This window comes from Anolis sagrei, chromosome 5, assembly GCF_037176765.1.
Source record: "Anolis sagrei isolate rAnoSag1 chromosome 5, rAnoSag1.mat, whole genome shotgun sequence".
In the NCBI taxonomy this organism is placed as follows: domain Eukaryota; kingdom Metazoa; phylum Chordata; class Lepidosauria; order Squamata; family Dactyloidae; genus Anolis; species Anolis sagrei.
Genome location: NC_090025.1, coordinates 107,269,797 through 107,413,975, shown reverse-complemented (window position 1 = coordinate 107,413,975; position 144,179 = coordinate 107,269,797).

The following is a 144,179-nucleotide window of genomic DNA, read 5'->3' as shown; positions in this document are numbered from 1 at the left end:
CCCAAACTCCACCAGTGTTCACATTTATTTATTCATTTATTTATTTGGAGTGCTTCTACCCTGCCCTTCTCAACCCCCTAGGGGGGACTCAGGGCAGCTTACAAAAGGCACAATTCGATGCCCAATAGTTCACAAAATACAATATACAAAATACAATATAACAACAACAGTTATAACTAATTAAAACAATCAAATTAATACAATAGCAGCAATAAAATAATCTTGTTGTTAACATTCGTCAATTCATAAATCCATAATCCATCCAGCATTGTCATTGTCCTTTCCTACTCTGGTCGTCATTGTCTTTTATCCATCCGCCAGCTTACCCAAAGGCCTGGTCCCATATCCAGGTTTTTAACTTCCTTCTGAAAGAGAGGAGGGATGTTGATGACCTAATTTCCCCGGGGAGTGCGTTCCACAGGTGAGGGGCCACCACCGAGAAGGCCCTGTCCCTCGTCCCCACCAGTCTCACTTGTGATAAAGGTGGGGCCGAGAGCAGGGCCTCCCCAGAAGATCTTAAACTCTGAGGTGGAACGTAGAAGGAGATACGTTTGGACAGGTACGCTGGGCCGGAGCCGTATAGGGTTTTGTAGGTCAAAACCAGCACTTTGGGCATATTGAGGATCTGTGCCAAGTTTGGTCCAGATCCATCACTGTTTGAGTCCACAGTGCTCTCTAGATGTAGGTGAACTACAACTCCCAAACTCAAGGTCAATGCCCACCAAACTCTTCCAATATTTTCTATTGGTCATGGGAGTTCGGTATGCAAAGTTTTGTTCAATTACATTGCTGGTGGAGTTCAGGATGCTTTTGATTGTAAGTGAAGCCTAGTAATTATAACTCCCAAATGACAAAATCAACCCCATCAGTATTCAAATTTGGGCATATTAGGTATTTGTGCCAAATTTGCTCCAGTGAATAAAAACCCATCCTGCATACTGGATGTTTACATTCTGATTCATAACAGGAACAAAATTACCGTTATGAAGTAGCAACGAAATTAATGTTATGGTTGGGCGTCACCACAACATGAGGAACTGTATTTAGGTGTCGCGGCATTAGGAAGGTTGAGAAACACTGGTGTAGAATATTATGTCGGCTTCAGTCTATGGAGCTACATGTTTGGAATCCATTCTCATTTCTGGTCAGGCCACCCACAGACTCAGCCTACTCCTGACTGTTGTTGATAAATTAGATGAGGGTCATAGGATTTGAACAAAACTGTTAAAGAGTTTAGAAGGGAAATCATATGGAGGAAGGAGAAAGGAACTAAATATCTTCATGGTAATGAAGATCAAGGGAACCTGCATTGACCTTGCTCCAATGTTTTCAAAGACTTCAGAAGGGAGAGTGATTGCCTTTGTTCATTTGACTCACCGAGGCTAGGACAAAAACCAGGGAGCACAATACAGTAGAGAAGCAGGGGGTCCTGAGTGAAAGAATGCATTATTTTACAGGTGGCATGGGCTGTGTGCATGTCTGGCCTCCATTCTTCGGAGTGAGGTCATCAAGGAGGTTGTAGATTAATTGTGTAACAAGGTGTCAGAAAATATACTACAAATAAACAGAGCGTGGCTAACTCAACACTTTGACTTTGCAGAAAGTCTAAATGAGATTCTTAAAACAACATGATTATGGCTAAGTTCTTAGCCTGAAGCAAATCCTAGGTTCCCCTTTCAGTGAAGGAGCTCCCAACTGGCACTGACTTGAAAGGTAATCTAATATGCTACCACTAACAGAAATATAACAGACTTCTTATTGGGACATGTTTAAAAAGAGAATGCATACGAGCTTTCTGATCTCACTGATACATAGGCTTACTAATAACACAGGAGACAAGTGAAACCTGTTTTATGGCTCACAAGGACTCAGTTGAGTAGGATGTGAGTTTCGTTCTGAGCAGTTCTACATATGCCAAGGAGTCCCAATAGAATCTTTAAAAATAAGCATATGCTTCCCCAATGACATCATACTTCTGCTATCTTCATTGTACTAGAGCCCCCTTTTCCCAAACAAAAGACAAAGGGAATCTCAGAAAAAGTAGAAACCATTGCTCCTTAGTCCTGTTAGATGGCAAACATTTTTATTTCAAAATTATTTAATACAGCCACAAATACCAGAAAGTTTAAATATTTATTTATTTATTTACTATATTTATATACCGTCCCTCTCAGCCTGCAGGCAACTCGGGGTGGTTCACAGTTGGTACCAAGACCATAAAATACAATTAAAAACATTAAAATATTATAAAACCATAGCAAAATCCAACAAATACTATGTTCAGCAAAGGACAAGAGGGATCCTCTCACTTCTGCAGGAGTTTACCGTGTACCATGCAGCTGTGGACAAGTCTACATAGGGACCAACAAACGCAGCATCGCCCCAACACAAATCAAGGAACATGAAAGGCACTGCAGACTACTTCAACCAGAGAAATCAGCCATAGCAGAGCACCTGATGAATCAACCTGGACACAGCATATTATTTGAGAACACAGAAATGCTGGACCACTTTCACAACCACCATGTCAGACTACACAGAAAAGCCATTGAAATCCACAAGCATGTGGACAATTTCAACAGAAAGGAGGAAACCATGAAAATGAACAAAATCTGGCTACCAGCATTAAAAAACTCTAAATGTCAGGCCATTATATGCTAATCAAGGTGGTCAGTTGAAACATTCACACCTAGCTCCAGCAGAAAAGAGTCCTTTGTCTCACCCTGGTCATTCCACAGATATATAAGCCCTTTTTCCTAGTTCCAACAGAACTCATTACCTCTGAGGATGCCTGCCATAGATGCAGGCGAAACATCAGGAGAGAATGCCTCTAGACCATGGCCATATAGCTCGAAAAAACCTACAACAACCCATAGCAAAATTAATAACAACCATATATAATTAGCATCTCCTTACTGAAAACATTGGTCAATCACATCGTCGAATTGTTCCATTTCCTATGTCAGTCACACTGTACTTGCAAACGCTTACTCAAAAAGCCAAGTCTTGACTTTCCTCTGGAATGTTAAAAGGGAGAGGGCCAATATAATATCCCTAGGGAGGGGATTGCATAGCAGAGGGGCCACCACTGAGAAGGCCCCGTCTCTCGTCCCTGCCAGCTGTACTTGTGACAAGAGCAGGAGAGCAGGGCCTCCCCAGACAATCTTAAAATCTGGAATATATTGTGGAGTACTATAATTAAATATTTGCCATGAGGAAATTCAATACACAAATCAAAGAGCGTAGACAGTAAAGTGGCATGCTCTGGTTACATCCCATATAGACTACTGTAACGCACTCTACGTGAGGTTGCCTTTGAAGACTGTTTGGAAGCTTCAAATGGTCCAGGAGGCAGCAGTCAGGTTGTTAACTGGAGTAGTGCGCAGGGAGCATACAACTTCTCTGTTGCGCCAACTCCAATTTGCTACTGGGCACAATGCAAAGTGCTGGCTTTAGCCTATAAAAACCTAAATGGCTCCAGCCCAACTTACCTGTCCAAATGTATCTCTCCCTATGAACCATCTAGGAATTTGAGATCATCTTGGTAGGCCCTGCTCTCAATTGCATTTTCTTAGCGGGTGCGTTTGGTGGGGATGAGGGACAAGGCCTTCTCAGTGGTGGCCCCTCGGCTGTGGAATTCCCCCCCTAGGGATATTAGATCGGCCCTCTCTTTCCTGACCTTCCGAAAAAAAGGTCAGGTCTTTGGAAATGCAGTGTAATAGGCAAACATGGAATTTAGTAAGTTTGAAACATGGAACGACTTAGACGATGCTACTGGAAAGTGAGACTAACAGGAAGATATTGGTTATTACATGTTTTTAATGGTTTTTGTATTGTATTGATTTTATATTGATTTTATAATTCTGTTTTAAATGTTTTAATTGTATATTGTATATTGTGGATTGTTATGGCATCAAATTGCTGCCAACTTGTAAGCCGCCTACATAAATAATATTTTGCCAAGAACTTTCTGGGATACGTGCAGACCAAAGATGGCAGGAAATCTACTGTGTGGACTACAGATCTTCCTGTAGCTATATTAATACTAGCAATACTTGTCTGTGAAAATTAAAGGAACTATTACAGACAGACATCTTTTTTTTTTAAATGACTGTTCCATCAAACATGCTGTCTTGGTATGAACATATAATACTTCCCTTTAAAAAATATGGGAATTCTGCATCCAGAAGGTCTGTGGGCTTCTTAGACATACATATTAGGCATCTGGGAAACAAAAAAGAATTCTCAAGAAGCAGAAACCTTGGTTTTGCAGGTCCATCGTTGATGCAGATTACATAGTGGCTTCATTTATTTAAAATGTAGTTTGTCTCCAGTGAAAATTATTATTGAATTCTGCAAAAGTAATTGGTGGTACAGTCCATGTTTCACATCTGTTTTGGATTTAGTCATGGGAGCACTAAGCAAAAGTGACTTATCTAGCTGGGAAATTAAACAACATTAAATAAATCTTTACTTGAGTTACAGAGACATTACCTTCTGCTTGTATACGGTTGTGTTCCCATTCTTTTTTTTGGTATTTATTGTTTAACATTTACCTGGGAGTAAGTTCCATTGGACATAATGTGCCCAACATTTCAGCAGACATTTATAGGATTATATTATCACTCAAGGCTGATGATTTTGTGTCCTTTCCAAGGAATAAGCCTCACTAAACACAATGTGATATTTAAGTCAATACATATAGGATTGAACCATCAAAAAGTTATTCATAGTTTTGGAGGAAGCCATGATGAGCAAGTGGTGCTAACTGGCTAAATGAACCCAGGCTCCTGTCTGAGACTTGAGGAACAAGCCATTTGGAAGGTGTCCCTACTGCAAGTACCAGGCGCCAGTGAGAAAGAATGAAATTAGATAGTCTGGCAGTGGTGTGAGAGAGCTTTTACTCCTTGGGTCAAGTGAAGTGTTTGATTTGGGAAATGCATATCCTATCTACAGAGGCAGCCCTAGGTAATTTTCATTGGTAAGCAAACAGCATTTTGCCCCCCCACCCCAACCAATCACTGATACATATTTTCTGTTTGTCGTGGGAGGTCTGTGTGACATATTTGGTTCAATTCCATCATTGGTGGAGTTCAGAATGCTCTTTGATTGTAGGTGAACTATACATCCCAGTAACTAGAACTAGCATATGCCTCAAGAGCGCCCCTGGGCAGAATCAACTATACTGCAAATGCTTACTTTGCGTAATGGGTTGAGCTGCCCCTGCCCATCTACATTGACCATTTAGCGCAACTTCAAGATGTCTTGAAACTGTGGTGGCTACAAAATGCACATGGGCAATGTGTGCTGTAGTGTGGATTAAAGGGGTTACAGCCCATTCAGGAAAGCTGAGATAAGAAAACTGACTGTGCTGATCAAAGAGAAATCCTCAAACTTGTTTATCATTTTTCTATAGCAAAGATAGGGGCAAACATGAACCATTAGAGGAATATTATTAAAAGTAAAAGTGTGGATATATAGAGTTACCTAAAGGGAGTAAGACAACAAGGAGTAAAAATCAACAGACAAGGAGTATGAGGGTCATAGAATAGTTACAGTAATTGTGTGTCTAATATGTGTAGGCATGTTTTAGGTTAGGGTTACTGTTTTAGATTTAGTTGTGTTAGATGTAGTGGTTTTAGTTTTATATATTACTAGCCATCCTCCGCCGCATGTTTCTGTACCCTAGTCTGTGTATATATGTTTTTTTGTGTGTGTTAATATGTGTATATATATGGTTTTGCACATACATTGTAATGTATTTTTTGGCTTTTTAAGTCTCTTCCACTGTGTTTTTCAGTGTTCTTATGAGTGATAGTCACTTGTTGGCCAGACAGGTGTATTGTGTCCAAATTTGGAGTCAATTCATCCTGTGGTTTTTGAGTTATGTTAATTCCACAAATGAACATTACATTTTTATTCATATAGATGAAAGAACGTTTTTTGTATTTTCTATTTTCTTCCTTATTTCTGAATATGTATACACACATATATACTGCAGACTTGCAATTCTCTGTTTCTCTCTCTCTCACACACACACACATGAAAATTGCAGAAAAAAAATTGCAATAGGATCTTGAAAACCAACACATTTGTTAAAGCATTGGCTGCTATGGCACACTTTGTCAAATGCATTAAATCCTTAAAAGCACCAGATCCTGCCTCATCTCAGAAGCTATGCCTGATCACAGAAGGATATGAGAAAGGTTGCATTACAAGAACAGTTTTGTGGATCTTATGGTTGCAGATCCAAATATAACATGCTGCAGCAGATCCAAATATATCCCAGATCACAGGGCAAAATTGGCTTTGCAAAGTGGATTATAGACACCTGCCCTTGCTAAAGTGCTTTGTAGAATTCTGAATACAGAGTGAGTGGGCTGCCAAGAAATATTCAAAGGCATGGCTGACTAGCAGGGAGCTAATCGACTTCCTGGAAGGGGTAACTGATTACATCCACTTTTCCTCCCCCCCCCCCACCTATATATCTGGAGTGCTGGTGTACATCTCTCCAGAAATGGAAATAACAAATAAACCGCTGAATAGCTTGAGGCCAGGTTCCATGGTAAATGTAACCACCTTCCTGGCCTCAAACCAGTCCCAGACCTGTCAAGCTAATCACCTACACAATGAAACTGGTTCCAAAACCAGTTTTAATCTGACCTAAGTGGGCATAACTATGTATCCATAGTTATGCCCAGATACTATGGAAGAGCTGTTGCACTGGGTTGTTGTAGGTTTTTGGGGCTATATGGCCATGTTCTAGAAGCATTATCTCCTGATGTTTTGCCTGCATCTATGGCAAGCATCCTCAGAGGTTGTGAGGATGCTTGCCATAGATGCAGGCCAAATGTCAGGAGAGAATGCTTCTAGAACATAGCCATATAGCCTCAAAAACCTACAACAACCTAGCTGTTGCACTGTCAAGCGAAATATTCCATTAGAAGGTACTCCATACCTCCTTATGGAATAGAAACAAATAGATCTGCTAGGGTAAATCCTAGGTATCCCAGTGTAAAGTCTCAAGAAAATTCTGGTAGTAATTTGGTAGTAATCTTAAAAGCTTAGAGACATTGTAAATGATAGAGATAAGAAACCAGGCAACACGGAATGTTCTCAAAGAGACTTTTGGAAGTGAAAAGGGACCACAGCTCTTAAGAGCAAAAACCTCGCAAATAGAACAGGAGTGGGAATTCTGAGAGCAATACCCCTTTGAAGGGTTCAGTGCGACTCCCATTGAGACACCCATTGGTCCTTCTAAATGTTCTGGCACTTGCCTGGTAAAAGAAGCCTTTCTCCAGGACACCCTAGATTTGGATTTCCAATTCCAAGTAACAGATTCTTGGAAGTGATTTCCAAGGTATTTAGAATTAGAACACACTGCTGAGTAATAAGGAAGTACATCCAAGAATCATCTGTGTCTTGAGTACTGGAATACAACCACAGACAAAATCATATAAGAGTTCCCCCGAGGAAAGGGCAAGATTGATTATTGATTTAGACTTGTGCTTTTTTTCTGTATTACTCTTCAAAGCTGTGCCATCTGCCAACATAACATCATTTTTCCATCCTCCTCCGCTTTTGCAGGAAGTTGTGCTTGGCATAAGCGGGCTCTCTCAAGATTTGAATAAATAAACAGAATCCTCTTAGCTATTTATTTGCTGTCAAATTTTAATTGGTTTTTATGTAATGGGCAGTAAACTGTTTAGTTGTTATTAAGAGAAATTAACATGTAAATTAAGAGATAATGACATTTCATATCATTGCTGTTTCTCTAATAATTATCTTTGGAAGTGCCTTTGAAAATTGGTAAAAGAAAAGTAAACATACATTCTAGTTACGTATCGACTAGAGATCAAAATTATGACAAAGAGCATCACTGTGCCCATTTGCTCCTTGATGCTTGAACACATTGAAGTACTTGGGGACGCAACCTCAGGGCAAAAGGCTTATTCATACCATAGACAAATTGATTTGAAACTAGAGTATTCCTGCATTTTTGTTTGAGATTATCCCGAGTGGGTGAAATAATTTTTACTCTTAAAAAAAAAACAACAAAAAAGACTCTTAGGATTTTGAAAACAAAAAAAAATTGTTGTTGTTGTTGTTGTTGTTATTATTATTATTATTATTATTATTTACTTCATTTATATATCGCTTTTCTCAGCCCTTAGGTGACTCAAAAAAAATAAATAGTTAAAGCATTGGCTGCTATGGCACACTTTGTCAAATGCATTAAATCCTTAAAAGCAACTGATCCTGCCTCATCTCAGAAGCTATGCCTGACCACAGAAGGATATGAGAAAGGTTACATTTCAAGAACGGTTTTTGTGGATCTTATGGCAGCCTATCACACTGTGCAACATAAAAAATGCTGAATAAAGTCTACCATATTACTCGGGACTATGACTTCACAAAACTGTCCAGACCCTCCTAGAAAATCGCAGGTTCTATATGGAGTTCCAAGGCAGAAAAAGTAGATGTAGGAGGCAAAATAATGGTTTACCCCAAGGCAGCATTCTTGCACCGACCTTATTTAATATCTTTACTAATGATCAGCCACAACCACTACTCACAAAGAGCTTTATATATGCTGATGACCTTAGCCTAACAACACAAGCAAAATACTTTGCAATAGTCAAAAACCAACTTACTAATGCCTTGAAAGATCTCTCCAGCTACTGCAAAGATAACCACCTGAAGCCTAACTCTGCCAAGGCACAAGTGTGTGCTTTCCACCTACGCAACCACAAAGCCAACAGGAAATTGAAAGTTACCTGGGAAGGCCAAGAGCTCAAACACTGTTTCCATCCTAAATATCTCGATGTCACCTTAGATCGAACACTAATATTTAGGAAACATCGCATGAACACCAATCACTAAGTAGCTGTACTCAATAACATCCTGTAGAAACTTATTGACAGCACATGGGGCGCAGACCCAAAATTAATAAGAACATCAGCCCTTGCCTTGTCTTTCTCAACTGCAAGTATGCCTGCCCTGTTTGGCACAAGTCTATCCACGCGAAGCAAGTGAACATAGCACTGAACGAAACATGCAGAATAATCACAGGATGTCTCAAACTTACACTTGTTGATAGACTCTACAAGCTAGCTGGCATTGCTCCCTCCTGATATGCAATGGGAAGTTGCTGCTAACTGTGAGAGAAATATGGTTGAACACTGTCAAAGCCATCCACTGCATGGCTATCAGCCTCCTCCCAGTAGACTCAAATCAAGGAAAAGCTTCATGAGAACCACAACTCCACTTAATGTTTCCCCAGTAACAGCAAGAGCATTCATCTAGGCAGCTAAATCAGAAAATACCAATTCGATGGCCCCCCATGAGGGTCTGCCTCCAGGAGCAAACTAAGAATGGGTGATTTGGAAGTCCCTGAACAGACTCAGAAGTGGAGTGGGAAGATCAAAAGACAATCTGGCAAAATGGCACTACCTAAAAGAATACTCCATCTCGTGTGATTGTGGAGCACAACAAACAACTTAGCACCTGTATGCTTGCCCACAATGCCCTGCCTCATGTACAGAGGAAGAATTGTTTAAAGGTACAGACAATGTAGTCACTGTTTCCTGGTTTGAGTCAAAAATTATTTAATCGCTTGTGATCCTTCTACTTTTTATCAGTTTTATACTTATGTATTCAATGTTTTTGACATGAAATAAATAAAGAAGCTATGCAGTTTCAACTGTGGTCAGTACTTGAATGGGAAACCATCAAGAAATACTAGATGATCCAATCTACATTTCAGATGAAGGCACTGGTAAAACCATCTCTGAGCACTTCTTGCCTAAGAAAACTCCATGAAATTAAACTGATAGATGAGTTGAAGGCATGCGTACTCTCTCTCTCTCATACACACAAAACTTACAAGTATATATATAAGCATAATAAGGTATGGCAGGGTAGGAAATTGTAAAAAGTAAACACAGAGGGAATTGAATTGGCAAAAGTGATGTTCATCTTTAACAATCATACACAAAACATATTGGTTTGTTAACATATAGTGTAAATACTCTTTTTGAACCTCTTAAAGAGTAGTAATTCAGGACTTTAATACTAAAAAATGCTTGTACTCAGGAATATCCAGCTAATGGTTAGAGACACTTTCCTGGTGGAATGAATTGTTACCGGCTTGATTTTAAACACAGGTTAAAAATATAGGTTATGTGTTGGTTTAAATTCCCAAAGGCACAATTAAAGACAGGAGCTCACCCCACTCCCTGGATTCGAAACGCCAACCTGTCGGTCAACAATCCTGCTGGCACAAGGGTTTAACCCATTGTACCACCGGGGACTTCTATGGGTGAGAGGTGGTTGAAAAATTACAGAAAAGAAGAGAGATCCCATTTGACTCAATTACTGATACGAAGAAGCAGCGGCAGCACCAGACTATGAGAGGAGAAAGGTGACTCTGTATACAATGGAACCCCAACTTAAGAATATTTTGAGTTAAGAGCCACTGTTCACTCTTGGTTTTGCTTTGACTTGTGAGCAGTGCTTTGAGTTAAGAACGAGTGCCTGTTGGAGCATTAGCACCAGAGAGAGCACTAGCGCCAGAGGGAGCACCAGTGTGAGAGTACAGGGCTTTAGGGCTTCAAGACAGCAGCCTCCATGCCTCTTGCCAGAGTCCTTTGTGCTTCGTGCTTTTGTCCACTTTGGAAGATTGCTGTGTGCTTTGCTCTTTGAGAGATTGCTGCCTGTTTTGCTCTCATCTGCTTTGAGGAACTTGGTCGTTTTTATTCCTGGTATGTTTGGCTTCATGAAAAGATAGAGGGGGAGACAGCAAGATAGGGAGGAAGGCTGCAATGACTACAGTATGAAGAAAATGATGCTTCTGCCTCTTTGCTATGTACTTCCTTGCCACAACTCTATGCTTCTACCATTGTGCCACAACAAACAGAATGAACAATGAAAGAAATGTACGACTGTTCCCAGAGGGAGGGGGTGAACAGGAGTGGGAAAACAGTGGAAATGGGATAGATACAAGTAGGGGACGAGAATGGCATAAATAAGTTGTAAACAATAGGTGACACTGGAAAAGGGTAATTACAGATAAAGATTTCTCTTTCTTTTTTGTTAAATTGTTAATATATATGTATATGTATATGTATATATACTGTATATGTTGCCTATGTTATCTTCTAAACTTCCTCACAAGGAAATATGGTTATGTTATACTCCACTTGTTTAACTCATTTTTAAAAAAACCTTTGTACTTCCTTGTCACAACTCTGTACTTCTACCATTTAAAAGTTAATCTTTCTTTTCTCGCATGTGACTATGTATGTTTTGCCTTGCTGTTACACTTGCCAACACACATTGCGTTGCCTCACATGTGCTTCCTTGCCACAACTTTGTGGTTATAACTTTTTGCAGTTGATCTTTCTTTTTTTATTGTTCCATGTGAATGTGCATTTATTCATTACTGACTTGAGGACCCGGCGGTACCCAGGGTATTTTACAAAGGCATTGTTTGTGCTCCAAATTGAGTCTAGATCCAATGTCAGCTGGGTTCAGTGGGTGCATGTGAGCCGCAACTTCTATATGCAAGTCCTATCGTCCATGGTCCACCCTCCTCTAAACTGCACCGGAATGTAGAGTGGGTAATAGGGGTTCTGTGTGCCACAGTGGTCTCAGGAAGTGAGTGAAGGTACTGCAAGTCCCATCATCCATAGTCCATCATCCTTCAAACCACAACAGGATGTAGAGTGGGTCATGGTGGGTCTGTGTGCCAAGTTTGGTCTTGATCAGTCATTGCATGAGAGTCGCAGTGGTCTCAGGAAGTGAGTGAAGGTACTGCAAGTCCCACTGTCCATGGTCCATGCTCCTCCAAACCACACCAGGATGTACAGTGGGTCATGGTGGGTCTGTGTGCCAAGTTTGGTCCTGATCTCTGATTGATGGGGGGCACAGTGGTTTGTGGGATCTGAAGCGTTTGAAAGCACTGCACATCCCATCATCCATAGACCATCCTCCACCAAACTGCACCAGGACATAAAGGGGGTCATGGGGGTTATATGTGCCAAGTTTGGTCAAGGTTGATCACCCGTGCAGGTCGCAGTGGCCTGTGGAAGTGGCAGCCAATCAGAAAGCTGCCACATACACCACCTCATACAAACATACAAACATACATTCACACACACACATTTACTTATCTAAAAATAAGCAACAAAAAGGAAGGTGCACAAAATGGATTAATAGTATTTCAATGGGAAAATTGCTTTGAGATAAGAGTGTTTTCAGTTAAGAGCTCAGTCATGGAATGATCTAAACTCTTAAGTCAAGGTATCACTGTATTTTAAGATGTGAAAGGCTAGGAGGGGGAAAAGCCCAGATACCTGGAAAATGATACTTTTCCATTTCCCCAATCCTGTTTTTTTTTTTTAAAAAAAACCCCAACAACAACCAAACATTAAAAACAAACATTAAAAATTATATTTTGGGATATTTTCTTTTATAACAATGAATAAAATGTTTAGAATAAGGAATCAATATATTAACTCCCCTACAAATTATTTTAAAAATTAGGAAGACCTTAATGTAAGAAAATGTGCACTCTCATGGTTATTCCTGGTCTTGATATTCTTTTTTCAGTTCTTTCTATAGGAATGAATGATTTGTGTCAGATTGACAATATAAAGAAATAAATAAAACATGCACATTGCGCCGATTATTAGATAAACAAAAACATGTTTGCAAGTAAAAAGTGCTCTAATATGGCATGTGAGAAGTGACTGTTTTGATTTTCCAAAGACTATATGATAATTGTTTGATCATTTGATTAAAAATAGTCCTAGATGTCAAAGACGTTTCTCCATCAAAACAAGTGTTATTAGCTTCAATTATAGCTGCCAAGAGGGCTGTGAAGTCCTTTTAGTGTATTTCACTTGGACATTTTGGAAAAACATACATTCTTATTCATAACCCACAGAACTGTTCTGATTTATAAGCTCTGCTCAACTGTAAATCATGGAAATGAAGAAGAAGAAAAAAACACATCATGGCATCATGCCTGAGCAAAGGGAGGAAGGAATGCAATTTTTATATTGCCAATTACCATTAAACATTTTTATTTAGTACAAGATGCATACACAGGAAGGCACGGTGTAATTATCCTCACTTTTATTCAAGGCAAAAAAGGAGACATTTTAAGTGATTTCTTGCAGTCATGTTTGTAACTCTGTAATGTCTAAGGAAATGATTTCAAAGTACATTAACATTGATGTCAGGAGTAGAAACATTTAATTTAGTCAATGTTCAATTGACAAAGGTGATTCAAAATATTACCCAGCTACTTTGAAAAACATCTGTTAAATAATAATAATAATAATAATAATAATAATAATATGCATTAATCTATAGGATGAGTTGTAATGTCAGGTTGGAGGACAGGAAAAGAGATTTAAAGATGGGCTCAAAGCCAACCTTAAAAACTCTGGCATAGACAGTGAGAACTGGGAAGCCCTGGCCCTTGACCACTCCAGCTGGAGGTCAGCTATGACCAGCAGTGCTGCAGAATTTGAGGAGGCACAAGTGGAGGGTGAAAAAGAGAAACGTGCCAAGAGGAAGGCGCGTCAAGCCAACCCCGGCCGAGACCGCCTTCCCCCTGGAAACCAATGCCCTCACTGCGGAAGAAGATGCAGAGCAAGAATAGGGCTCCACAGCCACATACGGACCCACAAGAATATTGGAAGACAATCATCCTCGGAAAGCGAGGGATCACCTAAGTAAAAAAATGTCAGGTGTCTAAGGGTTCTTCTACACAGACATGTAATGTGGGTCTGATCTGGTATCCCAAAAGCACAGGGACATCTTCAGCCACGTTGGAGGTGAGAGGGAGCCCCTATAGCCCAGTTGTGCCAAACCATAGGTGCCTCCCTCCCCAACCTCGGTGTGGCATAGTATTTGCTAGGCATGTGTGAGCGATAAAAAAAAGTTTCAAAGGTCGTTACAAAATTAGAGGGCATTGGCTTTCTTTTCTAAAATATTTCTAAAGTATACTTAGTGAAAAATTCATTACTATAACGAGAGTAATTAAATTTCATTACTTTTTCATTATAATAATTGTGCATAATTACTATAATTGGGGAACTTTCAGGAACTTCTTTCTCCCTCATTTTTACAGCTATTGGGGTGAAACTTGCAACGATGGTAGAACACATTTACCAATGTTAGCCCATCAAGTTTCAAAGCATTTCATTTACCCACAGATTTTTCGGGATTTTTCAAAAACATTTTTTTAAAAAAAACTACAAAAGCTATCTCCTTGAATTTTCTATACAATGACACAAGATAGCAGGGGATAATTCCTCCAAACTTTCAGAAATATTCATACATCTACTGATTTTAGGGATTTTTGACATTTTTTAAAAAAAATGTTAACAGCTATCTCATTGAAAGTCTCACATATATTCACCCATAGAAACTAATATTAGCCAATTCTACATTTTCATAGAATCTGAGAGTTGGACCTCCAAGGGCCATCTAGTCCAACTCCCTTCTTCCAGGCAGAAGGGTACTATCAAAACTCTCCTGCCAGGTGGTCATCCAGCCTCTAAACCAGAGGTCCTCAAACTAAGGCCTGAGGGCCATATACGGCCCTCCAAGGTCATTTACCCAGCCCTCACTCAGGGTCCACTTAAGTCTGAAATGACTTGAACAACAACAACAACAATCCTATCTCATCAGCCAAAAGCAGGCCCATAGTTCCTGTTGAAATACTAGTAAGTTTATATTTGTTTAAATTGTTCTTTATTTTAATTATTTTATTGTTTTAAGTGTTTTTTGCACTACAAGTAAGATATGTGCAGTGTGCATAGGAATTCATTCATGTTTTTTTTCAAATTATAATCCGGCCCTCCAACAGTTTGAGGGACTATGACCTGGTCCTCTGTTTAAAAAGTTTGAGAACCCCTGCTCTAAACTAATTAATATGCTTCCCCTACTGAGTTCAAAGGGACCCCCAAGGGCCATCCATTTAGAGATTTCTTCGCAGCCCAGCACTGATTTAAATAAATTATTATTATTATTTGAAACACAACACGATGAGTCCACAGCAGACACTCTGCTGGCTATTGTATTTGATCACACATCAGACACTTCTCAAGTGTCTAGGACTGTGTGATGTATCGGCAAATAATGAGTGCAGATCCCAGTAAGGTGGCCTTTTGCAGCTGGCAGATGGTAATCTTGTCAGCGCCAATTGTGTTTAAGTGCAGGCCAAGGACTTTAGACATTGTACCCAGTGTGCCGATCACCACTGGGACCACCTTGACTGGCTTGTGCCAGAGTCTTTGCAGTTCGATCTTTAAATCTTCATATCATGTCAGCTTTTCCAGTTGTTTCTCTTCAATCCTGCTGTCACCTGGGATTGCAAGATCAACAATCTATACTAGGTTTTTTAACACGATTGTGAGGTCAGGAGTATTGTGCTCCAAAACTCTGTCAGTCTGAATTCGGAAGTCCCAGAGTAGCTTGACGTGTTCATTCTCTGTAACCTTTTCCGGCTTATGATCCCACCAGTTCTTTGTTGCAGTCAGATGGTATTTGTGGCACAAGTTCCAATGAATCATCTGAGCAACTGTGTTATGCCTCTGCTTGTAGTCTGTCTGCGCAATCTTCTTGCAGCAGCTGAGGATGTGCTATATTATTTCATCTGCTTCCTTGCAGAGTCTACACTTGGGGTTTGTCGTCAACTTTTCAATTCTGGCTTTGATGGCATTTGTTCTAATGGCTTGTTCTTGGATTGCCAGAATCAGGCCCTCCGTCTCCTTTTTCAAAGTTCCATTTGTGAGCCACAGCCATGTTTTTTTCTTTGTCAATTTGGCTCTCAATTTTTCCCAGGAACTGTCCATGGAGAGCCTTCTTTCGCCAGTTTTCTCTTCTATTGTTGTTGTTGTTGTTGTTGTTGTTGTTGTTGTTGTTGTTGTTGCTGCTGCTGCTGCTGCTGCTGCTGCTGCTACTACTACTACTACTAGTAAGAGTATCCTCTTTGCAGATTCAACAATTCATTGGAACTCTGGCTGGCTGCTGCTACAGAGGGACAAATCTCTTCCCTATCCTGATTGGGGCTTTCTGATGCAAGCACAATTCTGGAAAATACAGTTTAGGGCAGGGCCTTTTACATTCTCTGGCATAGGGCTCCATGTATTCCCAAACTACATTTCTCAGTGTTCTATGCTTTCTTTCCCAGCAAACTCTGCTTTCTCCCTGCTTTTTCTCTCCCAAGGGCAAGAGGCTATTAATTTAAAGAGGAAAGGTAGCTTTTTTGGCTTTGCTTCATTGTGCTGAAAATAAAACTGACTTTGGGAGGCTTTCGAGATTTACAAAATGCAAACAAAAAAGTATTGGGTAAGTTTCGATTCTTAAGTTTTTGGCGTGGACCAAAACATCCACGCCAAAGTCCCAGTTTCTGCCAAGCTAGCAGCTCAAAAACATGCAAATGTGAGTGGATCAATAGGTATCACTTCAGCAGGAAGGTGACGGTGCTTCTTGCAGTCATGCCGGCCACATGTCGGATATCACCTCGTAAGTACAAATTTAACAAATTTGATACGACTTATGAGGATTAATGAAAAAAATGCACAGCTCTAGTACTTAATTTCTCCTCAAGAGACGACAAGAGGGTAGAGGAGGAAAGCCCCCTTCCCTTCTCCTTTGGCACCATGATGCTCTGTCTGATATAAGTCAGAGTGCCAGAAAGCAGGTAAATGCTGTGTCACAGCTAGGGACCACTGCAACATGAAGGGGGCACAGGGGACTGCCATCCTGTGTTCCCTGACCACTGGAGTCTTGGAAACATGGGGCAGCAGTCAAGATTGGCCCAATTGTTTTGACATTCCCTAAGGTCAAGAAAACCCTGAACCCTGAAGCAGGAGTTGGGTTTCCCCCAATTTAGGTTAACTTGAGACAAAGTTGCATTAAAGTGCACTTCCTTGAGTTAACTCAGATTACCCTTCTGTGGGGCTTAGCTGTTGCAAGGCTGATCCATTTCTGACCTAAGTGGTCAGTGTAGAAATGACCTAAATATGACCAGGTTTCAGTCAAACTACTGAATTACAGCACTATTATCCCATAGAATGCTGGGACCTGTAGTTTAGGAAGGAGCATTCTAGTGCCTCACCAGATTACCAGTCCTAGGAGTTAATAGGACACAACTGGTGGTGCAGAGGGTTAAACCACTGAGCTGCTGAACTTGCTAATCAAAAGGTCACAGGTTCAAATCCAGGGAGCAGTATGAGCTCCCGCTATTAGCCCCAGTTGGAGCCTCCGGTGGCGCAGTGGGTTAAACCCCTGTGCTGGCAGGACTGAAGACCGACAGGTCTCAGGTTCAAATCCGAGAAGAGGTGGATGAGCTCCTTCTATCAGCTCCAGCTCCTCATGTAGGGACATGAGAGAAGCCTCCCACAAGGATGATAAAAACATCAAATCATCCAGGCATCCCCTGGGCAACGTCCTTGTTGACAGCCAATTCTCTCACACCAGGAGCGACTTGCAGTCACTCCTGACACGACAAAAAAGTCCCAGTTTCTGCCAAGCTAGCAGCTCAAAAACATGCAAATGTGAGTGGATCAATAGGTACCACTTCAGCAGGAAGGTGACGGTGCTTCTTGCAGTCATGCCGGCCACATAATACTAATATTTTACTAATAGCACTATAATTGTATACAGCAGGCCATTGGTATTTGCTGGGATTTGATTCCAGTACCCTGAGGATATAAAAAAACCACGGATGCTCCAATTCCATTATATACAATGGTGTAGTATGCATTATATAAAATAAGTCAAGCTTTGCTTTTTGGAATTTTGTTTTTATGAGGAAATGTTTTCAGGTGTGGAGGGTGAAATCTGTGGATGGTTGAGTCTGTGAATATGTATATCTGCGAATATGGATGGAATGTGGATGTGATGTGAATGGGCCCCTGGAATATAATTCACATATATACATGCAGGTTCTATGACCTCAGTCAATATTGTACATGCTGGTTTGTAGAGTCCTTGGATATTGCTGATATAAAACAAGAAGGCTAATTTATATTTCGTTACTTGTAAGTTAATATGGATTGCTTTTTAGTGAAGTCTGAGCATGTATACATGTAGTCAAAGGCCAAGATCCAGAGGTGTACTTTCATATCCAGCACTAACAGAATATTTTCCCTTCCTTCATCATTCCATGGCACTAAAAAGCTGGATGAGGGGAGGGCACATGGAGAGGGAGGACTGTAAAAGGGAGAAGGATTATGGCAAAATGAGCAGTACCCCATTAGCACCCGGTCAGGCGCTTTTCTATCCATGTCACAAGAACATAACCATTTGATTTGTGTAGTGTCCCCAGTTCATCAGACATGCTTTCTTGCATTTCTCCATGACTTGCTCTTCTATCACATTTTCTGCACATAAGCTGTTCTTCCTTTGTAGGTTGACAGAGAACATGCATCCATCTTGAAGAGCTCAAGATAATGTATGCATTGGTCATGGAAGTATTCACCGGCCCTTGAGAGACTCAGAACAAACTGCGTGCTATTTAGTGAAAAAGAACATGTGATGGAAAGTACAAATTCCACAATCTACAAAAGGACTTTGGGACAAAGCTGCTGTTTTCCCAGAACACTTTGTTTATTTTATTTCTTAAAAACCGAAAATATTCCTTGGAGAGTGACATTTTGTTTTCACTGGAATCCCGCAGGTGTCAGAAGGAGTGCAATTATAAATATGGCCATTTAAAATAGAAAGCACTGCAATATATAAAAAACTTTTCAACATGTCACTTTTCAACCCATTTTGGTGTAAGTAGTTAGTGTTCTCTTCCACTCGTCAAAGATGGAAAGAAGAACTCTCACTAAGATATTATAAAACATATTGGAGAAATATTATTTTCCAATCTTTATACATAGTTATTACTACATTTTTAATTTTTATATTATTTTACAAAGCATATTGCTCAAGATGGCAAACATAGTTTTTTAAAAAACATGCCAATATCTTTTTTACACTAGAAAAATTCTTACAATAAGTTACCTTTTCTCTTAGGAATTATGCAAGCAGCTTAGATGTTGGACTCAAATACAATAATAACCCAATAATAACTATTGTGTGAAATTACTTACGTGTTTGTAATTACTACAACATAATAAGAAAATATATATATAATATGTAAAAATAGATACGTAATTTGTAGAGAGAAAACTTTCTTGTAGTTGTTTTCTGAACAAGCTATATATACGTCCTATATTTATGTAAATTTAAACATTAAAAACCCTTTTATGCTATGAAATTGTTGCATTATGAGTTCATTTTTAATTATCATGGAATTCTGGGGAATTCTGGGGTTAATAGTACAGGGAGAAGCATTTACAGTTCTCAGCCATATAATTTCTCTAGTTGTTCCCAGACTACAAACCCCAAGATTCCACTTTAGCATGGCAGTAAAGATTCATAGGATCACCATAAGATCCATAGGGTATTCTTGTCTTTGGGTTTCGATTGCATGAAGGAACCAAAAATGTTGCGTCTGTCATAATATAAATTTTAACTTTGTTCATTAAATAAAGAAAAAATAAATAAATACAAGTACTTTGAAGCCAACATTTTAGGTTGTATCTATTTCGTCCTATATTCTTGAAACTTTTCAGATGAAGGAAATTTCCTCTAGAATTAATGCGATAAAAATGTCTGCACTCTCTATAAATTTAATCACATCTTAAACCATTCATACATTACATTTCATATTCCTCTTACAGGATTTTTTCAGACCTTACAATAACATTTGAAAATCCCTCCATTTTAAACAGGAAAACACCACAAAGGGAAAGAAGTAAAAGGAAAGGAGCAAATAAATCCGCATATGGGGGAAAAGGATACTTAATTCTGCCAGCTTTTAATTTCTCCTTCTGGTCTACTGAGAACAACCTTCACTCACAGTCTTTTCTATTTCAGTGAATTAAAATGGCACAAATAGGGATGGGAAGAAAGTGTCTTGGGAATTCACTGGAATAGATTTCACTGCCATAACACATGATAAGAGACAATACTGAAAAAGAGTAAAAAGAATCCAGGGAGGAGACATACCTATCAATGGTCTTCAGCCATAAAGATTAAATAGAGCTTTCAAGTGGCAGACAAACTCCAACACAAAAATGGGAAGTGTTGTTGCATTATATTATGTCTGGGGGCTCTAGAAGCATTGGAAAAAAGAGAGATTTACTTGTCAATTCCAGCAAAAATAAAGACTTTGAATCAAGAGAAGTAATTTTAATTTACCTAAATATCAGTTGGAACTAACCATTGGATTTAGAGCTGAATGCTGAAATAAATCAACTTTGGTTTAAACCTGTAGGGTTCTATATATGAGCCATGGATCCTGGTTTGCAGTTTCAATCTGTAGCAAAGGCAGAGCAGATTGTGTGACTTGAAGATTGTCTAAAATGTTCAAGGAGAAACTGTACCAATAACCACTTAGATGTGAGGAAGAAACTGTACTGGAGCACAGAGAGCTAAAATACTTATGCATTTTACACTGCTATGAAAGTTCTGAGCACTTGACACATCACTTCCCAGTGTTACACAGGCTGAAAGATGATATTGCAAGTACTGATAATCTATAGGTTGGACTTCTTCTACATTAGGCTACCTCTGTATCAATTTGGTTACTTGTACACCCAGGAGTGAGCACATCACATCAATACTAAAAAAGCTCCGCTGGTTGCCAATTATTTGTATTTTGGTGTCGATGTTGACTTTGGTGGAGAGGTGGCTGCCAAGGTAGTGGAAATGGTCAACATTTTCTAATGTTACACCATAAAGCTGTATCTCTGGCATTGGAGAGGGATTGGCTGGTGACTGCTGGAACAGCACTTTGGTTTTCTCAATGTTCAATGACAGGCCGAGCTTCTCGTATGCTTCTGAGAAGGTGTTTAGAGTGGCTTGTAGATCTTCTTTTGAATGCGCACAAACAACGTTGTCATCAGCATACTGATGTAACCTTGGTTTTGGCTTTCAGTCTGCTGAGGTTGAATAGCTTGCCATCTGTCCGATAGATGATTTCCACTCTGCTGGGAAGCTTCCCATCAACAAGGTGAAGTATCATAGCGATGAAGATGGAGAATAAAGTTGGGGCAATAACACATCCCTGTTTGACACCTGATTCTACCTTCTTCTACATTGGGCTACCTCTGTATCAATTTGGTTACTTGTACACCCAGGAGTGAGCACATCACATCAATATTAAAATAACTCCACTGGTTGCCAATTATTTGTAGGCAATATATAAAGTGCTGGTTATTACCTTTAAAGGCATGCATGGTTTGGGTCCAGGTCACCTACAATATCACCTCCTTTTGTTCATGCAAGTCCCCTGGGAAACATTTACTTTAACCATAAGACCTTTTTGTTGGTTGCCTCTAGACTGCAGAATGACATGCCAGAGGAGATTTGATAGCTAACATACTGTCTGAATTTTAAAAAGCATTAAAGACTCATCTCTTCTACCCAGTTGATTTTAAATTATGCATTTTAAGTAGGCATTTTATTAGAACTGATTATTTTAATGTGTGTTTTAATTTTATGTTTATATATTTTAATCTATGTGTTTAAATGGTTTTATGATCTTACTTATCTATTATATTATAACTGTATGTTGTTCCCTACCTCAAGCCTTGGGAAGAGGCGGGTAATAATAATAATAATAATAATAACAATAATAATAATAATAATAACAACAATAAATCTCACAAAATAATAAAATAAAAGCTGATGAAACCATTGATCATATCCTCAGCTGCTGCAGGAAAATCGCACAGAGGGATTACAAACAGAGGCACAACTTTGTGGCCCAAATGATTCATTGGAACTTATGTCACAAGTACCACCTGCCAGTAGTAAAGAACTGGTGGGATCATAAACCTGCAAAAGTAGTGGAAAATGAGCATGCAAAAATACTGTGGGACTTTTGAATTCAGTCTGACAAAGTTTTGAAACATAATACACCAGACATCACAATTGCGGAAAAGAAAAAGGTTTGGATTATTGATGTCACCATACTAGGTGTCAGTCAAATTGATGAAAAAAAAAAAACAGGAAAAACTCAGTTGTTATCAAGACCTCAAAACTGAACTGCAAAGGCACTGGCATAAACCAGTACAGGTGGTCCCAGTGATAATCCCAGTAAAGAGAGGGGCCAAGAAGACAGTGCCATCTTGTCTTCATTGTCATCAGTTGGGAGCCCCTCTCCCCAACACCAACTGCTGCTCTGGGACCAGAGTAAAGAGAGGGGTCCAGGAAGATATTGTATTTATTGTATTGTATATTACTTGTAAGCCACTCTGAGTACCCTCTGGGGTGAGAAGGGTGGCACATAAATGTCATAAAATAAATAAATAAATAAATAAATAAATAATCGGCTCACTGGGTGCCATGCCAAAAGATCTCAGCCGGCATTTGGAAACAATAAACATTGACAAAATTACGATTTGTCAACTGCAAAAGGCCACCTTACTTGGATCTGCACACATCATTTGAAAATACATCACACAGTCCTAAACACTTGGGAAGTGTCGACTTGTGATTTTGTGACACGAAATCCAGCATATAGATCTTGTTTGCTGTGTCATACTGTGTTTTTGTGTCAGAATAATAATAATAATAATAATAATAATAATAATAATAATAAATAAACAAACTTAGGGACCATCCAATTCAGCTCCCTTCTGCCATGCAGGAAAAGCACAACCAGAGCATCACTTGAGCAAGAAGTGAGGGGGAAAGAATCTGGGTGGAGAGGGAGGTAAGGGGAAAGCCTTTTGGGGGCCAGGGGGCTGAGGAAAAAGACTTTTGGGGGTAAGGGAAAGAGGGAAAAAAGTCCTTTGAGAGTTAGGAGATGAGGGAGGCAGCAGAGGGGGAGGAAAGAGGAGGGAAAACATGGAGGGGGGAGGAGGAGGGAAGCGTGGAGCCTCTCAGTATGCTTCGTGCAGCCCCAAGGGCTCCACAGAGCACACTTTGAAAACCGCTGGTCTAGATAATTGGAATTAGGTATGTCTCTCTTTATCAGATTCAATGGGACAGGAAGGTTTTAGGAGAAGAAGGATTAGTATTGGAGGAACTGCTTTGTATGGCCCTGTGCTGTTGTTATTTTGTTGTCATTTTGTATGAGCGAATCTTTTTTGTTATGTTCTTTGGGAGAAGTGCCAAGGCAAGAGAGACAGGCAGAAATATTGCTGAGGCGTAGCAAAAGAAAAAGAGTTAGTGTATATTAATCTTGCAATTGCTAGGAGGAGCAGGGCCTTCTCGGTGGTGGCCCCCCGCCTGTGGAATTCACTCCCCGGGGAAATTAGATCTGCAACAACGCTCCTCTCCTTTAGGAAAAAACTAAAAATGTGGATGTGGGACCAGGCATTCGGACAATCGGGCAGATAAAGAAAGAACTTTTGACAATGACTAGGAAATGATTAATGGATTAGACCGATGGAACTCTGAAAAACGAAACGCTGAGCACGAGAATAGTATATATGCTGTTTTATATGATGTTTTATATGATGTGTTATGTATTGGTTGTGTGATTGTTTTTAACTGTGATAACTGTTTTTAATTATGGTTTTGTATATTATGTGTAATTTTATATAGGCATCGAATTGTGCCTTTTCTGTAAGCCGCCCTGAGTCCTCCTTCGGGGGTTGAGAAGGGCGGGGTAAAAGTACCTGAAATAAATAAATAAATAAATAAATATGTACCATTAACAATTCCGTTTTCTAATGTTCCAATTTCTGTTCCATTGCACTTCCATTTCCATACCATGAAGTGCTTGCAGTCTAGTCATAAAGATGTCATTTAGAATATACATGCATTTAGATATGAATTTAGATGTGAAAATTAATACTGAGACTCTCCATGTTTGTCTGGTGGCCTAGAAATAGATGTTAATACACTAACATTTACCTTTGTTATTTTCTCAATAGAAACCAATTAGCATCGTCATCCTCATGTGTTCATATATGTTCAAATACAATAACAGGGTGAAGATAACCGTAACTTAGTAGTAATAGGATCTTGCTTGAAAGCCAGAAGCATAAAACCCTCAGCTACATAGAGATGCCTGGGATTGGCTGCCACATACAACACATATTGCTATCCTCATCTGTTACTTGTGTTGAAATAAAAGTCAGTGAAGAGGATCTTTTGGTGTAGGGTAAAATAAACATTTCACAGGTGCTGTCCAAATCATTCTGCTAACTATGGGCTTAAACAAAATGAACTTTGTTGACACTTTAACAAGGGGAAGAATTTCCCTTGAATTACTGCCCTCTTCAAACATTACACAACAGGAATAGCCTAAATGGAAAGAGATTTTGGTTGTTCTTCACTGGCAAGCAATTAGAATGTATACAATTGAGTTGCCTTTCAGGGGATAGTTCTGTGTCTCCTGGTAATTTCTGTAATGACACAAGGTTTGTCTGGTTGATGATTATTTATGTCTTTGACAAAATCAGTTTAGGTTGTGTGTTTTCACATTCTGAAAACAATGCTCCCAACAAGACAAATGTCTTCTTGTTAGTCACACCAGTTAGTCAATGGGCACAATTGGCTGGGACATATCACATGAGTCATGCAATTAATAACTGACATTCAACTATGGCTGGAAGCTGCACATTTCTTTTTTTTTCTTTATTCAAATATTTATATCCCACCCTCTATCCAGAGATCTTGGTGGGCTATACAACAGAGTCAATCTAATAAATTATAACAAGATGAACAACCAAAATGATTTTAAAATGCTAAAAACAAATTAAAAAATTTAAAAATTTAAAATAATATTACAAAATTTTAAATATTTTAAAATAGATTAAAACCATGAAAGAAAAACACAAAATTTCTTTCCCCCATTTAAAATCATTTAGGTCCCGAAAGATTTTATGAACAACCACATTTAGCATCTGGACAACAACAAGATTGGTTCCAATAGACATCCAAAGGTCGGTGTTCCATAACTGGGTGCCAAAGCCAAATAGAGTCTCTCCTTTGTCCACACATAGCATCTTGGCCTGGCAGATGAGGCACAGAAGAGGGTCCCTGAGATGGAGGGGTGGCCCCTATATTGAGGTCCCAAATAATTTAGTATCAAGATCCCAAGTCATTTAGGGTTTTAAACGCAATGACATTTGAAACAACTTAAATCCCAACTGGAAGTATATTGGTAATCAGTGCATTATTTTTTTAAAACATGATATATGTTGATGTCAGTGGTCTATCTGCTGCATGTTGCACTAGTTGCAGTTCCTGATGAGCAGGATCACATAGTGTGCATTGCAGTTGTCAAATCAGCATGGATTGTCCCTGTCTCTGGTCCCAAGAAGGTTGAGTCACCAGTGACCTCATCAGACTGGTTCCTTTCCCCATCTTATGCCATTTCCTCTCCTCTTTCCCAATGGAGCCCATTACATGATGCACACCAACTTCCAGCTGGGCTCCATTGGGAAAAAGGAGAGGAAGTGGCATATGCCGCCACCGCAGCAACACGGGAGGTTTCCCATGCTGCCTTCAGGATAATGGGGGGGGGGAAGCTGGGTGGTGATGCCTTCCTCCATGAGATGGGGTCCCTGGTAAGTCACGTGATGTGGGAGGTGGAGCAATAGGTTCCCCACACATCCTGCCAGGACTCCATGGATGTATGGAGAACTTGTTTTTGATAAGACCAACGGTCTAATCAATAAAAAATTGTTCCATGGATTTGGCATGATGTGTGGCAAATCCATGGACCTTTGTGACAAGGTCATTAGTGTAACTGTGATTCCAGTGACAAAGATGAATCCAAGGCGGCATCTAAATTTACCTAAAAACCTCAGTTTAAAGAATTCTGAAGCTGCTTTGATGTAGCAGCTCTCTCAGCCCTTTGGCTATTTACAAGGCCAGCAAAGCCAAGGACTCATCATGGCCACTGCCAGCACTGCTGTATGGCTTAAAGAAGCAGGTCTCTCCCAGAATTTTCCTGGCAAGGTCATATTACTGGTCTCTGCCCAAAATGACCTCACCATAAATGTAACATTGCCAGCTTGGAGAGAGATACTTCATGGTAGAGATGCAGCAATGGGCCATTTGGCAATGTGGACAGCAGACCGGGCCTGATCCAACATGATCCAGCTGGCATTACCTCTTACACTGCAGGGTCACTCCGAAGTTTCCAGGAAGCTATGTTCTCTGGACATAAAGCCCGGCTGCTCATTGGAGGGAAGGATACTAGAGACAAAGTTGAAGTACTTTGGCCACATCATGAGGAGACAGCAAAGCCTAGAGAAGACAATTATGCTGGGGAAAGTGGAAGGCAAAAGGAAGAGGGGCCGACCAAGGACAAGATGGATGGATGGCATCCTTGAAGTGACTGGACTGACCTTGAAGGAGCTGGGGGTGGTGACGGCCGACAGGGAGCTCTGGCGTGGACTGGTCCATGAGGTCACGAAGAGTCGGAGACGACTGAATGAATGAACAGCAGCAGCATGTTCTCTGGATACAAATTAACAGCTGGATGCAGCGAGTTTGTTATGCATTCTCGCCCATGCATTTTGTCGACTAACCACAGCAACTGAGAAGTGAATCCACATTATTTTGGCCATGTAGACACAACTAATCACTACTTCCAAGTTATACATTTGCTCCTTCGGTGGGAGTATCATCCCATCCAATTTCTAGACCCAAGAACTAACATGCCACAGAGCCTCCATCAAATGAGGGTGATTGCCATAATCAGTGGTTGTCTGAATGCTATAGGATAGTGGTATTGATAAAGTCCTACAAGCCAGAATATCTTAGCTAGTATTATCCAAAAAGTAATTTTTCCAAACTTAGTAAAGTGTGGCTGAATTGAATAATTAATTATGCTATACAAAGGAATTAGCTGGTGTGTCAGAGAACCACTTTTGGTTTTATAAATATTTAATTTAAATATTAATTCCCCTCCCCCTTCTTTGTTTCACTCTGTGTTCGTTCATCTATCTATATATCTCATTGCCCTTTCTTTTCCCCTTCTCTCTAGATTGGTAATGGACTTGGTTGTGAGAACTGACAACTCACCAGTTCTCTCCAGTTAAATTTTCCCCTTCTTCCTTTTCATTCTGTGTTCCTTTCCTTTTTCTTTCACTCTAGATTGGTCATGGACTTGGTTGTGAAAACTGATGACTCACCAGTTCAAAAATTCTAGACATAAATAAAGAAATACTTCATTGTTTTAATGGTAAAATGACATATTGATATTACTGTAACTCTACCAAAATTGCAAATCTCTCACAAAATTATTAAAATAATGTTTAGCTGAGTGACCATTAAAAGCATAATTATGGTATCTCATCATAAGCCTGTGGTTTGAAGTGCCTTCCCTCTTCAATTTTTCCCAAGTCCATATGTTGGAAAACATACCAAACAGAGCACAAAGACGAATGCCTCCTTTACTTGGGTGTGGTATGGGGAATCTCTAATGTGTTTATTTTAGTTTTCTGGGAGTATAATGAACACTCAAAAGTGAACAGCTCCTTTGTCTTGCTTCTCCATCAATGAATAGGTTCAAATTTTGCATTAATAAGTGCTGGTGAAGTGGTTCTGCCATAAAACAAAACAAAAATACATTTTAAGTTATCACTAGTAGTGGAATATCAAACAGAGAGTTAAAATGCAGTCTTTATAGGTCTTCAAAATTGCTTAAATAAGAAAACAAAATTTGTCCCTAAGATATTTCAGGTTTAACTGGTGATTTCCTTCGAGAAATAGTTTTGTGGCTTTATCTGAAACTATGATGGTTAAAATGCAGGACCTTTATGACCTTCTCAATGGCAGGTTTACATTGAAACTGTTATAAATTATTACAGAGGTGTAGCCAATCTAAACAGCCCAACATAAATATATCTGCAGACATACTGGCTACTACATATTCTAAACACTGTCTGTATATGAATACACAGAGCTTTCTAGATCATTGAAGAAAATGTATTTATTCATAAAATCAATAATATGTTTTTTATGTTTGACAAAAAAGTACTATTATAGCAATCTGACTGAGCTCTGAAAGCTTTATTATGCATTCCTGTGTGGTTTCCTCCATCTGATAATGTTTAAGAATTTCACTTTGAATTATGAACATTTTCAATCATTGTTTTTGTATCAAGCCAATCCTAAACCATTATTTCATTGCAGGTCACAGCTTAAAGGAGCAATCCTATGTTAAATGTTTATTGGTTTCAATGCTGCAAGATTTGATTTAACACCATTAGGTTGGTATATCTTGAGATCCAGGCTCTTAGCATAACTGTATCCAGACTCTTAGCATAAGAGTGCATTGGGAAGGGGCAAAACTGGTCAATGTTATAATTGTGTCCAAGGAGAAGCTGACTTATCTCAAACTTCAAACTTTCTCCAACTTTGCACTCCTTTGCCCCAAACAGAAGGAATAATAAACTTGAATAGCCACCTTGAGTCCCCACAGGGAGAAAGGTGGTATATAAATAGATAATAATGCTTATTGCAAATATACAGTATGACCTGCATACCTTTGTGATTGGTACCTTTAGTTTCACCTACTCATACCTGACAAAATATGTCCTCTCTAGGAATGTTTAGAACCTCCAGGTAATTTTATGGTATGCTTCCATTTCAATCATGTTAGAGGACCTAGTAAATTCCTAGAGAGGAAATCTCTGTAGAATCTTCTGGGTCCTCCGGGGTAATAATGTTTGGCGGTAGTCATTCATTTCAATAGAGTTCACTATTATCCAGTTTCCTGTTTTCATTGTAAGTTCAGGAACATATTTCTGGTGGATATGGGGGTCATACAGTATTCTCAAGGTATACCTGGACATCACAAGTTCATCAATGTAGAAATCAAATAGGCTATGTGTTGTTTATTTTGTTATTTATTTATTTATTTATTTATTATCCTTTTTTTGTCCCAAGACAGGAAACAGAAGATCAAGAAAGTCCATTCTCTTTGCAAAAACAAGACCAGGAACACAAATCACAAATAATAATAATAATAATAATAATAATAATAATAATAATAAAGCAGTAATCAAAAAGAAAAAAAGCTTCATTGGTTGACATGTTCTAATAGCTAGGATAGGTGAGAAGACAAATATGAAACAACTTCAGTGGTTTGTATGTGGGGCTCAAAGAGAGCTATTGTAATTGTAACCAGTTCAAAGATACAAAATGATAAAACAAGAGACCTCTCCCACAAGGTCCAAGATACCAAAGGAACATTTACCAAGAGTAGGAATGACCAACAGCAGAAGGCCTTATACAGGCAGTCCCTGAGTTACAAACATCTGACTTACAAATAATTTATAGTTAATGACAGGGGTGAAACAACAGGAAGTGAGAGAAATCTACCCCTTGGAAGGGAAATTCACTCATGAAAGAATTATCATGGGGAAAATATGCCTCCACTTCTCCCAAATCCTTGTTTCCACAAGAAGCCAAATTTTTCAAAATCCAATTATCACAGGGAAAGAAAGTGAGGTGAAATCTTCTGAACAGGGGAATAGACTGCAAAACAAACACAACAGGGATGTTAATCCTTCCCTATGATATCCAAGGTGAACAAATATATTTTGGCTAGAGTTGATTTTTTTAAAAAATGTACCTGTTCCAACTTATATACAAATTCAACTTAAAAAACAAATCTACAGAACCTATCTTGTTCATAACTTGGGGACTGCCTGTATTTTCACGACAAAATAAAATGATGATGGAAAGAAAATGCTAAATATGAAAACAAGCCACTATGCAAGAGAGAGCTGCATATAATTCACAATACAACCTACCCTCTCTTGTTTTCATAATTAAGCAACTCTGGAACAGCCGTGCATTTTGGGCTGTCAACAGCATGACTGGCTCCAAACCTAACCAGTTTGCTTGTCCACATGGACTTGTGTTGTCTCTGCTACTTCTCACTATAGTAAATGTCCACAGAACTTTTGAGAGCTTCTGGCATTTGTTGGGCATCTTTGCTGACATCAACAAAGGTGCCCAGCAAATTGCCAGGTTCTCACCTGAAGCTCCAAAACTATCGAGAAAAAGAAATAGTAAGAGGGCATGAAAGGTAAGGTGACAGTTAAACAGTGCTGAACTGGTTTCAGCTTTGCTGGACCATCTGGACTCCATCCACTCGAAGATGGACATGGCGACATGGGCTACATCAGTGGTTCTCAACCTGGGGTCCCCAGATGTTTTTGGCCTATAATCCCCAGAAATTCCAGCCATTTACCAGCTGTTAGGATTTCTGGGAGTTGAAGGCCAAAAACATCTGGGGATCCCAGGTTGAGAACCACTTGGCTACATGAACTCTCTGGGCCCAGAAGGAAACATCCTTTCAGATGCTTTGACAGTGTCAATTACCACTAACTTTTCTTAGGGATTCTGAATACTTGATACACATCCTTCACCTGAGAAGCCTTTCTCCATACCACTTTAAAACTATCAGCCCCAATTAACATATGCACTCTTTAATGAACAGCAAAGTGTCCTGTAAAGAAAACAAAAGTGATGCATATGATTACACCTAGGCCTTTTAGTCACCATTGGGACCTCAGGGTAATGGCTGTTGGCAGTTGCAACTCATCTTAACAGATTAGCAGAATCAAAATATTTATTCAAGAAGGCCATTTCCGTAAAATGCTAAGCTGTGCAAGAATGGCTGAATGGCAACTGCTGCTACTTGCTGGTCTTGATAAATAGGGAATAGAAGAAGAGAAAGGTGACCAATTTGTATCTGTTCTGCAGTTTTTTTCCTGGCATGGATAGCAAAGCTTTACCTCTTCACAATGAGTCAAGTCTTCTGCAGATTGTGTATGTTTTTTTTTCCTGAAGACTTTGAAAACAAAACCTGATGGGGTTTGCATATGTCTATTCTACTCAAAAGCAAGGTCAGTTATGCAATGTAGACAGTGGACAACGTTAGACAATTTAGATAAGAAAGAAAATAAAAGAAAACAAAGAATTATGAAACAGAATCTCTCTATGTCTCTCAATCAGTACTTGAGGTATGGGCCGATCAACAGTGAGGCGAAGTTGTAGAATCATCTCTCTGTTTCAGCCAAGTTGAATTGGCTGGTTGTATCAAGATTACATTTAATCATCAAAAATATAAAGTAATTATTTGGAATAAAACTTCACAAAAACCCCAATCTGACCGGCCAATGAACATGGGAGTTGTAATGCAAAACATCTGAATGGTATTTGGCTGCTTACCTGTGGTCTATATTCAAGCATATATGAAAATGAGCTGTTTCAGTAAAACACATTCCAACTGTCTCAAATATGCACCATGTGTGGTCTCAGTTTATTTATTTATTTATTTATTGACTGACTCACTTTATTTTTATCCAGGCTGTGGTGCATTTAGCTGGGGAAGCCATCTGCATTAAATCACTATTGACTGAGGGGTCATGAGGTCAAAGCCGGCATGGGTCGGAGTGCGCTTCTGGCTATTAGTCTAGCTTGCTGTCAACCTACACAGCCCGAAAGATAGTTGCACCTGTCAAGTAGGAAATTTAAGTACCGCTTTATGTGAGGAAGCTAATTTAACTAATTAAAGTTGTTATAAAACCTTCCAGCAGCATGCAAAAGAATGAGGAAGTACTCGATCAAAGGACTCGGTGTCACAATGGACAGTGAAGCAGCAGCTCCCCCTGTGGTCGGAATCAAGCTGGAATCCAGCATACCCTCGTGAAGCAGGAAAAGCTTGGGCATAGCTGGAATGTTAAACTGCCTCCGTGCATGTTGTCTATCTAACTGGCATTGAATGTTTGCCCAATAGAATGGGATGTCATCTGCACATTGATGACACTGTGTGAGCTCACAAATCCTGTGTGTGAGAGACACACTATGATATAGAAAATAATGGAGCTGGCGTAAGACTGGTCTACCTTTAATGCCATGGAGATCTGCCCAAGTATCCTTCTGATTACTTCTGTTACAATATACAGATTTTCACTTTTATTATTTTTTATTTATTATTTATTTATAGAAGATAGAAGATGTATCTTTCCTGATTTTTAAAATGTTAGAATTGTAGAATTGTGCTAATAAATAAATAAATGGCAAGATGCATTAAATAGGGGATAGGGAGTAGTGCAGAGAATGAAATTATGAGGATGTGTGGAAGATTTATTGCAGGTAAACTTGTTCATTGGTGAACTAGTGCGGTTCTGTTGCTGGAGAAGGATGCAATATTGAAGGTATTCAACTTGTGATGTATCAATTATCTACACTAATAAAACTGTTGCGAAATAGCAAATTGGTGTGATATAGTCCAGGATCTTCTTTTGTAATTATTATGCCAGAGTGACATGTCTAGTGTGGTAGAGGAGCTAGGATTCACACAGTCAATGTACCAAAATCTCTCAAGCTTCTGTGCCACTCATAATTACTAAGCTTCTCAGAAAATGTTAGGTTCAGGATATGGCTGATTTATAAGCTCTTGTCTGGAATCAGTGTCCAAGACTGAATGGATACATAAGTAGAAACTAGCCAGCTACTCCAAGACTGCACAATCTGCACCATTTGTGGTCTGCCAAATAATTAAGTTTTGCACCCAAATCTCCTGTATGGTCCCACACAGACAGCAAAAGCAAGGTGTTTATCAGATCTCCGGTTGGCTGTGAGCCATGCTTGCATTTGGCTCGGTTGGTGGGTCATATATTGTGACAGCTTGGACTAATTTGATATCCATTTTCATTGTAAAGGGGTGGCTGCTGAAAATGTATTCTCTGTGGCAAAAGTTATTCTGCACTCCTCCACCAACTTTTTAAAAAGCCTCTGGATAAGAAATGTCATAAAATATATTTTTTTGATTTAGCAGTTAAAGAGTTCTTATTAGACATATGAAATCATAATTTCTGGAGGATACAAGGAACGTTCTCCTCTCTCTACTAGACAACTCTTGGCTGTACAACTGAGACAAGTTTAATTCAGGAAAATATCCCAAGTAATGGAGCCAGAGAGGCTAAATCAGAGTGGTAAATACTGCTAAGCCATCATTACTTGCTAAACAGCTATTAGTCATCTCACTCTCTGTTTTTTATAGCATGCTTAGAGTTCTAAAAGAATTGCTTGTGATACATTCTTAAACAAAACAGAAAAACCAATCCTGTAAAACCACACGTCTCTGCCAAGAGAATCTTAAGGGCCTAGTTTTAAACCCGCCAAAGTAATGAACTGAACATTTATATTATAATCTGCTCAGGGATTTAGTGGTGGTAGTGAAGCTTTGGACATTGACTGGCCATACTGTCTTGAGTCGAATGAAGAATCTTTAGCTGCTGTTATGCTCTCAGTTCTCTTTAGGAGCAAGGCAGGTAGGAGACTCCAGGAATGAAGAATAACCACAGCTGGCCCTAGAAATGGAAGAAGCAGATGCCGGGAAAAGAGCAGGAAAAAAAACGAGTACTTGAAAATCAGGATTGGGCAAAGGGGTGGAATGGGGAAAGAGGAAATACTCTGGAAGAATTTTTGAAAGCTTGGGAAAAAATGGAGACACACAGAAGAAAAAACACATATGGCCAACAACTGCAGAAACCGATAATGCTGAAGTTCACAAATTCCAAGTTGCTAGCCCGAAGAGTTCTGTTTTGATTGCAAACAGGGCAAGGTTTACACACAACTACAATTTAGAACAGGGGCAGGAATATTGTGACCCACAGGCTGGATGTAGTTTTCCTAAGTTATTTCTGCAACCACCAAAGCTCTCCAGTAGTGTTCCTTTCCCCCCACTACCCAATTAATTTTTGTTCAAAACAGAATTAAAACCTCATGCCTCTCAAAACATATACCCCACATTTTGTCTTAACATGAAGCCAAAAGTGACTGGTGGGTTGGAAATGGTCCATGTATGGCCTCCAGTTTGCTGCACAGCTGTCTACCCCTAGACTGTGAAGGGATTTCCTAATACAATAAACTTATTCCAAATGTCAGAGGATTAACATTATGACTCTTACTGATTTAGAGCTTATCTACAGGGGCCAAAAAAACCCCTTAACAACCCCTGACCCACTGTAAATGCACCACTGGCAATGCAACTTCCAATGAGTATCCTAGCAATTGTTTTGGTTTTAATTCAATGACCAAAATAAATGATTTGATTTGATAATTCAATCTTGTCCCACTTTAGGCAAAGACTGAGTATACTCCAGAGATTGCTTGAAACTTCAGAATATCCTGGGAGTTCCTTGGAGATGGACTTCGCAGCCAACACCCCTTTCTTGGACTTCTTCTTCTTCTTCTTCTTCTTATTATTATTATTATTATTATTATTATTATTTTACTGACACAAAAACACAGTATGTCACAGCAAACGAGATAGATATGCTGGATTTCGTATCACAAAATCTCAAGTCAAACACTTCTCAAGCGTTTAGGACTGTGTGATGTATTTTCAAATGATGCGCACATATCCAAGTAAGGTGGCCATTTGTAGTTGACAGATTGTGATTTTGTCAATGTTTATTGTTTCCAAATACTGGCTGAGATGTTTTGACACAGCACCCAGTGTGCCGATGAACACTGGGACCATCTGTACTGATTTATGCCAGAGCCTTTGCAGTTTGATTTTGAGGTCCTGATAACAGCTGAGTTTTTCCTGTTGTTTTTCCTCAATGCGATTGTCACCCGGTATGGGGACATCAATAATCCAAACTTTTTTCTTTTCCACAATTGTGATGTCTGGCATATTGTGTTCCAAAACTTTGTCAGTCTGGATTCGAACGTCCCACAGTATTTTTCCGTGTTCATTTTCTACTACCTTTGCAGGTTTATGATCCCACCAGTTCTTTACTACTGGCATGTGGTACTTGTGACATATGAATAATTTGGGCCAGAGAGTTGTGCCTCTGTTTGTAGTCCATCTGTGTGATTTTCTTGCAGCAGCTGAGGATATGATCAATGGTTTCATCAGCTTCCTTGCACAGTCTGCATTTTGGGTCATCAGCTGATTTTTCAATTCTGACCTTAATTGCATTTGTTCTGATGGTTTGCTCCTGGGCTGCAAGAATCAGGCCTTCCATCTCCCTCTTCAGGGTTGTTATTATTATTATTATTATTATTATTATTTAGAGAATTTGTATTCAGTCCTTCTCAACCCTCGAAGGAGGTCTCAGGATGGCTTACAATTGGCAGTCATTAGATGCTGACAAAAAAGCATTCAGAGCACAGCGACTAACATAATTATTAGCGGAGGGAATCGTCCTCATGTTGCTGCAAGAGTTCTGGCCAAGTATCTGGTCATCATGGTCATCTTTATTGAAGGAAGAATAGGAGGACGGAGGGGAATATCAAACATGAGAATGACAAAGACCGCTAATCAGTTTGTGCTCCTGCATGTACTGATATGACCCATGCCTCAAGGTCAGATGAGAAAGCACTTTTGTGTTGGATTTTTCACTTCTTAAAATTATGATATGGCCTGGAGTGTAGCTCGCGGCAGGGGTTGGGGGAGAGGAGGTGGAGGGGAGGATTAGTCCTCTCCTTAAAATTCGGAATTCCTCCTCAGGGCATTATCAATCAGTTCTCTAATTTCAAAATGCAAAAGTAGAGCTTGGAAAAGTTTCTTTTTTGGATTATGCCTCCATGGACTTTGGTAGAAACAAGAAGTTTCTTTGTGGCACATACTTGTGTCAAATCAGTGGTGTGGCTAAAGAGCAAGTTGCATTTGACTATTTAATCATATCAGTCTTGCAGATTGGAAATATATTTTTTTTAAAAAAAATTACTTATGATATAATTTGTTGGATAAAATAACCGCTTTTTAGACATACAATTTGTTAATCTGCTAGGCTCATCTTGCAAATCTAATGTCATTTTAAGTTTTTCTGGCATCATTGCTCTTCCCACATCATTCTGGAAGCTGCCCTACCCAAACAGCATGTTAATCTGCTACAGTCTTCAGACAGTCCAATCCCCTCCCTCTACAGTTGGTCCCAATTAGTGCTGTTTCCATCTCATGTACAAGCAGCTAAATTGGACATAAGTCTCTTAAACAACAACCTAGCATCCATATTAACCCTCATATAATAGCAGGTGTAGCAGCAATTACAAATAATGATAAGAGGCCAATCATTTAAAGAGGAAAGGCAGCCTTTTTTGTCTTTGCTTTGCTTCCTTGTGCTGGAAATGAAACTGACTTTGGGAGGCTTCAGAGATTTACAAAATTCAAACAAAAAGTATTGGGTATGTTTTGATTCCCTGTAGTAACCTACGGATGTGAGAGCTGGACCTTAGGGAAGGAAGATAGATGCTTTTGAACTGTGGTGTTGGAGGAAAGTTCTGAGAGTGCCTTGGACTGTGAGAAGATCCAACCAGTCCATCCTCCAGGAAATAAAGCCCGACTGCTCATTGGAGGGAAGGATACTAGAGACAAAGCTGAAGTACTTTGGCCACATCATGAGGAGACAGCAAAGCCTAGAGAAGACAGTTATGCTGGGGAAAGTGGAAGGTAAAAGAAAGAGGGGCCGACCAAGGGCAAGATGGATGGATGGCATCCTTGAAGTGACTGGACTGACCTTGAAGGAGCTGGGGGTGGTGACGGCCGACAGGGAGCTCTGGCGTGGGCTAGTCCATGAGGTCACGAAGAGTCAGAGATGACTGAACGAATGAACAACAACAAATGTTTTGATTCTTAAGTTTAAATACAAATTTAACAAATTTGATATGACTTATGATGACTAACGAAAAAGCTGCACATTCCTAGAACATATACAATTATTGTAAAATGAACGAAACTTCTTCCCTTTCATCCTCTGCCACCTCTCTCAATGCTACTTTTCTTTTCTTGCTTAGCCTGCCCTGGAATTCTTAACAATAAATGATTTCTAGAATATTCCTTATACAGATTTATGTGTATATTTATGTGTCTTTGATGGAAATATAAGATATTATGCATTTATTATAAAATCCATAAGGGCTTTTTAAAAACAAAGAAATGAACTCCCACACAGGTGCAAGGCCAGTGAAGACAGATCAGCTTTTGAGACAAGAATCCTGTCAATGGAATTATTTTCCTATGGAAGCTTTTTCATGTTAGTGGGATTAAACCAATGTAAGTATTTCATTATAGACTCATTTTAGAGCAGGCTGCATAGTGATTTCTTAGCCCTTGTCTACACTGACAGTATACTGTGGCTTCAAGATGATGTGAAACTGCAGCAGGCACAAAATGCACACTGCCATTATTATTATTAGTATTAGTATTATTTTACTGACACAAAACACAGGATGTCACAGCAAACGAGATCTATATGCTGGATTTCGTATCACAAAATCACAAGTTGAACACTTCCCAAGTGTCCAGGACTGTGTGATGTATATTATTATTATTTGAAACACAACAAGATGAGTCCACAGCAAACACTCGGCTACCTGTTGAATTGGATCACACGTGCTTTTTCTAACTTTGTTTCTTTAAAATAACTTTTTTTGGCTCCAAAGTTAACTATCCTGGCACTAATGATAATTAATATTGAATGTAAAAAACGTATCACATATAGATTTGCTTGAAATGCAACTAACACGGTGTAAATTCATCATTGTTTGAGTGCACAGTGATCTTTGGATGTAGGTGAACTACAACTCCAAAACCAAAAGACACTGCCCACCAAACCCTTCCAGTATTTCCTGTTGGTCATGGGAGAACTGTGTGCCACATTTGGTTCAATTCCATCGTTGGGGTTCAGAGTGCTCTTTGATTGTAGGTGAACTATAAATCCCAGCAACTACAACTTCCAAATGACAAAATCATTTTTTTGAGTGAAGGATAAACATTGGGTTGTTAGGTGTCCAGTGGATTTTGAGTTCTATTAATCCCACAAACGAACATTACATTTTTATTTATATAGATTTATTTCCTATATTTATGTTTTTATGATTAATCACTATGCTTTATGTTCAGATTGTAACAAAAAAAATACATCATGCATATCAGATATTTACATTACGATTCATAACAGTAGCAAAATAAGACATGTGCAGTGTGCATAGGAATTTGGTCATTGTTTTTTTTTAAAAAAATCTATCGTCCGGCCCTCCAATAGTCTGAGGGACAGTAATCTGGCCCCCTGTTAAAAGGTTTGAGGACCCCTGGTCTAAACTATGAAATGCCCTTTTCATGGATATATAATTTCTGGCAATACTGGCAGTGTTTTGGCCAGGTCAAAACTTTGTTTGCCAAGATATTTCAGCTGCTGATTCTATCTCTTCTATTATATTTGTTATTTCCTTCGTTTGAACGACATATTTTCAAAATCTTTATCATTTAATTATATTTGACTATTTTAATTTATTTGTACATCACGTTGGAATCCAGGATGGTTTCAAGATATTTCAATAAACAAATAATACAATTATTGGGCATAATAGATATGTTTATACCGAAGTAATGATCCATGCTAGAAGAAATCATAACTTTGTAACAAAACAGATTTTTCATGCATTATTTTTATCAGAGTCAAGTGTATCGGAGCATTCGTAGCCAGTATTATTTTGTTTAGTGATAAAATGTAGCAGAAAGACCCCCTGCTGTTTTTTCTCTCTCCTTCAGACCATTTATCCATATCCCCATCACAACTATTTGGAAAGAATGACTAGGCCTCACTCAAGAGACCAGTATCTAAAATCCCAGCCCCCAAATCCAGGCTGTCCAGTAATATGATACTTGAGAAGCACTTTCCGAAAGCATTCCACATTTGCAGAAGTGCAGGTTGGCCCTGCAGATTGTTGTGTTGTGGACAGAGTTGAAATAGATGATGAGTGCTATTGAAGTATCAAATTTACACAAATTCTCCTAATTAATATTTACTTGGATTCCCCCCCCCCCCTAATTTGAGTACTTCCCCAATTTGTTTAGAGTACTATGTAATTTAGTTCAGAAGTTGAAGAGAATTGTCTAGTGGTTTTTTGTAACAAAACCAACAATATAATATAATATAATTTATATACATATAATATTTATAATATTATAATGTAATACAATAAAATACTACTACTAATATGATATTATAATTATATATTTTATATTACATGTAATATTACTAATAATATTACAATATAATGGTATAGTACAATATAGTAATATATTATACTGCTATTGTACTATGCTAATAATATAATATATTGTATGTATATATATCTTGTAAACCATTCTGAGTCCCCTTCAGGGTGAGAAGGGTGGCATATAAATGTCGCAAATAAATAAATAAATAAATATTGTTGTTGCCGTTTTTCTTAATAGTAGAAGAAACCTGAAAGGTCTTAAGTAAAGATTTTGACTTTTGATCCAAATGTACATTAGTACTGTGAAGTAAGCCATATAGCATGCAATTAAAGAATCAGCTAAGGCAGCAGAAGTCAATAGGATATCAAAATTTAGGTTTGATGCTAGATGCTTATTACTTGTCAGGAGATGTGCCATGTTGTTATCCTAAAGATACACTTAAGCAAGTTCCATGCTATGTTGATCGGTCTTGAGGAAGGAAATCTCCCCGTATTTATAAGTTCATTTATAAGTTGACCTCATGTATAACTCAAGGGTAGGTGTTGTCCCTGCAGAATTCTGGGGCTTTTAGTTTAGGTGAGGGACCTTTAAAATGTTCAACAAGAGAAATCCTGGGTCTCACTAAACTTCAGGCCCCAGAATTCTGATGGGCTCTGTGCCTCTTCATCCTTGAAATGGAGATGAAGTGTCCTATGACAAGGAAAACTCCCCATGTGATGAGGTCCTTAGTAAGTAATAAGTGCCTTATCACACTAGAGGTTACAGAGTAGACAAAGAGTATACATCCCACCTGGAATCCTGTGGCTGCTTCCTGCAGAATTCTGGGGCCTGTAGTTTAGGGGAGGGACCTTTAAAATACTCAACAAGAGAAGTCCTGGGTCTCACATGTGGAGTTTTCCTTTTCATAGGACACTTCATCTCCATTTCAAGGATGAAGAGGCACAGAGCCCATCAGATGACATTTGCCTACTTCTGGCCATCAACCGTTGCCCTTCATCCTTGAAATGGAGATAAAGCATGCTGGAAGGAGCGAGCTCAGAACACGGATGAGTAATTGTGTTCTGATCCCCTGGTGCACATCAAAACTATTGCTCATGCCAAAAAAACACATGTGATGGGATTTGACAGTTTCACTCATGTTGAATTGTTTCAGTGATGTGGAGGAATGGGTGTTCCTCACCACTTTGCTTTCACTACACTATTCTTTAAAAGTAATCTCGGCTTGAAATTGTGCTCCTGCTAGCTTTTTAACACAATACTGATTTAATGGAGGGAAAGAAAACTTAGCAAAAAAGGGTCATGGCAAAGTGGTTTATAATTACACTGAACTAATTAAGGGAAGCACAGCCTAGCAGGAGGGGATCATAGCAAAGTGATTTATAATTACACTGGCATAATGGAGGGAAGGAAGACATGGAAAAGAATTATCATGGCAAAGAGGTTTTACAATTCCTCCGCTTTCCCTCTGAAATATGATAAGGCCCATAGTAATATTCGCTTTCAATAGTGAAGTTTTCCCTGATTTTAAAAAAGTAACATGACAGGGCAGAGAAGGCAAAGAAAAGGATTTGCTGTGTGATGATTCCAACATGGGAAACAATGGGAGAAGAACTGAAGAGGGAAACACGTGTGATGGGATCAAATTGTATTATCCCTTTGCTAGATAGATGGTCCCCCACATTTCTCAAGGTCCATGTGATTAGGGCCTTATAGGGAATAGGATAGCGGGCATTAAGGACCCGGTATGGGCAAGACTCTGGCTCTAAAGCTCCTTTGGCTTACAACTATACTTCTGCCATGGAGTACTTGGACCATCTGAAGGTGATATAAAGAACTAGGGAGATTTTTCCCCCAGAAAATAAGGAAGGTCAATCAGTCTTGGTCCTTCACTTGCACTCTTCTGGTAGACATGCAAACTGTTAGACATGGTGACTATTTCAACCTCAGACTATTCCCATTCAAAACATCGCATTGCCCTGTTAACGATACTAATGAAATTCCGCAAGTATATACATGAGAATCTCATCTTAGAAATTGTAATGACGCCACCAGTTGTAGGGACGTTATCGACTTGTCAGGGTCTCCTACAATTTGTAATGAATCTTCAAAATCGATAACAGAGCCACTAGCCTGTAATATTTTGTTTATCTTTCTTTGATGTGTAGTGCGGCTTGACTTGAAAGTATATGAAACAGGCTTGGATTTAAGAGAAACTGTAATACGTTTATTGAAGTATAGAAGCTTAATGGTTTCAATGTTTCTTAACTCCTAGAGGTACATTCCTTTAGTGGTTACATTTATAATCTTTCATAAAACAACTCTTAAGAGGGCTGTTCTTTCCACTGGACAGGTTTTAAACTTATTTCCTTCAAAATGTGTTTCTTTCCTTAACAGATCACTCCAGGTACTAGCCTATTATTTCCCTCTGTTATCTCTGTTACAGTAAAGATTCTTACTGGGGTTCTCTTCCCCTTTTTACTCAAACCCTAACTACTAATCTAAATAAGTCAACTTGACCTATCTAAACCACACAGGATAAAAGCCTAAACCTTCCTGATTCTCAACACAGTAGAACCAGCTTTCCCTGCTGTTCTCTGACCACAGACTGCCTATTTAAAATGCCTGCCCTTGCCAAGTGGCAGTTGGCTCCTCCCTTTTACATTGGCAACCCATCTCAGAGTGAGCTGAGCTGGCTACCATCCCCCCAGTTATGCTATTTTAAATACTTACCCCTTTAAACACCTACCTACAATTATACATGACTGCAGGTTAAAATTCACACTTCACCACAGAAATAAATATGGAATAAAAATAAATTTGTATGTTCTTATTAAGACAAAGCATTTGAGAAATTTTGATGAAAACCTCCAATGGCAAGATGAAAACCATTTGTGGACTCAGAGTGGCATCATACATCCCATGATAGTGATGGAGTGTTATAATCATCTTACATCTCTCCTCACATTACCCATTTTCCAAATGGTTATGTCACCATTTGTCAAATCCTGCCTCCCAGCACCAATTTTATTGCAACTATTAATGTGATCAAGTTGTTTTTCTATTTGTACACTAAAGACATTAAAAATGAAAACTTATTTACATGTAAGTAGTAAAGATGTCCCTTGGTAGAAACTTCTGAAATGTGTCTCATACGATACTGGATTTGAGTAAGTGCCAAGAGAAAAAAACACAACAGACTGTTACTCTGGAAACTCAACACAGGCTTATCACTGGCAGTTCACATTCAATACCTATTAGTGCTTTTACATATGGTATTAATTCTGCATTAATTCAGTCCAGAGTGATGTCATTGTCAGACTGTCCAAATTATGACATAACTAAAACAACTTTGCTCTTCGTGGACTCGCAGCCGGTCTGTGTCAGGATTGGCAGGAATTTAGTCATTCAGCCGGTTCAGGCAACTTTTAAGTTTAATTAGTCCATGGCCTCATAATGAGCAAGAGGGTGGTGTTCTGAAGATTGGCCAGACTCCTTTCTATTCTCTTCCACTTAAGTGTCAAACACTTGCCTTCCTTCATGCTATTTATAACTTTGCCATAATTGCTGCTCCCCAAGGTGTGATTGTCCTATTTCATAACAGTTTGTACAGCTGCCAACACGAAGATGTAAATAAATTGTAATACCATTGCTATGAGGTGTAAAAATCCCACAGCTCACATCCAGACCCTTGTATAATAAACTCAAGTAAACATTCCATTTCCTGTAAGTGATTGTGGTCTGTGACTAGATGTTGAAAAAAAAATGAAGCAGCACACCAAGTCATCATTTATTTAACAAATTGCCAAAAACCCAGATCTACGCAGCTTAGGACACAAAGGCTCCAATGGCAAGATGAAGTATTTGCAGAATGAGAGCAAATGTTAGCTCCATATGCCACTTCACTTTTCATTCTGCATAAATGCTTTTTCCTCTTACACTACATTAAGCCAAGAGTTCTGTTATGACAATGACCCTGGGATTTACCAGCAGGCCATGCTTTCCATGCTAAGTGATCCTCCCACATGGAAAAAAATACTGCTTTTCACATATATTCCTGCATCATATTGTGACTCTTAGTAGCTTCTGGGAATATGAAGGATGAGCCTGGAGGCACATAATATGTTGTAAATAATACTGTACTTTATGCCCACATGTGGTTTTTACACTGTAATAACTGCACTTTGTAATAACTAAGAATTGGCAATTCTTAGTTATTTAGGCCATTTCCTAAAGAGGTGGTGGGATCACTTTCCCCCGACCTTCCCAAAAAGAGGCTAGACAGCATCCATGCTGGGACTGCTTTAGTTAGATCTCAGACTGGAACTTTGGTCTCTGACTTGGATTTGAGATTGGGCTTGGCTATGTTTTAATATTTTAAAGTTCTGATATTTTAATATGTATTTATAATTAATTGTCTATTCAATGTTAATTTGCTTTGTATTGTGACTGTTTGTTGTTGTTGGCATCTAATGGCTATCAGTTATAAGCTGCCCTGAGTCCTCCCTTGTGGGGTTGAGAAGTTCGGGATATAAATGTTTGAAATAAATAAATTTAGTTGGAGATCCTGCATTGGTCTTGATGGCTCATTAAACCCCTTCCAGCTCCATAATTCATGATACAGCATTTAGAAACACTGTCAAAAAAACCTTTCATGAATTTATTTGCATTGTTGTATCATCTTCAGTTGTTTTGACAGTGTTGACTATTGTGAATGCCATATCCCTGGTTAAAGATTGCAACAGGATCACATTATGTGTGGTAGAACAGCGGTAAAAGCTGCTAGTTGCAGGAAAGGCTGATGATCAGAGGGTCAACAGTTCAAAGTTGCATGTTGGGGTGAGCTCCCAATTATCAGCCCTAGCTTCTGCCAACCTAGCAGTTTGAAAGCATGCAATGCGAGTAGATCAATAGGTACCATCTCGGCAAGAAGGTAAAAGGGCACCCTATGCAGACATGCTGGCAAAAAGATTGGAGTTGTCTACGAACAGCAGGCTCCTTTGTCATGGAAAATGGAACAGGAGCACCACCCCATGGCCAGAAGTTGAACATCACCTCCAGGTGCCGGAGATGGAACAAGGGAAAGGCTTTTACCTTATCTGTGTATTGCATGTTGTTGTTTGTGTGAGAAGGCATTAAATGTTTGCCTTATATGTGTACTACAGTCCGCTCTGAGTCCCTCCAGGGAGATAAAGCAGGGTATAAATAAAGTGTATTATTATCTATATAAATAAAAATATAATGTTTGTTTGTGGGATTAACATAACTCAAAAACCACGGGATGAATTGACACCAAATTCGGACAGCATACACCTAACAACCCAATGTATGTCCTTCACTCAAAAAAAATTGATTTGTAGTTGCTGTGATTTATAGTTCACCTACAATCAAAGAGCATTCTGAACACCAATTATGGAACTGAACCAAATGTGGTACACAACCTCATTGTGACAGACCATGTGGATCCAGAATAGATTTCTATAGTCACTTACAGACCCACTGCCAAGACTCAACCCTTTGAAGACAATCTTACTCGGCCACGAGCGATCACCTATAATATACTTCATTAGTTTTGTCCCATTGTTTCTATCAGAGGGTGACAGAGGTCACGTTCATGACCTAGTATGCGCACAGACCTTTTCGCTGCAGAGAGGAAACCATGAAAATGAATTGAATACAGAATCAAGACAGTAAATAATGAACCTCACTCAGAAACAGGAAAACTCCAGACAAGCAGCAATCAAGGACCAGTTTAAAGACCTCCCAAAGAGAGGATGTCTCCAGGCAAGAATGGCCAGGCTACCTCTATGCTAATGCCCTCACTGACTGACTTCGCAAACTTCATGGGCTACTCGAATGCTGATTCAAGCTTGATAATTGCCACCTCCACACTTTCTTTAAATAGGCAAGGTGTTTTTTTTCTCCTACCCTGGACATTCTACAGGGATATATATATATATACACACACAGAGAGAGAGAGAGAGAGCGTATTTGCTTCACTACCAACAGAACCCCTGAAGATGAGGAGAAATGTTAGGAGAGAGTGCTGCTGGAATATGGCCATACAATCTGAAAAAATCACAGCAAACCGATAATAATAATAATTTTGAAGTTATTTTGCACTTGTTCATTATTAAAGCCTTTAACCTCAAAAATCCTGACTAGAGTCCCCCCTTCCCCCCAAATAACCCCCCAGTAAAGCCAGGCATCACTCCCATTACTCTAAGCTGTAAAGATCTCTGGCATTTCCCAGTGGTCTCCCATTAAAATAATAATTAGGCCCAACCTTGCTTAGCATCTGAAATCAGATAGGATCAATCTGCTTAGAGTGGTAAGGTGGTGGAAATCATTCTGGTTTCACTTCAGGAAAAGAAAGCAGAAGCCAAGAAATTCAATGATTGGTTGACCATGGGAACTGAATGCCATCATCTAAATTCTATTTTTCAGAGTCATTCAGGTTTGGACCCTATAAAGTAGATATTATTACCTTAAATTAATTGAGTGCTTATGCGTTAAAAGGTTATTCACTTGAGAATATTCTGAATTTTTTAGGATTTATGAAGGGAACATTTTATAACACCAGTATATGTTTCCCTCGGATCTATATAGCTTCATTCATTATAATTTTTTCCTGATGTTTTGCCCAGCACCCCTGAATCCGTGAAACAAAGTTTGTCTTCTTCCCGCTGAAGGCTGAGAATAATAATTATGAATATGGAAAGTTAAGGGAACAATGTGGTTCAATGGAAAAAGTAGAACACATCAAAGAAGAGCCAGATTGGTGTGTAATGACAGAAAAATGATTTACTTAGTAGTATGTTTCACATTTTTCATTCAATTAGTATGAAAAGACAACTATTGCTGGAGTTCCCTCCTTTCAGGACACTTCTGCCTCTTTCAACCAAAGAGATTATCAGAGGAAGTACTGTATATACTCAAGTATAAGCAGAGTTTTTCAGCCCTTTTTTAAAGTCTGACCCCCCCCCCAGCTTATATTGGGGTCAAAGTTATTTATTATTTTTCTCTGTTGTTAGAATTATTATTATTACATTTACATTATTTCCCCTATTATTAATATTTTATTACATTTATTATTTTACTCTATTTGTTATTATTACATTTATTATTTTACTCTCTTTATTATTATTGGAAGCACATTTACATTGAAGAAGGTTAGAATAATGGTTTAATCAGAGTTGGACAATCATATCTTAAATTATAGTTTTATGAAAATATTAAAAAAAATAATCTACCGATGCCTCAATTAATGTAATTTATTGGTATCTATTTTTATTTTGAAATTTACCAGTAGATGCTGCATTTCCCACCCTTGGCTTATACACAAGTCAATATGTTTTCCCAGGTTTTTTGTGGTAAAATCAGGTGGCTCAGCTTATATTCGGGTTGCTTATACTCAAGTATATGGAAAACGAGTATATGGAGAATGGAAAACGGGATGTTGGTAGGCAGGAAAAGAGATTTAAAGATGGGCTCAAAGTCAACCTTAAAATCTCTGGCATAGACACTGAGAACTTAGAAGCCCTGGCCCGTGAGCACTCCAGCTGGAGGTCAGCTGTGGCCAGGAGTGCTGCAGAATTTGAAGAGGCACGAATGGAGGGCGAAAGAGAGAAACGTACCAAGAGGAAGGTGCTTCAAGCCAACCCTGACCGGGACCACCCTCCACCTGTAAACCAATGCCTTCACTGAAGGAGACTATGAAGATCAAGTATAGGGCTCCATAGTCACCTACGGACCCACCCTGGGGGATTATCCTACTCAGACAACGAGGGATCGCCTAAGTAAGTAAGTAACTCGAGTATATATGGTAGTTTAACATCATGTGATGAACTCTATACCTCTCCATGCTTGAAAAGATCCTGAAGTGTCCTACGATGGGGATTTTTTTCTATGAAATGAGGTCTCCAATGTCTCAAGTATTTATGAATCTTTCAGTCCGCTCACCTTCTCTTTAGCAGAGAAAAAATAGGTGTCTCAATGTAATGCTATTATGACATCACAAGACCAAAGATTTGTTGAGGAACGGAGAGGAGGCTCAGCATAGCCATTGCTCAAAATGTAGAATTATATACCACTAGCCATCCCCTGCCACACGTTGTTGTGGCCCAGTCTAGTGAGCTGGAAAATAAAGTAATGGGAAAGTGTTGGTTTCTAATATATGTAATTTCTTTATGCCTGTGGGTAAACAGTATTTCTTGTTGTTTCTTGGTCAGTGTTGATGTAGAGATTGTCTAATTTGCCTACTCTGGAACATGCAACATATAACTGTCCTTTAGAGGTCCCTTTCAAATCTATAATACTATAGCTGTCATACATGTGTGTGTGTGAATCATATCTATCTATATCTATGGCTGGATGGCTCTTTGTCAGGAGGGCTTTGGTTATGTTTTCTTGATCTGGTGAAGGGAGTTGGACTGGCTGGCCTAAAGGCAGCATTTCTCAACCTGGAGGTCAGGGCCCCTGGGGGGAGGTTGCGAAGGGGTGTCAGAAGGATTGGTAAAGACCACCAGAAAACACAGTATTTTCTGTATTGTCGAAGGCTTTCATGGCCGGAATCCATGGGTTGTTGTAGGTTTTTCCGAGCTATATGGCCATGTTCTGGAGGCAACAGTATTTTCTGTTTGTCATGTGGGTTCTCTGTGGAAAGTTTGGTCCAATTCTTTTGGTGGGGTTCAGAATGCTCTTTGATTGTAGGTGAACTATAAATCCCAGCAACTATAACTCCCAAAGGTCAAGGTCTATTTTCCCCAAACTCCATCTGTTTTCATATTTGGGCATATGGAATATTTGTGCCAAGTTTGGTCTAGATCCTTCAGTGCTTGAGTCCACAATGCTCTCTGGGTGTAGGGAAAATTTAACTCCAAAACTCAAAGTCAGTGCCCACCAAATCCTTCCAGTATTTTATGTTGGTCATGGGAGTCCTGTGTGCCAAGTTTGGTTCAATTCCATCATTAGTGGAGTTCACAATGCTCTTTGATTGTAGTTGAACTATAAATCCCAGCAACTACAACTCCCAAATGACAAAATTGGGCTAGTAGGTGTCTTGTGGCCAAATTTGGTGGCAATTCATCCCGTGGTTTTGATTTATGTTAATGCCACAAACTAACATTACATTTTTATTTATATAGATGCTGACCCATGGTGGACTGAGGCCAAAAAAGGACAAATTAAGCTTATCAAGTTTTCAATAACTGAGTCATTCCCAGAAACCTTGTGCACAAATGAAACATTCAGTGATAGCACACTACTTCAAAACTGTGGGACTTCTTTCAAAGAACACCTGTAGTCAAGATGAATAATGGCCAAGGGTAAGGAATTATGAGAGATATAATCCAAAAAACAAAACAACCATGCTCGTTTCTCTCTTCTTTTCTGAACCTGCAATTTGAAAGTATATGTATCCAATCTAGATTTTGTAAGAATAGATTATGTGTCTTTTCTGCACTGTTTCTTTCACTTATGATTAAACTATAGCTACTGAATAAATGTGTCAAGTTTATTATTATTATATTATTATACTCTAAGCTAGACAGAGCAAAAGTCCCTGTTACAGCGGATTGACAGTTGTATAGATATAATATGTTCAGTCCTGGATGTTCCTGTAACTAGTCTGGCTGCCGTGTTTTGAACTATTTGAAGGTTCCAAACTTGGTGAAGAGGTAGCTCAATGTAAAGAACATTGCAGAAGTCCAACCTTGAGGTTACCAGCTGCGAAGTCTGCACGCACCAGTTGTACAATTGAGCCAATTGCGAAGGTGCTACAATTCCAACAACAGGGTATAGGGTTTTTAACTTTAAAGAACCCACCCGCTGTCACCAATTGTATAGACTGTTCTTAAATTCTGCCACCAATTATACAGGTGTGGATGATTATGGATGTAATTCAGGTAACTGCCACCAACGTGAGGTATTGCCGATGAGAACTGGCTTCCCAGACGCAGATTAATGGAGATGACACGGTCTTCAACAAGAGTTAATAAGTTTATTTTGTACAAAGCGTATGGTTGCAGGCTGTTAATTAACTTGGAATAACTTTGAATAACTTATAGAAATTTGAATGTAACTTGGTTTGCAATACAGTTCACTCTTCTCGATGACACATCTTGTGATTGACTTTTACTGTGGTGGAGCACTTTCTTAAACAATGTTTCCTAATGTGAATAACCTTCCAATTTGATCCTTTCTTGATCAAATCCTAGATCTCTAGTTCTTTCCTAACTAGTGATCTAAACGAGCTTCCCTTAGTCCTCTCTGACTAATGAAACTATTTAGGTTTCCCCCTTCAGCCTTCCTAGACTGAAGAAACCTCCGGCTATTCACATACACTGCTTCTCCACTCTCCGCTCTCCTCTCTCAACTGCTAACTCCAAACTCCTAACACCAACTGAACTGCTTCTTTTCAAAGACGCAGATAACATCCTCTTGCTTGGCTCCGCCCACTTTTCATTCTCCTGCCAGGTCTCCTTGGTAACCTCCTGTGGATACAACCAGTTAGCTCTAGCTTTCAGCTACTGTTACCAACACGAATATATTCTAACAGTTAAACATATACACAGTATCAATGACTTCTGCACACCAGTGTGTACACTACCATCTTTAGGTCCTCCAAATCTAGAAAGGGACGCAGCTGGCGTATCAGCCAAACTTGGAACTATCGCATCTACCTGGGCTGCCATTTGCAAAAGAAAGAGTTGGAGATCGCTGGTTATTTTACAAATATCCTGACTTGACAGGGTCACCACGGGCTGTTCATGTTTATAGTTGAAAGGGTGTGTGTGTGTATCATCAGTGCTAGTATAACCAGCTAACCTAATTTTACCCTGGGTTAGCAAAGGTTAGGGAATGCTTCAGAGTATCCCTAAAGCTCTGAGGCAGCCCCACACTTTTTGTATGGGCGTGAATAGTTTGGCTGATTCTGATTCAGAACAAACTCTGTTGTTCCTACAGGCCAGTGCTGTCATTCTGTTTTTCTGCCTTCCATGGCAAATACCCTTGGCCCTCACTGAGACCTTTGCTGATGATATCTTAATTGATTTATAGGGTATATCTCTTAATGTTAATTCATGTTTTAGTGTTATTATGTCTTATTGGATTATTTCTATTTTGTTTGGATTTCAATGTTTATTTTTTATTATTAGTTTACTGTTATCATTGTATGTGTGTTTTATTTATTTATTTATTTACATTATTTATATTCCGCCCTTCTCACCCCACATGGGACTCAGGGCGGATTACAATGCACATATACATGGCAAATAATCAATGCCATAGACACACAACATATATAGATAGACACACGGAGGCTATTTAACATTCCAGCTTATTTCATGAGAGTATTCTGGCCACCAGGGGAGCTGTTGCTTCACCGTCCATTGGTGACACTGATGAAGTACTTTCTCATTCTTTGCATGTTTGCTGGAGATTTTTATGGTGTCATAAATTAGCCTCCCCGCATAAGCGGCACCTAAATTTCCTAAATTTCCTAGTAACCTACGGATGTGAGAGCTGGACCTTAGGGAAGGCTGAGCAAAGGAAGATAGATGCTTTTGAACTGTGGTGTTGGAGGAAAGTTCTGAGAGTGCCTTGGACTGCGAGAAGATCCAACCAGTCCATCCTCCAGGAAATAAAGCCCGACTGCTCATTGGAGGGAAGGATACTAGAGACAAAGTTGAAGTAATTTGGCCACATCATGAGGAGACAGCAAAGCCTAGAGAAGACCATTATGCTGGGGAAAGTGGAAGGTAAAAGGAAGAGGGGCCGACCAAGGGCAAGATGGATGGATGGCATCCTTGAAGTGACTGGACTGAGCTTGAAGGAGCTGGGGGTGGTGACGGCTGACAGGGAGCTCTGGCGTGGGCTGGTCCATGAGGTCATGAAGAGTCGGAGACAACTGAACAACAACAACAAAATTTCCTACTTGACAGATGCAGCTGTCTTTCGGGCTGCAAAGGTCGACAGCAAGCTATACAAATTTGTTGGAAGCTCACTCTGATCCGGGCTGACTTCGAACCCATAACCTTCTGGTCAGTAGTGATCTTAATGCAGCTGACTCCCAGCCAGCTGCGCCACAATCCTGGTGCATTTTTGATGTGTTAGTACTTCTTTAGGGCATTGAATATTTGCCTTCCTTGTGTGTAAACTGCCCTGATTCTCTTTTGGGAGAGAGGGTGGTCTAGAAATAAAGGTTTATCATTATCATAATCATTATTATAGAAAAGGCATGTACATGACTTGAAGAAAGAAGGGGGATTGTCCCCTCCTCCCCCATCTCCAATTTTCCTTGGTGCTTTTGCTAACATTGGCAAAGGTGTCGAGTGACAGCCAAGAGCCAGGCATGTAGCCGGGGGGGGGGGGGGGGGGGGGGGCTTGAGGGGCTTCTCATGGTGGTTCGCGAAAAGGCCTTACTGGTGCATTATTTAAACTGTTATGTTTATTCATATCATGATCTGATCACCCTACTCAATACATGGGGGTATTGGGGTAATGATACAAAAGGTTTGCTAGGGTAGACCCTCCACTGCTATGGCAAAAATACAACAACAAAGGTAAATGTGACTTTCCAGCAGAGCCAGAACCCAATTGGACAATCAATACTCTGCTCTTGCCACTGCTGCAGTTTGGAAGGGGAGAGAAAGGTGTAGCATCATGGCTGATCCAAGCAGTAATGCTGTAGATTAGCCCCATATTTTGTGAGTCATATACACAGAGCCTTAGTTACTTCTGACTCCTGAACCAGTCACTGAGGTTTGCCTTCTTTAGGCAGAGCCACTATATGCTTTTGTATTTTATAACACATGTGCTAACTAACAATGCTGAGTACAATACTAGTTTGTGGGTTTTTTAAAATAACTTAATCCTTATTGGTGGTTTTGCATAAATTTAACCCTGAATGAGACTTTAATTGCATGCTCTTTTTTTAAAGAATGCACCAAACTTCACATATTTTTTTCATGATGGTTTGATTAGCTATCTAGTTCATTCCTTTTACCAACTTTCTAATGTAAATTGCATCTGCTCTCACTAGACATAAGATACAGTCAAGTATCCAAATGATGTTTATACAATGACTATTACATTCTTAAAAAAATAAAGCATTTAATGATTCTGGTTAAAGAGACAACTGAAAATTGCATCAAGCTGCACATGAACAGCTGTCTGGACAAAGTTTTGAAATCAAAATCGGAACAAAAGTCAGAAGTCTCTTAATGTACATAACAACTGCAGCAAGAATAGTGTATGCCAGGTTATGGAGATTGAAAGAAATACCTAAAACTCAATATTGGTTATCAAAATTATTAGAAATTAGAAATATGGATAAATTGACTCAATTATTTAAAAGAAGAAATCAAGAAATAATTAAATCAGAAACAAACTGAAAACCAGTAAAAGACTATTTAAGCCACAAATACACAAGTATATTGATTTAGATACTCAGATCATCCTTCCTTCGGGACTGGGAGGAAAAAAAGAAGAATAGAAGACTAAAGCAGAATTAAATAAGAAGCAAATGAAAAACTGTATTAAAGGACTCAAAAATCACAACAGCAAAACAACAGAGGGGAAACAAACAGGCACATAAAATCACTCTCAACAAGGGATTCCCCCCGGGCACTTCCAAGCCATTGAATGCTAATCAAGGTGATCAGCTGAAACATTCACATCTAGCCCCAGCAGACAAAAGTCCTTTGTCTCACCCTGGTCATTCCACAGATATATAAACCCATTTTCCTACTTCCAACAGACCTCACTACCTCTGAGGATGCTTGCCATAGATGCAGACGAAACATCAGGAGAAAAATTGCCTCCAGAACATGGCCATATAGCCCGGAAAAACCTACAACAACCCAAATGAAAAACTGTTTTTCATGATAAAGAAGATTGGAAGCTCAAAGATACTTTTAGTATAGTATGCCCCCCCCCCCCCCGCCTCACTTCTCTACCTGGTGTTTACCCATTCTGTATACCCTACCCACACAATTCTTCCCCTCCCAACTCTTTGAATAGGGCTTTTTTCAGTTGTTTGTTGTGGAGGTTTTAGGGTGGAGGGTTAGAGGTGGGGAAGGTGGATCGGTGATTCACCTTTGTACTTTTGTGTATGAGATTTTTTTTTCTTTTCTCTCTTTTCTTTTCTGGTTTTTCTTTTTAATTTTAATCGGTACATGCAAAAAATTCAATAAACAATATATTTTTAAAAAATTAGAACAATGGTAGATTACTAATTCATTGAACCCCTAAACCATGGGAAAAATGGAAGTGGCAGAAAATGTGCAGGCATCTATAAAATAGAAATGTTTTGTATTTTCTGAACACTTTTAATAGAATTCTATCAAGAAATTAAATAATATTAGAACATATTAATTCCATTCATTGGGCATTGTGTGTGTTTTCCTACCAGTAGCAAGACTTCTTTCATCTAGTAGATTTTCTTCTTCCAGACTCTTTACGATAATGAGACAATGAATGAAAACCGCTGGTAGTTCTGCAAAGATTCCTTTTAACCTTCTCCCCCTTCTTCAAAACCCCTGTCAACGAGAGGAGATATAAGCCTGTGAAATCACTTCCAGAAAGTGTTGTGGATCACTGGTTATTTTACAAAGATCCCAACTTGACAGGACCACCATGGGCCATTCATGTTTATTGTTCAAAAGGTGTGTGTGTGTGTGTGTACCATCAGTGCTAGTAAAAAGTGGGAGGAATTACAAAGGTAAAGGCAGCACTGTTTGAGGGACCTTCTGTCTGGCATAACATTGAGAGCTGCTCCAGGATATTCCTCCCCAGTTGATATTATTACATGTGTGTTCCTCATTGTTTATTCTCACAACAACCTAGCCTGCTTCTTGTTCTGTCACCCGGGTGGCCACTCATAAACTCTCCCTTGATTTATGTTCTTGCACAAATGCTCCACTTTCCCACTTCCTGTTGCCCATGGGATCTGTTTTACTTAGCTTACCTGTCCTCAAGACATTTGGAGAACTTCAAGTATATTGTCAGATGCAAATTTAAATACATGTTGACTTATTATAACTTCTGTCTTTTAATAGTAGACAAGGAATGAAATCTGTCAAGCTACATGGGCCAAGCTACATGTGATGGCAAGGGATATCATTTCACTTCTGTCATTTTTGAACCACAGTGAAGGTGGGAAGAGTGGAATCCATTTTTCTCTCAAATGTTTTCCTTAGAAAAATACACCCTCCGATGCTGTTTTTCCCCTAACAGGAAATGGTTATGGACCATTAGTGCATAGAGGAGAAGTGATTTTCATTGGTAAAACTACATAAAATGATATGACTTAACTCATTCTCTTCCATGCCTTGCCATGTCATGCCATGCCAAGATCCTGAGCTGGAATGCTCATCTACTTTATGTATAAAGATTTAGACATATTGCCAAATTGTCGCCAACATCTCATTTTGTTTGATTCTTGGTGTACACAAATTATTTATCCAAGTTTGTAGAATCATGCAAGCCTGTTGAAATCAAATCTCATGGTTTGGTTAATTGTTGTTATGTATTAGTTTCTTTTTCCTATTTGTGGGAAATAGTAACTGATTCACCGTATAAGAAAGCAGAGCATCAAAAAAGTATGATCTCTAGCCTGATGGATGTTACTCTCCTGGTTTAAACTAATCTTGGGAAGTGGGCTGGATGTGTTTTTGCTTGTTTGGCCAACCACACACAGCTACCTATTTCTGGTTTTAAATTAGAAGTTGCTCATTGTCACTACTCAGATAGGGGATTTATTAGACTTGTCTATCCTACACATTTTATGAATACTTTCCTGATCTACATAGTTTTTTGTTGTATCTCAATAAGTTTCTTACACTTTTATAACATGAGGGAGTACCCTCATGCTGTTTTGCTAGCAAGCATGGCAAAATGGCAGGCCTGAGGAGTGACTCCATTGCCTCACGTGTTGCTCCAGTCTGGCGATGCCTCCTCCATCACACAGGGGAAGTGTCCCCCAAATCGGGCAAAAGTATGCTGGCCACAATGGAGCCAACAAAACATGAGAAGGCTCCTATGTTTGGAGGGAATTATTCAAAGATGCTTCCATACCGGTTGGGAATGGGGCCTCCATCAAAAGTCACCTGACATTGTGTGATGGCAGGCATGAGCCTTGTGATGAATTCCCTACCTGTTAGGCTATGAAAAGCCTAGGAAAGTAGGCCCAAGAAGTTCGGCAGCCATTTTGGAAAGGGTGCCAGGGGCATCCATTTTAAATCTCATTTCCTGAAGGAGGTGTGCTTAGGATCAACTTGGAGGAAAATGAGGGGAGTTAGTGATTGGCTGGGAGAGAGTGGGCAGAGCTTAACTTAGAAAGAAAAAAAATTGACTTTAAGGGTGTGTTTTAAAACCCTGTCAGCTCAGATTGAATCTGGGTGTCAAGGAGGAAGGAGTTAGGAGTTTGGAGTGAAGAAGAGAATAGTGAGAGAGGCCTGAAGTTGATCAGTTAGCTAGCAGAGATAGCTAGTGAGAAGATTTTACAGCTATTAGGGAAGATAGCTGGTTGAGGAGTGCAGAGATAGATCCAGGAAAGGACTACCTGTGGTGGAGTTTAGAATTACTTTCAGAGAAGAAATCCTGTCAGTAATTTCTGGAGGGAGAGAGGAGTGTTACTTGCAACTAAGTTTGAACTGCTTAAAGGAACCACACACTTTTAAGTCAATACTTCAGAACAGCTAAGCTTAATGCCTGTTTTGTTCAAGTTCTCTTAAATAAACATCATTGTTTTATTGTTCACAACATCTGCCTCACGTGTGCCTCTGTGGGTGAAGTTTTCAAAGCAGTTACCTGCAGCAATCAAAAGTCTAATGGTGGCAGCATATACAGTATTTTAAAAGAGTAATCTTTTCAGTGTTACTTCAGAACACCAGCCTGAGTGAGAATCTAGCATATTCTTGCTTAAGATACTTCAAGAAAGCCAAGGGTTTAACTTTCCTTTTAACTGTGGTGGGTGCCAGAGCTCTTTCAAAATGGGTTTTTCGGCCAGAAGTTTGTTCTTGCTTATTATAGCTTTAGATTTTGGGTTTTAATTACCTAAAGCCACATTCCATTACCAAATGGTAGCAAGTGCTGGGATTTTATACCCAAATAAGAACCACTCATTGTAATTGGGGGTACAGCTGCTCAGATTTATTCTTAAATAATCCCCTATCTATTATAAGCTTCCATCCCCTAAGCAGTCTGAAAGCATCCTAGGATGCTTGCTTTGGTCAATGTGATAAGGCCCTTAGTTGCCCCACTGATATCTGAAACCAGGGATTACACAAACTATTGAACATAGTTATTTATTTATTTACTTTATTGAAATATTTATATCTAGATAACTAGAAGATGGATTTTGTAGACAATTAGTTGAATTAGTTGAAAAACATGGCCAATGATGAACACAGAGAAGCCATTGAAATCCACAAGCATGTGGACAATTTCAACAGAAAGGAAGAGACCATGAAAATGAACAAAATCTGGCTACCAGTATAAAAAAAACTCTAAAATTACAACAGCAAAACAGCAGAGAGGAAACAACCAGGCACATCTTAACACCTCTCAACAAAGATTTTTCCAGGCTCAAGCAGGCCTTCAAATGCTAATGAAGGTGGTCAGTTGAAACATTCACACCTAGCTCTAGCAGAGAAGAGCTCTTTGCCCCACCCCAGCCATTCCACAGATATATAAACCCATTGTCCTATTTCCAATAGACCTCACTACCTCTGAGGATGCTTGCCATAGATGCAGGCGAAACGACAGGAGAAATGCCTCTAGAACATGGCTCTATAGCCCGAAAACCCCCACAAGAACATAATTAGTTGAATACTAGATTGCTAATATCAATCTTAGTAAATTCTGTTTTTAATGTATTTAAAAATACAATACATTATTTTTACAATACAATACATGTATCTTTTTAATGTATTTGTGTATATTAAGTCAATGATCTAATGAATTCAGGAAATATTCCTTTTTATGTTGTAAGAATTGTAAAATATGTATGCATTTTTTTTAAAAAAGCTCATAAAAGTCAACATAATCTAGTAGCATATAACCAAAAAACATGGCCAATGATGAAGTTATGATAAAGTGAACAGAACTTACTATATTTGATATATGAGGTTGCAGCAGCCCTGCAAAAACCTTGAGAAAAAAACAGAATGAGTGCCAATTTTCCTCTTCACCACAAACTGATTCTCTCCCTCCCCCCCCACCATCAATTGCCCCATTGCGTTGATCTTGAAGAATTCATAGAATCATAAGAGTTTGTAAGAGACCTCGTGGGCCATCCAGTCTAACCCCCTACTAAGAAGCAGGAAAATCGCATTCAAAGCACTCCCGACAGATGGCCATCCGGCCTCTGCTTAAAAGCCTCCAAAGAAGAAGCCTCCACCACACTCCGGGGCAGAGAATTCCACCGCTGAACAGCTCTCACAGTCAGGAAGTTCTTCCTAATGTTCAGATGGAATCTCCCTTCTTGTAGTTTGAAGCCATTGTTCCATTGCTTCCTAGTCTCCAGGGCAGCAGAAAACAAGTTTGCTCCCTCCTCCCTATGACTTCCTTTCGCATATTTATACATGGTTATCATGTCTCCTCTCAGCCTTCTCTTCTTCAAGCTAAACATGCCCACCTCTTTAAGTCATTCCTTATAGGGGTTGTTCTCCAGATCCTTGATAATTTTAGTCTGCCCTCCTCTGGACACATTCCAGTTTGTTAATATCTCTCTTCAACTGTGGCGCTCAGAATTGGACACAAATATTCCAGGTGTGATCTGACCAAGGTAGAATAGAGGGGTAGCATGACTTCCCTGGATCTAGACACTATGCTCCTATTGATGCAGGCCAAAATCCCATGGCTATCATGTCTCCTCTCAGCCTTCTCTTCTTCAGGCTAAACATGTCCAGCTCTTTAAGTCGCTGCTCATAGGGCTTGTTCTCCAGACCCTTGATAATTTTAGTTGCCCTTTTCTGGACACATTCCAGCTTGTCAACATCTCCCTTCAATTGTGGTGCCCAGAATTGGACACCCAGAATTCTTTAAAGATTTCCCATATCACACTGATCTTAGTCCTTTGGAAGTAAAAAAAGGGAGGAAAAGAAATATGCAGAAGAAATTCACTAGCCTTTAGAGTAAGGTAAAGCTTGCTGCCTCCTTACTTTGAAAAACCTTCCAGTACAACAAATCACTGTGTCTGACAACTTTTTAATTCTTAAAGACTTCATAGTATCCTTCTTAAGTGTTTTGTTTTAAATAGTGAGGTCTTAATAGGAGACTCATAATAAGCTTCTGTGAGATTTGGACTTTATCCCATAATTGAAAGGAAGACCTCATAACTCAAAGGGTGATGAAGCCACAAGAGAGTTATGTTTTCCACACTGGTAGGATTAATTCCCTATTCCACAGATGCCCATTATATAATAGAGTTGCTCTCTGTTTATACTGCAGTGAGGTAAAAAAGCATTTTTATTAGATTAAAATGTCAGAGTTCAATATAAATGTCTCAGTCAGAGGCATAAAGAACTACTGCTTTGTGATGTCATAAAATATCCTGGAAATAGTGGTATGGTTAATGGAAGGGCATGAGATGAAAGAATCTGTTCTGAGCTAGTTGCTGATAACTTTATATTTCTATGTATTCAAAAATGTGAAATCTTTGCTTTTAATGAGAGAGTTAAGGCACCTAAACCAAAAAGCATGGAAATGGTAAAATAAGATAATGAGCATTAAATATGTTCTAGATGATGGAGTCATGTGGTCCTCTAGATATTGTCAGACTCTCATTAGCCCTTCCGAGCATGACTAAGTTTAGGGAAATGCTATATATTAATAGTGATATAGAATCATAGAATCAAAGAATTGGAAGAGACCTCATGAGCCATTCAGTCCAACCCCCTGCCAAGAAGCAGGAATATTGCATTCAAATCACCCCTGACAGATGGCCATCCAGCCCCTGTTTAAAAGCTTCCAAAGAAGGAGCCCCCACCACACTCCAGGGCAGAGAGTTCCACTGCTGAACGGCTCTCACAGTCAGGAAGTTCTTCCTGGTGTTCAGATGGAATCTCCTCTCTTGTAGTTTGAAGCCATTGTTCCGTGCCCTAGTCTCCAAGGAAGCAGAAAACAAGCTTGCTCCCTCCTCCCTGTGGCTTCCTCTCACATATTTATACATGGTTATCATATCTCCTCTCAGCCTTCTCTTCTTCAGGCTAAACATGCCCAGCTCCTTAAGCCACTCCTCATAGGGCTTGTTCTCCAGACCCTTGATCATTTTAGTCGCCCTCCTCTGGACACATTCCAGCTTGTCAATATCTCTCTTGAATTGTAGTGCCCAGAATTGGACACAATATTCCAGGTGTGGTCTAACAAGAGCAGAATAGAGGGGTAGCATTACTTCCCTAGATCTAGACACTATGCTCCTATGAATGCAGGCCAAAATCCCATTGGCTTTTTTTGCCGCCACATCACATTGTTGGCTCTTGTTTAACTTGTTGTCCACAAGGACTCCAAGATCTTTTTCACACGTACTGCTCTCGAGCCAGGCATCCCCCATTCTATATCTTTGCATTTCGTTTTTCCTGCCAAAGTGGAGTATCTTGCATTTGTCACTGTTGAACTTCATTTTGTTAGTTTTGGCCCATCTCTCTAATCCTGCTCCTGTCCTCTGGAGTATTGGCTATCCTTCCCAATTTGGTGTCGTCTGCAAACTTGATGATCCTGCCTTCTAACCCTTCATCTAAGTCATTAATAAAGATGTTGAACAGGACCGGGCCCAGGATGGAACCCTGCGGCACTCCACTCGTCACTTCTTTCCAGGATGAAGAGGAAGCATTGGTGAGCACCCTCTGGGTTCATCCATTTAACCAATTACCTTTGTTGTAAATGACTTTTGGGAATAGGGCAGAAGAGGTAAATGACCTTGGAGGGCTGCATCCTGCCATTGGGCCGTAGTTTGAGGACTCCTGCCTTACAGGATCACTCAAACAGACCCCACGCAATACTGTTATCAGGGATGTGAATTTTTCAAAGAAATCAGATTTAGAAACCTACTAACCAAAGAAATGAGAACAGCAATGTATAAAGATAGGATCATTTTGTCAATACCTAAACATTTCAATTTTGTAATGGAGGAAGATGCCCTAGTCCCTTCATGCTCATAATAAAGCCATTTTGTAGTGTTTGGCTTATGGTATTATTTAGCATGTTCATATTTTTCATAGTCCTCTTGGAATTATTACTCTACTGCTACTCAAGTAAACTTCATTTCTTTCACACCACAAACCCTCAAGACCACCTAAGTTTATTGTTTAATGCCATTTTTTTAAAAAAACCTTCCTCTATAATAAGTAATTTCCAATCCTTCTGATTCCACCATACAACTCTGATTACTTTTTCAAATATCCCACAAATATCAACTATCTTTGAGAAACTCCTGCTTTGGGTTTTGCTTTACATAAGGTTCTGAATTACTCACTAGGGTAAACTAGACAAATATAAAAAGATTGAAAGATTTTCAAGAATAAAATGATAATTTGTCCCTCCTCAATGTTTGTGTGCTTTATTCACACAATTCCCTCCTCAAATTACTTTAAAGTTACCTGTCCATTCCCATGATGAAGCTTGATGAAGTTCAATGAGGTAGTCAGACCAGGACTGCTTTTACTCCTTGTCTAGTGTAGAGAATTGACTTACCAAATGCAACTCCATTCTACAAGTCTGTCTAGTTCTGTTCTTTCTCCTCCACAAAGAGGAGGACACAGAAACATTGTGTACAAGTGGGCCAGGAGCAAAGATGAGGAGAGATGTGAAAATTGGGCCTGTTGTGGCACCATAACAGTTAATTGATGGCATGGCACTATGATTTTGAAAAAAAATATCAATTTTATTACATGTTTTATGGGATATAATAATAATAATAATAATAATAATAATAATAATAATAATTTATTTATACCCCGCTACCATCTCCCCAAGGGACTCGTTGTGGCTTACATGAGGCTGAGCCCATAATACAACAATACAAGCAATAACAACAACACTACAAGCAATTTAAATCAAACAAAAACAATAAAACAATAACATAGAGAGATGAGGAATAATTACTATTGAGGGAGTCCAAAATCTCTTTTGGTCACATCCTGCCCTTGATGGGGGAAGAGGAGGAAGAGGGGAGTTATAGGTATCTCTGTACTGTACTCACTTGCCCACAGGCCAGCTGGTGCCATAGAATCCCCTGTCCCATCCAGAGAGGAGGAGGAGCAGAATCAGGAGGAAGGCTGGAGCAGGGATTAAGCCCCAACGTAATAAGATATGACAACAGCCTGGTGGTTGACTACCATCCAAATGCTGCCAACGCAATCATCACCACCCCAAAAGGTGGAGCTCTAAATACCACCAACAATATCTTCCCTTCTGGATCAGTGGCTGGGCAGGGTGCAATCACCAGACTGTCATCAGTTCTTCCTGGGGAGGTGCAGAGCTAGATGAGTGAAGATGGCTCTGCTGCTGCCACTTCCACCAATGGGAAAAGAAATTCCCTGCTCTGGAAAACTGTTCCGATCCAGAATGGCAAGGGTGTGAGAAACAAGTAGATGCTTCCTCTAAATACCACATGGCTTCAACTTTGAGTTTTTGTATGAGTTGGAAGGAGGTGATCACTTTGGATATACACCACCAACTAATGCATCATGCACATAAGTCAAAGTATGAAAAATGGTTTTAAAGTGTCAGAGAAGATGGTAGATATCAGTTTGGAGGTCAGCAAAATATCTTTTGGTCACTGCCCCTGATGCCACATCTTTATGACATAACAGATGCCGTTATCACCTGCTACCCCAGGTTCTATATACATTGAATTAAATGCAATTAATAAAAGGAAAAGGAGAAATAAAAAGACAACAATAAAAACAAAGGACAGATGAGGCATTAATGCAGCAACACAACACGTAGTTGTAAAAGAGCTGAGTTCAGTGTGCTGCTACAGCTGGCCCCAGGCCAGGCCCGTAGCCAGGATTTCGTTTTGGGGGGGGGGGGGGGGCTGAATTTTTTTCAGGGTTTTTTTTGGGGGGGCTGAGTTTCGGGGGGGGGGGGCTGAGTCTGAGTGAAAGAGGGTCTAGCCTAGCAAACCTTTTGTATCATTACCCCACTACCCCCATGCATATGGGATATATTGAGTATGGTGATCAGATCATGATACGAATAAACATAACAGTTGAAATAATGCACCAGTAAGGCCTTTTTGCAAACCATCATGAAAATTTTGGGGGGGGGGCTGAAGCCCCCCGAGCCCCCCCCCCTCCCGGCTACATGCCTGCCCCAGGCATAAGTTCTAATGTAGAGTTCTCACCCTCTGGCTGCCTCTGCCTCTCACAAAGCAGGTTTTAGGTCCAGTGGTCACTTTATACAATGTTTTATTCAGGAAATGAAAATATGAGATGAATTGGAGTGGAAATAACAGTGAGGAGAGATATAGCAAAAACAGTCAATTGATACAATACAATACAATACAATACAATACATCTGTCAGGGGTGATTTGAATGCAATATTCCTGCTTCTTGGCAGGGGGTTGGACTGGATGGCCCATGAGGTCTCTTCCAACTCTTTGATTCTATGATTCTAAAGTCTGACTGAATCAGATCAATATGACTTCAGGAAAACTCCACCGGTATAACCATAATATACATCTATGCTCCAAATTACAAAGGCAGAAGAGGAAGTAGGACAAGTTGTGTTCCTCAAGTGGTCATCTGTGAATTCATACACAAATGGGTCTTTGTGTTTGTGCAGTGGATCATTCAGTAATTTCTAGAGCCTTTTGGTGGTAGTTCTCCTCTCCATACATCATACCGGTATTCTTCCAGGCTAAACTCTTAGTTCAATGGATACCTGTGAGTTGTAGTTTCACAAAATCTTTAGCCTTCTCTGGCAAAGAATGCTCGAATGCTGGCCCCAAAGGCAACTAAAGACCTTGTGAAACTACATCTCCCAGAATTCTATAGCACTGAGCTCTGGCATTTTAAATGTTGTCAAACTGAACCCTGGGAATAATAATAATAATCTTTATTTATACCCCACCACTATCTCCCCAAAGGGGACTCGGAGAGGCTTACATGAGTCATGGCCCAGCGATACTAAACAGGGTTGACCTTGCTTAACTTTCAAGATCAGACAGAATCCAGTGCCTTTAGGGTATATTAGTCCATTATAAATCCCAACAATACTGGAAGCAGCAAAGCTAAAAGTCTGAAAACATCTAGTTCTATTCAGGTCAGTGAGATTGTTAGGTTAGATTGTTGCTTAGGTCAATATGAGCATTCATCTTTACATTTGGGTTGATTGAAATGCTTTCATTAAGGAAAGACCGGTTTTCTAATTCTATTCCTTTTATGAAACCCAAACTCCCTAGGACTTTGATCTTTGACCTGTATTCATAGAATAATTCCCATATCATGCTTCTGCTTAAAGGTCTCTAAGGAGAATCAAATTTAAACTCTCTCTCTACATAAAACATAGTGGCATTGAGTACGGTGATAAATTATGTAACACTTAATATGAACCTTTGACATTTGTTGAAGTAGAAAGGAGAAATGTACATATGTTATCACCAGACTACACGAAATAACATAACATGCAGTGGTTTGGCTCTTTGTCTTCATATATTGTCAGCATTGACCATTTTATTATCTCTAAATGTCTAATGCCTCTTTGGGAAATGTGCATTAACATGTATATGCATGTACCACTGCTTTTTTCCATTGGGCATATTCATATTCAGCCTTAACCTAACTGACCATTTTCTTCTAGGATGGAGTCAAACTAGCATTGTGTTAACAGATATCAAATAAATTTTAACAAGGAGATCCTTTGAATGAGAGATCTTCAAGTCACCTTCCCTTGCAGACTTAGGACTGTGGCTTTTTTTATTGAATCTATCCATCTGTAATGCAAATTCCTTTTTTCCCACTGCCATCTAACTTGCCAAGCATTCTTTTTCTTTTGTAGTGAGTCATGTCTTCTCATATGTTCAAAGTATGACAGTCTCAGTTCCCTCACTTTGTTATCTAAGAAAAATTCAAGCTCGATTTGCTCATGGATCCATTTATTTGACTGTTTAGCAGCTCACACTATTCATAGAACTCTTATCCAGCTCCATATTTCAAAGGCGTTTTTCTCCCTGTAATAATTCCTTATTGTACCGTTTTCACAACCATACGTTGAAATTAGAAATATAATGCCATGATAACCCTAATTTTAGTATTGAATTAAATCTTTTACACTTCAATCTATATCTTTTATATTTAGTATGCAGTGATATATATTTACATTTTTTTCATTTCTCTAGCGCTAAAGGCAGAGGGACATGTAACTGAAGATAGTAATGGTGAACGCATTGTTATCTGCAGTGTTGATATTTAATATATGGACAAAAGAAGCTGTTTCATATGACCACATCACCATCTACCTTAACTAGCATTGGTTTTCTAGAGTTTTGAACATAATATTTCACACTCTCAGGGCCTTTCCAGACAGGGCTTTATCCTAGGAGCATCCGCGTTTAAAAAACACGGATGTTCCTGGGTGCCTGTCCACATTCGCTCCAGAAATCTGGGGTTGGTGTCCAGATGTCCTTCCAGACTGGCCCGGGAGGATACTCTACCCCTCTCCCCAAAACCCCTACCCCTACCCCCCTTTAAAAAGAAAAATACTTACCAGCCCTCCATTGCAGAGCTGCCATAGTTTTCCTGGCACATAGAAATGACACACCAGGAGAAGGGGGGCAGGAATGATTTTCCTCCTCCCCTCCTTTCCCTTGGCACATCATTTCTATGTGCCGGGAGAGCTGCGGCAGCTCTGCAATAAAGGCCCAGTAAGTAGTTTTATTTTTAAAAGTGGTTTTTTTAGGACTTTCGGGGAGGGGATGGATATTCCCACGGTTTTCTGAGCTAGTTTTGCCCAGAAAACTGTAGGAATACTGTCTGGATTGCAGTATTCTGCAGTTCAGACATTGGAAGTTCTGGGGTTATCCCGCCCTTCCAAGAAGGCACGGAATAAACCCACTATCAAATTACTTCACCACAATCCAGGGTTATCCTGGTTTGTGGCGAATTAATTTTAGGTTGCCCAGAATGTTGTTTGAACAGCCCCTTTTTAATTGCAGAAGTTTCTGCAATAAAGGGGCTGTCTAGATCTGTCCTCACTTAGAGATACAGAACAGTGGACCTGAGATATTTTTTCATGCTAAGCATATGCTCTTCTACTAAATGATGGTCCTTTTCCAATTAGAGTTATAATCAGCACATCTATGAATTAATTTTCATCATGTAAAAGGCACACAAATTCATAAAACTGTTGAGAATAGCAATAAAACCCAATGTTTATTTGTACTTCATTGGTGATTGCCAATTATGACATCCTGCAAATATTAAGAAATATGCTTTATTTGAACTGCAAACAAAGTGTGAATGTTAACTAATTCAGTGTTCAAATACTGAGGATTTATAAGTTGAAAATATTTTCACAGTGAAACTCAGATTCTTTTTCACAACCATTCATCAAACTTTTTCCCATTTACATTCCAAACTTATTAATAAGGATACATGTGAAAAAGGTAGGTCTTAAAGTACTCATTCCTACTTCCACAAGTAAAGACTAGTACTTCATTTATTCATAAGAAGGCTTGTGGGGATTGCCAGCCAAATTCAACAGTAAGTAGACACAGAACAGTGACAAGTACCATATTTACTTGAATCTAATGCTCACCTTTTTGGATATATTATCTTGCCAAAATTAGTGTGCACATTAGATTCACATAATACGGTAATCTCAGGGTGCATCCAGACAACCCAGTAGAAGCGAGAGTTCTTGCTTCTTTAAGGGGCACAACCAGATGACATCCAACAGAAAAGCAATTGCATTTGCCACAAACCAGGAAAACCCTGGTTTATAGTGAATTAATTTGATAGCCTATTAGACCTGCGTCTTTCTGAAAGGCCTGAGTCTAATAGGCCATTAGACATGTGCCTTTCTGAAAGGACTGAGTCTAATGGGTTATGGCCCTGTATGGACAGGCTCACGGAGAGTCCTGGGACTTCACTATGGCCTATCCAAACACCCATCCTGCACCTTCTGGACTCCAGGAGCCCGGAAGGTGCGAAATTTTCCCCATGCATAAAAAACCAAGGGGGAGGCAGGAGTGATCCCCTCTCTGGTTTTCGCACGTAATGGTACATTCCAAGGACTGTGCTGTGAGGCCTAATGGAGGCCGGTAAGTTATTCTTACTTTTCTTCCCCGTCTTTTGGGAGGAGATGGGGGCTGTCTCTCTGTTCTCCTGGTAGGTACCAGGAGGACATGTAGACAGCACCCATAGAAAATGCGGCCTTTTGGGGTGATGTGCAGACTACAGTCCACCCCAACCCAGGTTTTTTAAACCCAGGTTGAAGCGGACTTTCCCACTGTCTGGAACTGCCTTTAGTGCTGACCAAAAGCAAAAAGGGAAGGTACTTCAGGAGCACCTGGAGCTCTTATTTGAGGGATGTCTTCTGTAATTTAATTGTCATAGTTCAATACTATGTATTCTTGGGATTTGTAATTTGGTGAGACATCACCATTCTTTGGCAGAGAAGGTCCAAGACCTTGTAAAACAACATCTACCATGACTCAAGACCCAAGTAGACCCAAGGCATATTAGAACCCAAGTTCTAATATGATAGACACAATTTTGGGTATTTCAACTTTCCCTTCCAATCCTGTTCCCCCCAAGTAGACCTGAGACAATATTCTTAGACACCACTTTGAGGATATATTCTTTTCCAATCCTTCTACTCCGAAACAGACCTGAGCAATTATTCTGAGAAGATAGGCACCAGTTTGGGGATTTAGACTTTCCCTCCAACTTTGGCTACTCCTGAAGAGCCAGGGGACATTGATCTGCATCCCTCCTTCTCTGGGCTCCTCTCTTTCCTCCAAAGTTCCAAAACAAAAGTTAAAAAGATAGCCATAGCTCAGTTTTGGAAACCAAGGTTGCGATGATGGAGAAGTGCCAGGTAAAACAAAGTGGTGATATATTGAAATGTTGGTCTTTTTAATGATTAAATGAATATTTAAACATTCAAAAGGATGCAGGATTTTGAGGGAGAAATGTCAATGCTTGGTAGGAGACCATCCATGGGAATGCCCCTTACTTCATGTCACTGAAGCGATTCAACACAGGTAAATTTGACAGATCCCATCCCACATGTCTGTTGCTCTGAGTCCTCCCTCGGGGTGAGAAGGGTGGGGTACAAATATAGGAAACAAACAAACAAATAAATAAATAAATAAATGTTTTCCCCTGTTTTCTCGTTTCATCTATTTGATACCACATCAGTTTAAATGCACACCACGCTTTCTCTCCACCACTTACCATTCATATGCAATTTCCCTCTGCTCCACATTCTTTGTCCATAACTCAGTCTCCATAAACACCTCACAGATACTGTATAATATTATTCAAGTACAATACAGAAACACAACATGATTTTTAATAAGTTATGCAGTATACCAGATGCCATTCTAACTTCATTTTCCATCTCAAGCATGTTGCCAGGGAGAATGCAGCTTGTCCTTGACAGAAAATTATTTTTGGAGCCTGCTTTTGTCACCACAGTGGTTTTGTGTGAATGTCTGCTTCTTTGAGGTTTCTTCTTTGAATGTTAAAATACTTACACGTTTCTTTCCTGCTGTTTAAAATGATCACAAATGATTGAGTATTTTCCCACACTTTATTGAAGCATTTTAAAATTATAAATGGGAAAGATGGACAGAGGGATTCCTTGTGTAAGTGTATATTTTTCATTCTCTACAGTTGTTCCTGCCATGGAATAATGCCACGCAGCAATAAAATTTAAACGCCTAACTTGGAAGAAAATAATTTAGAAGAGATCTTCCCTCCAAATACTTTTATAGTGGGTTACTTGCAGTTTTTCATCTGGTCAAATATTAAATGTACTCTTGGTCTTGGCATTGCTTGTAAGTTGTAAATAGTTAATTGTCCCCCCTTTTATAGCCAGTGTTATTCATTAGATTTGGCTATAAAAGCATAACAATCTTAGTCAGCTTCCATTTACAATTCAATTGCTTCTTTTCCCTGAAGTGCTTTAAAATTCACAATGCTCAAGCACCTGTATTTTGGTAATGTTGGAGGAAAACAGAGGAAAAATGTATGTTCAATGCAAGCCAAAGTTCAATCTATCAAGTTCACATACTGTGTAAAATTAGCACTTTTGGGTTCTTTGCTGGTTGGAACAACAGCAAAATCACTCAGCTGGGTAGCCTATGTCAGCTGGGTAGCTGTTCTCCCAAGGCAAATGTTCCACCCAGTCTAAGTTTGCTGATAGAAAAAATGCAAAGTATTTGGTTGGCCAACACAAACAACAACAACAGCAATAGAACCATAAAGTACACCGAGTAGGGAGTAATACAGGAAATGGGTTACAAGGATGCACAGAATCATAAAACCATAGAGTTGTAAGAGACCACATGGGCCATCTAGTCCAACCCTCTGCCATGCAGGAAAGCACAATCAAAATATCCCTGACAGATGGTCATCCAGCCTCCTTTTAAAAGCTTCCAAGGAAGGAACTTCCACCACACCCCAGGGCAGAGCGTTCCACTGCTGAATAGCTCTTACAGTCAGGAAGTTCTTCCTAATGGTCAGGTGGAATGTCCTTTCCTGTAATTTGAACCCATTGCTCTGAGTCCTAGTTTCAAGGGCAGCAGAAAACAAGCCTGCTCCCCCTTCCTAATGGCACCCTTTCACATATTTATACATGGCTATCATGTCTCTTCTCAAACTTCCTTTTAGCAGGCTAAACATGCCCAGTTCTTTAAGACACCCCTCATCCCCTCATTTTAGTTGCCCTCCTCTGGACACCTTCCAGCTTGTCAATATCAGTTTTGAACTGTGGTGCCAGAATTGGACACAATATTCCAGATGAGGTGTAACCAAAGCAGAACAGAGAAGCATCATGACTTCCCTCGACCTAGACACTATACTCTTTTTCAATGCAGCCCAAAATCCCATTGGCTTTTTTAGCTACTGCATGAGCTGTTGACTCATGTTCAACTTGGAGTCCACAAAGGGCGAACAAACTGAAACTAAAGGGCGAACAAACTGAAACTAAATCCAGACAAGACAGAGGTACTCCTGGTCAGTCGCAAGGCCGAACGGGATATAGGGTTACAGCCTGTGCTGGACGGGGTCGCACTCCCCTTGAAAGCGCAGGTTCGCAGCTTGGGTGTGACCCTGGACTCATCGTTGAGCCTGGATCCCCAGGTTTCAGCGGTGACCAGGGGAGCATTTGCACAGCTCAGGCTCGTGCGCCAGCTGCGCCCGTATCTCGGGAAGTCTGACTTGGCCACGGTGGTACATGCTCTTGTCACATCCCGCCTGGATTACTGCAACGCTCTCTACGTGGGGCTGCCCTTAAAGACGGCCCGGAAGCTTCAGCTGGTTCAGCGCGCGGCAGCCATGCTACTAACTGGAGCGGGTGGCAGGGAGCACACAACGCCCTTGTTGTCCCAGCTCCACTGGCTGCCGATTTGCTACCGGACCCAATTTAAGGTGCTGGTTTTGGCCTACAAAGCCCTAAACGGTTCCGGCCCAAAATACCTTTCTGACCGCATCTTGGCCTACGAGCCCACGAGGACCTTGAGATCGTCCGGGGAGGCCCTTCTCTCGATCCCGCCTGCATCACAGGCACGGCTGGCAGGGACGAGGGAGAGGGCCTTCTCGGTGGTGGCCCCCCGGCTGTGGAACACTCTCCCCGCATACATCAGACAGGCACCCTCCCTCATGTCCTTTCGAAAAAGCCTTAAGACATGGCTGTTCGAGAGGGCATTTAACTAAGTGCTAAACAACAAAGCTATATGGTAATGAGAACTGGAATGGAACAAGGAATATGAGACTGGCTATGATTCCACTAAGAGACGAAGCGGATTTTTAGTGTAGTCTGTAAATTGTTGTGTTGTTATATGTCGTTGAAACTGGCTTTTGTAATTGTCTGTTATGTGTACTGTACACCGCCATGAGTCGCCCATATGGGCTGAGAATGGCGGTTAATAAGTGCATCAAATAAATAAATAAAGATCTTTTTTACATATACTATTGTTGAGCCAGACACCACACATTCTGTATCTTTGCATATCATTTTTTTCTGCATAAGTGGAGTATCTTACATTTATCTTTGTTGAAATTTATTTTGTTAGTTTTGACCCATCTCTCTAATCTGTTAAGGTCATTTTAAATTCTGATCCTGTCCTCTGGAGTATTAGCTATCCCTTCTAATTTGGCATCATCTGAAAACTTAATTAGAATGCCCTTTAAACTTTCATCCAAGTCATTAATGAAAATATTGAACAGTGTTGGGGCCAGGACCAAACCCTACAACACTCCACTGATGAAGTGGGACTATTGGTGAGCATCCTTTGGGTTCGGTTGCTTAGCCAATTACAGATCCATTTAATAGTAACATTGCCTTGCCCACATTTGACTAGTTTGCTTGCAAGGAGGTCATGGGGGACTTCATCCAAGGCCTTACTGAAATCAAGGTATGCTACAGCCATAGCATTCCTTGCATTTACCAAGTTTCTAACTTTCTAACTCTGTAAAAAAAAGAGATAAGATGAATTTTGCATGACTTGTTTTTGAGAAATCCATGTTGACTTTTAGTAATCACAGCATTCCTTTCTAAGTGATTGCAGACTGCTTCCTTAATGAGCTGCTCCAGAATCTTTCCTGGTACTGATGTCAGAACTTTGATTGTGGGACACAGATAGGCGAACTGGCACAATTCCGCTATGGAAGAGAGGTGTCATATCAAAGGAGCTCAACTTAGAATGTATCCATTATCTACACTAACGTTAATGTTGAAGCACAGTGGATTGCTGTGATGAAGCTTTAGAACATGTTGATAGGTTACACTGAGTACATACATATCCCTTCTGCCAGTTTATACATGGAATATACACTTGACTGACTGCACATACAGCCAGCAGGTCAAGATGTTTTTCATGCTTTGAGATAAAGCAGAGGATGATGATGATGATGATGATGCATAGTGGCTGTGCTCATGGAGTATCATGACTTGTGACTTCCATTCTCAATGAAAACACAAACTGAACTATTTAATGTCCATAGGCTGGTAAAAGATTGATCCACTATGTATGTTGGGCTGGCCAAACAAATGAAATATATAGAAGAGGTGTGACCATCAGGGGTCAATTGATGTGTGTCCAAACCACAGGCATACACAGAAAATATCACAATTTCCATAGAAATCTGAAAATTTTCCTCCTCTCACCAAATTATACTATTGTAAAGAATACAAAATAGTAATCCTACATGACATTTTTATTACTTGCTTAACATGTCAAGTGAAACATTTTATTAGATTTGGTGTTATTTAAACACTTACCCTGGACTCTTCAGTTCCATGATTTCAAATGTGTATTCTGGCTATATTAAGCAAACATTGAAGATAGAGTTGGAGTATGTGTTGGTTCTTTCCGTTTTAAGTGTTTAATCTGTAATAAACATTCAGTATATTGGATATGCAGTCCACATATATTATTTTATGTCTTAAATGCTGAGTGTTTTTTTATTCCTTTACTTTGGCTGGTCAGGATTTCCATTGCAAACTTTCAATTTTCAGTTTATAATTTATCCCTCATGAAAAATAAAAAAAATCTGTAATTTCTTTGTCCAGAAACAGTTTACTGCACAACCTATTCCCACTCACATTAGATGTATCATGGAAAGGCGGTTTCGCTTACCATGGACATTTAAAAAAAACAAACCAACTTTTGAGAGGAGACGATTTTATTTTGGTTCAGAGTCATACTTTCATATAGAGCATAGCTTTAATATCTTGAAAAACAAATTTATAAAAAAACAGTACAAAGGGGATTATTTTTGTAATGGTTATGTAAATCAAAGCACCCCCATTGATATGTATGTAGGGATGAATGACTTCAGCATGTAATAATCACAATAAAGAAGCTGTATGATAAAAATACATGTAAAAGTTAGTGGAACTACATTGTGAAATAAAGCTGGAGTCCTGTTGAGGCACGTGCATGTGTGGGAAATAGAATTGGGAAGATGCACAACATTCATATTCAGTAGAGGGCTGTTGCTTTGTGACTATGTAGCAGAGCTGATGAAAGGACTGATGCACATTGAGACATCAACAAGAGATTTTCAGTGTGCATCAGGCATTCCCAATGGATATTGGTTATGAGTTTTCATAATCCAGTAACTGGGTTTCTTAGAAGGCCTGTTACTTAGCTAAGTGCACATTTACATTGCATGAAAGAACTAGAATGCTTTACATTGTAGTTCATATACTATTGTTCATCAATACAAACCATATTTTAAATATTTTGAGATGCAACTTCTTCTTTTTTCCTTAGGGCCCTTCCACACAGCCCTATATCCCAGAATATCAAGGGAAAAAAACCCTCACATTATCTGGATGTGGACTCAGCTAACCCAATTCAAAGCAGATATTGTGGGATTTTCTGCCTTGGTATTCTGGGATATAGGGTTGTGTGGAAGGGTCCTTAGATAATGTGGCTAGCCTCTGCACTGTGATGCCCACATTCTCCAAGCTCTGACGTAGTTGTCACAAAATGTGATCACCAGCATAAGTGTTCATTATCTATAATTTACTCCCTTCCACACGGCCCTATATCCCAGAATATCAAGGCAGAAAATCCCACAATATCTGCTTTGAACTGGGTTATCTAAGGGCCCTTCCACATAGCCCACATTATCTGAAATCCCACATTATCTGAATGTGGACTCAGATAACCCAGTTCAAAGCAGATAATGTGGGATTTCCAGCCTTGATATTCTGGGATATAGGGCCATGTGGAAGGGCCCTTCTTGAGTGGGGTTGAGCCATTGCATGCTTCCCCACTCCAAATGAGCAATCTAACTTTATGGAATGGTATTTATTCATTTGGTTGTATAAAAGCCAAAAGATTCATTTTTTAATCCAGCCCATTATTGGGGGGGGGGGGGCACTTCCCAGGCTCCCCTTCCCGTTGTTTTAGGCATTGTTTGTCCTTATGTCCTTCATTAAGACCTGGTTTAAAAGCATTAGAGTTAAGATACCACTCTTTCTGCTATCCTTTTCCTTCTGTCTGTAGAGGAGACCAGGATTAATGCTTTGTTAAAGATGTTTCTACTCTAGAGGAGACAGGTGCATGTGCAATGCTCTCTCCCTGCAGCATGCAGCTTTCCAAGGTATTTTAAGGAGGATTCCGGACTTCCCAGGGAAGGAAGAGCGATTGACCTAGAGATATCCTACCCTGGGCTTCCTTAAAAAAATCTTTTTTTCTCTTGGTTTGCAGGCCCTGGAGTAGTATCTTTTTTCCCGTCTTGCCTTTCTGCTTCAGGTTTAATGCTTAGTAGTTAAAGCTGTTTCTACTCTAGAGGAGACAGACTTGCATGCGTGCTCTCTCTCTCCCTGCAGCATGCAGCTTTCCAAAGCATTTTAAAGTGGCTCCCACTTCCCAGGGAAGGAAGAGCAATCGACCTGGAGCTATCCTACCCTGGGCTTCCTTTAAAAACCCCTCTTTGCTCTTGATTTGCAGGCCCTGGAGTAGCGCCTTTTCCCCCTTGCACTTTTCTTTCTAGCGGCTACCTTCTTCCCAAACTCCACTTGTAAATGAAGGCAGCCTTTTTTTGACAGCCACTGTTCTGTTGCAGTTGGAAAAAACATGGAGGCTGAAACCTTGCCGTTATGGCCATCTGAACAAGCCATATTAGCCGAAGGAAACTGGCCAAATCAAAACCATGCACAAGCCTACTAGCCAAGGGGGGTTAAGCTTGGCTCCCAAGGTGAGATGGAACCTGGAGCCTTTACTTCCACTATTCTTCTCCCTGTTCCTGAGCAATATCCTTCAACTGGGAGAAGAGATGAAGTGGCAACCTGTTCATCATGACCCTTCAGTTTCCTACCCAGACCATTTCACACATTTAGTAAGTAATGTTTGGATAAAATGTCTGAGTTAATTAAGATTCAAATACACAATTTGTTACAAAGTGTATTTTTAAGCAGAGTTGAAACTTTTGTGGTTGAACCATTGGTTGATTCTTTGCAAGCCACAATTATAGTTGGGGAAGAACAACATCAACATAATAACATAATGATGATTTTGTGGGTGGAAAAAATAGACATTTCACAGCAAAATATCTCCTTCATTCATCTTTTATCTATGCAGCCTATAACTGAAGCATGTCTAATGGCTACAGGCTGAGAAGATGAAGTGTTGAATTTCCTGAAACACAAACATTTATTTTTATATTTCTCTGGAAAAAAATGCAGAAAACTGTTTTCAGTGTGAAACGTTTAAGAATCCCATGGAAATACAGAAGGGATGAGCAAAGTAATAAAGACTTCTTAGAGAATCCGGTCATGCTCTTGAACTGTCTGTTTAATAAACAAATAATGTGCTATTTTTACACATGGCTGCAAACTATGCAATTTATTTTATTTGAAAATTAATACTGTAGAAAACAAGTCATATATTAATAATGAGCCAACTTCCAAAATACACATTGCACTAAAAACCTTTTATGAAAGAGCACTGTCAGTAGCTTTTTGTTCATTTAAGATATGTACTTAAAATATATATATAAAATATATAGTCAATATATATATAAAATATATAGTCAATATATATATAAAATATATAGCTCAGTATAGTCACATAAAATTTTAAGAAATGTTTGTTTTGTAGATTTTAAGAAAAATGTTGACAATACAAAATATTTGTTCATACTAGATACCAAGAAACAACATTTATTTTAATTTATGTTCTTTTCCTGTGGATGTGTTTGTACTTTGTTATTATTCCATATGTTATGTGAATTGGATATGAAAAAAGTGGAGCTTCTAAATTCACTTTAAAATCTGGAAAATTCAAACTAGTTTTGAATGTTTAAAAATTCATAGATCAGGTAACATAAGACTGTGATCAAAATGGCAAAATGAGGAAGAGTACTCAGGCTAGGGGCGGTGGGTAAAGGTAAAGATAGTAGAGGTTGTATTTACCTGAGTCTACTCGGAATAACATAATTCCACTCTTTCTCTCCCCCTTCTACAGGCCAGTAGCCAGGATTTTGATTTTTTTGGGGGGGGGGGGGGGCTGAGTCTGAGCGAAAGAGGGTCTACCCTAGCAAACCTTTTGTATCGTTACCCCAATACCCCATGCATATGGGATACATTGAGTATGGTGATCAGATCATGATATGAATAAACATAACAGTTGAAATAATGCACCAGTAAGGCCTTCTTGTGGACCACCATGAGAATTTTTTTTGGGGGGGGGGGAGGCGCTGAAGACCCCCTAGCCCCCCCTGGCTACATGCCTGCCCTTCTGCTTTTGCACTTTGTACCAATGGAAGTATAAGATGAGGGCAAGGAAGGAAAGTAAGAGGGCAAGAGAGAAATTTTATAAAAGAAGATGAAATGGTGGAAGGATACAGGGTTAACTGGGATTATCTTTGCCGAATCACAACAGTTGGAAGGGCCTACTGTTTTTCTTCTTCCTAGAGATTCTACGAAATTGACTAGATGAGTTTCTGTCTTAAATTTGGATTAGGAGATCTTAAGCTTGCTGATATTGAGACAGGTACTAAGAACATTCTCATTTTTCCAGTCCTTTGACCTGCTTCAATGCCTTGTCTGTAATTTAAAACAAATGTAAGCTCAGTCTTTCATTTGTTTCCAGTACTTTAGTATTGGTGTAATTTTAATGCTGCAAGGTTTTGTTAGAGGAACAAAAGGTAAATAATTCTACAGAGAAAGAAATAAAAATAGCTGGGTTTGTTCAGGAGCAGGAGATGCATGTTTTTGGTTTGTTTGTTTGTGCTTTGTAATGTAATGATATCTCTATTGGAAGCCTTTTTTGGTTGAATCCCTCTTTCCCTAGCCTCACATGCTGTCTTGTCTAGGAATGTACAGAAGCAGGAGGTATACCTTTGTCTACAAGCATATACTTCACAAAATATACACTGAAAAGAAAGTGATGAGATATCACAGAGAAGCTACTTAAATGACATTCTTGTGCATCAAAATTAAAAATGTCAGTAAGTATTCTCAGACCTGCTTTTTCCAATGCTATTTGCTATTTATTTTCACCCACTAAACTAGCAGTGGTATAGTTAGTGAAAGAATTTGCCACGCTCATGTTCTCTTAAATGGGCTTCTATGCCTTGCTGTGAAAAATTACCTTTGGACCAGAAGCTAGACAATCTTTTTTGATTATTTATTTAAAACTAAAAGCAGGAAATGATTCATTTGATTTCTGCCAATACTGGAGTGTTGCCACTTTTAGCTCAGGAAGGCTAGGCTTCCCTTGGCAGTCTTGGCTTCAGTGATGATGAATGAAGTTCTATGTTTAGGGCTAGCTTGAATGTTAGAGTGTCAAAAAAAGCAATCTTTCTAACATGCTACAGGAGGAATGGCCGTTGCAAGATTTCTGACTGGTGTCAGAGCGATGTGTTTGCATTTTATACTTTCCAGAAAATAATGAAATGCATGAATATTTTCTATTTATCATTTTTGAGGGGCCGAATTGACATTGTCCTCACAGTGTCAATTATATTTTTGCCTGTTAAACTTGATGGTGTTGTCTGAAACATTTATTTTTATTATTTTGGGTTTTTTAGGAAGCTACCCTTCAGTGATATCCAAAATTTAATGACATTATGTGAGCTGCAGGGCATTTTATTTGATAAGCTGACAATTATAGCTAGTTCAGTTTTTCTTTCATTACTTCCCAATGACTATGGGCTTATTGACCGTAGCAAAAATGGCAGGATTCTTCTAGTGATTTAGCTAGAAGCACAGATAAGTGAATCCATGCCTGCTGAGCATATGCTAAATCCAGAAGAGCCAGGACGGGGAAACAACTCACCACCAGGTTGAAGACAAACCACAGAGGTTGCAATTTGCTTCAAAATGTACAAGCATAAATATGCAGAGAAACACAAGTCATCTTATACAGTTCTGGTAGCCATTCAAATCTCCTGCCCCCTCCTCTGATTGGGCAGAATAGAGGCCGGCTAGAATCTGCTCCTGGATTGGCTGAAAACTCTGCTGACATCATGGCTTTCAGGTGAGGATTCCATTGGTGGGAAGAATGGTGCCCAGTGTTTGATCAGGCAAAGAACCAATCAGCTAGTGAGATGCCTCCTGGGAGGGCACAATTAGGAAAAAGACAATGCCAAAGAAATGTTGATAAGCTTTTGATTAGCTCAACTGCCCAGTGTTGTGTTAGACAAATATATTGAAAATGGAAACAAAAGTGCAAGTCTTGGGGGGACAAAGGTGCAGATCCTGGGCAATCAAAGGCTGAGCTGTCAATAAAAGATTTGATGAATGTACTTCCAAGTCTCTGTTTCCACAGGGGCAGAAGGCTCTCAGCCACAGCTGAATCACACAAACATATTTGGGCTCATCTGGATGGCACTGGAGATCACTTATCTTTGCATATATACAATGAAACCGATGATTATCTGGCTTGGGAAACAGCCAGAGGGATTTGCCCAACCTTCCTATTCTTAGGGGAATATTCCAACAGGGAGAAAAGGGTTTGGCTGTCTCTGGTGCTACATTTTAATACATTCTTATACATCATCATAATAATCATCATCATTATTTCTATCACGTCCCATCTCTTACTCACAACATGAGTAAAACAAATAAAACAAATAAAACAAAATAAACAAAATAAACAATAAACAGTAAAAACATTAATTAAAACCACATTTAAAACATTGTGATGGAACACAGTGGAACAGATTCCATGTGGAAGACTGTAGCCCACTTTGTGCCAAGAGTGAGCTACAGATTTACATCATCAGTTTTCTAGAAGTCCAGAAGCAACTGTGGCAGCAATTTTTCTACATCCTCCACATCCATCTTGGTCAGAACCTCAATTTCAACTTGCTGTGCACCTCATGCCACCATCACTGTTTTTTCTGGGTGACCATAGAGCCCCATTCGGGCTCCTAGCCAATGTCAGAATGGGATGTTCACAAAGCCAAGAAGAAAAAGGGGAGATTGTCCATCCCTCTTCTTCATGTAGGTCACATGGATGCCTAGCCCTGAAGTCCGCAGGGGTACCCATAATGGCTAGGAGCCAACACGGAGCACCATGGTTGGAGTTGATAGTGACACGGAGGAGGTGAGATGTGGGTCATCACAGCAAAGCAGATGTGCTACTGGATTTGGATGCGTCACTGTATATTTACTGCCCAGGATAGATGAGCTCTCAATGAACAAAAATAGTATGCCTCACTAAAATGAAAATATATTTTAAATACTGAACAATCTGTTTATTCCACCCAAATAATAGTGGCATGTGTGAATTGGAACAGCTAGAGTGAATCCTTAATTTGACAGTTTCTTCCAAAATGCATCCAGGGATTATATTTTTTTTTCTTTTTCCAGCATCCACTTTTGTTATGATTTTAACATTCAAACTTATAGTGTTTTTTTAAAAAATGCAGCGGCACTTAAGAGGCAGATTAATCTGCTTTCCTTTTCTTTCTCGTTTTTTTTTTTTGCTGTTGATATATGCTCAGTAAAAGATTTTAGACGGAGTTCCTCTTTACCTTGCCAGTTTTAGACAAGCACACATGTATACAGTAGGAGAAGCTAAAGTAGAATCCATTCCTTCCAAGATCAAGATTTATTACATTGTTTGCTGTGGGCACATTACTTTAATCCAACACCAGAAGTTTATGTTTCTTCTGCCCATCTTCATGATCCTCCTAATGCAAATGATGTTGTGTGCAACCAGTTGATCAATATATCTTCTGCAATTGATGGGAAATCCCATCAGTAGCCGTATGATAAGCCTGTTTTCCTTCTGTGCTGGCATGCTGCTACTGAAATAATGTCAGGAAGTGGGATTCACACATACTCTCCCCACTCCTCCTCGCAATAATTCGCTTATTTCAAGTATTAAGGTTTTTAAAACTAATCTTTGCTGGATATTGCTTTTTATTTGAATTTATGAAGCAGCAGAACTGTGTGAGCGCAGAGTTAAGAGTTTAAGCAGAAGTTCGGCAGTGGGACCATGGACTAGCAAATACAGGGTGAGGCAGCATAACTTCCTTTTTTCAAAACTTAATAAAACCCATTGTATGAATCAGATTTTTAAAAATAATGTATGTGCATACCTAAAGTTTTGTTTTATGTAGTTTTGAAGATCAAATTAGGAAGGTGATGTCCCCCATTCTCCATACACCGAGTAAACTGATTTCTCGCATTTGTCATGACTCTTGCCAGTATAGTAGGCGTTGTGTTGGCAATTTCTTCCTGGATGTTGGTCTTCAAATCTTGTAGGGTCTTTGGACAGTTCACATAAACACGGGATTTCAAAAAACCCCATAGAAAAAAATCACAAGGGACCAAGTCTGGAGAGTGGGTCAGCCACTCCAAACCCACTCGAAAAGTAGGCCTCAGCGGCAAAAGCACGCTCCTCACTGTTCCAACGCATGATGGTGACTGAACTGTGTCAGGACAAAACTTTATACTCCTGCCTCTCGAACAAGACCACTAGTGCTCCGCTACGTCTTCAACCAACTGAATGGCACGCTTTTACAAAAAGGAAGTTATGCTGCCTCACCTTGTAGTTGGGGTTGCACAAATATGAAGTATGATAGTTAGGGTGATCATTCTGATAAGTTGCTGCTATCCATGATCACAGAACTACCATGGGATAGTGGCTTTGAAAAAAAGAGTCTCTGCCCTATCACTAGAAATACTTGTGAAAGCTGAAATACAGTGTATTTGATGAAGTGAGTCTACAAACCATGTTTTCCCCTCTTTTCTCTTCAAAATATTTCTGAAGAGCCTCTTATGCCCTAAAACATTCCAGTTATAAAAACCAGAGCTGTTCTTTATATATTTGCTCTCTTTAGCACTATGGCTGTGAAGAGAGAACTATTTTCAGCAGGGTATGCTAGGCAAGGTACATTTAAGGCAGTAAAGTATGTGGCACAGATGAAAAACATACCACACTTTCCAATTACCTGGACATTCCACAAAACCAACTCTTATTTGCATCATATGGCTGCCATACAGAGATCAAGATGTTGTAATTCATTTTAAAAGTGATGCATTACTCCTTCACTTAAAAAAATGAAAGTAGTAGTAGTGATAGTAGTAGTAATAAAAACTCAACAATAAAAATACGAGCAATAATTATAAAATATCTTCATACAAAGTGGTTCAGAATATTTTAAGGTTCACAGGTGCCTTTCTTAATTGTACCTTTACTTACTATTTGTTCCAGATACAAATACCAGGGCCTCACTTTTCAATTTCTGGCAAATGTTCCTGTGTTGTAAACAGAAGAAAAGGGGAGAGTAACAGATACCTTTCTTTAAATTCTGTTGCTATGTCTTGCTGTGTATCTGCTGAGTTAATCTATGCTGTTTTAATAAAACATTCCGTCCCATAGACTTTCCCAGATGTCCAAAAGGGATTCCAAAATGTCTCTGGAGAAATCATATTAAAAGTAGCAAGATAGGCAAGTGGGGAATGCCAAACATTGTTATTACTGAAGGCAGAAAGATTGAAGGAACCTGAAGAACAATAAAGAACTCAGTTCGTAAAGAGGCAAAAGAGGCAGCCGGGGAAGCAAGAAAGTGAACAGAGATCATCCAGCAGGTAGAGCCATCTGTTGCAGGAGAGACTCTATGTACTTTGTCCAAATATAATTATCATATACTGTAACACATAATCCTCTATATATTATATTATATATTATGAGTTTTAATCTGGAAGATTCAAAGAAAGTCTTTGAAAAAAGGACAAACCATTCACAACATCATTAATTGGGAGCGGGAATCTATAAGTAAGAATGTTTAGCGGTCTGGTTTGTAATGACAGAGAGCAAGTCAGAAAAATCCCCCTCTCCCAAAGGAGCCCTGTTTGTCCTCATGCCAAAAAGAAGCACAAGAACAGTTTGTATATATGTATAGGGTCTTTTCACACAGCCAAATGAACATGCATGAGGCAAGGGCAGGGTCTGGGTAAGTCAAGTCAGCTACTCACTCACCCATGCAAGTTGAGCTGCTAACATTATAGCATAGTTCGCGTTGAGTATTCCTTGTCCAAAATACTTAAAACACATAATACACTGTTGAACAGCTCCTATCAGCAGGAAAATCTTCCTAATGCTTAAGTAGAATTTCTTTTCCACAATTTGTATCTATTGTTCCATGTCTTAGTCTCAAGAGCAGCAGAAAAAAAGTTTGCACACCCCTCAACATGGCACCCTCTTTCGAATATGACAGTACGAGGATTGAATGAAAAGTAATGCCTCCACCTTTGTAACTCCTCAACAGATGGTAGTACTGGTATGTGGCAGGTACTGGCTTGTTCAGTAGACTCTTCCCTACAGTTCTATTTTGGTGGGAAGCCTTAGCACTGAACGGTTGTGTTGTTAAAGTGTGAGGTAGGGAACCCTACGCAGACGGTCGGTCAATACGACTTAAGCAACGTGCGCTAATTGAATTCTTGGCAGCAGAAGGTGTCACCCCAAAGGAGATTCATCAGAGAATGCAAGCTGTTTATGGTGAATGTGTTGATGTGAGTACTGTGCATCACTGGGCGAGTAAGTTTAAAGATGTTGAAGTGGAAACATCTGACTTGCGTGACAAACAAAGAGTTGGATATCCTATGACAACACCCACCAAGTTTCACAAGCAAAAGGTTGACAGATTGATTCAGCACAATCGTCATATCACCCAGAGAGAAATTTCAAGCATAATCAGCATTTCACAAAAAAGTGTGGGTCACATTATTGCTTTGCTTGGCTATCGGAAGATCTGTGCACGATGGGTACCCAGGATGCTGACGTCTGAAATGAAAGTTCACAGACTTGAAACTTAAGAGACTGGATCTCACCACCGTGTGACATCCTCCATACAGTCTAGATTTAGCACCGTCTGACTTCCATCTGTTCCCGATAATGAAAGAAGGTCTTGAAAGAAGGGACATCATTATGCTTCTGAGGAAGACACTGAGAGAACTGTAAGACACTGGTTGCGAAAAATCTAAGTTCCATCCTCATGCACTCTGGACAAACATTAATTCTAAATATTCTGGGCACACTCCAACCTCCCTTTTAAGCATCACTTGACAAGAGAGTGACATATTGATCTGAAGTTTCCATTCATTTCAGTGTGAGAAGATGGAAGGAGTATTCCTAGGCAACTGTCTGGTTTCACCCTACTGTACTGTACATCTGTTATCTCATATGCATATTAACTTTTTGACCTAGATTCTCCTATCTATGAACTATCTCAAGAATTTGCTATTGCACTGCAATTGTGTTATCGTAGGTAGTGAATACATTCCAGGATGAGCACTTCAATATTGCACTTTTTCATTTATGCATTCCCACTGATTCACACATCCTCTTGTAATCCCATGTTCCCATTCTTCTGCTGCTGCATAATTTTGTGGGGTTTTTTTAGCAACTAGAATGCAAACAATGAAAAAGGCACAAACATCTGGGCATCCCCTGGGCAATGCCTCTGCAGACGGCCAATTCTCTCATACCAGAAGCAATTTGCAGTTTCTCAAGTTGCTTCTGACATGAAAAAAAAGAAGAGCCCAGACAGTGTTGTATCTCAGTGTCAACGTTGAGCTTTTTGGAGAGGTGGCTGCCTAGGTAGTGGAAATTGCCAACATTTTCTAAAGTTTCAACATTTATTAAAGTTACACCTTTAAGCTGTATTTCTGGCATTGCAGAGGGATTGGCAGGTGCCTGCTGAAAGAGCATTTTGGTTTTCTCAATGTTCAATGAGAGGCCAAGCTTTTCATAGGGTCAAGGAAAGATGGTAGCAAAACGACTGTATGGAAATAACCCAAGTAGGAAGATATTGTGGGTTTCACTACATTGCCATATAGTCAGCAGAGTGTACTGGTTCTACTTAGTGGTTAGAGTGCCGGACTGCAGAAATCTACATTAATACAGTGTTTTAAACATTTCCTTCACATGTTTCTTTGCAATGTAATTTGTACTGTCATAGTAAGACTTGATTTAATGAGTCTACTATAATTTGGATTAGCCATTGGATTTACCTCAAATAAATATATGTAGGGTTATTTTACTCATGTTAAAAAGGTAGGTTTACATTCCTAGTGAACTTCACTGATACTCAAAATGTGAAAGAAAACCTCAAATCTCTAGGAACAACTTCTACACAGGCACTAAAATTCAGTTTGAAGCCAGGTTGAGAGTGGTGTGTGCACAAAACATACACAATATAATGTGTTAAAACAGTGAGTTAAAAACACCCAGAAATTCTGGTTCAAGCCATAAAATCTGATACAGCCAAACAGTGTATATCCTATGGAGAGCTGGAACCTGAGTCCAAAATGTGGAGTGCTTGTAAGGACAGGGCTAGTACTGAAGCTTGGCGGTGTTGCATCCCAGATCAGAAAACGAGACCATAAGATTAAATCCACCACACTGGACTGTGAGAAAAACAATCCTCTTTTATTGATGAAAAATGGTTACAAAAGAAAGGTAAATGTAAAGTCAAAAAGCCACAGTAGAAACTCAGCAGTCAGGAAAAATCTTTGAACTTGAGCAAAATTCCAAAAACAACAATACAAAAACCACGAACCTGTTAGCATATCACTAACCATACTTGAAAACTAGAAGCCTCTGGGAATGCAGGCCATGGAACACAGGAAAACTGCCAAGGTGCTGCCTCAGTCTAAAACGCTGCTTGATCTAATGAGACAACCTGTGGGAGGCCCCTTAAACTAAAGAAACTATTTCTTGAAACTCCCCCAGACTTTGAAGTCTGAGCCTCTCTCTCCCGTAATCTATTTGACCTTCGTAGAAACTGTGATTCACTCCCGTTTTTCCAAATCTGTTCCCTTCGGTCCTCATTAAAAAACCCAGGTGTGATTCCCTCTGGAGAGCTATCATGGCTTGATTCTAAAACATTCTCATCATGTTTAGTTTCACTTTCCCCGCCACTGACCTCAGCATCAACAGTTTCAACACTATCAGGGAAAGATACATGTTCAGTGGCTTGCTCAGTTGCATCAGGAAATACAATCAGAGAATCAGGTTCACACAGAGATTGAGGCTCAGGTTCACGCGGAAGCTGAACCCCAACAGGCGGGGACGAGGGACAGGGCCTTCTTGATGGTGGCTCCCCACCTGTGGAATTTGCTTCCCGGGAAAATTAGGTCATTATCATCCCTCCTCACCTTTAGAAAAAAGGTTAAAATGTGGTTGTGGGACCAGGCCTTTGGGCAATCAGGTTAAAAGACAATGGATAATGTTTGACTATGGTATGGAAGAGGATTTGGATAAGTTAAGTGGAGTAATCATTAGTAGATGGCTAGCTAAACAGCCACCAGATGGGCAATAGCTAATCAGAGTGTAAGTATACTGTTTTAATCTTTATTTATTAATGTTCATGTTTAATTGTTATATTTGTTATTCTGTATTTTATGATGCGGCATTGAATTATTGCCAATTGTAAGCCACCCTGAGTCCCACCGGGGGTTGGGAAGGGCGGGGTAAAAATGTTCTAAGTAAATAAATAAATAATAAGAAACTGAATACACAGTATGGCTGGAAGGCACATGAAGACCTCCCCTCAGAGAAGAAAGCAATGAGTTCCCATGAGAATTCTCACTTGATCTTTCTTGCTTTGCCCTGATTTTGTCTAGCATTGATTCTCATCTGACAGGCCGTTTCTTATCAGCACATTGCACCAGATGAGGTAAGGAAAAAATATATATACATTGATTTGTAATCAGCAGATCTTCATGGCCACTGTCTCACCTTGGAAGTGGTTCCTGGGGTGCCTGTGTAGGCACCCCACAGCAAACTGGTTCTCTTTAATCCATGTCTTGATCAGAATTAAATAACTTTGTAGAAGCAGCTTGAGTTAACAAAGAGTGTACCTACACTATAGAATTATTGTAGTCTGACAACACTGGGGTTGACATGGCTCAATGCTATGGAATCCTGGGATTTGTAGTTTGGAGAGCCATCTGCAGTCTTTGGTAGATAAGGTTAAAGACAGTAAAACTGCAACTCTCATATTCAAGAGCATTGAAGCATAGCATAGTGGTGTCAGACTGCATTCATTTTACAGATGGACCTTCAAGCTTTCTCTTAATGTAATGTGGCTTTCCTAAAATAACTGTGAAAAATATATAATAAAAATAAAAAACACGCCAGTTCAAACATACAACAATGACATTTCTACACAAAAGTTAGAATTGTAATGGGATTCTCGTTGCAATCAAAATTTGGACCTCAATAATGTGCTTTAACTTAAGCAATGATTTTCCATTCAGAAGCATACAGTAATCTTATGAAAGTGGGCAAGAGGCGGGGTGAGGAGTTGGCCTCAGTGTCAGAGGCCTCTTTCAAAACTCCAGGATGAAAACCCCAGGTGTCAACCTTAAATGCTCACATATGAGAAGAAGTGCTGCATTGTAACCGAAACTTAGTATTTTGTTCCATAATTCAGCTTTAAACTAATTACGAATAAAAGGGAAAGTAGAGGACTCAAGCTGATGTCGACCAGCATGAGTGCAAAAGTTAGGTCAACGTACAGAGCATTGCAGCTCTGTGTTTAAAAAAAGAAACAAGGAGACTGGGAACTACTTCTTTTCAGCATCAAAGCACTTCACGTATTCACACTGTGATTTACACAAATATTTATTTAATGAAGTATTGCAGTAGCAGTTAATATTTGTTGCACTCCAAGAGTTAAGGCAGAAAGTGGAAAAAATGGAAGAATGAAAACTCTTTAGCTCTAACATTTCCTGTGTTGGGTTGTTGAGGTTTTCTCGGGCTATATGGCCACGTTCTAGAGGCATTCTCTCCTGATGTTTCGCCTGCATCTATGGCAAGCATCCTCAGAGGTAGTGAGGTCTGTTGGAACTAGGAAAAAGGGTTTATATATCTGTGGAATGACTAGGGTGGGACAAAGGACTCTTGTCTGCTGGAGCTAGGTGTGAATGTTTCAACTGACCACCTTGATTAGCATTTGATGGCCTGATAGTGCCTTGGGCAATCTTTTGTTGAGAGGTGATTAGATGTCTCAGATTGTTTCCTCTCTGTTGTTTTGCTGTTGTAATTTTAGAGTTTTTTTTAAATACTGGTAGCCAATTTTGTTCATTTTCATGGTTTCCTCCTTTCTGTTGAAATTGTCCACATGCTTGTGTATTTCAATGGCTTCTCTGTGTAGTCTGACATGGTGGTTGTGAGAGTGGTCCAGCATTTCTGTGTTCTCAAATGAAATGCTGTATCCAGGCTGGTTCATCAGGTGCTCTGCTATGGCTGATTTCTCTGGTTGAAATAGTCTGCAGTGCCTTTCATGTTCCTTGATTCGTGTTTGGGCAATGCTGCGTTTGGTGGTCCCTATGTAGACTTGTCCACAGCTGCATGGTATACAGTAGCCTCCTTGCAGAAGTGAGAAGATTCCTCTTGTCCTTTGCTGAACGTAGCATTTGTTGGATTTTCTTAGTGGGTCTGTAGATAGTTGGTATGTTGTGTTTCTTCAGCTTCCCTATGCGGTCAGTGGTTCCCTTGATGTATGGCAAGAACACTTTTCCTCTGGGTGGATCTTCATCTTTATTCTCGTGGCTTGTTTGAATATTTTTAAAAAGAAATGCAAAAATAGCCCTGTTGCAGTTTGATTCTCCTCTATTGTAAGTGAAGCCTTCAAACCACTAGGCTACATACTCAGGAGGCACCAAATCCACAAGTACGCATATCTGAGTCCACAGCTACACTGTAGACTCTCATAATGCAGATCAATGTCTAAACACATGCAGAGTACTGTAAATATATCACAGTTTTGAATAAAGATATGCATTTTCTTCTTGGATCTTATGAAATCCATTTCAGTATCTTCTAGTAATAAATGAATTACCGCGATAATTGTCTCCCACATTTGTGGGTTTAAGTTTTGTGGATTTGACTAGCATAGTCCCTCCTTCTCCTTTTGCTTATGATTAAATTTTATTTTATTTATTTGATGTCTTTTCTATAATACATTTTTAAAATCCCAATATTTATATTGCACTAAGCTACAATCTCAAAACATAAAATACAAAAAACTTATAAAACCATACTCCATCACCAGCATCACATACACCCGTAGCTGTTGCTCAAAAAAAACAATGGTATTTAAAATAATAATGATGATAAAAAGGAAAGGCTAGCCATTTGAGAATCGCTGGGCATAGAATCACTATTACAAAGACCCTGCATTTAGTTACCAACTGTCAAATCACAGTGTTTTTAAAAGAAATTTTCACTGGCAGGAACTAACTCAAAAGGGCACTTTTCACTGTACAAAGAACACTTTTAACATTTCATAAATTACTAAATAAAACAGTAGCATGATAAATGTATTTTAATATGAGATGTGATTTACCTGAAATATTTTGATCCCTGAAATTATTTTATACCTCGTATACATATTCTAGACCTTCAAGATTTTCAGTCATAGAAGTTTTTTTATTTTTTGTGCCTTCTTCAACTCCATTCTTTGCTGAATTTTCAAAGTTCAGGTTTAAAGCAATGTCAGGTTTTCTGAGAGCATCTGTGGGAAACTTACATTGCTTTAAACCTAAACTTTGCAAACTTAAGGATGCATAAAAATTGTATATGCCAGGGCTGTCAAAACTAAGGCTCACAGGCTGGATGAACCCCTCCAAGGTCATTTACATGCCATAAACTTTAGACTTAGGTTTGCCCACAACAATCCTAATTAGTGTGACTATCTCAACAAACCGAAAGTAGGCCCACACTTTCTATTGAAATGTTGGTAAGTTTATGTTGATTAAATTGTTCTTCATTTTAAATTTTTGTTGTTTATTTGTTCAGTCGCTTCCAATTCTTCGTGACTTCATGGACCATTTCACGGCAGAGCTCCCTGTTGGCCATCACCACCCCCAGCTCCTTTAAAGTCAAGCCAGTCACTTCAAGGATATGATCCATCTTGCCCTTGGTCGGCCCCTCTTCCTTTTTCCTTCTATTTTCCCCAGCACCATTATCTTCTCCAAGCTTTCCTGTCTTCTCCTGTACTTCAACTTTGCCTTTAATCTTCTTCCCTCCAGTGAACAGCCAGGCATTATTTCCTGGAATATGTCCTGGTTTGATCTTCTTGTGGTCCAAGGCACTCTCAGAATTTTCCTCCAACACCACAATTCATTTTAAATATTGTAGTTATTTCAATTTTTTGCATTATAAATAAGAGAGAAATCCAAGCATGTTGTTTTCAAACTATAGTCCGGGGAACCGTGAACTGGCTCCCTTCTTAAAAAGGTTGAGAACCCCTGGTACAATTCAATCAGAACCCAAACACCTTTCCAGACTGCTGGCCTTGGTAATGTGAGTTAATTTTCCTGCATGCTCATAGATCTTATTTCTTGGTTTCAGCATCTTTAACCCACACTTTAGCCAGCTAAGGTAAAAGCCCTAGAATGTTTCTGCAATCGTGTTAAGCATGCCAAGGAACTTGGTACATTTAGAGGTTCCCTGTGGATCTGTCTTTCCTCCTCATTTGCTTTTCTCAAAGAAGGGGCTTTGGAGGAGAGCCGTTTGATGACCACAGTGTTGGGATCTTGGCAGGGTTGGTCTGACTTGTGGGTTGAAGGCTCCTTGCTGCTGCTATAAAGGAAGAAGATCCAGAATGAAAGACTGGAGAGTCTATTGCAGTTGAACTGTGAGGGAGTCCAACTTTTTACAATTTTATCTGGTATGAATGTTTACAAAATTCAGTGCTTTGGGTTTCATGACAGAATATGTCAATGTGCCTCTCTTCTTTTTAACCAAAGTTTTTTTTTATTTATAGAATATTTTCTAGTTATGGATTTCAACCACATAAACCAGAAACTGTACACAGTCTAATAATCTATACTGCACATTTATTTTGTAGCCTCTTTGCAATGTTTTTCTTTCTCCTTTTAGCTGAGGATCCAATGAGGAGAAGCTATGATTTGTGAGGTTATTCCTAAACAACACCTCTAAGTCAGAATCCCCCCATCTCTCGATAGTAACTCTCCTCAATTCTAAATGAACCATAGGTTCAGACACTTATTTTTGATTCATAGAAAAGGGTTATCCCAGGCATGGGCAATCTTTGACCCTCCGGGTATTTTGGACTTCAATTCCCACAATTCCTAAAAGCTAGTATGCTGTTAGGAATTGTTGAAGTCCAAAACACCTGGAGGGCTTAAATTTGCCCATGCCTCCCTTATCCAGAATTCTGAAATCCAAAATACTCTAAAATCCAAAATTGCCCATATGTGTGGCTGTGATAGTGATACTGTTGCTTTCTGATTGTTCAAACTTCTTTTCATTCACAGAAATGTTTAAAACATCATGCAAAAAATTACCTTCAGGATATATATTTATATATATATATCTATGGCTGTCTATATATATATATGGCTCTCTATATCTATGGCTGGATGGCTCTTTGTCATATATATATATACACACACACACACACACACACACACACACACACTAGCCGTCCCCTGCCACGCATTGCTGTGGCCCAGTATGGTGATCTGGAAAAGTAATGAGAAAGTGTTGGTTTCTAATATATGTAATTTCTTTATGCTTGTGGGTAAACAGTATTTCTTGCTGTTTCTTTCTCAGTGTTGATGTGGAGATTGTCTGGTTTGCTGCTACGGAACATGCAACATATTATTGTCCTTCTTTAGGGATCCTTTTCAAATCTATGATACTATATCTCTCTATGTGTGAATCATATCTCTCTCTTTATATCTATGGCTGGATGGCTCTTTGTCAGGAGGGCTTTTATTACGTTTTCTTGCCCTGGATGGCCTTAAGTATATTCTGATGGAGTTCAGAATGCTTTTTGATTGCAGGGGGTTCTGTGTGGGAAATTTGCCCCAAATCTGTCATTGGTGGGGTTCAGAATGCTCTTTGATTGTAGGTGAACTATAAATCCCAGTAACTACAACTCCCAAATATCAAGGTCTATTTTCCCCAAACTTCACCTGTGTTCATATTTGGGCATATGGAATATTCATGCCAAGTTTGGTCCTAATCCATCATTGTTTGAGTCCACAGTGCTCTCTGGGTGTAGGTGAACTACAACTCCCAAACTCAAGGTCAATGCCCACCAAACCCTTCCAATATTTCCTGTTGGTCATGGGAGTTCTATGTGCCAAGTTTGGATCAATTCCATCATTGATGGAGTTCAGAATGCTTTTTGATTGCAGGTGAACTATAAATCCCAGCAACTACAACTCCCAAATGACAAAATCATAGTTTTTTGAGTGATGGTCACTCCTTGTGTTGTGAGATGTTTTGTTGCCAAATTTGGTGTGATTTTGTTCATTGGTTCTTTTGTTTTTAAGGTACTCATTATGCACAGAGCATTTTTACATATAGAGATATATAATGTATACATGAAGCATAAATGAATTTTGTGTTTAAACTTGGGTCCTATCTCTAAGAAATCTCATCATGTACATATATGCCAATACAGCCATTCCACCCCCACCCCTCCAAAATCCAAAACATTTCTGCTCCTAATAATTTCTGATAAGGGATACTCAATGTCTATGACCATTTTGTTCAACTGCAAAACAAGTAGCACACATCTAAATGAATATTGGCCTGCAAAAGGAATATTGCACAGTCTTTGTTGTAAAAACTCCTTTTGAGTCCATGTTGAAATACTGTCATGAGAAAAAAGGGATGGAGATATTTATTCTCTTTTCATAAAGCCCTTTGATATTTGTGGTTTTAAAAGCTTAACTCTTTCTCTTTCCCCCCCTGTGATATTGTATAACTCAATGCACCTATTCTCCCAGACCTCAAGGACTACGTTTTATCCTAATCCCTAATAAAAAACAAAGTTGTTTTCATGAACCAAGGTGTACACTGACTCTTTCATGCTATACATCTTTCTACTCCTGTGGTCAACTACCTTGCCGTTATTATCGCTTATTTGTTCAAGTGGTGAGGAAATATTAAATATCACAAGTTCTCAGCAGAGACTGGACAATAATTATCAACAGATGGCTAGCAGTGCAGCAGGAGAAGAAGGAGGGAGAGACCCAAGCCTGTCCTATCAAAGAAGCCTTCGGTCTCATTGGCTGCTCATCATGTTCAGTTAACTGCTCCACTTTGTCTTTCAATTTACTCCCCCTTTTTTCTGACATTAGTATCATGTTATGTCATAAAAACCAAACTTTTAAGTGAACTGATTTTACACAAAAATGACTCTCAAAGAAAGACACTGTAAGGTAGGTCATAGATCACTATGATCACAAAGAATAATAGGACTTTGCAGTGATATATCTTGACTACCTTGTGTACGTTATAGGCAGAGGCGGCCCTAGGTAATTTTCAATGGTAAGCAAATCGTATTTTGCCCCCCCCCCTTCCAACCAATCACTGATATATATTTTCTGTTCGTTGTGGGGGTTCTGTGTGCCATATTTGGTTCAATTCCATCAGTGGTGGAGTTCAGAATGCTCTTTGATTGTAGGTGAACTATACATCCCAGTAACTACAACTCGCATATGTCAAGGTCTATTTTCCCCCAAGAGCGCCTCAAGAGCGCCCCTGGGCAAAATCAACTGTACTGCAAATGCTTACTTTGCGTAATGGGTTGAGCCGCCCCTGGTTATAGGCTAGCTTTATTTGCCTTCTATTTGGAAACTACAGTAGAGTCTTACTTATCAAACCTTTGATCATCCAATGTTCTGTATTATCCAATGCAGTCTGCCTCCCAGCTGTTTCAATACATTGTGATGTTTTCGTGCTAAATTAGTAAATACAGTAATTACTACATAACATTACTGTGTATTGAACGGCTTTATCTGTTGATTTGTTGTAAAACATGATGTTTTGGTGTGTAATTTGAAAAATGATAACAGAATTTGACATTTAATAGGCTTTTCCTTAATCCCTCCTTATCATCTAACATTTTTGCTTATCCAACATTCTGCCGGCCTGTTTACGTTGGATCAGTGAGACTCTACTGCAGTGGTTCTCAACCTGGGGTCCCCAGATGCTTTTGGCCTACAACTCCCAGAAATTCCAGCCAGTTTACCAGCTGTTAGGATTTCTGGGAGTTGAAGGCCAAAAACATCTGGGGACCCCAGGTTGAGAATCACTGCTCTACTGTATGTGAGATTTGTTTAAGTATGGGATAGCCAGGTGGGAGTTGAATCACTTTCTGGTTATTGTGGCCATTTAAATTTTTCCAGACTTTCCATTGATTTAAAAAATTACTGTGTTTGGGACTGAATGGGTTTAACTTTATTGATTTCCCTATATCTTAATTGTATGCAGTGTTATAGTTCTTGTTTTTACACTGTCATTTGTATGTTAACCTTGTATCTTTATGGTGACACCCAGAGCAGCTAGTCAAAAGGTGGCATATAAATGCTACAAACAGAGAATAAAAGAATAAATAAACAAATTGGACATAGCACACATGCTGACCTGCTATGGAATAGCCACTCTGCTTCAAAGGGGGGAGAAATCCCAAAAAGAATGAGCTACACCACAGGAAGATCTTGTTTTGTAGCTTAACTCAGCATGAGTTCTCCAAATGGCTGTAGGGAAGCCAGCCTCTGTACCCATCCCCACATGAAAGCCTGAGTGTTATACAAATGGTTACATAAATGGCAAGTTTAATTGATGAGCTCTTTCTAGAAATTTTTTAAAAGAAAGCTTACATACAAAAAAAGATAAATAAACTCAAATTACGTCTTTTTTAATAAACCAATGGTACAACAAACAGATTTTTGACACTGTGCTAGGTTTTTTTGTTTTTTGTTTTGTCATGTCAGGAGTGACCTGAGAAACTGCAAGTTGCTTCTGGTGTGAGAGAATTGGCTGTCTGCAAGGACGTTGCCCAGGGGACGCCCGGATGATTTTTGATGCTTTATCATCCTTGTGGGAGGCTTCTCTCATGTCCCCGCAGGAGGAGCTGGAGCTGATAGAGGGAGCTCATCCGCCTCTCCCCGGATTCGAACCTGCAACCTGTCGGTCTTCAGTCCTGCCGGCATAGCGGTTTAACCCACTGCGCCACCAGGGTCATGTACTAGGTACTTGGAGATCAAATGACATTTACTCTTTAAATTGATACTCTTATCAGTTTTCTTTAGAGTCGAAGTATGCCCAGATAACACAGCTTGCTTAGGATGTTGTGTGGTTTCTGGGCTGTATGGCCATGTTCTAGCAGCAGTTCATCCTGAAATTTCTCCTGCAGTTGTGGTTTTACAAGATCTTTAGCCTATTCTGACAAAGAGTGATTGTACTTGCCCAAATGACAAATCATAGGATTCTATAGCATTGAGCCATGGTAAACTGCATTAATCCTACAGTATAAGTCCACCCTGGGAGTACAAAAAAGGAGCAAGCAAGGACAGGGTGAGCTAAAGCTGCTGCTACTACTAAGTGTGGGATGCTTATTGTATGGAACTATAGGCCAGGTGATGTCCAGGGAAGTTGAGGACATACCACAATTACAATTATCAGATCTTATCACCAAAGTTTTTTTTGCTGTTGCATTGTTATTGTTACTGGTTTTTATCTTTGTATCCCTCTCTTTTCCCAATAGTGCAACTCAAGTATTTCTTTCCTTCACTAAAATATATATTTAAAAATACTTTACAATTGTTATTAAATTACCCATAGAATTAAAACAATTTATAACAAACCTATTAACAATAAAAATAATAAATAGCACACTATTAAAAGCCCTAGCAATTCCTAAAAGCTGGTCAGACTACAAAAGCTTTCATTTGCGAAGAAGTGCCAACCCTGCCTCCCTTTGCAAAGAGGTCCAATTTGTTGGAGCCACTACGGGGAAGGCTGTCTCTTGAGTTCTCAGGAAACTTGCCTCGAAAAGTGGTGGGATTGAAAGAAGAGACTCCCGAAAAGATCTAAGAGTTTGGATGGGCTCATCTTGGAAATTAAAGCTCTTTGGGTTCCATGGAATCTGAAAACCTTTTGTTGGAGAAGAACATCAGAAAAGTTAGGGAAGTGCAACTATTGAAGTTGAAATGCCTTTTATTTTTGTATTGGTTTAAGGAATATGAATCATGTAGCTTTGTATTAAAATATGAACCAAATAAAATTATTTCCAAATTCTAATGGCAGTATTAATTTCTCTCTCCCTACAAACTTTAGACTAGAATACACTACATGTATATTGGCTGCAGGAATAGAACTGTATAGCAGACATTATAAGTATATACCTTTAAATATCCAGTCATCATTTTGTATTTCTGCACATATTGCTATCAATGAAATTCATCCAGCGAATTCATTTCCCCAAACATTAATAAACTGTGACAAATAACAGAAAAGCATAATTGTTTTGAAACCAAGAAAATTAAATAATAACATGGATTATAACACATAAGCATAAAGAAAGTGTGAACAATCCAAGTTTTGTGCATGTATCACATAGATTAGAATATTACAAAATATCTCCTCAGAGTTTGCCAGCCATGCCTGGAAGGCTTTTCTCTTCCCTATAAAAATGGTAATGATGCATAAAAATATATTTGGAAAGCCTCCAATTCCTTATACAGCATAATTTATGTTATTTCTTCCACTTACACACACAACTCACTTTTGCTGTATGGATATAGTTCTTCCTGCATCCTCAATTAAGTAGCATGTTTACAATGTTTGGGAGTGAAATAGAATTATTATATACTTTTTACTCTTTAGCTATATATAATGTTTCCAGACAAAGAAGCTATTTAAGGCAGCAACATGGTTTGGTGTATAGGACTTTGGACTTGCTTGCTTTATTTGGTTTTGCTTGTTTCTCAAATCTGCATCTCTTAAAAAGCTAGCATGATCATACAATTCTGTTCAAAATGGCCTATTAGTATACCTTTACAACAATTCATTTGCTTTAAATGTATAATACGTAGGGATGTGCATGATATCATTTGGGTGTATTGCATTTAGGAGATTCGGGGGATTCAGAACCACATCCCTGGAAATGAGCCTGGCGGGGGCAACTGAAGCTTTAACCAATATGGATTACAGCAGCCGGATCTTTTTGGCTAATGGGGGCTAATGGGGTTGAGTAGTATTCTACCTGAGCTGAAGGCAGGGAGTAGGTAACCTTGCAAATCAGCCAAACTGTGGCTCCTCTTCTTCTTTCTTCCTTGGCAGGCTCCTCCATCCCTTCCCAAAGCCCCCCTCCCAGTTCCCACTGGAAGTAAATGGGAACTCACTTTCCCAGCAGCACTTTGTGTGGCAGGAGTATTGAAGTAGCCTTGTGCCCCCTCCCAGGGCATGATGGGAGTTGAGGTTTTTTCCTGTGTTCCTTACATTTCTTCTTAGTCAATCAGAGGCCTGGTTAATTGTCCATTCTCCTCCCCTCCTGTGGTAGGTGCTTGGGGCTTCAATTCCCAGAACCACTTCTTGTTTTTTTTTTTTTTATATTATGGTAAAAATCTTAATTTTCCCCAAAAAATCAGTGGTTTGGTGAAACATTCCGAAACTTGGCAGGCTTGCACAATTTTATCCTGGCTGTTAGCATCTCAGCATGTTGCACACCAATTACATTAAAAACAATATGAATTTTGTGGGGAAACTGTTTTCTGTACAGAAAAAACCCCCTGATTTTTGCCTAGAAAACCAGTGTTTTTGTGCAAGAAAACATGTAACTCTTCTCTTCAGAATAATACCTTCTCTTCAGAATAATACCAGTGCTTTGGAGCCCCTGGTGGCGCAGTGGGTTAAACCCCTGTGCCGGCAGGACTGAAGACCGACAGGTCGCAGGTTCGAATCCGGGGAGAGGCGGATGAGCTCCCTCTATCAGCTCCAGCTCCTCATGCGGGGACATGAGAGAAGCCTCCCACAAGGATGATAAAAACATCAAAATCATCTGGGCGTCCCGTGGGCAATGTCCTTGCAGACGGCCAATTCTCTCACACCAAAAGCGACTTCTGACACGACAAAAAAAAAGTGCTTTGGAACATTCAGATATGGTGAGGAGTATGTGCTTTCTCCAAATATTGCAGGAAGGATGAAATAATGAAGGATTTGCATCCTGATATCCAGCTTCCACCATCTGAGTATCCATGCCAATCACAAATTCAAATCCTTCATAGGAAAGCAAATCCCTATGAAGAAAAATAATTTTGCTAGGTAGGGGTAGACATGGAAAGAAAGAAAAACAGCTGACTTGGGAAACCACAACTGCATTTCTATAAGAAATAGTCCACTGTGTAGGAGACTGCGCTAAGAAATAGGAAATAGAAAAATATGACCTCATTCATCTTTTGCATGCCTGATCAACAGTCATGGCAGGAGGCAAAGGTGGAAAGCAAAGTTAAATTGAACAGAAAAGCTCCTTACCCTCACAGTCACAGATTGTACAAGAACATACTATGATCAACCCATAAATGCTACAATTGCATAGCGGTTCTTGTGGAATAATACAACTTTCTTATGTAAGAGACCATAGTTATTAGTTTCATATTCTAGATATACCTAGGCCAGTTACCTCAATGGGACTGTCATGTTATTCAATACTAGTTTTGGTTGGTTGGCACAGCATTCATAGAAAGAACTGCACCACATGAGATGACAGCCTGCTTCTGTTTATTACCTTCTTACCACTTGAACTATGTAGCCATCAGCAGTAACTATCCCAAAACCAGAAGAGACTTGCGTCAGTAAGAATAAAAAATAGGCCCAGATTTTGCTTGCACACCGCCACTTACCTAAGGATGTATTGGCTACAGAAGTAAAGTGCACGATAAACTAGCAGCAAACCAAAAAAGCCTCTGGCAAACCAATAATTGAGAGCAGGTCATGTACTAATGCCAGAACATACTTAAAGTTTCTAGGTCACATATATCTACTTTTCTAAACAACAAAGGCATTCAGATGCTATTTTTTTTCCTGTGATCATCGTTTACATCTTCTAACATGTAGCTGTCATAGTAATTTGAAGCTACGATCTAGAGTGCTTCGTGGTAACAAAAGTGCAATACATAGAAATGTAATAAAATAATAATGTTCTTTTAGGTTTGAGGACCACTATGGTTTTGGTTGGGATAAATAGTTCTTAAGCCTGATTTGTGGTTGAGCTAGGTTTATGGCCTCTCTTAGCAGTTTACCACAGCCAGAAGCTGTATATTTTGCTTGTCACAATCAACTCACACTTGGCACATTTGTGATAAGAAAAAAATGCCTTCTTTGCAAATAGTGCATGATGTAGACAACAGTTTTGCAAACTTCTCTGCAAACAAGGCAGTGCCAGTACAAGAATTTGAAATAACCATAAGGATCAAGGAGTTGTATGTTTCAGCTAAAATTCAGTTTCCATTCTGGAATGCAATGATGTTTTGGATCTGGCTATAAGGGCCATTGGAAGCATCAGGTGTTTTGCTTGAAGTGCTGGCAATGAATGCCTGGAAGAGTGAAATTGCTATGAAAGCAGGCAGGTAAAACAGTTCATTCTTTCAGCAACAAGTTACCCTAAGTGAGGGAGTTCAGAAGATCTTGATGCTTTGTAGCAAACAGAGGCTGTGTTAACACTGGCCATAAAACTGGGGCCAGACCAAAGCAGAAATGGTTCAGATTGGTCCCAGAGGTGGCCACATGCACCCCCCTGAACCCACTGCAGTGGCAGGTTGGAGTCCACATAGTCCAGCTAGGCTGAGATGCATCAACATCACTGAGTCATCACTTGATGGTTTGTGCTACTATTGCTGCTCCCAGCTGCTTGCAGAGCTTCCTATGAGCTCCTGGCCATCATGGACATCCCATTCTAGCATCCACAGAAGCACTCACATGATCAGAAAGAAGAAAGAAGCTGATTCTAAATGCTTTTTCCTGCTGATGTCAACATGGGGTGACTGTGATGAGCAGAGGGTTCCATGGAGCTCTGTGGAAGACTGGGAGTTGCAACACAGACAACATGGGTACAATTCATTCCCTTTGTGTGGATAATGGACTGCTCCAACTCAGACCCAGTTCTGCTGTCCACATTGTCCCAAAGCCATGGAGATACTCTGGTGCAGGGGTCCCTAAACTAAGGCCCTTGGGCGAGATGCGCCCCTCCAAGGCCATTTATCAATTCTCCACCCTAAACTTTAGACTTATGATCACCCTAAGTCTAAAATGACTTGAAGGCATACAACAAAAATAATCCTAATTAATGTATTGTCGAAGGCTTTCATGGCCGGAATCACTAGGTTCTTGTGGGTTTTTTTGGGTTATAGGGCCATGTTCTAGAGGCATTTCTCCTGACGTTTCGCCTGCATCTATGGCAAGCATCCTCAGATCTGAGGATGCTTGCCATAGATGCAGGCGAAACGTCAGGAGAAATGCCTCTAGAACATGGCCCTATAGCCCGAAAAACCCACAAGAACCTAATCCTAATTAAGCTGACTATCTCATGAGCCAAAAGCAGACTCACACTTCCCATTGAAATACTGGTAAGGTTATGTTGGCTAAAATTGTTCTTCATTTTAAATATTGTATTTTTTTTTTCATTTTTTTGCACTACAAATAAGACAGGTACAGTGTGCATAGGAATTTGCTCATGATTTTTTCAAACTATAGTCCGGCCCAACAGACTGAGGGTCAGTGCATGGTTTGAGGACCCCTGCTCTGGAGTTTCCAGCAAACTACAAACATGGTGCTAAGCTGTGATACTTATCAGTTTACTGGGTCGCTGTAGGTTTTTTCGGGCTATATGGCTATGTTCTAGAGGCATTCTCTAGAACATTCTCTATAACATGGCCATATAGCCTGAAAAAACCTACAACAACCCAGTGATTCCAGCCATGAAAGCATTCGACAATACTTATCTATTTAGTTTGAGACTTACTGGAAGTGGAGCAATGTCACAGGGAAAGCCAGTAACCACCTCAGGGGGAATCCAGGTTTCAGTGTCTATCAGATGAGTCTAGAATTATTAAATTGACTCACTGGGATCACCTAATTCTGAAAACCTGTATGAGGGCCTGGTCTCCCATATTACACCAATTCTGCAACAACTGCATTGGCTACCAATAGAACATCAGATCTCTTACAAGATACTGATCCTGACATTTAGAGCTCAAAATGGCCAAGGACCTTTATATCTTAGGGACCGCCTCATTCCTTTTCTCCATCAGTGGTCACCTCGATCCACCCAGGAAAATCTCCTATACATACCAGGCCCTAGGGAGGTACACCTGGAAGCTACAAGGCATAGAGCTTTTTCGACCTATGCTCTAGTTCTGTGGAACTCATTGTCTCCATACATTAGAGCAATGTTGGAGTTGCGACCTTTTGTAAAGGCACTAAAGACTTGGCTGTTTGGTTGTGCCTTTAAGTAATCAGATCTAATTTGCCAAATAGTCACTGTTGAATGTTTTTATGTTGAATGTTTTTATATTGTGTAAATGCTATTTTAGACAGTAAGTCGCTCGGAGCACCTTGGTGGAGAGCGACTAATTAAGAAATAAAGTGAAGTGAAGTATTGCAATAAGTTCAAAACTGGTTTGAATCCTGAAGATCTGGCATGATACAAAATGATTTATTTCACTGATTCTCTGGAGAAGACAAAAGTAAATTATTTGACTACCAGGTAGAAGAAAACATTATGGCTTTTAGAATTATATTCCTTCTTAAACTCTAAGACATGTGTTCTTGAACCAAAGGAAGCACTCTGCATCTCTTCTGAAAACGTAGCACAGTACTTTGGTTCTTTTCCTTCAGGCAGGTTATTCATCAGAGGAAGAGAAAATCTAGTTTGTGGGTTTTCTAGTGTAAGAAGTAACACTACTTATAAAGGTCTTAAGCTGCAATCTTTGATAATCAGAGCTGACCTAAATTTACCACGTCTTGTGATGAATGAATCTGTTCTGAACAGATTAAGAAGGGAAAGAGGGAAAGGAGATAAGAAAGAGAGATTTTCTTTGACTTACAGTCAAAAGTTTTTTTTTCCCTTACTTCATTTTATCCTTTCTTTTTACCTACAGGAATAAATATCTAGTTTAATTTCCGGTGTGCATGCAACAGATTTGACACAATTCCTCATTAACGCTATAAAAAAGAAACACAATTCCTTACTCCTCAAAAAAAATACCAGCCTGTCACAATTTGTTATTATCAGAACTAAAAAACATTAATCATTCCAATGGCTAATTGGCTGGAAAAAAAGAAATGCTAACTGGTTACTGGTGTAAAGGAAAATAAATACTGTGTATACAAGGTCTGATTTCTACCCCCAAATCTGAATCGCTTTTGTCAGGTATTTAACTTAAACCAGCAAAACAGTCCGTCAAGACCAAGCCTTTAAATGGATGCCTGCAGCAATGTGCCATCAAAGAGCTCTTTATTTGTTAAAGATGGATTATTTTAAATAAATTACAGAGCACTTTCACTGAATAAACAGAGCCACCGTGGCTGTGGCATGCTGTACATGCGTAATTGAGCCACAGACATTTGAAATGTCTGACTGACTATGGGGCTATGCAATTGCTTCTACCTCGGCTGATAGGGCTTGATTCTTTTAGGCAAAACCCAGGCTGTTGGGGCTTGTAAAGCAGCATTATCTGGAGGAAAATTAAAAGTTTTTATGTGGGTTATGGATTTATAATGTAGGATGGAATGTTCCAGTATCTGAACACAAATCAACTTGTGAAGAGGAGTCAGGAATACCCTGCATTTATTTCAGCTTGGGATTTTAAACGTCTTAAGAGCAAACTAAGTGTGTAGTGAGAGATCTGCAAACATCTCTCACACATTGCATTTTAAGTAAATAAATAAAAGTGCTCAGTCTTTAAAAAACCCCAGAACCATTACTGGAAAGATAAGTGTTTAGCTCCCCCCACCCCAGTTTTTACCCTTCCCTCCTTATACTTTCTTCTCTCTGGAAAATATACAGATACAATGTGGATTGGCAGCTGCAGTTCAAACTCATTTGTAATTTCCAAGTGTATCAGACCCAAAATTGCATCTACACTGTAGAAATTAATGCACTTTGACACCAATGCTGAAATCTGTAATCGTTAAGGAACCAACACATTTTGGCAGAGAAGGCTAGAGACTACTTTAAACTATGCATCCTTAAAATAATGAGCTGAGTTATACAAATAAAGAAAATACAAGAGTCATGGAAGGAAGGAACAATAACACTAATTCTGAAAGAAGACAGGGACATTACATTAGTCCAAAATTACAGATAAATTTTACTGTGATATGTGGATTACAAAATCTATTCAAATACATTGGCTGAGAGACTTAAAAAAGATATTGAAAACTTGGATTCATGAAGAGCAAGCAGGATTTTTACTGGATAGACAATTTAAAGATAACACGAGGATAGTTCTAAATGTAGTGGAATATCTACAGGTGCACAAAGAAAAGCAAGAAGTGTTTATGTGTTTAGATGCAGAGAAGGCCTTTGATAACATCTCTTGGGCTGTGGAGAAAAGTTTAGAAACAGAATAAAGGCTACCTGTTTGGAGCTAACTCCAAAAATACAAGTAAATGAAGACTTTACATACATAAATAATCAGAAAGGTGTTAGACAAGGATGCCCACTCTCACTTTTACTTTTTATTTTAGTTGTGGAAGTGTTGTCTAGAAAGCAGCAGGTTTCAGCTGGATAAAAGAATGGATAAAGTTAGAGAACCACCCTCTTCTTAACTTAGTGGGTGTCAACCTTTGAATTGGATGGCACGCCTACCTCTGATATGAAAAAAATAAATTAAATGAAGACTTCAATACATATAATTAGATTAAATCTTCTTACAATATGAAAGATATGCAAATGTGGGGTGATACAGAAACCCCCTTTGTGGTTATGTGCTTTAGAAACAGTCTTAAGGCCAACTTTAGAAGAAGAAATATGATTTTATAGGGAATATCTTTATAAAGGAAATGATCATTGGATCTTAAAAGAGAGGGAAGAACTAGCTATTAATGATTGGTTTCAATTTCATCAATTACACAATAGATTTCCAAAAGATGCTAAAGTAGGGTTTGGGGAAAAGAAATCTAAATTGGAGTGCATTATAGGAAAATGACCACAGCAGGATTTATTGATTAAAAATAGTATTAATAGTATATGGACACATGTTGTATTATCTATATACTCTATATTCAAGAGACTAGATAATTGACTTATCAGTACTGTTTGATTAGAATAGAAATGATTGCTAGTCTTATGTAGAGATTTCATAACGACATAAATATATATACAAATTTATAATGTTTGTGTGGTGTTTTAAAAAGAAGAAAACAATGTAACATAGTAAATTCTCACCTACACAATATTAATTTACTAACATATGGAATTGAATTTTTAGATTTATATTGCAACAGTTAAAATTAGATTAAATACATGTATAAAACTGGAAAAGAAGATAGGAAGAACATTGCATAGTTTGGGAAGACATAACTACCAGGGTGTTTTTTTTTCTGATATAGAGGACATATGGAACTTCCAAAACTTTAGACCAGCGTTTCTCAACCTGGGGGTGTCAAAGGGGTTGCCAAAGACCATCAGAAAACAGTATTTTCTGTTGGTCATGGGGATTCTGTGTGGGAAGTTTGGCCCAATTCTATTGTTGGTGGGGTTCAAAATGGTCTTTGATTGTAGGTGAGCTATAAATCCCAGCAAGTACAACTCCCAAATGTCAAGGTCTATTTCACCCAAACTCCACCAGTGTTCACATTTGGGCATATTGAGTATTCGTGCCAAGTTTGGTCCAGATCCATCATTGTTTGAATTTACAGCGCTTTCTGGATGTAGGTGAACTACAACTCCCAAACTCAAGATCAATGCCCACCAAACCCTTCCAGTATCTTATATTAGTCATGTTCCGTGTGCCAAGACTGGTTCAATTCCATCATTGGTGGAGTTCAGAATGCTCTTTGGTGGTAGGTGAACTATAAATCCCAGCAACTACAACTCCCAAATGACAAAAGCAATCCACCCCAACCCCACCAGTATTCTAATTTGGGTGTATCTGGTATTTATGCCAAATTTGGTCCAGTGAATGAAAATACATCGTGCATCTCAGATATTTACATTACAATTCATAACAGTAGCCAAATTACAATTATGAAGTAGCAAAAAAATAATTTTATGGTTGGGGGTCACCTCAAAATGAGGAACTGTATTAAGGGGTCGCGGCATTAGGAAGGTTGAGAAACACTGCTTTAGACAATGTGTATTATAGTACTTGAGTTGAAGGTAGGTAAAGGTAAAGGTTTCCCCCCGACATTAAGTCCAGTTGTGTCCGACTCTGAGGGTTGGCGCTCATCTCCATTTCTAAGCCAAAGAGTCGGCGTTGTCTGTAGACACCTCCAAGATCATGTGGCCAGCATGACTGCATGGAGTTGAAGGTACAGATGTAATAATTATAACAAATATAAGGTTTCTCTTCCCCCTCAATCAACTTCCTCTTCCTTGGTGATATAGTAGACATTTATATAGCTTAATCTACTAATCAGAGCTCCACAACCCTTACCCCTTGTTTGTTATTTTCTCTTTTTTTTTGTGGGGAAAAAGCGTGCTGTTGTTTTTTTTGTGTGGAAATCCAGAATAAAAAAATATTGAAAAAAACAACAACAATGCATTCCTAGTGAATTAACAGAACCAAACATACATTTGCCTGATCCTTGTTAATTCAGTGGGCCTATAGCTGAAACTAGCAATTGGGTTTGGATGTTTGCATTTTCTCCCAATGGGAAAACTGGAAATAGGTTGGTGAAAGTGATCCATATAAGGAAAAACGTAGTCTAAAAAACAACAGTTACTTAATTGGGGAAAGTTTGGAGCTAAGCTTTTTGGAAAACCTGTTTTCCCCGTAATTCCATTTCCCCAGCAGGAATTCCATTGTCCCAGCAGGAATTTAACAGTGCGCAATTATATTTCCCTTTAACTACCATGGTTTCATCCTGTGGACTCCTGAGCCTTGTAATTGAGGAGGGTTTTTCAACTTTCAAACTCTTTGCTAGAAAGTTTTAGTGCCTCCACAAACTGCAAACCACAGGAACTTATAGGATGGAGCCATGACTGTTAAAGTAGAATGATAGTACTCTAATTGTGTGCTGCAAAAGGACCCTGGCTTTTAAGGCACCAGATGGGGAATGTTTGGTCACCAGGCTGGAGGATGTGGGCATACTCCACTTGGTTCTAGAAACTTCCTTCCTCCTGTTTCTCATATTTCACATAGGGATACTTGGTCATCCTGAGCATGACTGTTACTTTATTGGATTCATTGCTTGTTTTGCATAGGTATATAAGGGGCATTTTTTCCAGTTAGCTATGCCACTGTTGCCCTCCTCCAGATAAGGTAAATGGATCAGATATTTGTTGCTGTAGCTCTTGTTTTCTTTTCTCCCATATCCACCTGCACATCATGCCATGGGGGAAGGGAGTGGTCTGTGGCGTTTGCATGGTAAATAAACTGCTTTCCTAGCCTGCCATGTTTAATGATAAATGGTGAGTGTGATAAAGGTAAGGGAATGCATCTTTAATCCTCTTCGGTGTTGGCTATGAGACCTCAGTCAATTCTAATGAAGACACACAAGGTGGAGGGTAGAATCTGTTGGGACACAGCCTGTGTGTGAACCTGAGCCTGAATCTCTGATTGTATTGCCTAATGTTGATGCCACCGTTGATGTTAATGTTGATGCAAATGTTGATGGGCCTAATTTGGATAGTGAGGCTGAAGTGATTAATGAAGATGAGGCTCAAGATGGAGACACTTTGGGCAGTAAAAATCCTACAGGCTTTGATTTAGAGGCTTCAAGGGAAAAGTCAAGTTCTCATGAGAAAGTTTCTGTCAGACCAAGAGAAGAAAATTCACCCCTTTTTCTCCTGGCCCAAGCTTGCAAGATAACTTGACACCTGGTCAGGTTAACGATAATAGCCACAGTTTGGAGATAAGCCAAAACCACAGGGAGGCCCAATGTTTATGTAGGTCCAAGAGAATCCGACAACTGAAACCAAAGATTAGAGTTATCTGGAATCAGTTTCTGGGATTTAAGAGTGCCCATGAGGAGATTTCTTCAGACCAAGCATTGTTTAGAAACAAGTAAAAACCTCATGGGTTTTCCAGTTTCCAGTGGTCTGGTCTCTAATGGAATTTCTGGCTTCAAGTGAGATTAGCAAGGGCTAATCTGTCCATGGATTTCTATTGAGAGTTTTCTGGACATTACTGCTTTGGATTTCCTGCAAGCTTTCTGGACATTACTGTTTGCTGTTTCATTTTTTACCTTTGGACTTCATTCTATTTTATATTCATCATTCAATAAAAAGGATTGCATTTGTCCTAAACCAAGGTGTGGTATATTAATGACAAAGGGGCACTGTCTCTTGATCTGGAGTGCAACAAAATCAGAGATTGCTTTATTCTTCAGTTGACCAAAAAAGGACACCAGGAGAATTTTCCCAGATCTGATATGCTTCCCATTAACCAACATGGACATTTTATGCACATTGGTAGACAACAGGTATTGCTTTGATTGGTACAAATGTTGACCCACAGTTTCATTGGTTCAAAGTACATTAATTGTCATGTTAACAGCTTGCGATTGGTGTACAGTATGGTGGGACAAAGGCAACCTCTTCCTCCCCTCCCTAATACTTTGGAATGTGGATACCTGAGCCTTGAGTCACTGGACCTTCTCTTCCAAGAGGGCCACTAACTTGCACTTGCTGCAAGCATAGATATCCACATCCTCAGACAAGAATACAAACTTTCCAACTGTTGCAGTTGACTGGACATTCCTCAGCAGAATTAAGAAGAGAATGGAACAGAAATCTGGGTCTTCCTGCACAAAGATCCATGTACACATTCTTGTTTGGCTCAGCTGTTCATCTTTCAGGGCAACTGAAGGATTTCAGTGATGGAAGGGCCAAAATGTGGAATGATTGGGAAATATATCTTGTAGTTGCTGTTAGGAGAGTTGAAAGTCTACAATAGAGTCATGCAGCTATTGGCAAAGAATCAAACTGTGCCATGGTGTTCATCTATGGACCATATACTAAGAGCTCTCCCTGCCCATTCTACATATAGGGGATTATTGTCTCCAGATAGTAATAATAAATATAATAATAAAACTTTATTTATATCCTGCCCTATCTCCCAATACGGGACTCAGAGCAGCTAATAGTTTAATAATAATAATAATAATAATAATAATAATAATAATAATCAAAATCACGATCTGTCAACTGCAAAAGGCCACCTTACCTGGATCTGCACACATCATTCGAAAATACATCACACAGTCCTAGATGCTTGGGAAGTGTTTGACTTGTGATTTTGTGATACGAAATCCAGCATATAGATTTTGTTTGCTGTGACATACTGTGTTTTTGTGTCAGTATACTAATAATTTATTTTATTATTTTTGGCTTTAGGTAGGGCTCAAGATAATCAAACACATCTATACAATCACATATTAAAGATAAAGGTTTTCCCTTGACGTTAAGTCTAGTCATGTCCAACTCGGTGGTCGATCTCATCTCCATTTTAAGCCAAAGAGCCGGTGTTGTTCACAGACGCCTCCAAGGTCATGTGGTCAGCATGACTGCATGGAATGCTATTACCTTCCCACTGGAGTGGTACCTATTGATCTACTCACATTTGCATGTTTTTGAACTACTAGGTTGACCGAAGTGGGGACTAACAGTGGGAGCTCACCCTGTTCCCCGGATTTGAACAGCTGACTTTTCAGTCAGCAAATTCAGCAGCTCAGCGATTTAACCTGCTGTGCCACTAGGGATGCCCAAAATTCACATATTACAACATAGTTAAAATGAAACCACAAAGCATACATTAAAACATAGACATATTAAAATACTTTAGATAAAAATTAAAACATTATAAACAGTTGTAACCTTGCCTTTCTGCAATACTGCCATTTCTTATTTTATTTTTAGCACAATTGCACAACTCCAACATTTTTTTTAAAAAAAACCCCAAAATATAAAATATAAAATGAAAGTAAACCAGCCAGCTTGGTAATAGCAAGAGAAAGGATTGAAGAAAAGGAGAAGAGGAGAATCCTGCTCCTGACATCAATTTACTGCAGACGTAATGGCACAGAAGTGGAAAGTATCCACCGCACCAAGAGAATTGATGGGAAACTTGTGGGATGCAAAGCTAGTGATAGGTTTTATCCATTGTTCCTAGGAATGGAGAAATCCTGAGGTTGGAGAGAGGCGGACTGGCAGCGAGGTGAATTGCAATGCCAATTTACCTGCTTCATGTGATAAAGTTCTTCATCTCAATTATGAAGCCTTTCCTCAATTCAAAATAAGATACTTGTTAAAAACTATTTACCAGACAGTTGCTCATTCATCAGTGGCCTAACCTAATACTTGGATACAGAATGCATAAGGCTTGAAAAGAAACCATTGTAGTGGAAAGGATAACAGCTAAAAAGGCCACGAAACAAGGAGTTAATAAGTCAGTGCTTTCTTGACAGATAGTGCTTTAAATCTGACTTCTAATAGTTAAACTAACATCACAAATTTCTTTGAAGTAAATTTACACACTTTGCTAATTATAATTGTAGGATTAGTCCCTAGTTTACCCCAGCATTAAAATATGACAGGTAAAATGTGTCCATGCAGAACAAATTCTGAATTACTATTTTAACCTTGGACATGTGGTACTCATTTTGACAGGAGCTGTGACCTCAAATAATATTATACCCATTTGTCAATATCTTGGGAAAATGGTTTGACATTGAGAGGCAGCTCCAAGGCTCTTTTAAATAACAGCAATTACAAGAAAGAATGATGAAGTCAACTATTTTAATAATGGCTGAGTACCTGGGTTTTCTCTTTGGAATTTCAACACTTAGCAGCTTTCTTCACAAGTGAGCAAGAAATGTCTAGATTTGGAACATTCCTTTCCTCTCCAATGTGATGCAGGAACTTACATTTGGAGTCCATTCATTCATACTGTATATATAAGAGAGGTGTGAATGTCATAAATTGGAACAATTAAACAACATGTCTAAACCAAAGCATTATTAGCGCACAATAAATTATTAGCAGTAAGAAACTGAAAACTAACCCACTGTATGTGTGCCTGTATGTATGCAAGGGTAGTGATGGGGTGGAAATAATATGTGATTACTTAAGGAGGAAAACGAGAACAGGGGTTCTTGTGTGCCTAGAAACAAGGAGAACCTGACTGAATCACCTTTATTGTTTCAACCTTTAAAATCATCAAATACTTGGCTTAGTTGATCAAAAAGAAATATGGTTCAAAACTTGTTTCGGATGTAGGAGGCACTGGTGGTTCCATGCTAAAGTCACTTTCAATATTATTTTTTTTAAAATTGAAACTTCTGAAACTTCCAAAATCTCCGAATTGATTTGTTAATGCGGATACGCACACACAGTAGGAAAAATACAGTACTGGCACTGGGGAAATTTCAAGGGACTCTCTCCCCCTCATTTTTAGACCAATCCTGATGAAATTTGCTACAGTTATAGAACACATAGACCACTGTTAGCTCACCAAATTTCATAACCATTGACTTCTCCATGGATTTTTGGTGAGTTTTCAATTTTTTTATAAAAACTTTTTTTTAACTAATAAAGAAAATCTGGTTTGAAAGTATTATTTCCTGTTTCATTAGGTAGTATTTACTTTGAAAGTACTTGTTCTACTTCAGACACTTCATAGTACAGACCCATCAAGGAACATCTAGACTGACCCCCTTCTTCTGGGTGGAAAAGCACCATCCAAACTCTGCTGACACCCATTTGCTTTCTCTACTGAGTTGGAGGGGACCCTCAAGTCACATCCATCCATTTATTCCTTTTTGCATATGCAATCAATTATTTTATTTTATCATTACTTACTGACTGTAAAGAGCTGGCTGTGGCTAGCTATCCCAGTGTCTTGCTCATGACAATCAGGCAAAAGTAAAATCATTGGTTTTAAAGCAGTTTATGTTCTCAAAGCTTTGCTTATTGCTTTGCTCCCTTCTTTAGGCACCTTTGTAGATTCAATCAGTTTATTTTATATTTAGACGAAAACAGCTACAGACATCTATTATTGGGTCCTTCAGCCATTTTGGCTAATGAGCAGCAGGGCAGTGTGGGAAATGTAGTTTAACAACAGGGTCTTTTGCAATCTCTAACATTGGGGGCCTGGTCTTCACAAACTACAGTTAAAGATGACTGTGATTAGCCACGCCCACCTCATCCCTCCTTTCATCGCTGGTGGAAAGCATGAGATTTTAAATATTTTTAGACTTTACCAAAGTTGCTTAATGGTTGTGAAAATTAAAATAACCTTGGGAGACATCTGAACATCATATAATATTTCTGGAAAAAAAGATAAATGGATCACATTCGGATTTTCCCCCACCTTTCCTGCATGGTTCAAAACTGCATTGGAAGGCTAAATTTGTATGTTTTCTTTCGAGTTTCAGGTTTTTCCGAACGAACCTATTCAACCCTATCAAATACACACAAGGTTTCCTCCTACTCCCTGAGCTTAGGGTCATCCTTTCCCTATTTCCCCACCTGATCATGTAGCAGGTGGGGGCAAATGGATGAAGTGAATTGCCACAAGTATAGCCTGTACATCAATCTGACATCATTCTGCAGAACATCTTTGGTAATATGGCAAGTTAAATGTGTATTTAAAGGGCTTCCACAAAATCCCTTTCACAAAGGACAAATAGAATGAGTGATTTTCCAGAAACAGATATGGAAAAATCCGGTGGCTGTCCCTGTGAAAGGAGGAACAAATGGAACATCTCAAATGTGAGGTCAACACATTAAAACAAGCTTCAAAGTAGAAACATGATTTTTTATAAGTTCCTACAAATTTAATGATCATATGTTTTACTAATCCCCACGCTGCTAATCTCGATATAATATTGTACAGGGATTAGCAATTTACCATTATCTTCAAGGTTTGCTATGAAAGTGACATGATTTACAGAAAAAGAATAAATTCAACAGTTCTCCAGATGACAGGCTACTTAAGAAGAAAGTAATAGAAGGCTATGTGACATCATGATGTTATGGGATATAATATTGTTTTAAGTATTATAGTTATTTAGTTTTGTATGTATTAGGTAAAGAGCCATCATGATGTATTGGTCAGAGTGTTGGATTACTATAAGGGACAGAAGCTGGCATGCTGGGTCTACCACATATCTCTTTATTCAGCTACATGGGTCTGCTGAGAACCCCAAGAACAGTGAAGAAAGACTTTGACTCTATCCATTTCAGAGCGAAGAATTTCCCCTCATCTCAAGTACAAATTAGCTGAGCCATTTTAGTCAGAAGTCAAGAGGAATGATTTATTGATTGATTTCAATAATGTTATAAGCTTCCATTTCAATGAGCTAAGGACTCATGCAAAGACTTATAGATGGGAATTTTATGGTTCTCACTGTTAAAATAAATTTCTGGTTGTAAATTAGAGACAATGGTGAGTTATTAGAGCTATAGCTGTAGTTTAGGGAGATTCTGTGCCTTGTTTAAGTGGTTATTATTTTAATAACGAGTAGATGAGGTTTTTTTTGTCGTGTCAGGAGCGACCTGAGAAACTGCAAGTCACTTCTGGTGTGAGAGAATTGGCTGTTTGCAAAGACATTGCCCAGAGGATGCCTGGATGATTTGATGTTTTTATCATCCTTGTGGGAGGCTTCTCTCATGTCCCCGCATGAGGAGCTGGAGCTGATAGAGGGAGCTCATCCGCCTCTCCCCGGAATCGAACCTGCGACCTGTCGGTCTTCAGTCCTGCCAGCACAGGGGTTTAACCCACTGCACCACCGGGGGTAGATGAGTAAGAACTGCTGGTACTCTGCTGGCATGTTAAGTTGCCACCAATGTATGAGAAGTTCTTTCTTCTTCGTTAAATGGCAGGGGAGAGGACGCTTCTGGAATTGTGATGGGTCTAAGATGGACACACTCTGGTTAGTTAATAAAAGATGAAGTTTGTACTCGAAATCCCATGGGATGCAATCTTATGATGAAGTCTGAGCTTCACAGCCAGAGTGAAAGTAGCCAAGTACCATCCAGGGAACTGAACAAAGCACTGTCCATGGTGCTAAAACAATAGAGATCATAATTAAGGAATATCTTGAAATCACAAAGCAACAATGTGTTGAGGAACAGCAGGAATTAGAGAAGGAGCTGGTGGATAGGTAAATGGAATGCTGAGAATTGATTGGTGGAATGTTTCAAGGGATTTGAATACTCGCCATTGGCAATGCTAGGTAGAGCTGTCTGGAGTTGCAGTCTGATAACATCTGAAGGATTGCACAGATTGTTCCTACTCCATTTCCTGGATGGTTTGGAGAAGAATACTGAGGTGGAATCACCAAAGACTGGCCATATGTATTTCAACCAATGTGGAGGAGGGAAGGGTTATTGTTTAAACCAAAAGGCTGCTTCCCAGGTGCAATGTGGAGCAAGTTTGGCACCTGAACCTTGTAGAGAGGAAATTGTTGTTTGATTACTCTGCGTGAGAGAGTTTCTTGGGGTTGAAGAAAGGTAAATTAGATCTTTGCTGTTGATAACAGGGCAAGGAAGGGCAGTAAAATATTGTTGAGAATCCTAAAACAGAATTTATGGTGAAGGCAGTGTTCTTTCTAGGCTGTTATTAAACTCCTTACGTTTGCCTAACTCACCTACCAACCAAAATTGTATGGCATGGAGTGGCAGTAACTTTGGCATGATACAGTGGAATGGGATATAAACCGTTTCCTATTCAAAGTCAGGGTGATCCATTACTAGGTGATGCCTGCACTATGAGGTTAGGAATTCTTGTACTGTTATGTTACGTTTTTAATAATGTCTGGCCCTTTCTTCTTCTATATTGTATGCTTCAGCTCCTCATTCTGCAAAATTATAATGACAATGATAATGACATGTATGCTTTACAGGATTCATGTAAAGACTATGGAGATAATAGATTACATACCTTCACCATTACAGCAATTGTAAATATTTAGGCTGGAATCCAGATGGAGAATTGCGTTTTCAATATTAGTGAACATATGTTTGATGGAATTAAAACTGGAGAGTTTGGTAATGGCCGTATCCATTAGTGGGCTGCTGCTTTTAGGATACTATGTAGCAAAGCTGGCAAAATGACAGTTGCACAATAGAAATGATGCACAACAGGAAGCATATAGCATCAGTCCTGAAGCACATTGGACATCAATACACATTAATAATATTTGTCCGTGTCCTTTTCGGCACTAACAGGGTTTCTTAGTGTCTCTCGATGTAGTTAAGTATGGGTAAAGCTAGTAACCTATGTAATGCAGTTGATTATTTCAGATCACAGTAATTAGCTTTCTGCTCATCTTCCATCCATGTCACATGGGGGGGGGGGGGGTAGTTTTTACTTTTCCTTATGTTCACCACTATTTTAATTTCCTTTTGAAAAAAAACTGAAAAAATCAGTGAGAAAAATATTTTGCTGATAAACTGGGAACATTTTTTAAAAGGAAAGAAAAGAAAGCAAGCTTTGTTTCCTACACATCCTAAGTGGAGTTTACCAAAATGTAAAACTGCAAGACATGAGTGTACTATGAAATATGATATAATTGGTTGATTTACCTACATCAGGAAACAGACTTGGACATTAAAATTCTGGGACACAGTTTATGGAAAATAAAGATTCAAAAAGGCACAAGGGGATACACAGCTATATGGGCGAGGAAGCACAGTAATCCCAAGGAGAGGAGAGACGTAACTATCTGACTGCTACAGGAAAGGGAACTGGTCGTACAGGGAAGGAACCTGCGAAACAGTTACGAGATACTTACTGGCCTCCAGAGGATGATGACAAAAGGAAATCAGAAAACAGATAAGAAAGGTCTGTGGAAATGGTTAGAATACATGATTATAAATTGTGAGGCAGGGGAGTATCCATTTACCACTTAACAGAAAAACCATCTGTGAGATTATAGCAGAACACTGTGTGTTCCTAATTTGCAAAGTACCATAAGGCCAACCTTGCTCCCTCTTTTTTAAAATGCTGCATAATATAAATACAGCAAGTAGAACCCTGTGGGTAGAGGTATATTGGGCATATTGTAATGTAGTCATCACTGGTGCAAAGACAAAGAAGTCCTTATTCATACACATTGGGGTAAACTACTAGTCTATTTTCTATCAGCTAGAAGATTTTGCAACTGTGCATGGGGGGTAACATACCTTGATGTATTCACATCAAAACCTGAAATAAGAATTGAGGCCATGGAATTAGGGGGTGAGATGCTGGAGGTTATACCTACTACTGTACTGCCAGTGAGGTCTGCACCAACTACTAAACAAGAATCACAAAATACGTGGTAGAGATTGTTCCTCTTTCACACCATAATTGGAACATTTTGTAGTCTCAAAATGTTCCCAGAGAATTCTGTCCTGGACAATTGGTCTTCATGCTGCCTTCTTTGCACTAAAATAATACTATCAGTGTCTTGTGGACCAGCAACAATCTCAGAGCTGCAACTGGAGCCTGGTTGCCTGATGCTCTCAACTCTCCCATCTTCTGGCTTCATGAGTTGTCCAGCCATCAGCTTCTGATCCCTCAACACTTCCAGTTCAAGTCTGAATTGGAAGCTTACATTTAATCTCCCAGTCATCATCATCATTGTCATCATCATCAGTCATCATCATTATATTTTGCCTCCTGCTCCTCCTTCACTACCACAACCTTCTCATTCCTTCTTCTTTCCTCCATTACAGCTTTCCATCACTGTACCACTTTGAAATCAGCTCACAAGTTTTCATTACAGTATAGTATGTCAGTGCTTATTCCTCCTTGTCTCTTTCCCCCTTCCTCTTCTTAAAGAAAACTAGTAGACCATTGTTCTGGAACAGCTGTTCCAGGAGCTCCAGATGTATTTGCTGTGTTTAAATGTTTGTGTGCAATCCCATGCTTGGGATTTTGCAGCAGGGGGTTTCCTGTTATAATTTGCATTTATAGGGTAAGCCACCTGCCAGTTATAGTTAGGTTCCCTGATCCCGCCCCTTTTTGAGTTTTGGAGGGAAAAAAGCCATTTTGAGTTAGTTCTCACAGAGAAGCCTTTCGCACAGGACATAGAACGAAGTGGCTCCTGTAGAAAAGCTTCGTCTTTTACAGCTTGGCCGGGGTTATACAGCCCTACGGCTTGGCCAGGAGACATACAGCCACAGCTTGGCTGAGGGACTCCAGCCGGCCATCACAGCAACCTGAACTCCTTCTTTTTCCCTGGAGGTCTACAAAGCTCTGTTGAGGCAAGTCACTCGCGGAAGCCAGACGCAGTTGGTACCGGGTGCAGGGGCTCCACGTCAACAGAGGCAAGTACAGACTGCCCAGATTAGAAGCTAGGATTTCCCCATCAGTTAGTTACAGTTAAGAAGACAGTGCCTGTTCCTGGTGGACAAGATTGAAAGAGCCTATAGACTTAAGAAAACCGTTAAAGTACCTGTTTGTTCCTGTTTGTTCCTTAATAAAAGAACTTTGTTGGACTTACTTTAAGCATTCTAAAGACTCTGTTTGGGGGAATCTAAGGGCCTTTATTCTGAGGCAGCCCCGGCGTCCCGTTGGGCACAGAGAATTTATGTCCTGTGTACGGTCTAATGTACAGGCCCAGCGTGCGACAGCACAACCATTGAAGTTTTTACCTTTCCCCATCACACAGGGGAAGCGTCCCCCAAACCAGGCAGAAGTGTGCTGGCTCCATTGGGACTGGGGCTTTTGCTAGAAGTAACACAAGGTTGTGTGATGGCAGGTGTGGGGCTCCATCCCTGAAGCAGGCTTGAAGCATCCTAGGATGTTTAATTTGGTCAATGTGATGAGGTCCGTAGTAAAAGAGTTGAAATATGTAACTGTCATGATTCCTGTCATCTAATATAGAAACAGCACCCTGGGCTATTGAGTTTCATTGATACTCCATGGAAATCAGCATGGCAATCCAGCATTCCAGTATGTGTGTGGGTATGTATGGATTCCAAGGCATGATTGTTCACTTCTGTCCCAAACCTACCTCACAGTTATTGGACCATACCACCAACCCCACCACCCCAAAAAATAAAAATAAAAACAAGAGGCTACACATATAGCTTGGATAAAAACAAGGTTCACTTTATTTTGACTTGAACCTATTTAGAAGGTTTTCGATATGGAGCAAGCAGGAGCAGTGATCTCTTCCTGACTTCCTCCCCTGGCCAACTTCTGATAGCACCTTAGCCCCAGGAGTAAGCACCAAAAGTGGGTCACTCCCCAGACTACTATGCATTGAAAGGCTGGTCTGAGAATCCAACACCTAGTTTACATTTCCTTTCCCATGCCTTGAGCTTCACAGCCTCCCCACTCTGATGGTAGTTTTTATAGAGACTTAACCTTCATTACAATAGATGCCATACATGGTCTGTCCCAAAATTAATGGGGATTATGATTTGCACAGTGGGGAAGGGCCAAGAAAGGAAAGTAGGAGTTGAGGCAGCTGGAGGGAGAACCAAGGCATGCAATTTGACCTTCAGTTGAGCCTGTGCCTTCATAGCAGTTAGTATCTTAGTAAAGTGCATAGTAGTTTTTGTGTCTTGTCATGGAGAAAAATGCAGAGGAGCCTGGAGCACTGTTTTTCAACTTTTGCAAGTATGTTCAGTACACTAAACATTCGTATTCCTTTTGGGATAGACCATGTTGATATTCCCCAAGAACTATCATTTACCTTCTAAGTGATGTCTACTTAGGGTAGCACTGTATGCCAACTGTCAAAGTCCCCATCTATTCCGGGGGGGGGGGGGGGGGGGAGGGGACTTATCGGAGGCAGGAGAGTGGGCCAACAGTTGGATCCAAATTGAGGAGCATATAAGTGGAAGCCAGCTAAAAAGCCTTGGTACCACTCACTCTCCACTAAGCTTTTATTTCCTGAATTATTTCTCTTTTATAGAGTTTTTCTTTACTATTCTGTAAAAGCCCCTCAATTCCACTTCATACTTTTTCAGAATCATTATCACAGATGTTCCTATGCCCTTTGTACAGCATTATCATTCCAGTAGCAACAACATCATGAAGACCACTCTAAGTTGTAGGTACAAATGACTGCCTTGTGATCAGAGTCAGTATTGACTACAGGTAGCATCCTGCTTGAAGCATTCCTCAATGGAAATGAGCTGATTTTGGCTATTTGTCATAAGATAGCACTCCAGTCATTTCCTTAATGACTTGCTAATTTTTCTCTATATATCCTGAGACTCACAGACTAGAACTTTGCAACCTCACACAGACTAATGCAACTGAGACATCAGGTGAAATTGATAGCATGCTCACATATTAATTTATGCCGAATGTTGTTTCTCTATTTTCCCACTGATGTTTCAATCTTTAAATCTCCAGAATACTTTTTTTTTGTTTGAGCAATTCAGAATATATTAGCAGAAACAAATAAGTATTTCCCTTCTGAGTGAAAACAAAACCAGCCGATATTTTGATTTTCAAAAGATAACATGCTACTTACGGATCAGGAATTTACTCTTCTTTTTTTACATTCTTGGTCTTCAGGATTTTTTACACACAGAAAAATGTCATTTCTGTGCTGTGAACTTATATAACATATGTGTAATATTTTATCATTTGTCTTGGGTTTAATGCTTTATCCAGCATCCACAGGCAACTAAATTTTGGATTCTTTCTTAAATTTAAATTGAGAAATCGAAGCATTCATCATTGTCCCAAGATTTCACTAAACATTATCTGTACTGTACAAAAGTATATATTATATTAGATATTGCATTTCATTGTGTCACATTTTTCTTGAGTAACCTTGGAAGTAGGGGTAGGAATCAAGATGGGAATAAAACTTGAAGGTATATCCCAAGAGAGTGCTTGGAATACACATGCCAATTAATGAAGTGCCAGAATTTTCTTTGAAAAGTCAAACCATGTTTTTATTTTGTATGATTAATCTATTCTTACAATTCTACATCAAGTTAAAAATCTATACTTGATCAACTATTGCAGATATCTGGTATGTAGAAATAAACTGCATTAATTCTACTATGTTTTGACATAGTATGGACTGCACTAGTACTGAATCATCTGTAGGTGTCTGGATGATAACAGCACCAATAATAATAATAATAACAACAACGCCTCACAGTTCAAGGCAGGGCACAACATACAGTAGAGTCTCGCTTATCCATCCTTCACTCATCCAACATTCTGTATTATCCAACACAGTCTGCCCCCCACCCAGATCCACACCTGTTTCAACACTTTGTGATATTTTGGTGTTAAATTCATAAATACAGTAATTACATTTGTAAAATCATAATGTAATTTGACATTGAATAGGCTTTTCTTTAATCCCTTCTTATTATCCAAGATTTTCACTTATTCAATGTCCTGCTGGCCCATTTATGTTGGATAAGTGAGACTCTGCTGTAGGTAAAATACATAGCTAAAACAAATGACCATAAAACGCTTATATTAAGAAACATAGAACAAAGATTAAAACACCAGTATTAATAAAATGTAAATATAACATTCATTGTTTAAAATTAATTGGGTAAGCCTGTTGGAAGATAAAGGTCTTTAATTGTGTTTTACATTCTGACAGGGAGAGCTTTTTCAGCAGTGGTCTAACTACTGCTACTTTTAAACAGAATGGAAAGTTCCCTTCCTTGAGAGATGCATTAGAAAGGTGCTGTATTTGAGACTGAATTGCATCTGCTCCATGAACAACCAGCCAAGAGGGGAAGGGATCGAGAAAACAGGCTGTCCCCCTTTCTTGCCCCAGCAGCTTGTCCACATCAGCACCACTCATGAATTGGTCCAATGTAGTCCCACTCCCAGATTTGCTGGACACCCTATTATCAACTTCTTCTTCAATGACTACATCTAAGGTGGTTCTTATGTGAGAACTTTATCTTTAAAGTGGTAATTAAAGACATCACAGTAAGCTACCAAAAGTTCTAACAGCAAGTACAGGGGGGGCAGGCCCGTAGCCAGGATTTCGATTCGGGGGGGGGGGGGGTGAGTTTGTTTCGGGGGGGGGAGGGCTGAGTCTGAGTGAAAGAGGGTCTACCCTAGCAAACCTTTTGTATTGTTACCCCAATACCCCCATGCATATGGGATATATTGAGTATGGTGATCAGATCATGATATGAATAAACATAACAGTTTAAATAATGCACCAGTAAGGCCTTTTCGCGAACCACCCCCTCTCCTGGTCAGCCCCCCAACCCTCTCCCCCGGCTACATGCCTGAGGGGGGGGGGGTAATTTAGTTAAAGTCTCAGCCTCCTGAATAGCTAAGTTGGACATGAATTCAAAGATGAAATATATGCAGAAAAGAAAGTTTTCTTCATTGCACATTTTGCCTCCTTAAAGGAACAAAGATGTTTTCTATTTCATGTCTTGTTGCACAGAAGTCAGGTTTTTTCCTCATCTGGCTCTAGTAATTCTGCTCCCCATTTTATGTCCATGGGGATCTCCGTATCCAAGGAGCCTAGTTAGTAAGAGAATGTTTTGGAGTGATCATGTCAATAGCCATTGTTAGATTTTGATTCCACTTATTGATTAGGGCTGGTGTATTCCCTTGTGTGGTGTATATGACATATTTGGATTTGTGAAGTTAAATATGGGCTCAATGTGCAATTCTGATTGCTGAGAGATATATTTCTTGTTTTTGAATGGGCTACCCATATATTTTGATTTTTTAATATTCGCTTGCTCTTTTCTTACCCTCTTGCCAGTCAGTTGCCCTTCATTGCTGCTTCACTTGCTGTGTGCCTTGGTCAGCATTGGGAGCAAGGAATTCGGTGCACACACATATACACAATCTTAGGATGAGGGAGGGTTGAGGTTTGCAGACACTAAAATGGTCTGATATTTAAGCTAAAATATTGTGGTATGGTCTGATATAAAAATGTCCACATGAGTTACCACACTAGATGACACTAACTGTACACATCATGTATTCTGACTAATTGTAATGGAGCAAGCACACATCTAACTTCCCCTGTATATGACCAGGGATATGGAAACATGGGTTTATATATATATATATATATATATATATATATATCTCCAAAACTACGTTTTTATTGAACCTGGTTGGGCAAGTTCAAGAGAAACATATGCCTGCCGGCTCTTGCTCCACCATTTCTTGTTAATTTAGAAAGGCTCCTTGTTCACTCTAGGGAGCAATTTGGCTTTATTGGGAAGTAGTTTTAGATATAGGAGGGGTCGAAAGTGGGAGCAGGCAGAAGTCATTTCTGGTTTGGGCAAGACAGTCCTTCCCCCCAGCCTCCATCTCCTGCCCCACAAATGAAAATAATTCAAATTGCTTCTCAGGATCTCTATAAAAGTGAAGGACCCATTCTGAGAAGAAGAAAAACATACAGGAGGCATAGGGGTGCTGGGAAGCCATAAAAGGATTCTGACCACATGCTGGATCTTGCTCAACCTTGCAGCAGACACTGGATAATAGAGGGGATGGACATATTACTTCTGTTTTCCACAAATGACACTAATTTACTATGTCATCTGCTTTGGTCTTAAGACATACTTAAAGGCCAAACAGCAGCTGCAAATGCCCAAGACACTGATATTATTTCCATGTGCTTCAATGCCCAAACTAGTTAGGAAATCATTTGTTTTTAATTAGTTACCACAATATATTGAATAAAAGCCAGTGTACGAATTGCAGAGAGAGCACTTTGGCAATGTTAGGTTTTCTTTAAGCAAAGTTCGCCCGTGATTAACAGAGTACTTGTTTATGATCTCCTATAAATATGATGTTTCAATATGCCTTTGAAATCATGGATTTTTTAATTTCATTTTTATTTTTCCAAAAACTGTAAAATTATGAGTCACCATATTTTGGATTGCCAAAACAGGTTGTTTTCTAATCTATGAGGCAACCCCACTCAAAAAACGTTCTTATGTATTTTCATTACCAATCTTATAAAAAAGGCCCATTTTTATATATGGTTCCAAAAGCCTGCACTATAAAAGTTATATATAAATTTATCCCATCTTTGCGGCATTTGGATAGCATTTCCCAGGAAATGTAAATTCTCATTTTCTTGCATAAAGTATATTCATTTTGTATATACTTTATGCCACCCTTCTTGCAGGGTGGTTGAAGTAGACCAGAGAAATGTAGAATCTGAACACATGAGAGATTTACAGGGAAGGTGCATTCTAAAGTGTACAATGTAGATGTGTAGGTCCGGCTAAAGATAGCACTGAGTTGATAGCAAAAGTGTTGTGCAAACAGCTTCTAGCTATACAAGGTCAGGGTCACCCTTGACACCCACGTTCTAGGACCTCTTGTGGATACCAAAATCTATGGATGCTCAAGTCCTATTATATACAATGGTGTAATAAAAAATTGCCCATAAACGACATGATCCTCAAGGTTTACTTTTGAGGATTTAAAAAAAAGACATTTTAAAGTTTTAGACGCTTGAATCCATGGCTACAGAAACCATAGGGACAATTAGAATTTAAGTTATAAGAGAAAAGTGGGCGAAAAAGTGGGGGATGCCTGTTTCTCTCTCACCATTCTTTACCCTTTTGGTGTAGGGGAAAATGCTAGTTATGGAAAACATTTTTCTCATTTCCCACAGACTCCTTAGTGCTGGAAGTATTGCTGAATGCAGCATTTATACTTGTAGAGTAACAAGAGGTTGTGCAATGCTGTACTTTTTATCAGGTGAATGTAAAGCTTCAACAAAAAAGCACCATTGGGTCCAGGATTAGGGTTAAAGAGACTCTAACCCTAACCCTAACTCTAACCCTAACCCTAATCCTCACTATCTCCCTCCTCAAGGCAGCCACGGCACCATCAGGCCCAGGAGGGCCTTACCATTGCCACCAGGCCACCACAGCTCCAGTTGATTTGTTGTTGTTGTTGTTGTTGTTGTTGTTGTTGTTTTGTTTTGTTTTGTTTTGTTTTGTTTTGTTTTGTTTTGTTTTGTTTTGTTTTGTTTTAGCAATGAATGTTTGCCACTTTTTTACTTTTGTCTGTAAACCGCCCTGAGTCCCTTTGTGGAGGTAGGGCAGTATATAAATAAAGGATGATGATTACAATGCATAAGTTGTCTCTGTTAGGTTGTATCAAAAACACCCTTCTGCTCTAGAAAGTTCAAAACTATTACTGGGGGTCTTAAGTTGAAATTTAGATTTACCAACGAAAGAAAGCTGCAGCGTCTGAAATTATCTTTCCATATCGTGATGCATATCACAGAGGAGGGGGTTTTGGACACTAAAAAAAACCCCTGTTTCTTCTCAGTATCTATTTTAATACTCTTTCCATAGCCTCTAGTCCTTGTAGAAAAAACAAATGAAACTTTTAATGTATTGAATTTGTATATGTAGAATACAAGTTAATAAAATGCATAATTCTAATATTAGGGGCTAGATTTTAGGAGTGGAATATGGCAAACCTAGGGAAAGAGTAGTGGAGATAGGAAGGAGAGTGTCTTAGGGTGCATCCACATTGTAGAATTAATGCAGTTTGACACTATTTTAACGGCCATGAGCCAATACTATTATTGTTGAGTCATAGCACCACCATCCCCCTTCAGAGAGACTCCAAGCAAGATATATTATATTATTTTTATTTATTTTTTAAAAAATTCTGATCTTTTGAAGTTTCACTGTTTTGAACCACTGGAAGCCCTAGAAGGACCCAGCAGCAACTGTACTCTGAACTATATAATATCTGAACATTTTAATAAATGTATTGAATGATATTTCTGTGTAACTTGTATTAATTGTGTACTCTATCCAGGGGCGGCTGGATATTTTGCTTTCTGGGCCTTGCACCTTTGTCTTCTCAGAACTGGACACTTAAGTCAATCAAGGAATCATCTGCATACCCACGTCATCATCCTCTTCTGTTTCATGCCCTCCATGGGGGCAATAGACTGGACCTTTAAAACTACTAATGATCACCTATTTTTTCCATCATGGGGATTCCCTTCTCCTGACTGTGACGTCAGAGAATCCCCGGGCAATCCATGTGTGAATCTTAGCTGGCCTGTTTCTCAGCCAATCAGAAGGAGGTACAGGAAGTCTGAATAGCTATCAAAATGTATAAAATGTTTTGTATTTTACTTGAAGGTGTGCTTGTAAAATTTGATCCAGTACTTGCATCCCTTTTGGCCAAATTGTAATAAATCTCTGTAGTTTGCCTTCAAACCTAGAGTGCTTTATTCTCTGCTCTGACCAATCGGATTTAGTGGAAGCTCACTAGGCACTGAATTTCTTGTCCACAATCCTAGCTGAAATCACTATACTATAGAATCCTGGGAGTTGTAGTTTTACAGGGACTTTAGTTTTTTCTGCTGAAGTGCTGGAGTAGATTGATGGCAGCTAAAATAGAGAACCCAACAAACCACACTGCATTTACAAGGAAATAATTTTCCCCATTTTATTTCTTCTAGTCCAAGCCTGTCTTTTCAGTCAGATTTTTAATTGGTAAGTGTATGCACGGTGGAGGTGGTGCAATCATGTTTGATTGTGGCTTCCCTTCAATAAAAAAGGAAGAAAAAACAAAAAGACCAACTAAAGATAAAATTAGATTTGCCTCATTTGCTGATAAGAATCAACCTTTATCTGGTTAGAAGACATGACTAAAATATTAGATCCAAGTGCCATTTGAAGTGTACACTGCATTCGGTGCCAGACCAGCAAATGTTTTCAGAGCATTGGATAATCTTGAGGAGATTCTTAAGTGCCAGACAGTCAGTAGGTAACACCCACAATTGGGCAGGAAGAGCCTTGTTCCTTCAGAGCCTGCCAATAAGGACTATTGGGACGGAAGGAATATAAATAATGATCTTTACTTTGCTTTTTACTCTAACCGCAGAATGTGCTTGAGTGCTTTGTCCAATTCAGTTTTAAATCACCCTCTAAGATAGGGCTTCAACCAAAGAAACAAACCCTGTGGGTGGCTTTTCCACAGCCTAATAGATCTTGCCACCAGGACATAGTTTCTTCTTGTTATTCATTTAAAAGAGTCTGTCACCTCATTGTACCTCACCATCCCCTTATGACACAGGACACCCTCAAACGCATCATATTTTTAGGTGAGCAAGGAATCTTTCTTTTTAAAACTATATATATGAACTAAGTGATAAACAAAGATGCATTTGACAACACTTATATCATGCAAATATATTCAGACTCATTTACACAAGCCCCAAACCCCTAAATGGATCAGAAGTCACCCCTGGAAGTCCTCATAACGTCCAAAGAATTCTATTCCTTAACATTGACTAAATCAGGCTGGACATGTTTTGCCTCATGTTGAGGAAAGTGGGAGGGATACTCTGAAGTTTCAACGAAACTCTGGAGCAGCCATATACTGCGGGGAGATTTTGGACAGCAGATCAGCTCCAATGCAAACTGGTTTGCTCTCTACATGGGCTGGCATTACCATCCCCTTTCTTCTCACTAAGGAAAAATGGGACAGATTGAGCTCATATCATCTTTGTCATTACTGCCTGATGTCTATGAGACTCCTGGTTGCTGCTAGTTGTCTTTGCTAACATCAACAATCCCCACAGGGAGAAATGCCCATGAGGAAGGGAAGGTGACAGTCCCACAGGGCTGAACTGGTTTAAGCCCAACTGAACCATGTAGCTTCCATCTTGCTGCTGCTGCAGGACAGGCTTGGAGTGCATTGCCATGTTTGGTGTCAATATTGTTATTTGCTACTCCACATATTAAGTGAACAGTTTAGATAAGGCCAGGGTGCACAAAAGAGGTTGTGTTCCATTATTGAACTTAAATTTGGTTACAAGTCTGGAAATAAGTTTGGGATCTCCAACTAGTCCAATGGGCAGCAGCCAGATTACCAACTGGAGCAACGTACAGGGAGCATACCACCCCCTTGCTGTGTCAGCTCCACTGGCTGCCAGTACACTTCCGAACTCAATTCAAAGTGCTGGTCCTGACCTATAAAACTCTATACGGTTCTGGCCCAGCTTACTTGTCGGAACGCATCTCCCTCTACGTCCTGCCTCGCAGTTTAAGATCATCTGGGGAAGCCCTGCTTTCACTCCTGCTAGCGTCGCAAAAGCATCTGGCGGGGATGAGAGACAGGGCCTTCTCGACTGTGGCCTCCCACCTGTGGAACTCGCTTCCCAGTGAGATAAGATCAGACTCATCCCTCCTGTCTTTTAGGAGGAAATTAAAATCGTGGTTCTGGGACCAGGCTTTTGGACAGCAGACACAATAGCATTTTGAATGTGGATTCGACTGGAATTGTGATATGGCTGACATTATTGTTTTTATGGTTTTTAATTAATACTCTATTTATTGTTTTAATTGTTGTTTTATTGTAATTGCTATATGTAACGGCATCAAATCGTTGCCAAGTGTAAGTCATCCTAAGTCCCACTTCAGGGATTAAGAAGAATGGGATAGAAATACTAGAAATAAATAAATGAATAAATTTCTGAAGTATCCCTGAAGCTACATCCATCCATATGCACAGTTGTTTGGGAATTAAGATCAGATTGAGATGTGAGGGTGCAATCCAGATCATACAACAGGATCAAACTGCAAAAGTCAACTTGCACAATCAGTCTTTTTGTATTCTAAGAAGACACCAAAGCATATCATGAAAATCAGTGGCATGCAAACAATTGAAATAATTAATTACAAAACTTTTTCTTTCATGTCAGGAGTGATTTAAGAAACTGCAAGTTGCTTACAAGGCTGAAATACCTAACTAAAAGCATAATATATATCCTTAATGACATATTCTCAAAATGTCATATCAACTGATAGGTAAACTGTCAGATCTAAAAAGATTCTTTTAAATGTGTAGATTTTTTTTAAAAAAGTATTAATTAAAGCATAGCAGTAGCAACCGAGATGAGGGAAGTGGGGAAGAGAAATTATCCCAGCAGGCCAATTGACTCAAAAGGCCGGGTCACTGAATGTAGCATTATTTCTACCGGTCATGTTTCTTTCCTACCTGAGTTCCAAAGTAAGCTAACTGTGTAAGCGTGGTTGAAATACACAACCCCCTTGTGACTGGAAAGAGCAAAGCATTCTCCACTTGTGGTTTTCTTGAAATGAGCCTGCATGGAATATGTGTTTGAAAACAGTGAAACTCTTTATTAATCAAGTACTTCACTTGCCCATGCCAGCATGAAGTTTCATTTATGATTTTCAAAAAATCCTTCACAACTGGCTTGGACTGGCGACTTTGTACACAAAGTACAACAGAAGAAATAATTTTGCAATTATCAGTAGGGTAACTGAAACAAATAGCTGGGCATGTTGGGGGGGGGGGGAGCAAGAGGAGCTACATGTGCATTGAATTATCTTTAGCTGTTCACCATAAACGCAAATTATGGTGGGAGGAATGAATTTCACAAATTGCCTCACAGATGTTGGACATTTTGATAGATCAACAAAACACACAGTACTAAATGGGACTAAGAAAACCACAGAGTCGTGAACCCTAGCAATAGAGCAGTGGTAGGCAAACCAAGCATCTTTCCTTTCTTTTTTTCTCCTTCCATCTCTGTTGATTTCAGGAATGGTGCCAGTTCACATTTTAGATCAGAGGCGGGCAACTGTAGGTCTCCAGATGTTTTAGGCCTTCAACTCACACAAACCCTAGCTAGTGGTGAAGGATTACAAGAGCTGCATGCCAAAGAACCATCTGGATAGTCAGCGTTATTTGTATTCTCATACAAAAAAAATAGGCCATACCCAAATATAAATCTTGAATCAACCATATCTCAGATAGGTTCAGGATCCAGCAAGGTTCCTGCTGGTGGAAAATGCTATGTGATTTCCATATGTGAAAGGGAAGGAGCTTTGGATCAGCTCCTAAATTACAAAGATTCATAATCATATTCATGGCTAAGTATGATTGCCTTCCAAGTGTAAGGTCTTGACGGTGGGTCCGTAGGTGACTGTAGAGATCTATTCTTGATCTGCATGTACTTTTACAGTGAGGGCATCAATTTCTAGATGGAAGATGTCTCAACCAGGGTTCCTCTTGACATATTTATCCCTTTCGCTCTCCACTGTGCCTCTTTGAATTCTGCAGCACTGCTGATCACAGCTGACCTCCAGCTAGAGAGCTGGAGGGCCAGGGCTACTCAGTTCTTGGTATCTATGCCACTGTTTTTATGGTTAGCTTTAAACCCATCTTTAAATCTCTTTTCCTCTCCACCAACATTCTGTTTTCCATTCTTGAGTTGAGAGTATAGTAACTGCTTGATAGTGACTACAGTGGTCCACGCTCTGGTCACATCCCGAATAGATTACTGCAACGCACTCTATGTGGGGCTGCCTTTGAAGATGGTTGGGAAATTGCAGTTAGTCCAACGGGTGGCAGCCAGATTACTAACAGGAGCTACATACAGGGAGCATACCATCCCCTTGTTGTGTCAGCTCCACTGGGTGCCTGTCCACTTCCGAGCTCAATTCAAAGTGCTGTTTTTTACCTATAAAGCTCTATACAGTTCTGGCCCAGCTTACTTGTCCAAAAGTAACTTAACATCATCCAGGGAGGCCCTGCTCTCGCTCCCGCCAACATTGCAAATGCGGCTGGCAAGGACGGGAGACAGAGCCTTCTTGGCTGTAGCCCCCCGCCTGTGGAACACGCTTCCAAATGAAATACGATCGACCCCATCCCTCCTGATGTTCAGGAAGAAATTAAAATCTTGGATTTGGGACCAGGCTTTCGGACAATAAACATAAATCAGCACTTTGCCTGGAAATGAATTGGCAAGACGATATGTATGAGGATACGGTTTTATTGTTCTATCAGTGGGCTTGTGGACTGAGTATTGTTTTTAATGACTGTTATAACAATTTGGTTATAATTAATTGCTACTGTTTTAACTCTGTATGTATTTATGGTTTTATACTGTGTCATTGATTGTGGCATCGAATTGCTGCCTTTGTTAGCCACTCTGAGTCCCCCCCCCCCCTTGGGGGGTTGAGAAGGGTGGGCTAAAAATGCTGTAAATAAATAAATAAATGATCAGGCATTTGGACAATATGGCTAGTCCAGCAAAGTTGATGGCAATTGGAATTAATGTAGTACGACACCACGTTAACTGCTATAGCTATGGAATTGTGTGGGTTATAGTTTTTGGAAGAAAAGATTGAAGACCTTGTGAATTACAACTGCCATGATTCCATAACATTGAGCCATGTCCGTTAAAGCTATATCAAATTGTATTAATTCTACAGGGATGATGCATCCAAAGATTCTTTTGCTGACATGTATCACTATGGGACTTTAATGCTATTCATACTTTAGAAGAGCTGAGACACAGTCCATTTCCTAAGATATTTAAAAAGATACATGTTTACAGTGTGTGTATATATCGTCAAAACAAATGCCAAAATTGTGTTCTAATTTCTCCTGCAACCTTTTATTTTATATTATTTTTATCCCACCTTTCTCCAATATAGGGATTCAAGATGGCTAACGATAAATAGTTATAAGAGAAACATTGTGAACACATTAAAATATAATTACAAAATATTTAAAAAATGATTTATTATATTAAAGCCATTAAACATAGAAAATATTAAATAACATTAAATAAAACTTTATTCCCAAATTAAATCCAATCACACTGCTTTTAAAAGCCCAACCATCATCAGATTACAAATGCCTACTGATTGAGAAATGTTTTTCACTGTAACAGAGACAATATATTAGATTTGCTTCACAGAGTCTTCCAAATGAAATACATCTGAAGCAGGTGCCCCTCAGATGTGGGACAATCTTGGCATGGAATTCCAAGATGGTGAGAGATGTAATCTAAAGGATCTAGAGCAGTGGTTCTCAACCTTCCTAATGCCGCGACCCCCTAAATACAGTTCCTCATGTTGTGGTGACCCCAACCATAAAACTATTGTCATTGTTACTTCATAACTATAATTTTGCTACTGCTAAGAATCGTAATGTAACTATCTGATATGCAGGATGTATTTTCATTCACTTGACCAAATTTGGCACAAATACCCAATATGCCCAAATTTGAATACTGGTGGGGTTGGGGGGAGGGATTGGTTTTGTCATTTGAGAGTTGAAGTTGCTGGGACTTATAGTTCATCTACAATCAAAGAGCATTCTGAACTCCACCAATGATGGAACTGAACCAATCTTGGCACACAGAACTCCCACAACCAGCAGAAAATACTGGAAGGGTTTGTTGGGCATTGTTCTTGAATTTTGGAGTTGTAGTTCACCTACATCCAGAGAGCACCGTGGACTCAAACAATGATGGATCTGAACTAAACTTGGCACAAATACTCAATATGCCCAGATGTGAACACTGGCGGAGTGTGGGAAAAATAGACCTTGACATTTGGGAGTTGTAGTTGCTGGGATTTAAAGTTCACCTACAATCAAAGATCATTTTGAACCCCACCAACTTTGAATTGGACCTAACTTTCCACACAGAACCCAGACGACCAACAGAATATACTGTGTTTTCTGATGGTCTTTGGCGACCCCTCGGACACCCTCTTGCGACCTACCCAGCTGTCCCAACCCCCAGGTTGAGAAACACTGATCTAGAGGATACTGTTTGAAAGCATTTAATAATAATAAAGGAGCTATAGTTTCAGCCAGTCACTGATTAAAATCAAAATGTTTTAGGAAATCAACAATTCATACCTTCCACGGATTTAAATGCAGGCATTGTGAATCTTAACTCAGAAATACAGTAGCCTGTCTCAGCTTTCCCAAAGCAAAACAACTGAAAAGTGAAGCTTCTGGTGTGTAGGAGATAACACAACATGTGGGAAGAGAGATGGATAGGAAGAAGCAGGATGGGGTCTTCTTACACTCCTCAAGATATAACCGTAGCATGTTGCATTTGGCTCTGAATAAACTGCTCCATTTTTTAAGGTGAGAAAAAATAGTTTCCTTTTCTTGCCTCATTCCAAGCCTACTTATGAAGGGTTTGTCCCACTCACCACAAAGGTTAATCAACAGTCATTCTTTACAAAAGGTCTGGAGTTTCTTTGAGGGTTCAGCAGAAGGTATGAATAGCTTGTTTTGTCTTACAAAAACAATTTGCAGCAAATCCCATGCAGGACTTATTGTTCTTTTTTATGCTTGTTCAGGTGCACATGATGAATTGGACACCCAGCTCTGGAAGTAATGGAGAAACGATGACACAAACACAGCAACAATATGTAGGGCCTCCAGGAAAAATCCTCGGAAGGGCTAAGGTGGCACTTTGGAATGCACTTTTGAGGAGGGCCCAGCTTTTAACACATTCTTGGAAGCTGACAGGACCAATCCCATTAAATACATACTTGCACTATCCAGGTGGACAGTGGGGATTCTTAGATTTGTATGCGGAGAAAGCTTTGTAAATGAAGAACGCGATAGTCTATTCATAGAAGTCCAATGGGGAAAATACAAAAGTGAGGCTCAGTTGCTTCAGCTGTACTAGGGAAAATATCATCTTTCCCTTTTGAACAAATAGCCTGTAAAATGGTTTGTATATCCATCAATTACATTGTTCAGTTGATTGATACCTGATGTAGCAGAGGTGGTTGGTAGTCTCCATATTGGTAGATCAGTGAGACTGTACCAGTTTTAATCAAAAACATTTAAAGAGCTATCCAAGGTGCCACACTTAATTTGGAGTCGGATTCAGCATCCCGGATAGCAACATTAAAGTTCATACTAAACCCAGAACAGGTTCATTGGCCCTCTATCTATGGTAATCACCAGCTTACACTACTATACAGAGTATCTCCATGTAAAACTGTGCTGTCGCACGCTGGGCCTGTGCAAAAGACTGTAGACAGGACATAAATTCTGTGTGCCCAACGGGATGCCAGGGCTGCCTCAGATTAAAGGCCTTTGGATTTCCTTAAACAGAGTCTTTAGATTGCATAAAGGTTCAATAAAGTTCTTTATTATTGAAATCAAACAGGTACTTTAAGGCTTTCTTAACAGTCTATTGGCTCTCTCAATATTGTCCACAGGGAACAGGCACTATCTTCATAACTGTATTTTAACTAATGGGGAAATCCTTAACTTCTAATCTGGGCAGTCTGTCTTTGCCTCTGTTGGCGTGGAGCCCCTACACCTGGTACCAACCGCTTCTGGCTTCCGCGAGTGACCCTTACCAAGCAGAGCTTTGTAGACTTCCAGGGGAAAAGAAGGTGTTCAGGTTTCAGTGATGGCTGGCTGAAGTGCTGTGGGACCAGATTCCCTCAGCAAAGGAGCTGTAAGGCTGTAAAATCATCAGCAAAAGAGCTGTGCTGAGACTGCATCTCTCTGGCCAAGCTATGGGGCTGTATATCTCCCCGGCCAAGCTGTAGGAGACGAAGCCTTCCACAGGAGCTCTTGGATTTATGTCCTGTAGGAAAGGCCCCCCTGTGTGGACTGGCCCAAAATGGCTCCTATTCCCTCCAAAACCCAAAAAGGGGGCAGGACCAGGGAACCTAACAATAATTGACAGGTGGCTTGCCCTACGATTGCAGCCAAAAGAAGCCACCTATTTGCAGAGCCCCTGAAACTCAGGACTACAACAAACATTCAATGCAAAGCAAACAAAATTGGAGCTCCTGGTACAGCTGTACCTGCACAAAAACAATATAAGATACCATGCTTTTTATATGTTTTAGCAGAGAGGAAATATCATGCAGGGGCTTCCAGTTCACACATTATGCAGATGTTCTATTATTTTGTGTGGGGAGAGGGAAAAGTTGCTTTCTCCCTTACAGAAACCAAAGGATCACAGAGTTCACTTGTCTCTTTCTCATCTGGAAAGGGAAAGATTAGTTTGGCCAAATTGATACTTCTGCATAATGGCTTCCATGCATAAGGCCTATGACTAATGGTCTTCAAGGGTGTGGTGACATAGGATTGTTCCTTCACTGACTTTAGCTAACATATCACAAAACGTTTTTCCAAGACCAAAACACTCCTATGAGAAATTCTTGTACACAGGGTGCGCTCTCATGTCTCTCTAAGATCTCCTGAGGGATGTTTTATTCAACCAGCCAGAATCATAGAATCATAGAATTGGAGAGATCTTGTAGGCCATCCAGTCCAACCCCCTGCCAAGAAGCAGAAAAATCACATTCAAAGCACTCCTGACAGATAGCCATCCAGGCTCTGTTTAAAAGCCTCCATAGAAGGAGCCTCCACCGCACTTAGGGGTAGAGTTCCACTGCTGAACAGCTCTCACAGTTAGGAAGTTCTTCCTAATGTTCAGGTGGAATCTCCTTTCTTGTAGTTTGAAGCCATTGCTCCATGTCCTAGTCTCCAGAGCAGCAGAAAACAAGTTTTCTCCCTCCTCCTTATGACTTCTCACATATTTATACATAGCTATCATGTCTCCTCTCAGTCTTCTCTTCTTCAGGCTAAACATGCCCAGTTCTTTAAGCTGCTCCTCATAGGGCTTGTTCTCCTTGATCATTTTAGAAACCCTCCTCTGGTCACATTGTAACTTGTCAATATCTCTCATCAATTGTGGTGCCCAGAATTGCACACAGTATTCCAGGTGTGGTCTAACCAAGGCAGAATAGAGGGGAACATTACTTCCCTAAATCTAGACACTATACTCCTATTATTTATCGACTAGTAACTGTCACTTAGAGGACCTTTTCATCACCTGCCCTTAGACTGTGGAATGACTTGCTGGAAAAGATTTTACAGCAAAATGAGTTGTCAGAATTTAAAATGGAATTTATTTATTTATCGTGTCATCAGCAACCATAACATTGTATGGTATGGAATTAAAGACCTATCTCTTATGGTAGGTATACCCAATCAATTTTAATCTATGAATTTTAATTTACATTTTAATGTGCAAATTATTTTAATGTATATGATTTAATATTACCTCTATGTCTTTTAATATGTGTGTTTTAATGGTCTTGTGTTTTTATCTATGCATTTTAGTGTGCTGTACCCTGCTTCAATCCTTGAGGAGAAGCAGATGGCAAATAAAAATTATTATATTATTATTGTTGTCAGTGAACATTTTTTTTAACTTGGTAATGAAAAATAGCAGATTTCATGAAATTTAATGTATTAAATTTGGCCATTTGAAGTTCTTGAATTTTTGTTTTGATTTGTTCTGGTTTGTTTGACAGATGTTGGAACACAACTTTTTACAGTAATTCATTTGATTAGTAATTAGTTATATTACTTGTGTCACCTTTTTATCACTTTTTGTCATACTTCTGTAACTAGAAACCCTTTTATCAATCAAGTGACATTGTTCCTCTTCACAATGAAATTTCTGAAATGTAACTTTACAATGACCTTATTACTAAGAAAAGCAATTCATTACAGATTTGTGATTAATTTTTCCAAGCTCTACAATTTGATCATTCTCCCAAGCACTAAATAGGGCATGGTTTAAAGGTTAAACTAAATAAGCATACTGTACTTGGAAAAGCAATTGCAATGTGGCAAACGGTCATATTTTCTTTCACCTCTGTTTTCACTAATCAACAAATAGGAATATTTAATGTTTTTATGGGCAGCTGGGCTACTTTTGCCCTCAAATTCTTACCATTTCTTCAAAGGGTTTTGATGGTTCATGAGCAAGGATACACTTCACATGCTTGGGTGTGGGTTGTACAAGCTGTGCTGTGGGGAGCTGCAACATGGCCAGCAAAAGAGACTAAAGTCTGAATCTTGTAGCTGCCTTGGAAGAGGAAGTCTTAGGGGAGGGGGTGGCGTAGGTGGGTAATGCTTGCTTTGGCCGGACCTGTGGCTGATTCATAACCTAGCAGTGCTCACTGAAGTGCTTGCTTACTCTCCTATGCTTAACACATAGAGTTGGCCATTATCAACAAATATACGAAAAAATGCCATGCTAACTCTTTTGCAACAGCCCTTGGAACTTCCTACTGTTTTGAATGTTATCTTATTTCATCTGCATGTGTCTCCTCAGTTTTCAAAACATAACATTCATTTTCAATTGTGTCTAGGACCATATTTTCAATCTGAGGATCCAAGAGCTAGAACAATCTAAGAACCTCATCATATTATGTCCCCCCCCTTCTTTTGTTCCATTTTGCTGGCAATCTGAGAAATGGAAGGCACATTTGGTACCTTGGAGCGGGCCACGCACCCTCCGTCCTTCCCCCATGAGACAGGGGAAGGGTGGCATATCAGGCCAAGACACATTGGTGCCCTTCACCCATCAGGTGTAGCAAGACCTGTTGGCACATTACGCTTTCTCCTATCAGATGGGGGGGGGGGGGAAAGCCCGAGAAGAGCAGGTAACTCAGTTGGAGCTACCCAAAAGATGTTTACTCACCGTGGTTGATGAGGATACTTTTTGCAAAGCTTCCTTGCCAGTTCAGCCATTGATGGAGCGGGGACACAGCCTGCATCATATGATGGCATTTGGCAGTACTTGTAACTGAAGAGGGGCCAGGGGCCAACCCCCCCCCCCCCCCCCGATGTGATATTGGGTGGTAAAGATAGCCCTATTGTGGTCAAGTTGTTTAATGTGATGCCATTGAAAATTATTATCCAAGCCCAAACTATATGTGATATATGATTGCCTGTATAATATTTTAACTTTTACATGGAAAACTCTTTGAAGGAATTACAGCTTTGGATAGAAAGAGCAGCTTACAATTAAAAGGGGTCAAAATCATCCTAGTTTATTTTGATTTTTTGAGTTTTGTAAATCACTTTGAGTCTCAATTTGAGGGAAGGATGGAATATAAATGAAGTGATGGATGGTTTCAGAGGAAGGTCCATCATGAAAACAATGGACAAGAGTAGCCACAAATTCAACAGAAAAGAATATTTAAACCCCTTTTTAAAAAAACTCCTAGGGATTGAGGATCTTATCTGTGTCTTCTCTGTGTCTTCAAGTGTTGGCAAAATGGAGTCCCACGGAGGCCATACACAATATGCCCACTTCCGATGGCTGCCCATAGGAATCAGTGCCTGAAAATGCAGAGAAACTCCATTTTCAGGAGTCGGTGCTACCTGGTGCCTAACTGCAGTAATTGGGGAGGAAGCGGGGAAAGCACGACAAATAATGGGAAGCAATGTGGCCATCTCAGAAGATGGGGAAAGACGGTAGAAAATGAAGGAGAACAATTCCCTCCGCTTTGCCCCATTTTCCCCCAGCCTATCTGATGAGGTCCCAAGACTTGCTATTTGTTTTCGCTATACAGTTTGTCCTCCACACTTGCAAGTTTGGATTTTGAAAATTTGATTATTTGCGAATTTGATTAAAATGTTATCTATATGAATATCAAGTCATCTAATGTGACAATGTCAGCTTCCACGAGAAGTTAATCATAGAGCCACTCTGGAGGAACTAGAGATTTCTAGAGCAAACACTACTCAAGAACTCTGTGTCAGGATCATATCCTTTGATCCTGACGTGCTCTCTGTGTCCTGCTATGTACCTTTGCTATGTATAACCACATATGACTATTGTTTATATCCAACATGCTTTCTGTATTACACTGACTATCCTGTATCTTTCTGTATTACACTGTATGCACTGCTATGTATTCTCCATCTTCATTGCTATGACACTGCACCTTGTTAATGGGAATCTTCCCACCAGCGTGGAAATCATCTATTGGACCGATGGCAAGCTATTTAAACTCAACAGACTGAAAGCCAAAACCAAGGTCACAACATTTGTTATAGAACTCCAATATGCCGAAGATAATGTGGTCTGCACTCATTCAGAAGAACACTTACAAGCCACACTAAATGTTTGAGCTCTGTGAGTGCATCATTCTTCCAAATGAAGGAGAAAGTGTTTGAGGATTGGGACATTCATAAGGAGATCAAGATGTTTGTTTATAAAGCTTTGTTATATGCCTGTGAAATGTGGACCATCTACAGATGCCACACACAACTCCTGGAATGATTCCCATCAGTGTTGCCTCTGAAAAATCTTGCAAATCTCTTGGGAAGACAGGCGGACAAAGATCACCAGCATTGAAGTGATGCTCCTCCTCCATCAACTCTGCTGGACTGGCTACGTTGTCCAAATGCCTGACCACCTTATCCCAAAGCAGCTACTCTACTCACAACTGAAGAATGGAAAATGGGTGGGCGGACAGGAAAAGATATTTAAAGATGGGCTCAAAGCCAACCTTAAAAACTGTGGCATAGACACTGAGAACTGGGAAGCGCTGGCCCATGAGTGTTCTAACTGGAAGTCAGCTGTTACTAATAGTGCTGTGGAATTCAAAGAAGCGCAAATGGAGGCAAAAGAGAGAAATGCATCAAGAGGAAGGTGCATCAAGCCAACCCTTACTGGGACCACCTTTCATCTGAAAACTGATGCCCTCGCTGTGGAAGAACATGGGATCAAGAATAGGTCACCACTTATGGACCCACCGCAAAGACCCTATGCTGGGAAGGCCATCCTATTCAGACAAGAGTGCTCATTGATGCTGCTGCTGATGACTACATATCATTATCTATGTATTTGCTATCCACTTTTTATATAAAAAATAAACCTATCCAGCTAAAGGCTTATTATACTCAATATTGTGATCATATATTACATACAAGAAGTCTTCAACAAGTTGTCGCACTTGAATATTTTTGTTAGAAATTGTGCAGGCAGGACAACTTATTGGTCGTGTCTGAGAGTGTCACATGACTGCACATGACTAGTCTAGTAAGCCAACTGGCCTTGCAGTTTGGTATAAGAGTTGTCATGCTGTGGTGAAGATGGCAGCAAAACTTTTAAATTGCACCAAAGAGGAACAGTGTTCTGTCATAGGCTTTTTGTGAGCAGAAGGTGTGCCGGTAGCACAAATTCATCTCTGCATGTGCATGCAATATGGGGATAAAGTTCTCTCATAGAGTCGTCTATGAGTGGATTGTGACATATTGTGATATGTGTCAGAGAAATCTGAAACCTGCAATTCACACTAAAAGAAGAGAAAATATGTGAAAGAGAATTGTATTGTTGCACAACTATGTTTGCCTCCACACTGCAATGCACACATCAGACACCCTCAGAAAATTTACGTGGGAGGTTATGGCACACCCACCTTATAGTCTGGATTCAGTGCCATCTGGTTTCCACCTTTTTAAGAGGAAGATTTTCATATATTGATGAGATGAAAGAAGCAGTGCACCAGTGGCTACACACTCAACCAAAGAGAAGTTTTGCAGATAGTATTAAAAAGTTGGTATGGTGCTGGGAAAATGTATCTGAAAGGAAGGTGACTATGTAGAAACATGATGTAATTTGTTTTTAAAATTCTTAATATATAGAATTTTTAAAAGTGCAGAAACTTTTTAAGTACCCTCATATTTCATGCTTTAATGCTCACTTATGTAATTGAGTGATGCATGAAACTGCTTGATAGAAAATAATCATTTGGCAGTAGGCTGATAATCTAATTAATTAGCAATGCAGGCCTATCTTGTTTCGGATGACTTAGGGGCTTTGTTATGAGAGCAAAATAATTCAACGTTTGGTTTTTTTTTCATGTGAAAGCCAGAGAGAGTTGGAATGAGAAGATGTCTTGATTATTTGGCCAATTAAGACAAAAATCATAAAAAGTGTAACATTTTGATTAATCGGAGAATAGTGCATAAAATATTTGAATGATACTACTTATAAATATATGGTGCTTGTGATGTTCAGAAAATTACCAGGGTATTGTTTTTCTTAAATAGATCTTTACTACCTCCTCGTTTCCCTCCCACCACCGTCACAAGTACGGTTGATGGGGGTGAGAGAGAGGGCCTTCTCGGTGGTGGCCCCCACCTCTGGAATGCCCTTCCTAGGGAAATAAGCCAGTCCCCATCCCTCCCATCCTTTCATAAGAGCTTGAAGACCTGGTGGTTTCAACAAGCCTTTGAGAATGACCAGTTCTAGCCCAGCCCCAAACATTGTTGAATATGGTCTTATACTTCCTACCTATTATCCTGGTCATCCCTCTAATAGGCCCTGGAAATGAGCAGCCACAGTATCTGCTATTGCTGTTAGCCTGTTATAGCACTTTACTTAATTCCCGGTTCCCTCATATTTTGAGTTTGCACTAGCCTCGGCGTGGCCTTTCTAGTTGCTCTGAACAGGCAGGGTTATTTTTAATATATATGTGTTATTGTGATAATTTTATACCTTTTTTTTGTTAATTTTATGTTATGCTGTTTACTCTGTATGTTTTCGTTATGTTGCTTGGAACCCGCCCTGAGTCCCCCTCGGGGAGATAGAGCAATATATAAATAAAGATTTATTATTTTATTATTATTCCCTCAAAATGAGCTTATTTCCTGAAATTGAGAGAGTTTGTATCTGAGAGTAGGTCCTCCAGTGAAAATCCTCCAGAAGTTAATATAATAATAATAATATAATAAACTTTATTTATACCCCGCCACCATCTCCCCCAGCTGCTTATATGGGGTCAAGCCCGAACAACAAATTACAATACAAAAAATATAAAATTACAATAAAATAAACAACATAACATTAAAGTAAAAAAAAACACATCAAAGCATATAAACAATATATATAGAACAAGGGGTGGGGGTGGGGGAGAAACTCCTGGGACAAGAATGCTGAGGGAGCAATAGCATGAAGTTGTGTGACTACTCTCCAAAGGCACAATGGCAGAGCCAGGTCTTGAAACTCTTTTTAAAGGTTTCTAAAGTAGGGGTTTTCCTAATCTCTCCAGGCAATGAGTTCCAGAGTTGGGGGGGGGGGGCACAGAGGAGAAGGCTCTCTCCCTTGTACCCACAAGGTGAGTCTGAGAGATTGGCAAGGACGAGAGGAAGACCTTGCCCAAGGATTGAAGAGTTCGGGCTGGTTCATGGAGAGAGATACGATCATGAAGGTAGGCAGGTCCCAAACTGTTTAGGGCTTTATAGGTAAGAACCTGAACCTTGAATTGGGACTGGAAGATGAACAGAAGCCAATGGAGCTTGTTCTGTCACTCGCTGGGCCTGTAAAGAATTTCCTTTAAAATAGGACGTGCAACTTGAATCCAGCGGGAAGTCAGGGCCCTCCAAAGAGAAGTTCTCAAGGATTTTCCACCACAAATGGTCTTTAGATGGCTTGTGAAGTATAACAAAGTCCTTTATTAATGAACAATCAAACAGAAACTTCTCTTGTCTTCAATAAAGTTAAACAAATGATTCCAGGACTTTATGCAACTGGTGGCTTCCTAATCATGTCCATGAGGGACAGGCAATTGTCTTTAATAACTGATTCTTTACTTTAAAGGAAAATCCCTTTTTAACTTCTCCCAGGCTGACTGTAATTTAAGCCTTACTGATGTGGGCTCCGCTACCGGGTCGAACTGCATCTCGAGCACCGAGTGGACCTACCAGTAAGACCAGTAGATTCTCCAGCTGGAGTTCTTTGATCTTCCAAACTGTTTACCCTCCGAAATTCCTCAAAGCTTTAGGGCTGCTTCTCTGGAAATCTTTGGAAATCTTTGGATGCTCTTAAGACTGTTCTGCCCCGGAAAGTCTTAAGGGTTGACACTTTTGTACAGGAGAAGCTTGTACACATCCTCTAAATTAGCTTTCCTTACTGAGACTAACTAAAAATGGCTCCCTTCCCTTCCCAATTGCCCTGAACAAGGGGTGGAACCAAAACTTAATAATGATGGACAGGTGATTGCCCTACGACTGCAACCAAAGGAAGCCACCTTTCTGCAGAATCCCTGAAACCTTGGACTGCAAGCAAACATTTAATACAACACAAATAAAGTTGGAGCTCCTGGTACAGCCGTACCGGCACAGAGCTCTTTAAACAGGGGGGTTGACCACTCCCTGTAAGAGGCCCCAGTTATTAATCTGGCTGACGACCATTGGACAAGTTGTAATTTCTGAGCCGTCTTCAAGGGTAGCCCCACATAGAGAGTATTGCAATAGTCCAGTCTAGAGGTAACTAAGGCATGGACCACCATGGTCAAGTCAGACTTCACGAGGTATGTTAACCCATAAAGTAATTATGAAAGATCTACACATTTCTAGAAAAATGTTCTCTTGCAAAAAGAGAAAACAAAAAAAAGTGGCTATTTTATTTGTGGTTTTTCTACTGTTGTGCACTTTCCTCCAGTGAATGAGTAATTTTATACCATTCTTCCTTAAGGAGCTCAGGATGGCTTCTCCTTTTTATATATTAGTAACTAGTTACTAATATAAACTAGTTACTAAGTGTCAGATCAGATTGAAACATCACACCATCAAGTCACCATCTAGTGAATGTTGTCGCCAAGCAAAGTCTTGAACCCAGATCATTGCAGTATGTGACCAACATTCAAACTCATAGACTGCACTGTCTATCTGCATCATTCTTTCTTACCTTACCTGACCTGGCCTAATATGGAAACAAGGAATATTCCACTCTCAAACCTCTTATGAGTTAATCATTGACTTTTCCTCTCTCTTAAAAGATGTTATTGAAGACATTTTATTTCTGAGATGTCAGTTACCAGCCAAAACTATAAAATAGTTCAGCATAAGGAGGCAGTATCTTCTCAGCTACAGAAAGTACTGGTTAAGGGGGAGTTGTGGCATATGTTAGAAAAGAGTTAGAGGGTGTTAAGGCCCATGTGTTGGCTTTTTTAAAAGGGGAAGTAGTGTGAAAAGAGCAAGATCAATTTAAAGAAAACTATATAGTAATGTGCCCAGTAGTAATTTATATATAGAGAAAGGGGGGGGGGGATCTTTAGCCAGTTTGATTGGAGGCCAAATAGTCTCCACTTGATTTCATTGAGAGTTCCTTCCAAATATGACTCTTTGGGATTGGAGTGCTAGCCTAGAGCTTGGTGAATAAGATTTTTGATTCAGCTTTGTCACTTACCCAGCTGCAATGTTAATGTTTGTGGAAAAGCTAGTTTGTCGTCTAATTATATTATAGCCCACAATTACTTTGGCTACAGTTTTTGTGTTTTTAAAAAAGACTAGATTTTTTTTCCCCACCGCAGAAAGATAAATAGCCCAGTCATGAACACATCCAGTTGGAAGTCATTGGCTTCAAGGGAACACGCTCATACAAAAGAAGTGTGACTAGGTGCAGGCTGACAATCTTATTTATTTATTTATTTATTTATTTCTATAAAGGTTTTAGAGTCATATCTTTTAAGGTAAGCCTGCTCAAGACATCAAGATGCCAAGTCTATTAAAACATTGCAAAAGTCACAGGCAGCATATAGTAGTGGAAGAATTTCAAAGCCAGAACAAATATGTTCAATGTTCATATTTCATATTTGAAATGCTTCGGCTTTAGCATGGCAAAACAAATCAGTTTGCAATGCCATGGGTTTTTCTTCACAAAAGAATTCTGCACCCCATGGCCCAGTTGTGTTTGTACATGAGGGTTAATCACACACATGGAAGAATGTAATATCTACGTACAATGAAGTATTATTTATTTATTATTTATTTACTTTGCTTATATACCGCAGTATCTCAAGCCTGAAGGCGACTCACAGCGGTTCACAAACAGTAAAAACAGTAGAAACAGCAGTGGTTCCATGCAACATATAACAATTGACTTAACACATTATCCATAAATTACCAATAAGCAATTACAATGCACAATTATTACGAAAAACAACCGTACCCAATCTTCCCATCATCCAAGCGTAGTCCAGGTTCATCGTCCATTGTTCCATTCCTATATTCCATTACCAGATTGCACTAAATTACTCAAACGCCTGCACAAACATCCAGGTCTTCACCTTTTTGCGGAATACCATTAGAGATGGTGCTAGTCTAATGTCCGTAGGAAGGGCGTTCCACAGCCGAGGAGCCACCACCGAGAAGGCCCTATCTCTCGTCCCCGCCAGCCGAGCTTGAGAAGCAGGCGGGATCGAGAGCAGGGTCTCCCCGGAAGATCTCAAAGTCCTGGTGGGTTCATAGGCAGAGATGTGGTCAGATAGGTAGCTTGGGCCAGAACCGTTTAGGGCTTTAAAGGCCAACGCCAGCACTTTGAATTCAGCCCGGTAGCAGATCGGTAGCCAGTGGAGTTGGCGCAACAGGGGGGTTGTATGCTCCCTGCGCTCCGCTCCTGTTAAAATCATGGCTGCCGAGCGTTGGACTAGTTGGAGCTTCCGAGCTGTCTTCAAAGGCAACCCCACGTAGAGAGCGTTGCAGTAGTCTAAACGGGATGTAACCAGAGCGTGGACTACCGTGGCCAAGTCAGACTTCCTAAGGTACGGGCGCAGCTGGCGCACAAGCTTTAGCTGTGCAAATGCTCCCCTGGTCACCACCGAAACCTGGGGTTGCAGGCTCAGGGATGAGTCCAGGGTCACACCCAAGCTGCGAACCTGCATCTTCAGGGGGAGTGCGGCCCCATCCAACACAGGCTGTAACCTGTAGAAAAGATGTCACCACATCCTGAGCGCAACCACTTACGTTTTTCAGATTAAAATATATGCCAAGACTAGCTGTGCAGAAACAAACATAATTTGGCATAAAAGACACAATAAGCCAAAGCCTCATCTAATGATCCAAAACAGAGCCACTATTACATGTGATTTAGGTTTAGTCTAGTTGGTGAATGCACCCTTTTGATAACAAACTATTTACCAAAAAAATTATCATGTAGCACTAGCTAAATATGGCACCATTCTAAGCGCGCAGTAATGCCAGCAAGTGATGAATAAAATAAAAGCCACACTTCTCCACATGAATGCAGCTGAAGGCTACTGTAAGTTAAGTGTGCATGAAAACCAGACATGTGAGCAAGTTTTCCATCTTTCTTTACCCCGAAAATATTACTGTCATTGTTTGTCTGATAAATATTCCATATTCAAGGGGCATTAGCCAAACATCTAGAAGAGATGGAATGAAAAGTTAAATGTTTGCTCTGCTATTCACCCCATCAATCAGAGCAGCATTCTGGATGGCGTTTCCTCTCCTACCCTGAAGGAGAGGCCCAGCATTTAAGCACTGCGCTCAGCTGCTTCTTTCAGATTGACAGCTCTAGTGGACAGTCCGACCACACTAGTCCATTTAAAGAGATCTCATAAATCTCTTCCGCTTCTATTTGAGAAGTGTCAGTAACTTGGGTTTCTGAAGCGTATTATTCACCACCTGGAGGACTTAACCAGGGAGAATGTTCACTGAAATAGAAGTTTCCATCACACTGAATTTCGGTTCACTCTGTACCAGAATTTTGTCAGTATGGCAGATGGAATAGCAAAGAAGCCATATTTTCTGATAGGCAGGTTTATGGTCAGTACTGTGGGTTCTTTGGGTTGTCTTTGGTCCAAAATAAAAAAGAGCTCCTTGCAAAAATTTGTTTACATCATTATGGTTTACTAATAAAACTGGCTTGTATGTTCCAGGCACTTCCATGCTCATGCCTGCTAGTCTCTCATGCTCCAAGGCTGAGTCAAGTTTACAAAATGATGACCACTAACCACTGCCTTTGGACAGCTTCTGAGCCATCAGCAAATAATGTCTGAAATCAGAATAGAGGCAACCATTCTGTTACCACCAGGGCCAGTTCACATAGCACACGTACTATGCTAAGGGGATAAGAAGATATATGTGCAGTCTGACATGTACAAAATGATGTAGCTGTTTCCCTAATTTATAGGGCTGGGCGGTTTCGTTTCGTTAATTCGTAATTCGTTAATAATTCGTTAATTTTTCCAATTACAAAACAATAACGAACCATTCTGGAGCAATCATTAAAAAAACGAATTTTTAAGCACGTTTTGTAAATGCTTCGTATTTCGTTATTGTATTCGTTTCGTTATTGTTCAGAGGTCGTTTCGTTATTATTTCCGCATGTCTGGGCCAGTTTTATGGTTTAATTAGTGAAAAAAAATTATAATATCACACCAACAGTCAAGAACAGAGGGAGAGGGAAGCTTCAGAAGTTTTTGGAGGTTTTTTAGCATATTTCGTGGTCGTGTCCGCCATTAACGAATCGATTCGTTATTGTTTCGGAAATCGATTCGTTAATGTTTTGTAATTTTTTTTCACATTTACGAAATTTCGTAAATATCGAACTTTTTAAAAGGAAAATTTTGTAATTATTTTAAATAACGAAACGCAAAAACCCCCAAAAAACTAATCGATTTTAGAAACAAATTTTTCCGTTGTTACCCAGGCCTACTAATTTACAGTGGCCCAGCAGTCTCCATGTATTATTTATTTATTTATTTATTTAAAACTTTTGTATCCCAATCTTCTCTACCTCCATAGAGGGACTCAGACCGGCTAACAGCAAGTATTCAATGCTCACAAACAAAACTTTAAAACACCATATATAAACAACAAGTTAAAAATACGTATCAGATAAAAAGCATAATAAAACATTCACCAGGATAAAAACAACGTCCAACTCAGTCCACACATTGTGGTCAATACCTTAGTTAATTACCAGTCTCAGCCATCACTTTTCAAATGCCTTGTTCTACAACCAAGACTTCACTTGCTTCCTAAAGGGAGAGAGTTCGGGAGAGAGTTCCATAGCTGGAAAAGGCCCTGTCTCTCGTCCCCACCAAATGTGATTGCGAAGGTGGTGGGACCGAGAGCAGGGCCTCTCCGGAAGATCTTAACATCCTTGATGTTTCGTAGTGGAGAATACGTTTGGAATACGTATATTATCAATGTGTCAATATGATCACATGGATTATTTCAAGTCTTATATAATATTTGCTTCTAGAATATATTGAATTCCTTGTCACACGGTCATATTTTGTCATACAGGTTGAGTATTCCTTATTCAAAATGCTTGTGACCAGAAGTGTTTTGGGTTCTGGATTGTTTTAGATTTTAGATTAATTAATTTATATTTCGTATACACTTTATACACATAGCCCGAAAATAACTTCATGCGACATTTAAAATAATTTAATAATTTAATTTAATAATTGCATGAAACAAAACCATCATGTACACTGAACCACCTGAAAGCAAAGATATCATTATCCTAGCCACCCACGTGGATACTTTGGGATTTTGGAGCATTTCAGATGTTGGAATTCTGTATAGGGAATGGTAAATGGTAGGCCTGGGTAACAACGCAAAAATTGACTGTTGGTGTGATATTATAATTTTTTTTCACTAATTAAACAAAAAACTTGCCCCAGACATGCGGAAATAATAACGAAACGACCTCAGAAC